Raw genomic sequence first — 144,179 nt, 5'->3', positions numbered from 1 at the left:
AGGTTGATAATGTTGTAATGCATCAAAGGCAAGTAAAGAAACAATGAATCTAAAAGGATGATTGATTGATGTTAGCATGGAATATATCTTGAAATCAATTGTAAATTTGATTTGCTCTTTGTAGCTGGTTTCGTGTTTGGAATGTGGTCAAATGGTGTAGTCTTTACTTTTATTCTGTTACTGACCATCACAATGTATGTTATTGAGGTTGTAGTTTTTGCTATCAGACCTGCATGTAAAGTAAGTTTATTGGCCAAGTATTCACATACAAGGTATTTGCCTTGGTGCTCTGCCCACAAGTAACAACATGACATACAGTGACAGTTACACATGACTCAGAAAACACTAAACATTAATAATAATAAAAGATTAATGATAAAACACCATTGATCAAGCATGTGAAGCAACAAAATACCAGATCAAAGGGAGGCTACAGATTTTGGGCTGTTGAGTAGAGCAACTACTCGTGGGTAAAAACTGTTTTTATGTCTGGCTGTGGCGGCTTTGACAGTCCGGAGTCGCCTTCCAGAGGGAAGTGATTCAAAGAGTTTGTGGCCAGGGTGAGAGGGGTCAGAGATGATCTTGCCCGCTCGCTTCCTGGCCCTTGCAGTATACAGTTCATCAATGGAGGGAAGGTTACAGCCAATAACCTTCTTTGCTGATCGGACGATTCGCTGCAGCCTCCAGGTGTCGTGCTTGGTGGCTGAGCCAAACCAGACGGTGAAAAGGTGAGAACAGACTCTACGATGGCCGTATAGAATTGGACCATCATTGCCTGTGGCAGATTGTGCTTCCTCAGCTGCCGCAGGAAGTACATCCACTGTTGTGCCTTTTTGACTGTGGAGTCGATAGTAGCCCCCCACTTAAGGTCCTTGGAGATGATGGTTCCCAGGAACTTAAAATACGCCACAGATGTGACTGTGGTGTTGTTGATGGTGAGTGGGATGAGGGGAGGGGGAGCTCTCCTGAAGTCTACAATCATTTCCACTGTCTTAAGAGCATTGAGCTCCAGGTTGTTGCGACGGCACCAGGTCGCCAGCTGTGACACATCCTGTCGTGTTGACATGTGTTGACATGGATAAATCACACCAAAATAGGGTGTCTCCTTCCTTACTCAGGGATCAATTTAGTTTATTGCCAAGTGTACCGAGATCCAGTGAAAAGATTTTGTTGCGTGTTATCCAGTCAGCAGAAAGACAATACATGATTACAATTGCCGTCATTGCCTCCTCATACTCTTTGGCTACACAGTTTTTAGTTGGTGACAATGGTTACCCCTCATCAATGCTCTTTTTTGGTGGACAAATACATGCCGGTACACATTTTTATTTAACTTACGTGTCACGTGGCCGAAAAACCAAATAATGATGTTTAACTTTTTCGAGGTGCCAGCATGCCTCTCAGTTTTAGTCACCCTCTGATAGGAAAGATGTTGTCAGGCTGGATAGTGTGCAGAAAAGATTGTCGAGTGCCTGAGCTATCGGAAGAGGTTGAGCAGGCTAGGACTTCATTACTTGGAATGCAGCAGGATGAGGGGGTGATCTTGTAGTGGTGTACATGATCATGAGAGAGGTAGAGAGGGTAAATGCACAGCCTTTTACCCAGCGAAGGGAAATCAAGAACCAGGGGACATAGTTTAAGGGAGGGGGGGAAAGATTTAACAGGAACCTGAGGCGACTTTTTTACACAAAGTGTGATAGATAAATGGAACCAGCTGCCGGAGGAGATAGTTGAGGCAGGTACCATCACAATACAATACAATACAATACAATACTATACAATATTTATTGTCATTTGAACCTCAGTGAGGCTCAAACGGAACTCTGTTTCTATAGCCATACAAACAAAACCGATTCCTACTGGACACACAACCAATTTAATTCACACAAACATCCATCACAGTGAACCTCCTCCTCACTGTGATGGAAGCAAAGTCTTTTCTCTCCCCTGCTCTCCATCTTTCCCCCGATGTTGAAGCCCCAGGCGGGCGATGGTAAGTCCCACGGCCATTTTAGGCCGCGCCGGGCGATGTACGGCCCCGCTCCAGGTCTAAATGTCACGAAGTTGGAGCCCCCAGCGGGCGTTCGAATGTCCCGCGGCCATTAAAGCCGCGCCGGGGCGATGTGCGGCCCCGCTCCAGGCCATTCCAACCCCGCGACACGGGCTGGGGAAATTGCGTTGCGGGAGCTCCGGAAAGCGGTCTCCCACCAGGCACCAGCGAGTTCCCGATATCACAGTCCACCGGACCTGCGGCTGCAGCTGGAGCCTCCACGCTCCGGAGTCGGGCCGCAGCAGCGAGCCACCACCGCTCCCCATGCTCCGAGGCCGGCCAGCCCCACGATGGTAAGTCCGCAGCTCCACAGGCTCCGCGACTGGAGCCCCAGGTCGATCCGGCTGGAGGCCGCTTCACGGTGCTAAGCCCCAACGACAACGGAGACCCGACAGGGAAAAGGTCAGGTCTCCCGTGCATGGAAGAGATTTCCAAAAGTTTCCCCCTCCCCCTCCCCCCCCCACATAAACACAGCCAAAAACAGTACAAACAAACACAACAACCACATTTAACTAGACAAAAAAAATAAAAAAAGACAGACAGGCTATAGGGGCCGCTGCCAACTGGAACACTGTTTAAGAACCATTTAGACAGGTACATGGGTAGAATAGGTTTAGAGAGAGATGGGCCAAATTCAGGCAGGTGGGACTAGTGTAGATGGGTATGTTGGTCGGCGTAGACCACATCTACCGCTGTGTGTTAGCCAGTGTAATCCATGCATTTTGTGACGGTGCATTTGAAGAACCATATATATTGCATTTAAAATTGCTTTCAATCAGCGCTTGAGTACTTAAATGCAACGTCTATTTTTCATTACCTCCAGACAGTTTAAATAATTGTGATCAATAATTAGGAACGAGTAGTATTTTGAAACCAGACTTGGGAACAGGAGGGCTTTTATTTGAACAATGCCAATTTTGTGCCTTTTTCACTAAAATAACTCCATGTGGATGAATATTGTTGTCAATGAACCATGGTTTCGACATAACAATGCTATTCGACTACCACTGATCGTGTGCTGGTTTATTTTTTCTGGACTTCACTGCACTGCTACTCATGAGAATGAAAGTCCATTACTTTTTAATGGTTTAAGAGCACAGCCTAGTGGTGGCTTTAGGGCAATTGCAAGAACACAGAAGGAACTTCCAGCTGGTAAATTTAAGAAATCTTAAACCAAAACTAAAAGTAAATGAAGATATACACAAAAAGCTGGAGTAACTCAGCGGGACAGGCAGCATCTCTGGAGAGAAGGAATGGGTGACGTTTCGGGTCGAGACCCTTCTGAAGAATACTTCCTTCCTACACTAAAAGTAACCACATTTTCAAAGCACTTAAAGCCTGATCCATGATTTTCTATTGACAAATGGCCTTGTAGTTAACTCAGAGTGCCTATCACAGAGTAAAAGAAAAGTAACAAAAAGTAATAAGGATACAGCAGTCAGCAATGTAGCAATGGTGTCTTGGCCCAGACTCTGAAGGAAGCACTCATAAAGATCTAACAATCCTCTCAAACTATGAAAAGTGAATGTTTCAATCCTGGCCAGATTGGACAGGCTAGGACTTTTAAATGGGGTAAAAGCTTCAGGGCTGCTGGGAGATTTGGTCAATTTGGAATTGCTCTGCAGAACTGGTACAAGCTGCAGAGTGGTGCCAGTTTGTCTAGAGCCTAGATACAAGCTGTAGGAAAAGAATAAGAACATCTGAAGACCCTGTCAATTAGGTGCAAAATGCATAGAAGGTATTGGATGACTGCAAACCTTGTAAATAATTGTAAATAATTGTAAATAATGTTGCAGAGTTCTACTTTGCCGAGTGTTGATAGGATGAGGTATTAAGCCTTGTCTGGGTTTCTTGCAGATCAGGGTAAATATTGCTAAGTTGGCTTCCTTGAGAAGCCCTGTTTGAATACAATGTATTAACTGCTGTATTATTGTGTTAGGGAAATGTCTGTCATGTATGGGGTTAATCGATATCTGTAATTGGATTGTAAAGAGAACACCCCCATGTGGTTCAGTCCCTCAAGGTCCTGGGACCTACAAAAGCCCGCTGCCACGAGTTTCCGCGTCTTCTTATTCTTGCGTATGGCATGCACAGCCTAAACTTGTAGGTCAACTTGTTCTATTTGTTCTTGTTTGGGCACATCGGGTTGATTGCATTAGTCAAAACAGGGTGGACCACATGAAGGTTGCAATCTCCCACCCCAAGGTTCCGCATCGATCTTCTGTTAGAGCGCTTAGGACTGCATGATCTTCTGGAGTGTCTCTATTTGAGCGAGGCCTAGAGGGTTGAACAGGCAGACACGAGGATCTAACCCGCGGTGGTTAGGTACAGTAGTGGGAACTGTAATTGTGTTTTGTTAAAATTTGTTGATCAAGTGCTTGATTCAGTGGGTTTTGACTGAAACTAGACTGGGGGGAAGCTTAGAACGAACAATTTACAAATGGACATTTTCTTTAGAGATTGAAAGTCCATTACTTTTTAATGGTTAAAGAGCACAGCCTAGTGGTGGCTTTAGGGCAATTGTAAGAACACAGAAGGAACTTTGTCATGTCAGTTCAAGAGGATCCTTTGTGCTTCAGGGTCTTGATGTCATCAAACAGGCTGAATAAACAAGAATTCTTCAAAAAAGAAAACACAAAACCTTTTGCTAATATTTAAACTTTTTTTTTGAATGCTAAATGAGATTTGGAAAATAAACATAACAATAAGGTGAAACTTGAAATTACAACTGTTTTGTACAAAAATCATAAAATTGGCAATCCTTTTTATTTTGAAATATTTATGTTTAGGGATTGAAATCTGTCTGCACAAAATTTGTGGCTTTAGAGCTGGGTGTTTGCCAGCAATAGATTTGGCTAAATACTCCATTAATCTCTATTTTGGTGTCATGCATCAAAATATAATGGCCTGGATTTTTGGCTGGCTACTTAAACTCACTTGTGGCCTTATCCCAAAATCTACTGCTTCCTGAAACTGGACCCCTGGTGTAATCTATTTAGTATAACCTTCTTGCTAGCTAATTGACAAAGTCTAGATGTACAGCCCTTGTGGCTAAAGGGATCAGGGGGTATGGAGAGAAGGCAGGTACAGGATACTGAGTTGGATGATCAGCCATGATCATATTGAATGGCGGTGCAGGCTCGAAGGGCCGAATGGCCTACTCCTGCACCTATTTTCTATGTTTCTATAAGGTCTTTCTGAGTAAACTGGCAGCCCTTGCCCTGAGATCTGCTTTCACAGCTGTTTTAAGTCCTTACCAGGTATACTGACCATCAAAAGATGTCAAAAAGATTATAAATGTTTCTGATCAAATATATTCAAAAACTATTGAAAATACCAAAATATTTTTGAAAATGAATCTCTTAAAATATAAGGAAGTAAATAAAAACCATTCAATATCTTTAAATAAATTTAGTTAAATAGCAGGAAAGTACCTTGGACATGTTTCCATCCAAAGATGTTTCTTCCCATCGATGTCAGTGAGCCTATTTGACATGCCTGGTTAAGCTGGTGCAGGTAAATTGACATCTTAAACATTGGGAAACTTATGGACGTTTGTAAACACTTCCCATTCTCCATAAGGAGTAAATTGCTAATTGGCCGAAAGCTTTAGGAATTCCATCCTTGTTCAGTATTTCTGAGCTTTTCCAGGTAATATAAGTAAACCTGTCAGTACTAAGTGGAACTGCTACCATTTAAGCAAAAGGCCTGAGCCAAAGTGTTCCGCAGTGACTAACTCATTAATACTTGTAATCTATTATCAATTCAATTGTTTTCACTTGATTATGGCGGGAAAGACTCCAAAATAATACAAGACCCAAAATGTTGGAGTAACTCAGCAGGTTAGGCAGCATCTCTGGAGAACATGGTCTTTTATTTTTAAAGCAGTTTCCATGTTTCTCCAAAATAGTAGTATCAGTAAAGAAATGCTGAACCACTGAGTGTTTGATTAATTGGTTAGGATCCACTTTAAAATCCACATGCAGAAATCATGCAGAACTGCAATCTGTTTCACAGAGTAATAATACCAAACATTAAAAGTTCCAAAATCACTTCAGCTGCAAAATTCAGAGCAATGTTTTCTAATCACTGGCGTTAGTGAGTTGTGGTTGGATGAGATCTACATGTGGTAATTGAGACTATAACTCTTAATTCTAGTCTAGCCTTGAATGGAGTGAATTTCAGTGTTCAAAACACTGATACACCACAGTGCAGTGCATTTTCTGACTGGGCAAATGAAATTTGAGGCAGTCTCTGCCTCACCCTTTCCAGGGATGATACATTCTATGCTCCAAAAACTCAAAGTGAGTAAACATCTTTTCCTATTCTCTCTTCTCATTCAGACCATCGCTTGTCTGTTCATGCAATCAAAACGCTCCATAATTTTTTTTTAAATGATTACATTTATTTCTGGTTCTGCTTGTTTAAGAGGAAATATCCTAAGTATCTCATATTTCTTCTTAAACGTTATTTTTAACCCAAGAATTATCTGGGAGATTCTATAAGCTTTTTTCTTTCAAATTTAATATTCTGTACAGAATATCTTAACTGTGGTTAACCAATGATTTGTAGAACTTCATTACATCTTTACTTTTGTAAGTTTTATCATTATTTATAAAACCTTTCACTGGTTTTACGGAACCACTTACACTATTTAAAGATTTTGCATTCCCAAATGCCTTTGTTTTCAGCATCTTTTATGAGTTTGCTCGCTTTTCCACCCAAATACATGACACTAGGTTTAGTTTTTATATATGCACAATAACAGGCTCTTAAATATTACCCATACCTTTTGAATACAATCTGTGGGGACATTATAAATCAGTAATTGTCAGGGGAGCACATATGAATATAATAAACCATTTTCAAGGTAAATTTTAAGAAACCAATATTTAAAACAAGATAGCTTCAAATCACCACATGATTTTATATGTTGATATATTGATTGGGGTCTGGTTATCCAATCAATTGGGGTCTGGTTATCCAATAAACTGATAATTTATAGTATCACTGTTTATTAGAATCACAGAATCATACAGCATGATTGATCAGAAACCTCAGATATCGGTGAAAATTTGTCTCACTGGATTAAACAGAAAGGGATGTAGGAAAAAAAAGCAATACGGTAAAATAAATGCTATATCACGGAAAATATCGAATGACTAATAATCTAGAGGATTTATTGATACAGTGTGGAATTTGAAGTGATAAACTTATGGAAATAAAACAATACTAAATCAAGAAATCTAACCATAAAACTGTCAGATGGCATTAAAATAAGTTTACACTGATGCGTTAATTTATCCAAGAATCTTGAATACAACTCTTCTGCTGAAGAATGTTCTACTTTTTAATGTGATAATGGCATCAAAAATACTTAAGACAATCGTCAATCTTTGACTTCCTTGGCAGACAACAATCAATACAAATTGGCAACACCACTTTCTCCTTGATTACTGTCATCACAGTAGAAAATGTGATCAGTCACCTGCTCTACTCGCTCTATACCCATGACTGATGACTGTGTTAGATTTGTTGATGATACCACTGGTGTTGGATGAATAATCGGAATAACAGAGTACACCGGGTTTCTATGGTGCCGGAAGGTTCGCTCATTCGCTAGGACCTCGTGCGAAGGCTGGGCGGTTGGCGGGATCTCGCCCAAAGGCTTTGTAGTCAAAGGGATCGTCTGGGCCTGCTCAACGGCTTGTTGGATGGCATAAGCCACCCGAAGGCTCATCAGACGTCAGGACCGTGAACTCGCCCGAGGCTCGTTGGTCGGCAGGACCCACCTGAGGCTCGTTGGACGTCGGGACTCAGAACCCGCCCAAGGGCTTGTCAGATGTCATAACCGGGAGGGTGCTGGGGATGTTGGATGTGAGGAGCAAGGGCCGGTAGGAGGTTGAACCAGGGTAATGCCTCCAGTGCCTTCAAGGTCGGCCGCAGGATGTATTCCTGAGACACAATGATGGCTGGGCGAGGAGAAGAGAGGGACGTCGTTTCAGGTGGACTTTGGACTTTGAATAATGGTACTAAAAATAGTGGAGCCTGCATGTGTAATATATGCAAAAATAATTTTACTATGCAGTTACTTTTGTGACAAGTGAAGCACTATTGAGCTATTCAAAGTGATAACTAAATCAAATTAACCAGAACAACAATATTGCTCTCAGCATTAGCAAGGCCGAGGAGCAAACTGATGACTTTAGGAAGGGAGAGCCAGATATCCATGAACTTGTCTTCATCGATGGGATGGCAGTGGAGATTCAATGAGGACTTTAGAGTCAACTACGTCCAAGTTCCTGGGCATGAATACCTCTGAAGATCTATCCAGGGTTAGCACATGATGCAATCACAAAGAAAGCTCATCAACACCTCTACCTCTTTAGAAGATTCAGGATATAATGAGCAAAGATCCTATAAGATCTTTGATAATGAGTGCTCTATTGAACCTCTGCAGATTCATGGTAGAAAACTCACTGACTGTTTGCATCACCGCCTGGTTTGGTATCCTGAATGTTCAGGAAGGAAGGTCATCCCCACCATTGAATGTTCAGGGATCGGCAGGAGGCTACCTCAAAAAGGAGCCAATATCATACAAAACCCACACCACCCTGAGCATGTTCTCATCTTGTTACTACCATTGGGGGCAAGGTAGCCTGAAAACTGTGAACTCCAGGTTGAATAATAGCTTCTTCCCAGCAATCATCCACCTTTAGAACACTATACACAACTAACCACTACTTCAGCAACTATGATTTACTATGGACTTTGTTTGATTGCACTATTATGGACTGATCACCTATTAGTACTGATTATTAATTTATTGTATTATTGATTATTATATATTTATCTATGTTATTGCATAATGGGCCTATTAAGCTGCAACACGTAAGCATTTCATTTTGCCTTTGCCAATACATATGAGAATTAAACACTCCTGATTCTTGACTTGACACTCGAAGCACAGTGAAATTTCTGTTGTGGAAGTGAAAACCCTATAGCACATTTACAATTAAATAATACGGATAGAAATTAATATTAGTTTCCTTTCACACAGGTTTAAATTTTATTAAATGTAATGAGATGCTGCATGCTTTCGTTGACCGAAAAAACAGTTTAATTTTGGAAACTAATGTATGAATATGTAACTAAATATTAGGAAGCCCCACATCACAAAATATATGGATATTAACAATGAGTCTAAGGCAGAATAGCCATGAAGCAGTTAAGAAATGCTGGGAATCTCGAAGCTGAACATGTAGTGGATCCAACGGGATAATTATACCATGTAATCCCTTTGTCTTTCAGTGCTGTGATGTCTAGACCTGCTTCTAATTTTAGAACATCACGCGTAGCGCTAAAAACAGAAAGCACATAATTTTATGTGCCTTCATTTTAAAAGTCGCAGTCTTCATGATTACCGCATCGAGAACTCTGGTTACATGAAGAGTGGAGCAGGAAGCCAAAGACAAAAGTCATTACATTTTTTTTTGAATATAAATACATGTTATTATCTATTATTTATATATAAGGTAACATTTTGTGTCTAATAATATTTTCCCTATGACTTAAACGGAGATCACTTCAGCCTGTCGACTCTAAGTCGGTTCACGGAGCAGTCCCATTTCTCTGCGCTACCTCCAACAATTCTATCACTTACCCATGCACTGGGAGCTATTTACAGTGGCCAATTAATTTTCCAACCCTTATGTTTTTGTGATGTGAGAGGAAACTGGAGTACCCAGAGGAAACCCACATAGTGACAGGGAGAATGTGTAAACGCAGAAAGCACCAGAGGTCAAGATAGTTGGCGCAGTGAGATAGCAGCTCTACCAGCTGCTAATCCTTATATTTTCCCATATTTTGGTCGCTACTCATGCAGCTAGTCCTTAATTTTCACCATAATTTGATTTTCTGAAGACAGTAAGCATAGAGATTCAGGAATGCATATTTTTTGGCAGTCAGGAGTATAGGATAAACGTACATAAGTGGTGTGACAGTAGCCTTTCTTATATTGGGTCTCATGCCTACATGAAATACAGCCAGACTGCACACAGCAGTAGTAATGTAATAGAGAATATAGTTAGTGCACACATGTGTGTGAGGTATGTAAGGTCTGAGTGAGTACATGGGAGTTGGGGGTGGTGGTTTGGTGGTGGCCACAGAATTGGGATACCAGGAACACTGGGGATAAAGGCCAGCGAGAAAAATAAAACAACCAAGAAGGATTGAAACATGCACTTAATGTATTGCAGGTCAGCAGTCAACACCTAGGGTGACAGGGCTACGGAAGTTTGATGGAAATACAAATAGACAATGCTGGAAAAATCTCTGCCGGTCAGCCGACCTGTGGAAGTTTGTGGGAACACAACCTTAAAAGAAACAGAAATAATACAAATTTCAATGCAATGGGTCAATGTGTATATATTTTAATCAATTATGTAAATCAATCTTCCCCTATAACATGAGTAGTCGAAGACTGCCTGTAAAATGACTCAGAAAAGATCGTTTGCAGATTATAAGGGCTTTCTTTCATATCACAGGGGTGGCAAATCTTTTCCAGAAAGATGTTCCCGACAACAAACATACCATCTCCTATTGAGCTAATTAAAATTATACCGCAGTTAAGGGGAAGCTGTGTCCAATAGCACAGTAGAGATATATGAACAAAGCAAGAGGACATGGGATTATTCAAAATAAATGTAATTAAACAAATAAATATTTACTTAATAGATAGATAGATAGATAGATAGATAGATAGATAGATAGATAGATAGATAGATAGATAGATAGATAGATAGATAGATAGATAGATAGATAGATAGATAGATAGATAGATCCTTTATTGTCATTCAGACCTTTCGGTCTGAACGAAATTATGTTGCCTGCAGTCATAAACAGAATCAATAATAACAAAACATACAATAAACACAAATTAAACATCCACCACAGTGAGTTCACCAAGCACATCCTCACTGTGATGGAGGCAAAGTCTTAGTCTCCGTCTCTTCCCTCCTTGTTCTCCCTCTGCGCTGAGGCGATCGATCCAGGCCGAAGATGCCGCCCTCCAGTCCAGCGGACCTCCGTGGTGATGTCGCCGCCGCCGAAAGCCGCCGGAATGCCGTCTCCGCTCCGAGGCGGCCAGCCACAGCATCAGCTCTGGGCAGCCGCCCCCACTCCAGGCCGCCGCCCCCACTCCAGGCCGCCGCCCCAGCTCCAGGACCAGCAGTCTCCGCTCCAGGCCGCCGCCCCAGCTCCAGGACCAGCAGTCTCCGCTCCAGGCCGCCGCCCCAGCTCCGGGTCCCGCAGTCTCCGTTCCAGGTCCCGCAGTCTCCGCACTGGGCCGCCGCCCCAGCTCCAGGCCACTGCCCCAACTCCGGGTCCCGCAGTCTCAGCTCCGAGCCCCGCTGCATCATCTCCAGGCCGCCGCCGAAAGCCAGAACGCCGCACCAGCAAGTCGGGCCACCGCTGCCTTAGCCCCGAAGACGGCCAGCCTCTCGTTGGTAAGTCCTGGCTGGCTCTGCCTCCGGAGCCTCGGGGTCGGTCGCAGGTTGGAGGCCGCCAGCTCCGCCATTAGGCCTCAGCGCAGACGGAGGCAGAGAAGGGGGATACGACACGAAAAAGTCGCATTCCCCCGAAGGAAGAGACAGAGAACATGTTTCACCCCCTCTAACACAACCCAACAAACTAAAACTTAACCAAAACAAGACAAAAAAAACAACAGAAAAAAGTAAAGACAGACGGACTGCAGGCGAGCCGCAGCTGTTAACAGCGCCGCCACTTCCGGCAACATTGAAGGTGCTCATCGCTGTTTACATTCTCCTCAAAAGACATTACACATTTTCTGCTTTGTGGATTTAAGGCTGTGTTAAAATAGAAAGATTAAACGAGAACTTACAGTTTGAAGTTCAATCTTTATTTTATGAGAAATTGAAGTGAGGGAATACGTGAAGAGCCCGCCAGCCCGCATGCGCATCAATCTTCAGAGCAACTGTATGGAACCACAGACCAGTTGCAGAACATAAAGTATAGAAAGACTAATGAGACTAGAGTTACTGGATGATCTTTTATGAGAATCAGGGTTCGGAGCAGGCACGTGCCATCAGGGTAGGCAAGGTAGGCACTGCCTACCCTGAATAAAATTATAAAATGGTAATAACTAAATATAAATAATAAAGGCATGGGAGAATTATGCCTATTTAAGAGATCGATCTCTTAGGTAGGCATAATTCTCCGTGCCTTTCATCCGCAGCGCTTGTAACCCTTGAAGGTCTGTGCAGCCCACGTGCCGTCAGTGCTGCTGGAAGCCTTCAGTTTCAAGGGAGCTGAAGGCAGCAGAAATTATGCCTTTGCAACATTGCGCAGGCGCAGCAGCCTACTGCGTATGCGCAGCGCTGATTTCTTGGCGGGGTTTTCAAATATGGATTGTCAATATTTTAAGTATCTTAGGAAGCAAAGAGTGAAGAATGGAGTTCATGTACCAATAATGTGGTAAGTACATTTTGTGTTTATGTTTTTAAATACCATATTTCCCGGGGTGTGGGGGTGGAGGTGGGGGGAGAGCTCCTCTCACAGCGTTTGGGGTGTCTGGCCCGGGGTAAAGTTGCGGGGAGGGCACGAATGTTGTGAAGGAGGGATCGGGATTATGCCACTTGCGAGGCTCTGAGGCCGGGGCGAGAAGTAGCTCGGGTGGTTGTGAGCGGCCGCCGGGCCGGACAGCGGAACCAGCCGCCACCTTAGCTCCTTCTGCCGGGCCCCGCTCACCTCTGGCAGCTCTCCGTCTAAAAACCTCTCCCCTGCCGCTCGCTGGCCTCACTCATGTCAGGTTCAGGTTGAGGTTACTCGGCTGTGGGAATTTAAGGATTTGCAGGAAGCCGCTGACATGAGTGAGCGGCAGGTGAGAGGTGTTCAGACGGAGAGCACTGCCAGAAGTGAGCGGGCCGGCAGAAGGCGCTGAAGTGGCGGCCTGTTCTGCTGTCGGCTCCCGGCGGCCGCTCGCAGCTCCCCGAGCCGCATCTATCCCCGGCTACAATGCGGTGGTGCCCGGAGAGCTGCGGCAGCGGTGAGTGAGTTACTGGCATTATCCCTGACCCCCTCCTTCTCAACACTCCTGCCCTCCCTGCAACTTTACCTCTGGCACAGACTCTCCACACGCTGTGAAAGGAACTGTCCCCCAAATTGGTCCCTTGAACAAGTGTTGTTATTCAATAAGATGACAACTGATTCAACCTTTCCCTGTACTCCGTTTTTCCCCACTATCTCTCCACCTGCCATCACCCTTCACCCCCCCCACTCATTCAGTAATTCAGAATAAAGGAGAATTGGAAGCCTTGGGCAAATTGAATTGTTACTATCTTTATTTTTATTTTTTATTTTTACGGAGAGAACAATCTGCGCATGTGCGGTTTAAATTTTTTTTTAAAGCTGTCTGACTGCCTACCCTGAGTAATTACTCACGGCACGTGCCTGGTTGGGAGTGTAGGGCACCTATTCCCTCACTTCAACTTCTCCGCGATGGTAAGTTCACAGGCGACTGTGGTGGAACTCTCAAAATCGGTCTCCAGCAAAGGCCGCCAACTCCTCGATGTTTGGCCGCAGTATGGGCGGAGATACGAAATGGAAAAAAATTGCGTCTCTGTCGAGGTAAGAGATTGGAAAAAGTTTCCCCCACCCCCCACATAAAACGAGCTAAAGAACACTAAAAACATCCATTTAACACATACAATTAAAACACAAAGAAGGAAAGGACAGACAGACCTTCGGTGGTGGACCTGAGCACCAGGGAATAAAGTACTAGCCTGCCCAACCTCACCCTTGAGTCCCAATAACATCCTCATAAATATTCTCTGCTCTCTTTCCAGCCTCATGGCACCTTTCCCTTAGCTGGGTGACCAAACCTGAACACGAGGATGCCTTCTCAGTACCCTATTAGACTCCATTTACACACACTGTACAGCTAAATTCACTTATAAGTCCATCTACAGCTTTACAGATGATACCAACGTGGTGGACTAAATCAGCAACAATGACAAGACAGAGACCAGGAGGTGTTAGGGAATTTAGCACATGGGGTCAGGACAATAATGCAATCAGCACCAATGGTACACATGTGGAAATGGTTGATAGCTTCAAGTTCCTTGGCTTTAATATTACCAATGATCTGTTGTGGACCAACAACATTGATGCGACAGCCAAGAAAGCAGACCAGTGGCTCCACTTCCTGAGGAAACAGAGTAATTGGGCATGTTTCCAGTGACTCCAACAAATGTCTACAGATGTACCATAGAAATATGTATTGGTTGCATCACAGCTTGGTTTGGGAAGAGCTCTGCCCAAAAGCGCAAGAAATTGCAGAGAGTTGTAGATGGAGCCCAGCTCATCACACAGACTAGACTCCCCAACGTTGACTCTGAAATACACTTCACCTCGGAATAATGACCAACATAATCAAACAGGTAGACAAAAATGCTGGAGAAACCCAGCGGGCGAGGCAGCATTTATGGAACGAAGGAAATAGGCAACGTTTTGGGTCGAAACCCTTCTACCAGTCTGAAGAAGGGTTTCGACCCGAAACCTTACCTATTTCCTTCGCTCCATAGATGCTGCCTCACCCGCTGAGTTTCTACAGCATTTTTGTCTACCTTCGATTTTCCAGCATCTGTAGTTCCTTCTTAAACATAATCAAACACTTGTCCCACCTGGTTATTCCTTTTTCCTGCTCCTGTCTGACAGATGGTACAGAAGCTCGAATGCATACACCACCAGACACAGGGACTGCCTCTGCCTTTTGATATCAGGCTTCTGAATGGTCCTTCCATAATATAAGGCACTGTTTGATTCATCTCTACCCCAGCAAGGACATTGGACGCTGTCTAAGGAAGTGATGCATTACAATGCTGAGAACTACACTCTGCATCTTCTCCTTTGCTCTATCTATTGTAAAGTTCGAACTGATGGCATCTATGTATGGTATATCTGATATCTTTGGATAGCATACAAAACAAAGCTTTTCACAGTACCTCGGTAGATGTGATAATAATTTTTTTTAATTTTTTTAAAATATTTTTATTAGAAGTACAATAAAGTACAGTAATACACATCACATATATCTTATTACATTTGTTGTACCACTTCATTTTTTGAGCTTTAAGAAATAAAAGAAGTAAGGAAAGTGAAAAAGAGTCGTGAAGGTGCAGGAAAGTGTTGGGAAAAGAAAGCCCCTTAGAAAAGAAGTTAGAGAAGGAAGTAAAGAAAGGAAATAGACCCTAGAAAAGAAAGAAAAAAAAAGAGAAACAATCGCTCTATTATAACACAAAACTCCGCAAAAAAGGATATACCAACTGTATTTTTTACCCCCGTTACCAGATCCTGGCACCATTTAATTTTTTAATTACTATTGCACCTTATGCTTGTAATAGTTCCATAAATGCAGACCACGTCTTTTGGAAGTTGTCTGCTTTGCCTGCTAGGAGGAGTCTCATCTCTTCCAGGTGTAATGTTTCGAACATGTTTGAAATCCACATTTTTATTGTTGGTATAGGAGCATTTTTCCAGAATCTGAGTATAAGCTTTTTTCCCATTATTAGCCCGTAATTAAGTAGGTTCTTTTGAAACACGTTTAGTTCGGGGCTACCTTCCGTTATTTCAAAAATAATCCATTCTGCTTTTGGTACAAGTTTTATTTTAAATAATTTTGTGAAGATTTCAAATATTTAGTTCCAGAATTTTTGGATTTTTATACAAAAAACAAAAGAGTGCGCTATGGTAGCTTCTTGAGACTGACATTTATCACAAATGGGTGAGACGTTGGGGAAAAGTTTATTTATTTTGGTTTTTGAATAGTATAGTCTATGTAATGTTTTGAATTGAATTAGAGTATGTCGTACGTTGATTGAGCATTTATGCACATATAGTAAGTGTTTATCCCAGCTCTCTTTTGAAATTTTTATAGCTAGTTCTTGTTCCCAATCTCTTCTAATACCATCAGTTGTAGGTAATTCTATATTTAAAATAGTGTTGTTTAAGTATGATATTAGGTTTGCTGATTCAGCCTTTGTCTTCATTGCTTCAATACAATACAATACAATACAATACGGTTTATTTGTCACATTGCACATAAGTGCAAGTGAAATGAATATGTCAGCAGTGGTACAATGATAAAGAACACACACAAAAACATAATAAAAATTTAACATAAACATCCACCACAGCATTCATCACTGTGGTGGAAGGCACACAATTTGGCCAGTCCTCCTCCATTTTCCCCCGTGGTCGGGACCTCAACCCTCCGCAGCCATTGCTGCGGGCGTCCAGATGGTAAAAGGACAAGGTACAAGTCCAGGTAAGGACAGGATCGGCTCTTCCCCACGGGAGACCGCGGCTTTAAGTTGGTGTAGGCCGCAGGCCGGCGGTCGAGATTTAAAGTTTAAAGTTCCCGCCGCGCCGCAGCCAGAAGCACTGCAGACCGCAGGGCCGGCGGTCGAAGCTCCCCTCCAGGTGTGATGGTAAGTCGCCACCGCGCCCGTGGTAGAAGTTGGCCGCAGGCCGGCAGTGATGGCCTCTTCTTCCCCCGGGTCCCCCACGAGGGATCCCGGGCTGTAGACGCCGCGCCAGCTGGAGCTGTGCAGACCACACGCGGCTTCAGGCTGCCGGCTGCCCCGGGCCAGCGAAACGGATCGCTCCCCTCCAGCGAGCCCCAGCGAGGGCTCACACGCTCCACGCCGAGAGTCCATGCTGCGCCCGCCGCTGAAGCCCCGAGCGCGTCTCCGGGAAAGGCCGTGCCGATCCTTGCTGTTAGGCCACGGGGGAGGTGACCTGGAAAAAGTCGCCTCTCCATGGAGGAGGCAGCCAAAACAGTTTCCCCCTCACCCCCCCACACCACCCCCCACACAAAACACACAAAGAAACATTAAAAACATACTTTAAAACATACTAAAAAAAAATTTTAAAGTTGAAAAAACTAACGCGCTGCTGACAGGGCTGCCGCCATTGCAGCGCCACCACCGATTCATCCAGTAAGTCTGGAGGCATGTTATGATAGTCTTTTGTGTATTTTTTCAGATAGTCATGGATTTGAAGATATTTAAAATATTGATTATTTCTCAAATTATATTTCAGTTGTAATTGTTGAAATGATAATAATTTTCCAAATTCATACGAGTCTCCGAGCGTTTTGATTCCCATTCTTTCCCATTGTGTAAATGATTTATCTATAATTGAAGGTTTAAACGACGGATTATTGACTATTGGCATTAAAAGAGATAGATTTCTTAATGTTAGATTCTGTTTTATTTGTTTCCAAGTTCTAATTGTGCTACGTATAATTGGATTTTTATTGTAATTTTTGTTATTCAGATTCATTGGTGAGAGGAGACTCGCTCCTGTATTACACAGAGAGCAGTCCTCTCTCTCCATTACAATCCAGTCCTTACAATCCAGTCCACCTAATATTTACTGCCCAATTATAGTACATAAAGTTAGGGAGCGCTAGACCACCCATCTCTTTTGGTTTACTAAAGTGTGTTCTTTGTATTCTGTGGGGATTTATAATCCCATACAAAATTTGTAATGTCTGAGTCCAATTTTTTGAAAAACTTTTTTGGAAGATATATAGGTATTGATTGAAATAAATATAGGATTTGTGGTAAAAAGATCATTTTTTATAGCATTTATTCGACCTATTAAAGACATCGGGAGCGTTTTCCAGAATTTGATTATATTATTTAGTTTCTTAAGTAAGGGACTATAATTGGCATTAAACATAGCGTAATAGTTTCTAGTCATTTCAATTCCCAAATATTTGAATTTTTCTGTGGCTATTTTAAAGGGGAATTTTAAGAGATGTGTTGAGTCTTTCGGTTTTATCGACATAATTTCACTTTTGTTCCAGTTTATTCTGTATCCTGAGAAAGATCCAAAGTCCTCAATTAGATTTAATATGTTTGGTATACTGATTTGCGGTTTTGTGATGTACAGTAGTACATCGTCTGCATATAAAGATATTATGTTATTTTAATATTTTGTATTATAACCGTAAATATCCGGGTGTGTTCTGATTTTTTCAGCTAAAGGTTCAATTACCAGAGCAAATAACAGCGGTGATAATGAACATCCTTGTCTATTGCCCCTTGATAATTGGAATTTTGTAGATAGTATATTATTAGTTAATATTCTAGCCGTAGGTTTGTTATATAATAATTTTATCCATGCGATGAAGTTCTCTCCCATTTGAAATTTTTGCAATGCTTTAATCATATAATCCCAATCTACTTGATCAAACGCTTTTTCTGCGTCCAATGAAATGATAGATAACTCTTGTTCTTGAGGTTTGTGTGAATGCATTATGTTAAGCAGACGTCTCAGGTTATTAAATGAGTGTCTCTTAGGTATAAATCCCGTTTGATCCTCGTTTATTAATTTACTAACATATTTACTTAGTCTTCTAGCTAGTGTTTTCGCTAATATTTTTTGATCCGTATTTAACAAAGCAATAGCTCTATATGAGCCTGGTTCTTCTATATCTTTATCTTTTTTAAGTATTAATGTAATCGTTGATTCTGCTAGTGTTTCAGGTAAGATTTGTTCTTTAAAAGCTTATGTATACATTTTCTGTAAATGTGGTGTAACTATGTCGTAAAAACATTTATAAAATTCATTACTGAATCCGTCTGGTTCTGGTGTTTTTCCATTCTTTAGTGTGTTTATTGTGTCTTCTATTTCCTTAGATGTAATTTGTGCTCCCAGTTCCTCTTGTTCCTTCAATTCTAGTTTTGGAAGGTTACAATTGTCCAGGAATTCTGAAACTTTATTATTGTCTATTAGCGTTTTGGATGTGTATAAATTCTGGTAAAATTGAGCAAATCTTTTATTGATATCATTAGGTAGTGTTAATAATTCCCCTCTATCTGATTTAATCTTTAGAATTGCATGATCTTTTTCCTGTTTTTTCAGTTGGCGTGCCAAATGTTTATGGGATTTATCCCCAAATTCAAAATGTTCTTGTTTTGTAATTTGGAATAGTCTTATAACTTTCTCTGACAATAATTTATTTAGTTTAAATTTCAGTATTAAAATTTTATTATGTTTATCCATAGTTGGATCTTTAGCATTATCTATCTCTAGTTGTCTGATTTGTTCTTCTAATTGGCTTTGTTCGTTCTTATTCTTTTTGTTTTGAAAAGCTTAATACGAGATAATGACTACTCTAATAAATGCTTTGAAGGATTCCCATAGTAAGGTGGGCGATATATCTGGTGTATCGTTTGTCTCAAAAAATAGGTCCATCTGTTTTTTTAGATATATACTGCCTTGTGGGTCTTTTAGAATTTGCGAGTTAAACCTCCAGAACGATTTGTTCGTAAACATTTCTTCTAATTTTAAAACGAAAGTTAGCGGGGAGTGATCTGAAATTGTATTGGTGTGATATTTAGGGTTCATAGTATAAGGGATTAGTTTTGTATCCACTAGAAAATAATCTATATGTGAATATGTTTTGTGTACCATTGAATAAAACGAGTATTCCCTTCCAGTCGGATTCGCGATCCTCCAAACGTCTGCTATATTTGTATTTTTTATATATGTATTTAAGAGTTTACTAGTTTTAGATTTCATATTACCTCTTTGTTTTTGCATCGATTTATCTAAGTATGGGTCTAAAACACAGTTGAAGTCTCCTCCAATTATAACATTTTGGTAGTTAAATTCTGCGATTGTATTCAGGATTTTATTGAAAAATTGAGGATTATCAAAATTGGGCGCATATATTTACCAACGTGATTGGCATAGCATGGATCTCTCCTGTAACTATAAGATATCTCCCTTCCTTATCTGATATAATGTTCTTTGATTTGAATGGTATTCCTTTGCGAATAATAATTGCGGTGCCTCTGGATTTCGAAGTATATGAGGAATGAAATGTTTGGCCTATCCAATTCGCCCTCAATCTCATCTGATCTTGGTGTTTAAGATGCGTTTCTTGTAGAAAAGTAATGTCCGTGTTGTATGATTTCAACTGAGCTAGTATCTTGCCCCTTTTAATTGGTTCATTAATACCCCTTATATTCCAGCTACAAAGTGTGATTCCTCCCATTTTCTTTTGTTTATCGTCTTGCATTTTCGCCCTTATTTTAATACCCTTATTTATTATGGTGCATCGATACCTCAGGACTCTGGATATTTGGGGGGCGTTTATATTACTGACTTCCTTTGGTAGATCCCTTTTGCGATTGTCCTTGAAAAAAAAACACATAGTTGTGACATATTGTGATAAAAAAAACATTGAACAAGTAAAATTACAGTGTCTGGAGTATTCGACACTGTAGTGAGTGTCCCACAAATACTGTGGGATTCGACATCTATTCGACTTCCGATGTTGATGTTATACAATTAGCTCCGCTCCCTTTATTACTCTTAACCTAGGAGGGCGGTACCATTTCAAAATCAGTTATATTTCACCCAATTACACTATATATATATTTCATTAAGACTTATCAAATCGTATGTTCAGCTACTGTGAAATTTATATATCTAACACTTTTATCTACTAATTATTTATAGTTAGTTATACCTTTGATAATAGTAAGCTGTCGGCTGAAAGGGTTAACCAGAATCAGGCTCCTGGAACTATGCCAGGTGCTTGAGTCTCCTCCATTCCCCACACGAAATACTTAGCACTTAAACTTTCAATATTATCTACGTTAGTTCTAAAATTTGTTATTTATTATTTCTTTATCCCTACTTAACTGTCTCGCTCTATATACGGGATAGTCAGTCTTTTTAACACATTATTACATTTTGCCCATTATATAGTTCAAGTTAGTTTCCATTTCTATTTCTATATTAGTATTGTTAATTATTGTTAATTCTCTATATTTTGTAAAACTATTTTAAGATCTTAAACCGCTATTTGTCCTTGTGATGTGTTCCACATTCGGTTCTCCTGTTCGTCTCTCCGTTGTTTATCAGTCTTTCCTTCATTTTGAACAAAGAATGTCCTTGAGTTAAATTCCAAAGCATCCAAAGGAGATAAGGTGTCTAGACCAGCGCACGTGGAGATGCTCTTCCATTTTAAACTTTTAGAAAATGGTGTTTCTTCCCTTATCTTCGGGTGTTCTCTGTGAACTAATAAAAGGAAAGAATTTGTCCATACCGTCCCGCTGCCTTCATTAATCCTCTATTTCTGCCACAATCTCTTGGGCATATTTATAAGATGCGTCCGGATTAGTGAAAGATTTCTCTTTTCCCTTGAAAGTAATGCGCATCCTGGCCGGATAAAAAACGTCACATCTGACATCTTGAACTGCTTGGAGAATCTGTCTTGTCTTTGAGAACTTTCTTCTCTTTTGCACGATCTCATAGGGATAATCCCAGAGGAGTTTGATAGAGTCGTTTCCAAACGTCATCTTCACTCCGTGTTTGATTTTTTTCATCAGCTCTTCCAGTGCTAAAATGTCCCGAAGTTTGACTATGATCTGTCGTGGGTGGGCTGGATCTGCTTGTGATCTTGGCTTAGATCTGGGTACTCGATGTGCCACTTCAATTTCCGGTTCCACAGGTAAATTGAGTACATGTTTGATTAAGTTAGCAGTAAAACTCACGCGGGTTGTTTCCCTCTGCTCCCTCTGTTACTCCTAGTATTCGTAAATTTTGGCATCTTGAGCGAGCTTCGAGATCAAGACATTTATCCGAGACTTTCACCAGTTGACTCTTGAGGCTGTCTAGTTCTAGCTTCATTCCCTGCATATCTTTAGCCATTTGTTCAACAACTGTTTCCATGTCTTTCATTGCAGTTACATATGAAGAAACAGTTTCATGCACAGCCTCACACTTCTTCGTAGAATCTTCTTCCACTTTATTAATTCTCCCCGTTAGCTCTTCTTGCACATCATCAATTTGTTTTTGTATAATGCCAATGCACTCAATAACTTTTTGATTACCAGCATTGATGTTCGACATATTTTCCATCATTTTTACATTAATATTTTCCATCATTTTTGAATTTCCAGCCTCAATATCATTTCTCAGTTCTCTTACCGAGTTCTTTATCTCCTCCATTTGATTTTTCTCCTTAGTAGCCATCTCAGTCTTGGATCTTGTAGCCATTCCAGAATCCATTTCAGAGGTCAGTTCTTCAGTTTACCGGAGGACTGGGAGAAATTCAGAGACCAGCAGAGGAGGACAAAGGGCTTAATTAGGAAAGGAAAAATAGATCATGAAAGAAAACTGGCAGGGAACATAAAAACTGACTGCAAACGTTTTTATAGATATGTGAAAAGAAAGAGATTAGTTAAAACAAATGTAGGTCCCTTGCAGTCAGAAACAGGTGAGTTGATCATGGGGAACAAGGATATGGTGGACCAATTGAATAACTACTTTGGTTCCGTCTTCACTAAAGAAGACATAAATAATCTGCCGGAAATAGCAGGGGACCGCGGGTCAAAGGAGTTGGAGGAATTGAGTGAAATCCAGGTTAGCCGGGAAGTGGTGTTGGGTAAATTGAATGGATTAAAGGCCGATAAATTCCCAGGGCCAGATAGGCTGCATCCCAGAGTACTTAAGGAAGTAGCTCCAGAAATAGTGGATGCATTAGTAATAATCTTTCAAAACTCTTTAGATTCTGGAGTAGTTCCTGAGGATTGGCGGGTAGCAAACATAACCCCACTTTTTAAGAAGGGAGGGAGAGAGAAAACGGGGAATTACAGACCAGTTAGTCTAACATCGGTAGTGGGGAAACTGCTAGAGTCAGTTATTAAAGATGGGATAGCAGCACATTTGGAAAGTGGTGAAATCATTGGACAAAGTCAGCATGGATTTACAAAAGGTAAATCATATCTGACGAATCTTATAGAATTTTTCGAGGATGTAACTAGTAGCGTGGATAGGGGAGAACCAGTGGATGTGGTGTATCTGGACTTCCAGAAGGCTTTCGACAAGGTCCCACATAAGAGATTAGTATACAAACTTAAAGCACACGGCATTGGGGGTTCAGTATTGATGTGGATAGAGAACTGGCTGGCAAACAGGAAGCAAAGAGTAGGAGTAAACGGGTCCTTTTCACAATGGCGGGCAGTGACTAGTGGGGTGCCGCAAGGCTCAGTGCTGGGACCCCAGCTATTTACAATATATATTAATGATCTGGATGAGGGAATTGAACGCAATATCTCCAAGTTTGCGGATGACACTAAGCTGGGGGGCAGTGTTAGCTGTGAGGAGGATGCTAGGAGACTGCAAGGTGACTTGGATAGGCTGGGTGAGTGGGCAAATGTTTGGCAGATGCAGTATAATGTGGATAAATGTGAGGTTATCCATTTTGGTGGCAAAAACAGGAAAGCAGACTATTATCTAAATGGTGGCCGACTAGGAAAAGGGGAGATGCAGCGAGACCTGGGTGTCATGGTACACCAGTCATTGAAAGTAGGCATGCAGGTGCAGCAGGCAGTGAAGAAAGCGAATGGTATGTTAGCTTTCATAGCAAAAGGATTTGAGTATAGGAGCAGGGAGGTTCTACTGCAGTTGTACAGGGTCTTGGTGAGACCACACCTGGAGTATTGCGTACAGTTTTGGTCTCCAAATCTGAGGAAGGACATTATTGCCATAGAGGGAGCGCAGAGAAGGTTCACCAGACTGATTCCTGGGATGTCAGGACTGTCTTATGAAGAAAGACTGGATAGACTTGGTTTATACTCTCTAGAATTTAGGAGATTGAGAGGGGATCTTATAGAAACTTACAAAATTCTTAAGGGGTTGGACAGGCTAGATGCAGGAAGATTGCTCCCGATGTTGGGGAAGTCCAGGACAAGGGGCCACAGCTTAAGGATAAGGGGGAAATCCTTTAAAACCGAGATGAGAAGAACTTTTTTCACACAGAGAGTGGTGAAACTCTGGAACTCTCTGCCACAGAGGGTAGTCGAGGCCAGTTCATTGGCTATATTTAAGAGGGAGTTAGATGTGGCCCTTGTGGCTAAGGGGATCAGAGGGTATGGAGAGAAGGCAGATACGGGATACTGAGTTGGATGATCAGCCATGATCATATTGAATGGCGGTGCAGGCTCGAAGGGCAGAATGGCCCACTCCTGCACCTAATTTCTATGTTTCTATGTTTTCAGGTTTCTGGCTTTTCAGCAGATGTTTTGAGATTGTTCTCTGAGGGCTCTGAGCTGGAGATGTTTTTTTCATCTAAAAGCCTTTATCCTCCGTTTAAATCACAGCGCTTACTGATGACGTCATCAGCGCGACCTCCCGGGGCTCCGGTAAGTTTTTTGAATCGGTCCCGACCTCCAGACCCAATTTTAACGCGAAAAATCGCAAATTTTCAGCAGCGGAGCTAAATGTTGCGACTGCTAGTCCAGCATGGCGCCACCGGAAGTCAGATGTGATAATAATAAAGTAAACCTAACCCATAGTACTCCAAGTGCAGCCTCATCAACGTCTTACAACCATAACATAATATCACAATTTCATGTATTCAGTATCTCAGGATCTTGATTTACCATCCCGTGTCAAAAAAACTATTTCTACCATTCCTATAAACATTACTGCTTTAAAGTAATCTTGATGATATTTTAATGAACTAATTTCAAATCTGCTGGAATTAAATAAATTCGTAAAACAGACAAACTACAAATTGATAATGTCAACGGTTGGAAAGATTTAAGTAATTTATTGTTTATTCATACTACAACAGAAAAGAAGTAATGGATATTTGTGTCATATACAACATATACAACATCTGACAATAACACAGAGTTGCATAACACAATTATCAAATACCTTTGCCCTCATCGACATTTAACATTTTTTCAAAGAATCCTATGTAATTTCTGTGTCACATTTGAGATTATTAATAAAGTATTATCAGTATAGATTAAGTGGTCTTTCATTATATCTCTCATGTAGATGTAGGTGGAACCATTTATGAAGAAAAAGTTAATTTGCTTCTGTACCAGCCCAAAACTTGCCTTGAAAATAACTTATTTTTTAACTAATACAAAATAAATTGACATTACAAAAGGAAAATGTCCTTCAATTTTCTGGAATTCTTCAGAAAGAATGGACATGAGAAATTGTTGGGTAGTTATTCTAATGTGTTGCTCCTGATCAATATTACTTCCAAGATTTCCTTGCAGATATCACGGCGAGCATTAAATATATTGGCCTGCAGACAGGTGGAGCGTTACACAGTACATTATTGAGGATTGCTTGAGTTTTTTTAAGGTGTGACTCCCTTTGTTATCTAAGACTAGCATGAGACTATTTCCCTGGGACGATTTCAGACCATCGTACTTTAAGATGCTTAGCAGTCAGATGGAAAAGTAACTCAAAAATGTACGCTCATCTTTCCACTCATTTTTCTCAGTCCAGACAGCCAGCTGCCTGGACTGAGAAAATCAGCACACCAATGTGCTGGGACATCGTGACGTGCAGGAAGCTGGAATCCAGTGAAAGACTAGGTGCCGGACTCTGTTGGGAATAAAAAAAATCACAGTCAGGAGCAGTAGTATGGGTGTTGTGGCCTGAAGGGACTGGTTTCCAGAGGGCTAGTATGGACATTGTGGGCCAAATGGAATAATGGGCTGGCGGCTCAGTCTCTCAAGCCTGTTGTGCTGGCAGCTCACTCACTCACTCACGTCTGGTGAGCTGGCAGTTGACTCACGGCTATTCCTTGAAATTCCATTACAAGCAGGGTGCAAGGCCACCAAATTCAAGTGCAGTTTCATACCACTTCAGGCAGGGTGCAAGGCAACCAAATTCAAGTGCAGTTTCATACCATTTTAAGCAGGGTGCATGGCCATTAAAGACAGCGAACCGTGACCTCTCCCTCCTCCATGTCCCCCCCCCTCCACCCCCCACCCCCCCTCTCCTACCCCCCCCCCCCCCTCTCCTACCCCCCCCCCTCTATAATTCTATCATCTGCATACAGCTGTCATCACTTAACGTACACCACATAGTTTTACATCGTTGGCCCAGTAGAATGTTCCCACTGCTTACTGCTAGATTGCAAACACTGCTGGGAAGCCCAAGCAGATTTTTGGTTATACATTACATTAAACGTATACTTAACAAAGTGATTCAACTCAGTCTGGTTAGCTCTTGGCTCTGAGGTAATACAGTCAGTTTTATGTAATTTCAGGTTAGGAAACATGTTTGAACTGTAAAATGTTTGTATCATACAAACTTATGATGCAGTCAGCAAATATATTAAGTGCTTTCTGATTGTGATTACTCTCAGCACTAATGCACAACATGAGATGATGAATGAATGTTTATTGACGATTAAATCGTAAAATCATAAGGCCATAAACATTATTAGCAAATGGAGGTATGCAGAGATTGGATAGTCAATGTAATACTTATCACCTTCTGACCAACTATATGATTGAAAAAATGTTTTAAAATATTTTTTAGAAAAAGAATCAAATGGGCCATGAAAGAGCATTATTATAGAGGTGCAGCTGGCACCGCATCTGCTCCAGTAGAACCTTTCACGGTGGCTGATGTGGTGGTGGTGGTAATGCAAGACTTTTGGCTGAAGCTTCTACCAGCTGTTCCATAATCTAAGCTAGCTGGAGAATTTCCCAAAGGGCAACAATATCACCGTATCATTGAATTGATTATTCAACAAAAAGTAACAGAATGAAGCTTTAAAATATAGTAGCACATTATTTTATGAGTTATTTTGTCTGAACCATTTTGTTTCAGAAAGGTTGGTTCTTTAATAATTGTGACGTCAAATGCTGATTGACACAGCCATTGCTTCAATTGTGAAGGGACCATCCAATATAAGATAATTATGATCTTTATTGTTCGTTTGGTAATGGATGAACTTACATCAGGGAGTTGTTCAATAAAGGAGTGGATATTTGCTGCTTTTGCTGCCTTTTCAATTTCCTCCTGTGACGCAGTCCTGCTGTTGTCACCATAGGCAATATTCTCTGCAATGCTACGACTGAAGAGTACAGGTTCCTGGAATTCCCATCTGGGATCGAAGCCATTGGATGTTAATGCTTCTGATATCAACCATCTAGAAGCTAGAGTTAAAATAAAAATTGTTTGTAATCTTTATTATTTATTTATATTGTAGTGAAATGAATATGTAATGAACTGCCTTTTATCATTGTAAAATTAATATATTTCCTCAATACAACCTTCAATGATAGAGTAAATAATTTGTACATTACCTACGGTACATAATTTATCATAAATGGGAATATGACCATTAAAAGTGAATAATGTTTAAATAGCATGAAATTTGATATTATTTTTATCCATGGGGCATGGTCATTGTGGCCATCCTTAATTGTCCTTTGGAAGCTGTCCTTAGTTTGTGATCTATGCTGTGTAGATACTCCTACACAGTGTTGTTAGTTACAAGTTCCAAAGCCTAGTTAAAATGAAGGAACGGCTAAAAAAGTCCAAGATGGGATATTGGGAGACTTGGTACAGATAGTGCTCTTGTGTGCTTGCTTCCCCGTCCTATAGGGCTGGTGCAGACATTTGGAAGGTGCTGATGAAGCACTTTTCCTGGGTTACAGTGTGTATCTTTATACGTGGTAGTTAAAGCTGAGGCACACCTTTAGTGGGGGGGCATGACTATCAGATGGTACAGTGTCCCCTCATGAACTTCCAGAGTGATGTTCGAGCCTCTCTCCTTCAGGTGGATGTTGAATGTTCTATCACACTCCCGACTTGTGCCTTGTGGATTATGTAGAGAATATGGGGAATTTCTCACCAGAAAAAAACTAGTCTGCTCTCATAGCTGCAGTATTTACATGGAAAATAGCTATATTTCACGTTAATGGTGATTGTTTCAATAAAGCTAATGCTATTGAATATCAAGAGGGGGTTACATAGGACATAGAACATTACAGCACAGGAATGGGCCCATTGGCCAACAATGTTTGTGCTGAACATGATGCCAAGTTAAACTGATCTAATTTGTGTGTACATGATCTAAATTCCTCTATTCCTGTACTTCTATGTGCCTATCTAAAAGCAGCATTTTTATACATTGCAAATAGCATTATCGTATTTGCCTCCACCAACACCCCCTGGCAGTGTGTTCCAGGCTCCCGCAACTCTCGGTGTAAAAACCTTGCACTGCACATCTACATTAAACTTTCCCTGAGGTTAGACCCCTCTTTTTGGGGAGATGATCATTGCTAACATCACCCTCAATGTTACTTCAACCTCAAATTATACTTATTGGCCCAAATCCGAACCTTGATGCAAGTAAGCGCAGACTTCTTTATTACCTGAGAAAATTTGAAAGGAGCAGATTTGGTTAGCAAGTAAGACTTTCATTGCTCCAGTTCATATTTGGAGACGTACAGGTTTGTAGGTTAATTGGCTTGCTATAAATGTAAATTGCCCCTCATGTGTAATGTGTGGGGATTGCTGGTTGGCGTGGACTCGATGGGCCAAACGGCCTGTTTCAACGCTGTATCTCTGAAAAAAAGAAATCTGGTGCAAAATCAATGCTCTTGACCACTTGGGTTGAATGTTCCTGAAGAAACCCATGCTGAGTATTTTTCTTACACAGATTTATGATGAGTAAATATTTCCAGCAGGCTGACAGGATTGCAATTAAGCCAAGTTAGTGCTGTTTTGTTTTTTTAGTGTACAAACTTCACTTGGGTGACCTTTTACTTCATCATGGAGATGCCAATGTTTTATATTTGTGTTGGAACAACTGGAGTGGAGGCCAAGCTGATTCTACATATATACAGTCACAAACATGTGCAGACATATGTGTTAGAAACTTGAGTGGGCTACAAAGCCTCTTGAACCTGCTCCACCACTTAATAGGTCATGGCTACCCAAATGTCCAAAGTGACATTGATCATTAAATGATCTTAACTTGAGCTGCAATTTATTGCAAAATTATATAAATAATTTAATTTTAACATACTTGTAAATGTATTCCTGAAAATTTGGAAAGACTACAAATGTTTATCTGAAACTTCACTCTCAAAATGTTGGCATAAGTTTATTTCGTTACAATCACATTGACACCCATAATAACATTTATGAGGAGAGGAGCTTCAGACAAATGTAATTAATAACCATATGATCTTGCGGCACAAGTTTAATATGTTTGCTTTTATATTACGTTCCACAAGAGGGAGGTGTTGACTGCAAGCTGCCTTGAAACCAATTTAGGTGAAGTTACTTTTGTTTAGTTTAGTTTATTATTGTCAAGTAATCTGTTGATCATGCTACCAACCATTACTTCACAAAAAAAACCCAGAGATCACAATCATTTTATTAGTGGTGCCTATTTCCACACCTAAAAGATTCTGACTATCTTTAGAAGGAGAATGTTCCTTAGACAGATGTTTAAATGGGTAGCATAATATAGGTGTAATGTATTAGCCCTGCATTAAGTGTCAGGAATCAATTACTTTGCCAAAGTGAAGCTGAACCTGTGGCTGGTGAATAGCTCAGTTTGGTATATCTCACACAGGGAACGATCTCAGTTACATCAGGCACTTTGCAGTCAAGAATGTGCGTTTGCCATTTAGCTTAGAGCCAGAGCTTAATGCCATAAAGAAGCATACTGTTGGCTTGCATCAGAGCTTGGTTTGTGTTGTGAGGCAAATGAAACTTTTACACTACTCGTAATTTACTTAACTTTACTTAAGCTTTAAGCAACTAATTTCTGTAATACATAACTTCAGAAACATGTGGCAAACATGGTTGATTCCGCAGGCTTTTCCCGCCCGAAAAACCCCGCACATGCGCACACTCTGGAAAAGCCCCTACTTCATTCTCCCCTCCTATTTATAAATTAAGACAGTCAGGAGGTTTAGTACATCTTGATGACTGTCGCAGCACTGGAGCTTCAGGAGATAATGGTTTCAATTGCTGGTGGTACATACATTGCTTGGTCATCAACTTCACTCATATTGTTATTTAGATTTACAATTTTAGAATTTCTTATAGAAGTTTCCATAGGGGATGATGGGAGTATTGGAGGAAGTTCTCGATTAATGTTATTGTAATTTGTAATTTATTTATTTAGGGGACAGTGCATATTAATAAACATTTACATGTAATACGCAAGATTGTAGCCAGTAGCTAATTTCCATCTTTAGTCCCTCTGGTAAACAAGGTAAACACATCACAACACAATCAATCAATAAGAAAAAAGACAAAACAAAAGACAAAAACAAAACAAAACAAACAATAAAGTAAAAAAGTAGCAATAAAAGAGTACCATAGGATAATTTTAAGGTAGATTATGATTGCAATTTTGATTTTGCAGTAACCATGTTTTTAGATGTTTGCTAAATGAGGTAAGGGTTGGCAGATCCCGTATGACACATGGTATCGCGTTCCAGGTCTGCGACGCTCGATATGAAAATACTGACTGCCCAAAGACACTTTTCCTAAACGGGACTATACAATCACCCCTGGAGGCTGCTCTTGTCGACCTATTTGTGTTTTTCTTTATGAAGTCCTTTAACGGAGGTGGGGCTAGTCCACGGAAGATTTTGTAAACCAAAATCGAGTCCGAATATTTTATTACGTTTTCCCAGCTCAGCAGATCAAATTTCTTCAGGATGCTACAGTGATGGTACATTCTGGGCTTTTTGTCAAGAGTTTTTAGGGCTTGTTTATAAGCAATTTCAACAGGCTTTAGTGTGGACTTATCAAGGAGTGACGGAGCTGATGGAGAAGACGGACATGGTGCAAGGTCACGAAGTGAGACAATTGACTGACGCCCATCCTGATACTTGATAGGTGCATAAGAAGGGTTGACATCAGTCAGTTCAACTTCATCAACAAAGGGCTCATTCTTATTTGATCGGACATACCGACGAAGCAACACAGGCCCAGGGCTAGCCAACCACGACGGCAGAGAAGTACCACTAGAAGAACGCCGTTTGAAGTGAAAGAACCGCTCATGTGGAATAGTATTGGTAGCAGTTGACAGTAGAGATAGGATGGAGTGTAATGCATCTGGTAGAACACATTCCCACTGCTGATCTGGTATATCATTTCACTTTAAAGCCAGCTTCACTGCTTTCCAAATGATTCAGTTATACCTCTCAACCTGACCATTTCCAATATCAGAATGTATGTAACTTGGAAATCCACAGAATGAAAACAGTTGATCTAAACATTTGATAAAAGTTGCAGCTGACATATTCGGACAAGGAAAAGCAAATGGAAACCTCAAATATTCATCAACTATGGTAAGTATACTAGACTAAGTGGGACCCGTTGGGTCCCAGCTTCACACGGGTGGGGGTTCTGGAGCGCTTTGTGGGCCGAAGGGACTGGTTTCCAGAGGGCTAGTATGGAAATTGTGGGCCAAATGGATTCTTGGGCTGGCAGCTCAGTCACTGAGGCATGGCAGCTCAGTCACTCAGGCCTGGCAGGCTGGCAGCTCAGAAACTCAGGCCTGGTAGGCTGGCAGCTCAGAAACTGCCAGAAATTCTGCTGGAAACAGGTGACAGGCTCTGTTAGAGAGAAGGGGGAGAAGGTGGACAATCAAGTTTAGACATTTTCATCTTTATTTACAGATCACAGCAATGAAGGAGGAAGGTCTATCCTTGCGTGGATCTCTGGAGTGTTAGTATGGGTCTTGTGGCTGATGGGACTGGTTTCCAGAGGGCTAGTATGGACATTGTGGACTGAATGGATTCTTGGGCTTGCAGTTCAGTGAGTCATGGCTGGTGGGCTGGCAGTTCACTAAGTCATGGCTGGTGGGCTGGCACTTCAGTCACTTGCAGCTGGTGTGGTGGAAGTTCACTCAGTTATCCCTCCTCCCTTCACCCCCCAACTCTGCTCCTTGCTATTTCCTTCCCCCTCATGAATTCAGTCCATCTCCCCTCAACCTCCCCCCCCATGCACTCTTAGTGGCTCTCCGACAACGCAGCCATTCCTGCCTATTAGGTACCCATTGTGATGAAGAACACGCAGACATGGCAAGTGGAAAACAGATTTATTAAAGTTTAAAATGTGAATGAGTCTTAAAACATTGCAAATCCAACCCCACAGCACTCCAAGCAATGTGCAGGCAGCAATTCCAACCTGACAGCAAGCAGAGTGCAGGCAGCAATTCCAACCTCACATCACTCCAAGCAGGGTGCGGGCAGCTAGTCCAACCCCACAGCACTCCAACAGAGACACACACACAGGGACACAAACACACAAAAAGACACACATGCACAAACACACACACACACAAACACAAAGACACACACAAAGCTCAGCATCGCCAAGGACTGATCTCACCCCAACCATGGACTGTTTACCCTCCTACCACCCGGGAGGCGCTACAGGTCTCTCCGTTGCCGGACCAACAGGTCCAGGAACAGCTTCTTCCCTGCGGCTGTCGCACTACTCAACAATGTACCTCGGTGACTGCCAATCACCCCCTCCCCCCCCGTACACTCCTCCCACAGGAAAAAGAAGTCTATGACTGTATGCATGTAAATAGATTTATTTATTTATTGAAATATATTCTATGTCGCTTTTCCAGCGAGATGCTAACTGAATTTCGTTGTCTCTGTACTGTACGCTGACAATGACAATTAAAGTTGTATCTGAATCTGAATCTGAGACAAAGACACACAAACACAAAGACACACATAAAGACACACACGAACACAAAGACACACACAAACACAAAGCCACACACACACAAAGACACACACACACAAAGACACACACACACACACACACACACACACACACACACACACACACACACACACACACACAAAGACTCACACACACACACACACACACACACACACACACACACACACACACACACACACACACACACACTCACACACAAACACACACAAACACAAAGACACACTCACACACAAACACAAAGACACACTCACACACAAACACAAAGACACACACACAAACACAAACACAAACACAAAGACGCACACACACACACACACACACACACACACACACACACAAACACAAACATAAACATGCACATAGACACACTCACACAAACAAAGACACACAAAACACAGACACACAAACACAGACACACACTCACACACAGCACCAATACTAAAATGTCAAGTAACTTCAGAACATGGTAAGCATACTGAATCCTGTTACTAACCATATATTCTATGTAAGTAGTTTGAAAATAAGAACACAGGTGTGTCTAAACCAAATGATTCAAATGTTTAAAGCCATTTTTATTCTGAAACACTCCTCTAGAGCTGCTGCTACTGCAAAAATGTGCTTTAAGTAACTTTCAACAAACCCATACACACTCACCATCTAGGAATCTCAACATTTTTTAAACATTAATAAGTCTTTTATTTTTCATCGATGGGAAAAATCCTCTTGTCCTGCGCAGCGGAGGGGGACTCTGAGTAAGATGGCCAAAAATCACAGCCGTACGTGGTAGCGTTTCTTCTAAAATCAATATGCAGTACAACAGGAAGTGGTCAAGATCAGAGTTTTAATTATTTAGATAAACATTTAGAGAGGAGGATGGTAAAGGCCCTTTGAAGTCAATATTCAAACGTTCCATAGGTTCTTCTTCTTCATGCGTATGGCGTGCACAGCCTAAAGTTATAGGACAACTTGTTCTAATTGATCTTATTCGATTGTACACGCCAGGTTGATTGCATTGTTTGAAACAGGGCAGACCACGTGAAGGCTGCAATCTCCCACCCCGTTCCATAGGTTGAGGAGCTTTGATCAATCTTCCTTCTTCAGGACGGAAGAACCTTGGTTTTAATTCAGCACAGATTCTACATGAAGCACACGTCATCTTCACATCTTCTGTAGAGAAAGGTACATTTTTGGAACGAACATAGTGTAACAAATGAGTGTCTCCAGGATGACACAGCCCATTGTGAAGATCAGTGAGAGCAGAAGAATGACCAGAGGCACAAAATGCTCGAGTTAATGCATCTGGAGCAACATTATCCTTACCAGGGCAGTACTCAATTGAATAACTATATGCAGATGATTCAATCCTCCATTGATGAATTTTACTGTTTTTAATCTTCGTTCGTTTCCGATTAGCCAGCATCAAAGCTACTAAACCCTGATCTGTTATCAAAGTGAAGTGCTGGCGAGCAAGGAAATTACAATTTTCTCACCTGGGAGATTGTTTGTGTCTTCTTTAGTGAAGTACCTGTTCAACTCTTCTGCCATTTCCTTGTTCCCCATAATAATTTCACCCGTGTCTGCCTACAAGGGACCCACATTTGACTTTGCTACTCTTTTTCCCTTAACATATCGAAAGAAGCTTTTACTTCTTTATATTCCTGGCCAGCTTACCTTCGTACTTCATTTTTTCAGCCTGTATTGTCTGTTTTGTTTACTTCTGTTGTCCTATGAAAGTTTCCCAATCCTCTGGCTTCCGACCACTCTTTGCTGTGTTATACATCTTTTCTTTTAGTTTTATTCTATCCCCTAACTTCTCTTGTCAGCCACGGTTGCCTCCTACTCCCCTTAGAATCTTTCTTCCTTTTTGGAATGAAATGATCCTGTGTCTTCCGGATTATGCCCAGAAATTCCTGCCATTGCTGTTCCACCGTCATTCCTGCTAGTATCTCTTTCCAGTCTACCTTGGCCAGCTCCTCTCTCATGCCTTCATAATCCCCTTTGTTCAGCTGCATCTCTGCCACTTCCGATTTAACCTCTCCTTCGCAAATTGCAGGTTAAAACCGGGTGACTCCCTCTTCTCCCCTATCCCATTGGGCAGCAGGTACAGAAGTTTGAAAACGTATACCTCCAGATTCAGGGATAGTTCCTTCCCAGGTGTTATCAGGCAACTCAACTTTCACTAGAATTTAGAAGATTGAGAGGGGATCTTATAGAAACTTACAAAATTCTTAAGGGGTTGGACAGGCTAGATGCAGGAAGATTGTTCCTGATGTTGGGGAAGTCCAGAACAAGGGGTCACAGTTTAAGGTTAAGGGGGAAACCTTTTAGGACCGAGATGAGGAAAACATTTTTCACACAGAGAGTGGTGAATCTCTGGAATTCTTGCCACAGAAGGTAGTTGAGGCCAGTTCATTGGCTATATTTAAGAGGGAGTTAGATGTGGCCCTTGTGGCTAAAGGGATCAGGGGGTATGGGGAGAAGGCAGGTGCAGGATAGTGAGTTGGATGATCAGCCATGATCATATTGATCCAGGTTCGATCCTTACTATGAGTGCTGTTTGGATGGAGTTTTACGTTCTCCCCGTGACCATGTGGGTTTTCTCCGAGATCTTCGGTTTCCTCCCACACTCCAAAGATGTAACAGGTTTTTAGGTTAATTGGCTTGGTAGAGGTGAAATATGTCCCTAGTGTGTGTTGTATGGACTTAATGTGCGGGGATTGCTTGTCAGTGTGGGCACAATGGGCCGAAGTGCCTGTTTCTCTATATCTCTAAACAAAACTAAGCTAAACAAAACCTTTGATAGAATGGATAGATGACATTGCCTAATGTCTGAACAAAGGTCCCGATTCAAAACGTTGTCTGTCCATTTCCTCTAAAGATGCTGGCCAAGTCTTTCTAGCAGTTTGTTATTTAGCTAAAAACCCAACCATATGCAATTTATTTAGTCTCCAAAATGTAAGATTTTGTCCTTCCAATTTGTGTTTGGCCTCTCCATTGTGGTGCACCAGTGGAAAGCAGAGTTTGAATAATAAGCAATCTGTAGCGAGCGGTAGATTTTGGAATAGCTTGTCAGAAGTAGATGAATGATCACTGGAGCACTGACACCCTGCAATTCCTCATGTTCAAAGCCATGATGCCAACTGCCCGCATGAAACCCAATTCATATAAGGCACCATGAAGTTTCGTGTCACGCCTGAGATGCTACTGGAACAACCTGTCATTCCAGTTATTCCACAATGCATTCACTCAACAAGCATATGTCATAAGATGCAAGATATGATTCCATGACTCTATATGGGGAGTGCAGCACTGCTGGGATCTTGAAAAAAACTCTTGAATGCAAGATATGAAGCCCGATTGATAGATATTATCACCTGGTGAGTGACAAAGGTGTGGTGCAATAAACATTCCCTGTGGGTGTGCAGGAATTAGAAACAGTAACGTGAAGATACATTCATTGATTTTGATTGTTAGTGCGAAGTCATTTTTTTTCTGGTACTTCATGCAGATCCACTTTTCATGCAGAAAAGTGACTGATGATGATATTTGGGCTGAAGATAGTTCTTCAGGAACTTAGGGTGAACTATCAAAGAAATTCCTACCACTCATAGCCACAATGGTCCTTCTCTTTCAGAAATGTGGGGATGCTTTTAGGAATTCAGGCTAGTTTTAAGATGGATTCATGCTGAGGAGAGCAGTTTAACTATGTTGATCCCTTTGAACATTTTGGGGGGCAATTGATGGCAACTCTTTTAGCTCAGTAAGTCAGTGTAGGTGATGTCAGATTTATTTTTGTGAGTGCTTTCAATGCAAAATTAATATTCATACAAAAGTGAAAATCACCTGCATCCATCCCACCTGCTTGCCCATGCTACCCCTCACACTACCTCATACACTACCTGCAGAGGCAAAAGGAAGAGCAAATTTATCTTCGGCTTTTCCGACTTTTCTGCTGTCACATTGCTGAATGTTCGGCTGCCAAATAGGAAAGTTCACTCCACAATAGTCATAACTCCCACAGGCGAATAGTTTGACAACTCTCAGATTTCAATTGAGTGGCACTGGTAAAACAGCGACAGTCCGTAATGGGGCATGATCTCAAGAAGTAAACAAGCTATTATCAGCACAAGAGGAACAATCTATTACACATGACACAGGAGAGAGGATGCATGGCTGAATACATGGAAGTGTCAAAGTGTGAGAAACAGTACTTTACAATAATCATAAACTCAATTCAGGTCTGAATTCACAAGTTCCTAATTTTATGCCGTCATTGTTGGAAAGGGAGGTCACCTCCCTGCCCCAAAGATAAGGGCCGCGACCTTGAGTTCATGTTAGCAGAGGAGGGGAATTTAATAAAGGATAGTAAGAAGGGGGTTGAAAAATTAATGGTTTTCATTTCAAACTGAGACAGAGGCAAGAGTTTGCATGTATGTTCTCTGAACTAATTGCAGAGAGTTGTGGACATAGCCCAGTCCATCACACAGACCAGACTCCCCACCATTGACTCCATCTACACTTCACATTGCCTTAGAAAAGCAGCAACCATAATTAAAGACATGTCTTATCCAGCTCCTTCCTTCTTCTCCCCACTCCCATCAGGCAGAAGATACAGGAGATTGAAAGAACACACCACCAGACTCGGGATCAGCTTCTTCCCCTTTCTTAACAGAGCTTCTGAATAATCCTGCCATGAACTAGAGTACGATCCAACTCTACCCTGGTGGGGTAGATGTGGATATTGGAACTTGTCTCTGGAACTGATGCGTTGCAATGCTGAGAACTATATTCTGCACTCTGCATCTTCCCCTTTGCTCTACCTATTGTACTTGAGTTTGACAAGTATATTTAAGTATAGTATTATCTGATCTAATTGGATACTATGCAAAACAAAATGTTTCACTGTACCTCAGTATATGTGACACTAAAAAACCTAAACCAAGGCCTAATTTCTGTTACATTCTGTTTGTAGTTTGTTTGGTTGTTTGTTTGTTTGTTTGTTTATCTTTTTGCACAAAGTCCGTGAGCATTGCCACTTTTCATTTCACTGCACATCTCGTATGGGTATGTGACGAATAAACTTGACTTGACTGAAACTTTCATTCACTGATGCCATGGGTGAAATTTAAGTCGTCTTTTGGTGGCATTTTCACTGACTGCAGCCTACCCACAAAACTCGGGTTTCTATCAAATTTTATGGCAACAGAACTGTAAAAGCAGCACAGGGTGCATATTCTGGGCAGTGATGCTGAGGTCCTGATGAATGTTTCCATTTCCTACCTGTCAGTAGACTGTTTGCTTCCTGGAAAGGACAACACCAGGAAATCACAGGAAAAGACCTTCGATGTTGTGAGATGGAGTTTGTAGAGTTGAGGACAGAAACAGGGAAGGGGAAAAGGACAAGACATCACAAATGGGGAAGGTTTCATCTTGACCCACCAAGGTGCAAAGAGAGAGGCTAAATTGGATGGAAACAGTTGGTGATTGGGGCTTGTGAGAAAAAGGTAGCATTCTTATAATTGAGAAGGATCATGGTGATGGGGTAGAGTCTTGCAAGAAAGGTTTAACCAGTGCTTTAAGATTGTTAAGGGCTTGGACACGCTAGAGGCAGGAAACATGTTCCCGGTGTTGGGGGAGTCCAGAACCAGGGGCCACGGTTTAAGAATAAGGAGTAAGTCATTTAGAACGGAGATGAGGAAACACATTTTCTCACAGAGAGTGGTGAGTCTGTGGGGGGAGAATAAATAAGTCGGAATTAAGTGCTGAAGAATGAAATGCTCACGGAACAATTGGTGTTGTGAGATTGCCTTTAGACCAATAAACATCCTATGAAAATATGTAAAATGGTCAATTTAAAATAAAGTATGGCCTTTCCAGTTGATTCTCTACTTCTGTTAATGATGCAGTAGAATATGAAATAGTAGAGCACAGCAACAGGCTCTTCAGCCCACTGTGTTTGTGCAGCATATGATGGAAAATTAAACTAATTTCCTTTACCTGCATGTGGGACAGTACAGCACAGCAATAGATGATCTTGCTGTGAGTATGGAGTTTGTACGTTCTCCCTGTGACCGCGTGGATTTTCTCTGAGATGTTTGGTTTTCTCCCACACTCCAAAGACATATAGATTTGGTTAATTGGCTTGGTGTATCTATAAATTGTCCCTAGTGTGTGTAGGATAGTGTTAATGTACAGGGATCGCTGGTCGGTGCAGACCCAGTGGGCTGAATGGCCTGTTTCCACACTGTATCTCCAAACTAAACTAAAAAAGCCACAATTAAACATGCTAAATAATAGTGGCTGCTTGTTGAAGGCAGATTACAAAGCAATACCACCAATGTGCAGCACATTTAGCACTGTTGACAGGGAATATAAGGAAGCCCTAAGGAGTATTAAAAATGTAGGGGGTAATTCTTTAGTAGGGAAAACGGAAAGAGGGGACAGGAAAAAGCACTAGCAGCCATGATTAAGGAAAACCCAAAACCTTTCATATCAAAGATGAGAAGGTAACCAGGTAAAGATTAGGGCCCATTAGGAACCAAAATGACAATCTGTTCATGTACGACAAGGTCTTATGTAAATATTTCTCACATATTCTCTTTGAAGTGTAGTTCAACAAGTCAGGAAAGGGGATGGTGAAATTCTAGAACAAATTATTATTTAAAATGGTGAAGAATTCTAATGTCAGCAGAAACAGATGGTTACATTTTTTTGTAGGGCAAAAAGGATGGAATGTGAGAATGAATGTGAGAATCCTTGAAGTATTGTGGAAGAGATAGTCAGAAGAGATTGCAGATGTTGGAATCCGGAGCAACAAACAAATAAAACTGCTGGAGGAAGTCAACAGGATCTGTGGAGGGAATTGGACAGGTAACATTTTGGGTCAGGACCATTCATCAGACTGATGGAGTAGAAGATAGAAAGGATGAAAAGATAGGTATGGGTGTTTGAAATGCTGGCAAGTGTATGTGGATATAGGTGAACGTGCAGGGTAATTGGCAGATGGGTGTAAATACTAACAAAGGCAATAGGTAAAATGAGTCAAAAGAGTGTTAGGTAAGGAAAGAAGTGAAATATAAAGTCGGAGGGAGGGATATGAGCAGAAGACGACGGGGGAGATTAAAGCGGGAGAATAAAAGGGAAATAGGGGATTAGGAGTAAGGAAGGGTAGAAAATGTGCAGAAGGAGGAAGGGAAAGAAACAGGGCAACAGGGGTTGTGGGAGAAAAGTGTGCAAACTGAGGGGGGATGGGAAGATGGATCGGGGGTTTACTTGGTTGGAAAATGCAATTTTCATGGTGTTGGGTTGTAAGCTACCCAAGGGGAATATGAGATGCTGTTCTTCCAGTTTGCATGTGCTTCGCTCTTTTAGTGGAGGAGGCCAAAGGGTGAATGGGTAGAAGCAAGTATCTAGCTGAACACCTGAAACATCATGGCATGGTTACTGAACAAGTGTAAGGACATGGATTTAGTGTTAGTAGACAGACACTGTTAACTGAAGAGCCAGTTACCATGCTACATAGCACTAAAACTGAATAATTTAAGGAGATTTAATAGGAGTGATCAAAAGACTTGTTTGTGGTAAGTTTAACCAGCTGCTAAAATGGCTAGCATTTTGCCAAGTGGTAGTTACCTAACGTCAGTTAATAAGTGGCACTGCTTGTGAAATTAAACCCAGATACGTTCTTCCATAGCCCTGTCCAATACCGCCAGATATTCTTATAATGTATAATGAATACTTAGAAAAGTAACCGTGGGACCCCCTCCCCAATCAATACAACCAGACCCCAGTCTGCAAAGACTGGACCCTTCTCCACCCACTCCACCCCAATCACCACTTCACACCTACTTAAAGCAAGACTCCAGTCTGAAAAGACTCCAGACTCCAGTCCCACCCCAACCAACACTTCACACCCACTCACAATCTGACCAGTCTGCAAAGGCTGCACCCTTCTCCACCCACTCCTCCCCAATCGCCACTTCACACCTACTTAACTCAAATTTGCTTGTACCTTATCTAAAGCAGCTTGAACCACTGCTTCACTCTCAGTACCCAGGGCTGAGGTGGCTTCATCTAACAAGAGGAATTTAGGGTTGCGCACCAAAGACCGAGCAATTGCAATTTATTTGCTTTTGTTCTCCACTTAGATGTGAACATCTTGACCCAACAAGCGTATGACATTTTTGGAATAAAGCACAGAATGTAAACTCGCCTATTTCCTTCGCTCCATAGATGCTGCTGCACCCGCTGAGTTTCTCCAGCATTTTTGTGTACCCAGTATGTAAACTATGTTGTTTCTTCACTGTGGTAAAAATCTATGTAAAAATCTGTGCGTCATTCAATTAACCACAGGGACAGAAATATCTTCTAGTCACCATTCATGATTCAAGATTCAAGACAAGATGGGTTTATTGTCACATGTACCATAAGGTACAGTGAAATTTGAATTACCATACGGCCATACCAAGTGAAAAGCAATTAGACACACAAGCACATAAAATAAAATTTAACATAAACATCCGCCATAGCGGCTCCCCCCATTCCTCACTGTGATGGACGGTAATAAAGTCCAATCTCTCCATATTTCTTCTCCGCGGTCAGGGCTGTCGAACCATCCATGGTCTGGGCCATCAAAGTTACCGCCGACGGCGATAGAGGCCCTTGCGTCGGGATGATGGACCTCCCTCATTGGGACGGTTGAAACTCACCACGGCTTGAAGCCCCGACTCAGTATCTAACCGCAATGGACCACAATATATAATCCGGGCTCCAAGATGTTAAAGTCCACAGGACCGCGGTTGGAGCCCTCCACAGTCAATCCCTGGCAAGGGGATTGCAGCTCCACAATGGTTAGTCTGCACCGCGCCTGCGTTGCAGTTCCAGGAAAGGTTTCACCGTTCCACGATGTTAGGCTGCAATGGGGGACGGAGATACGACACGGAAAAAAATTGCATCACCGTTGATGTAAGAGATTGAAAAAAGTTTCCCCCAAACAACTCACCCCCCCCCCCCCCAACACAAAACCAACCAGAAAACACTGAAACATACTTTTAACACATATTTAAAATAACGAAACAGAAAGAAAGGACAGACAGACAGTTGGCTCGGCAGCCATCATCGGCGCCCCCTGATGTTTCACCATGGCAAGAAGACAGCAAGAAGACAGCGGGAATGCCAGCAGCATAATCAAGGACGAGTCAATCCCTTGCGATTCCCTCTTCTCCCCTATCCCATCAGGCAAAAGATACAGAAGTGTGAAAACACACACCTCTAGATTCAGGGACGGTTTCTTCCCAGCTGTTATTAGGCAACTGAATTATCCTGCCACAACCAGAGAGCAGTGCTAAACTACTGTCTACCTCTTTGGTGATCCTCGACTATCCTGAATTGAACTTTGCCGGCTTTACCTTGCACTAAACATTATTCCCTTATCATGTATCTATACACTATAAATGGCTCGATTGTAATCATGGATTGTCTTTCTGCAGACTGGATAGCATGCAACAAAAGCTTTTCACTATACCTCGGTATACGTGACAATAAACTAAACTGAACTGAGTGCAAACTGCAACACAGCTTGTATTTGGGTGCAATCTACAAACAGTGGCACAGCTGGTAGAGCTGCTGCTCAAACACCAGAGTGTCGGGTCCATCGGTGGGGGCGCTGCATTGGCGGCAACCCTGTCAGCAGCGTGTTAGTTTTTTCAACCTTTTAAAAAAAAATTTAGTATGTCTTAAAGTACGTTTTTAGTGTTTCTTTGTGTGTTTTGTGTGGGGGGGTGAGGGGGAAACCGTTTCGGCCGCCTCCTCCATGGAGAGGCGACTTTTTTCCAGGTCGCCTCCCCCGTGGCCTAACAATCAGGATCGGCGCGGCCTTTCCCGGAGACGCGCCCGGGGCTTCAGCGGCGGGCGCAGCATGGACTCTCGGCGTGGAGCGGGTGAGCCCTCGCTGGGGCTCGCCAGAGGGGAGCGTTCCACTTTGCTGGCCCGCGGCAGCCGGCAGCCTGAAGTCGCGGTCTGCAGAGCTCCAGCTGGCGCGGCGTCTACAGCCCGGGATCCCTCGTGGGGGACCCGGGGGGAAGAAGAAGCCCCATCGGCCGGCCCGCGGACAACTTCTACCGTGGTTCCGGCATGGACTTACCATCACACCTGGAGGGGAGCTTCGACCACCGGCCCTGCGGTCTGCGGTGTTTCTGGCTGCGGCGCGGCGGGAACTTTAAATCTTTGACCGCCGGCCTGCGGCCTACACCATCCTGAAGCGGTCTCCGGTGGGGAAGAGCCGATCCTGGACTTACCTTGACTTTACTTTGTTCTTTACCATCTGGACGCCCGCAGCAACGGCTGCGGAGGTGGAGGTCCCAACCATGGGGGGAAATGGAGGACTGGCCAATTTCTGTGCCTTCCACCACAGTGATGAATGCTGTGGTGGATGTTTGTGTAAAATTTTTATTGTGGTTGTGTGTTCTTTATTATTGTACCGCTGTTGACAAAAAAATCTGAATTTCCCTGAGGGGATCAATAAAGTATTTATTATTATTATTATCCTGACATCAAATGCTGTCGGTGTGGAGTTTGCACGTTCTCCCCATGACTTTGCATTGGCTTCATCCGGGTGCTCCGGTTCAATTCTACATCCCAAAATTTGTGGGTTTATAGGTTAGTTGGCCTCTGTAAATTTGCCCTTTGTGTGTAGGGATTGGATGAGAAAATGGTATAACATAGAACTAGTGGGGAGTGATCGATGGTCGGCATGGACTTGGTGGGCTGCAGTGCGTGCTTCTTTGCTGCATCACTAAACTACATTAAACTAAAGTAAACCGCGTCTGCTAGAAAGCATTTTTTTGGGATGCATCACAGCATGCTTTGGGAACAGCTCCATTCAAGACTGCAAGAAATTGCAGAGTTGTGGAAGCAGCCCAGACCATCTCACAAATGTATCCCCCTTCCATTGATCATTTGCACCTGACACTGCCTTGGCAAGACCACCAACATCATAAAGGATGATTCTCACCGCGGTCACTCCCTCTTCTCCCCTCTACAATCAGGCTAGAGGTATAGAACTGTGAAAACGCATACTTCCAAATGCAAGGACCGTTTCTTAATCATAGTGTCATGGAGTGAAACAGGCCCTTCGGCCCAACTCACCCACATTGGCCATGAGACAATCAGATCTTAGTCAAGTCAAGTCACTTTTATTTATATAGCACATTTACAAAGCAACTCTCGTTGGCCAATTGGGATAAGAATAGTATACCAAACAACAGTGGTTCATAGATTAAATACAAACATCACTACATACATATTGCCCTCGCTCAGAGGACGTCAAGAAAGGCTTGGGAGTAGAGATGAGTTTTAAGTGTCGACTTAAAGGAGTCGATGGAGGGGGCAGTTCTGATGGGAAGAGGGATGCTGTTCCACAGTATAGGAGCTGCAACCGCAAAGGTGCGGTCACCCCTGAGTTTATGCCTAGACCGCGGGGATGTTCAGTAACCCCAAGTCGGCCGATCTGAGGGACCTGGAGGTGCTGTGGAGGGTAAGCAGGCTTTTGATGTAGGTTGGGGCAAGCCCATTGAGGGCTTTGTAGACATAAAGGAGGATCTTGAAATTTATTCGGAACCGCACAGGGAGCCAGTGGAGAGAGGCCAGGATCAGGGTGATGTGGTCCCTTTTTCTCGTGCCCGTCAGGAGTCTCGCTGCGGCGTTTTGGACCAGTTGCAGACGGGACAGGGAAGATCGGCTGATGCCAGTGTAGTTGCAGTAATCTAGGCGGGAGGAGATAAATGTGTGGACTCATCACAGCGCAAGGCATACGAGTTCACGACAGTGGAGGCATAGATTCATGCAGCACAGAAACAGGCTGTTTAGCCCAATGATTGCGTGCCAACCACTGAAGCCTACACTTACAGTACTTTACGTGGGAAGAGGTTCATTAAGGTCTCAGTTGCAGATGGAACAAAAAGAGTGCATAAGTTTCAGTTGCAGATGGATAATTGAGTAGTGAATCGAGGACCAGAGGACATACTGTAGGTTTAAGGTGAAGGGGGAAAGATTTAATAGGTATCTGATGGGTAACTTTTTCACACAGTGGTGGTGTGTGGAACAAGCTGCCACAGGAAGTAATTGAGGCTGGGACTATCCCAGCGTTTAAGAAGTAGTTAGACACGTACATGGATAGGACAAGTTTGGAGGGATATGGACAAACGCAGGCAAGTGGGACTTCCAGCTGTCAATTCAGCCTTAATTGCACCACACATCCCTCTCATGTAAATGGTGAATCAAAATTATAAAACAATTTAAAAAACCCAGCTTTTTGATTTATATTTCACTGCATGCAATCAAATATTCCAGATGGTCTTAACAGGCTACCTACAGTTAGTACTATTCAAAATGACGATCAGTTTTTTTAAAGGAAAATTACAGAAAACATTTATTGGAAATATTCAAAATGTTACTTGTTTGGAGATAAACAAATGATACTGTTGCAATTAGGTTGTAATTTTTCAATATTTGTGAGTTTGCGAACAAATTCTTAATTGATAACCCAGCTTCAAGTTTTACCATAGACAAAGGACATAATGTGGGTTATTTTTCACAGGAGTTTCATCTCAATTCCAATAATGTAACGGGCGAAACACTGCGGAATTACATTACAAAGTCATTAAAATATATATCTATTCAAGCTTCATGTTAATTTTGAACCTGTGCATGGATAAGTGCATAGTAAGCTCCTTCTTTTGCCAGGAGCTGGTTGTGAGTTCCTATTTCCACCACTCTTCCTTTCTGTATAACAACTATAATGTCAGCATTTTGGATTGTCGACAATCGGTGGGCAATAATTAAACAAGTTCGGCCCTGCCTAGCTTCATCCAAGGCTTTCTGGACAATCTGAAAAAAGGCAAAATAAAACAAATGCAAAATTTGAGCAGGAATAGCAAGGGTGCTGTACATAGAAACATAGAAAATAGGTGCAGGGGCAGGCCATTTGGCCCTTCGAGCCTGCACCGCCATTCAATATGATCATGGCTGATCATCCAACTCAGTATCCAGTGGAAGAGTGGGGAGGGTCAGAGGGGTAGGGGAAGGGGTGGGGAGGAGAGAGGGGAGGAAGGGGGAAGGGAGGGGGAGGGAGAGCAGTGGGGTGAGGGAGAGAAGTGGAAGAGTGGGGAGGGAGGGGTAGGGGGAGTGGTGGAAGAGGGACAGAGGGGTAGGGGGAAGGGGGCGGGGGGAGAGAGGGAAGGGGGTGGGGTAAAGAGTGAATGGGGGTGGGGGAGAGAGGGATGGGTGGGACAGGGAGAGGGGTGAGGAGAGGGAAACATAGAAACATAGAAATTAGGTGCAGGAGTGGGCCATTTGGCCCTTCGAGCCTGCACCGCCATTCAATATGATCCTGGCAGATCATCCAACTCAGTATCCTGTACCTACCTTCTCTCCATACCTCCTGATCCCTTTATCCACAAGGGCCACATCTAACTCCCTCTTAAATATAGCCAATGAACTGGCCTCAACTACCTTCTGTGGCAGAGAATTCCAAAGATTCACCACTCTCTGGGTGAAAAATGTTTTTCTCATCTCGGTCCTAAAAGATTTCCCCCTTATCCTTAATGCAAATTAAGTACAACATGCAAGGTGCAAAAAGATCAGCTCCAACCTACAAATCTTTAAATATAGTAATGCTATAGTTCAGAATAAATAATACCTATAATAGTGAGAAACTATAATAAAATAGTAAGAATAAAAATGATAAACTGGGGTTCACTATTCAGAATCAGTACAGCACTAAATATATTACAAATGAGGGGTTTTCTAATATTTACTACAATGTAACCTCTTTTTATTCTCCCAAACATTTAATTTATATAATTTATACAATTAAATACACGCAACATAAACATAAAATTGTTTACTTAATATGGTTGAAAATTCAAGATTTGTAACCTTTTCACTTTCATTGTCCAGGGCAGATGTAGCTTCATCAAGGATTAGAACCGTTGGTTCCCGTATAAGAGCTCGGGCAATAGCTATTCTCTGTTTCTGACCACCAGAGAGCTGTGTTCCTTTATCTCCTACTTTTGTGTTGTATCCCTATTTAAATACAACTTGTTTGTTTAAATCCACCAAACACAGTATCATTCTAGTAATTATTACTTTAAAAAAACTTCAATGACCAATACAAGATGTTAACAGATGAAGAAATACAAGATGTCAAAATTATTTATTCATGTTGTGTATTTTCGCTCGTTGATGTACTGAATTATTGCTTTTTAAATGATTGCAAACATTTTCTGTCAACGACCACCATGCAAATTTTGGTCACTCTTTGTGTATAGCTTTCATAACATCAGCGCTAATGTTGCTTTTCGGTATGTCAAGGAGGACTCTCTCTAACCTCTACAGGTGCACAGTAGAGAGCATGCTGATTGGTTGCATCGTGGCTTGGTTCAGAAACTTGAGCGCTCTGGAGCAGAAAAGACTACAAAAAGTAGTAAACACTGCCCAGTCTATTATCGGCTCTGACCTCCCGTCCATCGAGGGGATCTATCACAGTCGCTGCCTCAAAAGACTGGCAGCATCATCAAGGACCCACACCATCCGGGCCATACACTCATCTCTCCACTACCTTCAGGTAGAAGGTACAGGAGCCTGAAGACTGCAACGACCAGGTTCAGGAATAGCTATTTCCCCACAGCCATCAGGGTATTAAACTCGGCTCGGACAAACTCTGAACATTAATAGCCCATAATCTGTTTATTTGCACTTTATCAGTTTATTTATTCATGTGTGTATATATTTATACAATGGTATATGGACACACTGATCTGTTCTGTATCCGTGCCTACTATGTGCTAAAGCAAAGCAAGAATTCCATTGTCCTATCAGGGACACATGGCAATAAACTCTCATGAACTCTTTTCACTGTTTGAAGCTGTGTTCCTTAGTTTGTTAGAGATAAATTTAAGATAGGACTCCATATTTATTGTTTCCATTACATTAATTATTTTAATTAACAAGTGGTTCATTATCCACTTCAGAGATCAGAGATCAACCGTATCAGTTTTCGAAACCTGCTCAAAGATGTCCAGGCAGCTCACTAAGAACAGATACAGCTTATAACAATTTCTATCCACATGTCAGTTTTCAAACAATGCTTATTGCAACATATTTTAGATAATACAACAAAGGAGATTGAGTGAAAACATCACATAGTATTACCCTAAGCTATCTTAAATATGTTCATATGTTTTTCATTTATATCTAACCATATAATTATCATAAAATAAGCATATTAAATGCGAGTGTATTAGAAAGCACACAGAATGACAGACTTACTTCAGGTAGACTTTCTATGAAACTGTGAATATTGGCTGCTTTTGCAGCTTTTTCAATTTCTTCTTGAGATACAGCTCTGCTGTTGTCACCATATTCAATATTTTCAGCAATACTGCAATCAAAGAGCAAGGGCTCCTGGGAAACAATTCCCAACTGTTGTCTCAACCATGGCAAATTGACACTTCTTGTATCTTTCCCATCCACCAACTGGAAAAGATAACAAATGATTAGTGCTGATAATAATGATGCACATCTAAGAAATGTTTAAAATGCTTGCCTACACACTATATATCGTATTAAGTATGTTTTCATATTAGGCAATATAGTCAAAAAAGAACATCTATCAAATATTAATTGATAGTCATGATGAATTGCAATGTACTGAAAATTAGTTAAAGTAATGGGCGGCCAGGTGGCACAGAGGCAGAGTTGCTACCTAATGGCGCTTGGAGCACCAGAGACCCAGGTTCGACCCAGATTATGAGAGCGGTCTGTATGGAGTTTGTACGTTCTCCGCGTGACCGCGTGGGTTTTCGCAGAAATCTTCAGTTTCCTCCCAACTCCAAAGACGTACAGGTATGTAGGTTAATTGGCTTGGTAAGTAAGTAAGTAAGTTTTATTTATATAGCACGTTTTAAGTCAACTCGCATTGACACCAAAGTGCTTTACATAAAATAGATAATAAGTTTCCATACAAACCATAGAAAAAGGTTAAAAAATAAAGAAAATGGACACAACACATTATAGAGTTCAACACAAACGTCCCCCCACAGCAGAATCAAAAAATTCCACTGTGGGGAAAGGCACCAGAAAGTTAAGTCCTCTTCCTCTGTGAAACACCCGAGGTCGGGGGCCCATTTGTGGCCTTGCAGCCAGCCCGATAATTTTCAGGGCCCTCTTGCCGTGAAGATGGAACTCCAGCGTCGGGTGAAACATTCCTCAGCGGCTTGGAAAGCCTGGAGAGGCTGCCTCCTCCCTGGAGACCGGGGCACTCGTAGTCCTCAGGTCGTGCCGGTTGGAGCTCCGACCCCGGCGAACTCGATCCCAGGCTCCGTGGCGCTCCAAATCCAGCGCCGCCCGCAGCCTGACGCCCGCAGCCACAGCTCCGCGATGTTGGGAGTCGGCGGCCACAGCGCTCCGGAGCTTACCGCACGGCGACCCGGTAAGGCATCGCCCGCTCCGTGTTGGTATCCCAGCGCTGCACCACCGCCGCCGAAGCTGTAGTCCCGGCCGGTCCCGACAGGAAACGCCGCTCCATTCTCGATGGTACGCTGCAAGGACGGGGCGAAGAAGCAGCTCGGAGGGATGCTGCCTCTCCGACCAGGTAGGGGACTAAGAAATAAAGTTTCCCCCTTCCCCACCACATAAAAGACCTCCAACTATCATTTTTTTGACAGGACTTAAAATAAAAAAAAGGTGGAGAGACGGACTGCGGGCAGGCTGGCATACACAGACGGCGCCCACTCCTGCACATCCGCCATCTTGTATGTTGGTGCATGTGTAAATCGTCCCTCGTGTGTGTAGGGTGGTGTTGATGTGTGGGGATTGCTGGTCGGTGCGGACTCGGTGTGCCGAAGGATCTGTTTCCTCGCTGTATCTTTAAACTAAACAAAACAAAAACTTTGAATATCCCATTATCACCCTATCCTGTCACGGCTCACATAAACTGTTGAATTAAGGTTTGCAAGATTTCATCATCAGTGAATTAAAGTAACCGTTCTTTATCTGCAAGTACCAACAGGTGAGGATATTTGATTACAAGGTTAAATTATACCTTAGCCTGAACCCATGCTCACCCAAATTACAAATCTGGACACTTTCCAACAGGAGTTGCTACAGCAGGATTAGACTAAGGTTGCAGTCTGAATTTAAATTACTTAAGAAAAACATACTGATACCAGCATGGATAGACATGAAATGAAGTTGGGGGACCATTCACCATTGAAAGCTCACTTCAATAATTAATAACTAAACAATGGTTTAAAGGGGAGTGTTTTCTGTTTTTTTTTTAAAAGACAAGGTGTACTCGATTAATAAATTACTGGTTGTCTTTTCACAGTACACATTTTTCTTACATTTACGGTTTGTCTTTATATTTTACTTACATTGTTGATCAATTTAAAGTTTGTTTTATTTTTTATTAATGTGATGCACGTAAATGGAAATTTGGGTTAAAATCAGAGACAGGGAGTTGGAAAGCTATCAGAAAAAAGATTGGAATTGCTTCCCTGCTGGAGGATTAGTCCCACGTGTAGAATCAATATTTCAGTAAGAACAAATGGTTTATGAACTGGTTATCAGTACATATGGAACGACTTACTGGAACATGTGATTGAGGAAGATCAAGGAAGCATAGAGAATAGTGAAAGGTTTAGATATGTGGAGAGGTTGTTTCCATTCGTGGGATAGTCTAGGACTAGAGGTCATAGCTTCAGAATTAAAGGACATTCCTTTAAGGAAATGAGGAGGAGTTTCTTGATTCAGAGGGTGATGAATCTGTGGAATTATTTGCCACAGAAGGCTGTGGAGGCCAAGTCAATGGATATTTTTAAGGCAGAGATAGATTGATTCTTGATTAGTATGGGTGTCATGGATTATCGGGAGAAGGCAGGAGAATGGGGTTAGGAGGGAGAGTGATCAGCCATGATTGAATGGCGGAGTATACTTGATGGGCTGATTGGCCTAATTCTGCTCCTATCACTTGACCTTATGATCTTATAAGATCTTATATGAACAAATATATTGTTACAAAAAAGAATGCTGGAGATTGAAGAAGGCAGGAAAGTTGAGAACCCAACAACAGAAAATTTAATTCACTCAGCCTCCACATCTCAGCTGAACTCTTGGATAGGAATTCCCGATAAAATGTTTTCTTTTATGAAGCGATACTTACCACTTGTCCACCCATCACATCATAAAATCGTTCAAGTAACTGAACCAAAGTGCTCTTTCCACATCCACTGTTTCCAACCAGTGCCAGGGTCTGTCCTTTGTTAACTTTTATGTTTAGACCTTGGAGAACCTCTGCATCTGGTCGCGCTGGATAAGCAAATTTGACATTTTGAAACTCAATATTGCCTTCAAAGTTGCTCTGAAAATAAATAATTTGAAATGATTGTGAGAATTCAGATATAAAAGATGTACTAAAAGAGTGTAGGAAGGAACTGCAGATGCTGGTTTAAACTGAAAATAGACACAAACTGTTGGAGTAACTCAGGGGACAGGCAGTTTTTCTGGAGAGACGAAATGGGTGACATTTCAGGTTAAGATGTCTGAAGAAGGGTCTCGACTGGAAACATCATCCATTCCTTGTCTCCAGAGATGCTGCCTGTCCCGCTGAGTTACTCCAGCATTTTGTGTTTATGTACTAAAAGAGACTACTCATGGCAGAAAGTCATTTAATCATTTGTGAGCATTGAAATTTTGGATACTTTGATAGCTGACTGTTAAGAATGTTACTTTCTACATGCAATGTTGAATTAATGAGAGGTGGTCTTTGAGGGGAGGATGCTCTTCAAACTGCGGAGCATCCTGGACAATACAGCTCACCCCCTGCATGACACACTGGTCAACCTGAGGAGTACCTTCAGCAACAGACTGGTTCCACCAAAAAAGGGACAGAACACCCCAGGTGATCCTATTTCCCTGTGGCTATCAAACTTTACAACTCATATCCCTTCTGTCATGCGGTAGACTGAGACTGACTCCCATGCCCCCATATGTATTATGTATTTTGTGTTTTTATGACTGTTGGCGAATCAATTTCCCTCCTGGGATAAATATAATTCTATTGTATCGTATCATAATGATGGTGCAAATTGACTGAATAGACACTAGTAATAATACCACTCGTACAGCAATATAATACAATAATAATAGAGATTAAGTGAAATTGATATCTGTGTTTAAGAAAGAACTGCAAATGCAGGAAAGATCGAAGTTAGACAAAAATGCTGGAGAAACTCAGCAGGTGAGGCAGCCTCTATGGAGCGAAGGTATAGGTGACGTTTCGGGTCGAGACCCATCTGTGTTTGAAGATCCAATCCGATTTTTCTTTGATCCAATTTTGAGCTCAATTTGGGTGAAGTTTAAAATAATTTACAATACAATGTACACTCGTTGCCCCATCATATTTTTCTGTTGGTTATTTCTATACTTTCTTGTGATATTGTTAAATTAGTTTTGTTCACAGACTTTTTATTCATCCAGGCAGCACCTGGAGAAGGGAGCCAAGATATTTTGGATGGGATGGGGGGGGGTGGTGGGAGGGGGGAGATTATTCACATGATAGAAATGTTGGGTTCAGCAAGTTCTGTCTTTTCATCTCTGGCCTTGTCCAACCATCTGCATATTAAAAAACATTCCTCACCAGTATCAACCTATTTGCCAGGCTTTGGCCTGGCCCTCCTCTCTTCCAGCGTTCTTCTGCCCATACAATCAGTCCGAAAAGGGGTTCCAACCTGAAACATCACCTACTCATGTTCTCCAGAGATGCTGCCTGACCCATTGAATTACTGCAGCACTTTGCATGTTTATTTTTTATCAACCAGAATCTGCAATTCCTTGTTTCTACTTGTCTTTATCTGTGGACTGGAAGAGTCCAATGTCCAAATAGTTTGTGTGGTCTAACCAAGTCCCTGGTGGCATAATTCAGAAAATAAACCATGATGTGGATCATTTTAATGAATATGTGAGGCAGATAATTCAATACATTGGAGACACAAGGAACTGCAGATGCTAAAATCTTGAATGGAACACAAAGTGCTGGAGTAACTCCAGGTCAGGCAGCATTTCTGGAGGAAATGGTTGATTTGCGTGTCACATTGGGACCCTTCTTCAGACTAATTGAATATGTTACTGGTGGAGATGGCATACTCTAATAGGTGAAGCATGCTGAGTTGTGGGAATAGTGTTTTACTAAGCATACCAATGATCTAAAAACCTCACTGGAGTCATAATTTCCTCTTTTATTTGGTTATTATGACCTTACTTGTAGTAGGCATTTCTCCACTCCAATGTAGTATTTTATATAATTAAATTAATGAATATTAATAAGGTAGATTTTTGAGACAAACATGATAGGGTTAGTGTGTTCTGCCCACAGATGATCATGATGCTACTCGAGCATTTCATACAATAAGTTTAGAGGGAAATGGATTGACATAGATAGACATCTTGGTCAGCATGGACGAGTTGGACTAAATGATTTGTTGCCATGTAGTATAACACAATCTCAATGGGATCTATAAGACATTTGATTTCGAGGCATGCAAGGAAATATAAGGCAGATCAAAAGCTTGGACAAAGGGAGATATGTTAACATGTTGTAGAGGCACCAAACGTGGTGAACAAATGGGTTACTTTATTCAAGCATAATAGGTTTGTTGTACATGTACGTTGGTCCGCTAACACAAAGTTGTTGTTACTGCTGCGAGGCTGTTGCCACGTGGGCTCGAGCTGAGCCCCTACTGAGGCGGAAGGACACTCACCCCTAGAGAAGAAAGCTGGTCAGCTCGAAGTAAGAGAGAGAGAGAAAGAGAGGGTTGTCCCTGGGTTCGTTATATATCCCAGGACACACCCCTGTACCCCGTGACAACTCCTCCCTGCCATTGCCCAGTCACGTGACTGGCTGCTGAGGGTTCATATAGCTAGTGGCCCAGCCACCGGGTGCAACCACAATGTAACATAAATGAGCAAAGATGATGATTTAAGGGAAGGAATGACAGAATCTGAGGTTTGCTAACTGCCAATGGTCTTATGATTCGATTCAAGAATACTCAGAGTACGTAATTGGTGGAGGGATAGATATTGTTGCAGGCTATAGAGTTCATAGCAGGCTATAGTAGATTACAAGGAAAGCCAGGGACAACGGTGAAGATAATTTTGAAAACAAGGATAAGAATGATAAAATTAACATATTGCTTAATGGTGAACAATATGGCTAGAAGTGATAGCAAAAATGCAATGGACAAGTTGGGAAGAAGGCCAGACAGGATTGTGTTGGTATGGTCATGTGTGGAGATAAAGAAGGCATAGATGTGGATTTCAGCTGAAACTAGCAATGTTACAAAATTTTGAGATTTTAAAAATCAAGTCTGCAATTTATCCCATCAGATAAAGCATAAAAAGAAGTTTAATTTGACACCTAATTCACTTTCATATCTCATGTATTTAAAAAGTTATGGCCATTTTCCTACTCGGAAATTAGCATCTTGTTCCCTATTGATTTTCTATACACATAACAAAAAAGCTGTGATCGTGGACAGTCAAAAGCCCATAACTTTCTTAAAAATTAAGAGAACTGAATGAAATTTTCAGTTATCATAGATTGAAGCATTCTGAAACAAATATAAAATAATCTTACTTGGATGACCTGAAATTAAAGCATATAATTAGTTAGTTACCCAATTGTAGCTAATTTCAAACTTCAATTACTAGATCTAAACATCTATCCATTTCTTAATAAATGATTAACATTTTTAAATAGCCTAAGTGTCCAAATAATATTCACAAATAATTCACAATAAAACATGATTTTAAAATCTCATTTACATTAATTTATAGGCCAAATGGAAGGAATTTAGTGTTCAATTGCTGTAAATTAAAGTCCATTTAAATCAGCTTTCTAGTGGGATCCTGTGAACGCGCTGGTTTAGAACGTTCACATTGCGGTAGATTTGTGCCCTCAAATGCCCAGAAAAATACTGCGGGATATAATGGGGCCCAAATTAGCTACTCGCAACATTAAACTTTGTATAAAGGGATCTTAAGAAGCCCTTTTTAACATAAAAATAAACAGCCCACCTTCCGTTTTCCCCTGTATGAGATCTGGCCCGTTGTCGGCGGTCGTGGGTTTAGAGGTTAATTTTTAACCTACTATAACAAGTAAAGAAAGCCCTTAACACTAAAAATAGCTCCAGCTACGGAATCTTCCAGCGATTTTAAGTTAATAATTAACTAGGCTGAAAAACCTCGATTTGAACAGCCTAGGGAAAATCGCGTTTTAAACCCGCCCCCCTCTAAACGGCGCCAAAATCGCGCACACGGGCTGGGACAGATTTTCAGCGATCTTCAGGTAGGCTTTGCAACATACCTACTGAAACCAAATCAGATTCATGTGATTCTTCAAAAATGGTAAGATACACCAACATGAGATTGGTAACTCAACACAGGGTTAAATATGAATCAAGTTCTTAATACTTTGGTTCAATTTCAAATAGGTGTAAGCAGGGATTTTACCAGGAATACCTTGTGGTGATTCAATTACCAAATGATGTGAGAGAAGCGCCACCCATGATTTTTGATTTGTTTCTGAATTATGTTCCTCTTGAGGAACTATCCCTTAAAGAATCCCAGGAACTTTCCATTAAAACCAGAATAGTTAATTACCATTTATTTAATAAGAATGAAAGCAACAATATGTAGACAAGTAATCTTAGTTAGGTAAAAATATTTGGCATTTACCAGCTTTTCTCCCTCTTCACTGTAGCTATCAATTAATGGCTTCCTTTCAAGAAGTTTAATTATTCTTTGTGTAGAATCTTTAGCTTTGGCATAGTTTGGAGCAAATGTTGCTGTTTGTCCAAGATACATAGCACTCAGTACAATGACAGCAAATACCCTGAAATTATCAAAAAAAAAACAATGAAAAATCACATTGTATGTCTTTAGTTTCTTGGGATGGCAACCCAATTATTAATCAAATGTTTTGCCGGAGCTGGGCAAATTATTCAAACGATGCAGTCAATATTTTCCATATTTCCTCTTGGCTTGTCCTTGCTGCCCTTCTTAAACAATGGTACAACATTTGCATGCATCCAGTTATCTGAAACTTCACATGTGGCTCGTAAAATATTTATTACTTTTTGGGGGAAAATATAACAAATATGATCTTGAGAAGCTTGCGTAACTTATGCGATGGACAGAGATTTAAGATGACCAAAACAAAGTTGTTAAAAGTAGAAATGTTTTATCAATCCTATTCATACACAATGCAGTATAGATTTAACCATTTAAATAGCAACTATACTGAAGTATTAGATCAATGGCATATTTTAGAAAGTAACTTACAAGAACACATCTTCAAAAACCATGAAGCAATTCACAACGAGCCATGCTCCAAATCGGAAGATTGCAGCATTAACGAGGTAAGGAATGGATTGTGCTATACCATAGCCTAAGCCAAAGAGAGGAGCTTTCCTATATGTGGTTCTAGAAGAAAAATCACACCAAAATATTAATTAAAATTTGATACATTAAATGTTGAATTAAAAAATGGCAACAATATATTTTAGTCAATTTATTTGCTGTGTTGTTTTGAACAATTACAGGTTTGAAATTGGGTACAACAATTTATTTAAAATATTGGGGAGAAACATTTTCATTGAGACCAATTTTTTTTGCCAAAGAAGCAGCAGCAAACTATTGGTGGAAAATTAATGAGCCTGTTTCCTCTGGGGTAACAAATGGCAATTGGGGAGGTTAGTGTGACTGGTGATCACTCTCTCTGAAGTTCAGAAATAACAAAATACTTGTTTTTCTTATTTTGTCATCCTTTTGCATCTTTGATATTGTTAACAATCAAAGCCATACAAAACATTGATATGAAAGTCAGTGTCAGGTCCCAGAGGAGATGACAGTGGCAGTGATGATGCCATCAAAGGACTCCTTTTGCTGTGCTTCATCCAGCTTCAGTTATATATTCCTACGATAAGGATTGATCCAAAATAAGACAATTTCTTTATCCTTTTGTCACTATCTCCTTCATTCGCAAAATATATCTGTCATTGAGCAAAAAATAGTTAACAGTTATGCTTCAATTCCTAGATTTGAGAGATCGATTTTGAGTTATATTTGGCTATAGTTTGATAACATGGATAATTAGGATCTGCATATATTGCATTTTTTATTGAATAACAAGACTGTGGGACACGTTGGGTCCCAGTCACATGAGAGGCCTGGTGTGGGGGAGGGGGTGTGTGGGTGAGGAGGTGTGTGGGGAGTGCGGGGAGGAGGGGTGGGGAAGGGGGGATGTGGGGAGGAGGTGTGTGGGGAAGGGGGGATGTGGGAGGGGGGTGTGTGGGAGGGAGGTGTGGGGGAGTGTGTGTGTAGGGTAGGGTGGGTATAGGGGAGGGGGGGGGTTGGTGGAGGGTGTGTGTGGGGGAGAGGGGCTATGGGGGAGAGGGGGCCTTCAAAACCTTCATAACTTTTGTATTATTTCATCGGACAGAACCAAACTTATTTGACTTGCAGCAGAGGAGAATGGTGAGTAAGGTGGCGAAAAATTGTAGCTCTATGGGGGATTTTTTTGCGCAATACAGACAGGAAGTGGTCAAGATAAGAGTTTTAGTAATATACTAGACCAAGTGCAGACCCGTTGGGTCTGTTTCCCCAATGGCGTTTGCGGGGGGGGGGGGGAGGAGAGTGAGAGCAGAGAGGGGTGAGGAGAGGGAGAGCAGAGAGGGGTGGGGGAGGGGGAGGAGAGAGGGATGGGGGAGGGGGAGGGTGTGGGGGAGGGGAGGAGGGAAATGGGGTAGAGGGGTGGGGGAGAGGGAAGGTGAGTGGGAGAGAGAGGGATGGGAGGGGGAGGAGAGGGAGAGGGGTGAAGAGAGGGGGAGGAGAGAGAGATGGGGAGGGGAGAGAGATATGGGGGGAAGGGGAGGGAGAGGAGGAGGGAGGGGGTAGGGGAGGGAGGGGGAAGAATGTGGAGGGGGAGAGGGGTGGGGGGGGGAGGGGGAAGAGTGGGGAGGGATAGTGGGAGAGGGGAGAGGTGGAAGAGTGGGAAGGGTCAGAGGGGTAGGGGAAGGGGTGGGTGGAGAGAGGGGAGGGAGGGGGAAGGGAGGGGGAGGGAGAGGGGTGGGGTGAGGGAGAGAAGTGGAAGAGTGGGGAGGGAGGGGTAGGGGGAGTGGTGGAAGAGGGACAGAGGGGCAGGGGAAGGGGGCAGGGGGAGCGAGGGAAGGGGGTGGGGTAGAGAGGGAAGGGGGGTGGGGGAGAGAGGGATGGGTAGGAGAGGGAGAGGGGTGAGGAGAGGGAAACAGAAACATAGAAATTAGGTGCAGGAGTGGGCCATTTGGCCCTTCGAGCCTGCACCGCCATTCAATATGATCATGGCTGATCATCCAACTCAGTATCCTGTACCTACCTTCTCTCCATACCCCCTGATCCCTTTAGCCACAAGGGCCACATCTAACTCCCTCTTAAATATAGCCAATGAACTGGCCTCAACTACTTTCTGTGGCAGAGAATTCCAGACATTCACCACTATCTGTGTGAAAAATGTTTTTCTCATCTCAGTCCTAAAAGATTTCATCCTTAAACTGTGACCCCTTGTTCTGGACTTCTCCAACATCGGGAACAATCTTCCTGCATCTAGCCTGTCCAACCCCTTAAAAATGTTGTAAGTTTCTACCAGATCCCACCTTAAACTTCTAAATTTTAGCGAGTACAAGCCAAGTCTATCCAGTCTTTCTTCATATGAAAGTCCTGACATTCCAGGAATCAGTCTGGTTAACCTTCTCTGTACTCCCTCTATGGCAAGAATGTATTTGGCAAGGCATATGGAGAGGGGGGAGGAGAGAGGGGTGGGGGAGGGGAAGAGAGAGGGGAGGAGGGAGAGAGGTGTGGGGGAGGGGGGAGGGAGGGGAGGAGGGAGATGGGGTCGGGGAGATAGTGGGAAGAGTGTGGAGGGAGGGGGAAGAGTGGGGAGGGAGAAATGGGGTGGGAGAGAGAGGGATGGGGTTAGGAGGAGGAGGGGAGGAGAGGGAGAGGGAGGAGAGTGCGATGGGGGAGGGGGAGAGAGGTGTGGGGGATGGGGGGAGGGATGGGGGAGGAAGGAGGTGGGGTAGGGGAGGGAGGGGGAAGATTGTGGAGGGAGGAGGGTGGGGGGAGAGAGGGGGAAGAGTGGGGGGGAAGAGTGGGGGAGGAGAGAAGTGGAAGAGTGGGGAGGGAGGGGGAGAGGTGTAGGAGGGGTAGGGGAAGGGGTAGGGGGAGGGGGAGAGAGAGGGGTGAGGGACGGAGAGGGAGAGGGGTGGGGTAAGGGGGAGAGAAGTGGAGGTGGGGAGGGAGGAGTAGGGGGAGTGGTGGAAGTAGGACTGAGGGGTAGGGGGAAGGGGGCGGGGGAGAGAGGGAAGGGGGCGCGTTAGAGAGGCTAGGGGTGGGGGAGGGATGGGGGTGGGGGGAGGAGAGGGAGAGGGGTGAGGAGAGGGAGATGGAGAGGGGGAGGAAAGAGAGGAGGGGGAGGGGAGAGAGGTGTGGGGGAGAGGGGAGGGAGGCGAGGAGGGAGAGGAGGAAGAGTGTGGATGGAGGGGGAGGAGTGGGGAGGGGGGAGGGGGGGGGGGACGGAAGGGGGTGTGGGGAGGGGGGGGGGGGGAGGGAGGGAAGGTGGTGGGGGAGGGTAGGGGGAGAGGGAAGGGGGTGGGGGAGAGAGGGATGGGGTGGGAGGAGGAGGGGGAGGAGAGGTAGAGGGGTGAGGAGAGGGAGATTGAGAAGGGGAGGAGAGGGGGATGGGGGAGGGGGAGAGAGGGATGGGGGAGGGGGAGGGGGAGAGAGGTGTGGGGAGGGGGGCGGAGGGAGATGGGGCAGGGGAGGGAGGGGGAAGAGTGTGGAGGGAGGGGGAGAGGAGTGGGGGGGAGAGAGAGTAAATAGTGGGGAGGGATAGTGGAAGGGGGGGGGGGGGAGGGACAGTCCATCTGTTCCCCATTCCCTTTCACCCCCAATCCTCTTTCTCTATTCCCACACACGTGATGACACAGGCTGCGGGGGTTGGGGGGAGGTGCTGGGGCTGGTGCAAAGGCATATGTAAATGGATCCATTCCGATTGGACATATGTGAACATTGGGCATTGTGACATCACACAATGGAACGTTCACCAGGGGCTGGGGCTGGGGCTGCTTCTATGGGTGAGAAGCCAGTTTTTTTTTAAATATTGTGGGGGGGGGGGGGGGGGGGGGGGGGGGGGGGGGAGAAGGATTTGATTGGAAATGTGTACATAAACACGACGAAATGTAATCAGGAGTGGATACTTAGAAAGAAAAGTGAAATCTCTACCAAAATGGAAAAAAACTCGGCGATTCTGCGTCTGGTTTCGGCGTAGCAACGAATCAAAGGCTGGCAACCACGTCAGGCAGGCAGCCGGATGGACGCCGGACGGCGGACGGACGGACGGCAGCCAGAGAGTTTTATATAATAACTAGACCAAGTGCAGACCCGTTGGGTCTGTTTCCCCAACGCCGTTTGCGGGGGGGGCTGCAGCATCACACTCACATTAACCACCCCCCAAACACACAGGTGGGGGGAGGGGGGGGGAGAAGAGGGGAGGGAGGGGAGAGGAGGAGGAAGAAACGGGACAGATTTGGGAGGGAAATGAGAGCGGGGTAGGGGGTGAGGGAGGGGGATGGGGAGAGAGATGTGGGGGAGGGGGGGGGATGTGGAGGGAGGGGAGGAGGGAGGGAGGGGAGAGGGGTGGGGGGAGAGAGGGGAAAGAGTGGGGAGGGAGAGTGGAGGGGAAGGGGGGAGAGGTCGAAGATTGGGGAGGGAAGGGTAGGGGGAGTGGTGGAAGAGGGACATAGAGGTAGGCGGAAGGGGGTGGGGGGAGAGAGGGATGGGTGGGAGAGGGAGAGGGGTGAGGAGAGGGAAACATAGAAACATAAGATTCTATAAGATCCCTCCTCAATCTTCTAAATTCTAGCGAGTACAAACCGAGTCTATCCAGTCTTTCTTCATATGAAAGTCCTGACATCCCAGGAATCAGTCTGGTTAACCTTCTCTGTACTCCCTCTATGGCAAGAATGTCTTTGAGCATTGGGCATTGTGACATCACACGATTGAACTTTCACCTGGGGCTGGGGCTGGTGCAAAGGCATATGTAAATGGGTACATTCCGATTGGACATCTGTGAGCATCGGGCATTGTGACATCACACGATGGAACGTTCACCAGGGGTTGGGGCTGCTTCTATGGGTGAGAAGCAGTTTTCTTTTGAAATTTGGGGGGGGGGGGGGGGGGGGAGAAGGATTTGATTAAAAATGTGTACATAAACACGACAAAATGTAATCAGGAGTGGATACTTAGAAAGAAAAGTTAAATCTCTACCGAAATTGAAATAATCTCGGCGATTCTGCGTCTGGTGTCGGCGTAGCAACGAATCAAAGGCAGAAAGGCGGTCGGCAGGCGGACGGACGGACGGCGGACGGACGGCGGCAGCCACAGAGTTTTAAAGATAGATAGATAGATAGATAGATAGATAGATAGATAGATAGATAGATAGATAGATAGATAGATAATGGAATGTTATATTTGTCTCCAAATGCATGTAGGCACACATCTTTAACATGCTGACATGATTATCTTTCGACCTTGTCCCTTTCCTTTGCCCTGCTTGTCACCTCCCTTTGCTTCTGACATCATCTGACAGCATCTAAAGTACTTCTGATGTCAATGTCCTTTTCAATGCTGGTATTTAAAGACAGAGACCATATAAAGAGAATGTTTTCCAATGCAGGATTTTACTGTCAAAGTGGAAAGGTGGTAACGCTCCTGTTGTAACTGCCCTAATCCTACTGCAAACTACAACAGGAAAACAGGAAAAAAAAGGTTTCTTAATAATCCAGGCAAATATTCTAAATCAAAGTCAGTCTGGGCTATTAAATCATTTTTAGCAAAATCTAGTGAAATGTGTATATCATCAACAAAAATGATTTCAAAGTTGACACTGTACTTTAATAAAGTAAATTAAAAGTTGATAATTTAGAAACACTCTGTACCTGCTGGGTTCATCTATGCAGTCCATGTATCTTTTGAAAAAAGCATCTTCTCTTGTTAATGATACAATTGTTCTTATGTTTTCCACGGCTTCTGTTGAGATCTGCATTAATGTGGGTGGAGCATTATAATTACTATTTCACATAATTATTTTTCTATGTATATACACAACAGCAGGCACGTTAACAAAATGCAATGTATTAACTTAAATAATTAAAACAATGTTTCAGAAAATTTAATTTCTAAAATGAAGGGGCACAATTACAATTACAATTACAATTATTCTTCTCCCCTCTCCCATCAGGCAAGAGGTACAGCAGCGTGAAAATGCATAACTCCAGATTGAGGGACAGTTTCATCCAGCATTATCAGGCAACTGAACCATCCTAACACCAACCAGAGAGCATTCCTGACCTATCATCTACCTCAATGGACTCTCCGACTACCTTTAATCGGACTTTAAGTCAGGTCAAGTCAAGTTTATTCGTCGCAAACACATACGAGATGTGCAGTGAAATGAAAAGTGGCAATGTTTGCGGATTGTGCAAAAAAAAACAAAACAGAATGGAACAGAATCACATATTCACATATTACATATTTGTGGGAGGGAAAAAAAGAAAAGAGACACCACACAACAGCAAATCGGTACAGTAAAGTTAGTCCCTGGTGAGATAGGATTTACAGTCCTAATGGCCTCTGGGAAGAAACTCCTTCTCATCCTCTCCGTTTTTACAGCATGGCAACGGAGGCGTTTGCCTGACCGTAGCAGCTAGAACAGTTCGTTGCTGGGGTGGAAGGGGTCTCCCATGATCTTGTTGGCTCTGGAGTTGCACCTTCTGATGTATAGTTCCTGCAGGGGGGCGAGTGTAGTTCTCATAGTGCGTTCGGCCAAACGCACTACTCTCTGCAGAGCCTTCTTGACCTGGGCAGAGCAGTTCCCAAACCAAATCGTGATGTTTCCGGACAAGATGCTTTCCACAGCCGCTGAGTAGAAGCACTGGAGGATCCTCAGAGACACTCTGAATTTCTTCAATTGCCTGAGGTGGTAAAGGCGCTGCCCTGCCTTACTCACCAGAGGTGCAGCGTGTGATGTCCATGTCAGATCCTCTGAGATGTGGACTCCCAGGTATTTAAAGCAGCTCACCCAATCCACAGTATCCCCATTTATCCTCAATGGTGTGTACGTCCTCGGATGATGTGCCCTCCTAAAGTCCAAGATCAGCTCCTTAGTTTTTTTGATATTCAAGAGGAGGCTGTTGTCCTGACCCCAGAGTGCCAGATCAGCCACCTCCTTCCGGTAGGACTTCTCATCGTTATCGGAGATCAGGCCCACCACCACAGTGTCATCAGCAAACTTGATTATAGAGTTGGAGCTGAACCTAGCCACACAGTCGTGTGTGCACAGGGAGTACAGTATGGGGCTGAGGACACAACCTGATTATATCTTGCACTAAACATTATTCCCTTTATCCTGTACATTGTGGATGTCTTGATTGTAATCACGTGTAGTATTTCCGCTGACTGGATAGCACACAACAAAATAAAGCTTTTCGTTATACCTCGGTATATGTAACAATAATATTTGGAAAATCACCTCTTAAGTATCTTAAGTCTAATGTATAACTATATTGATTAAAAGAAGGTAGATTTTCTTCATGCTACATGTGGATAAAATATTCATAATGGAATAATTTTCCAAATATACATGGAAGATGAGAAATATTAGAGCTGATTTTAACTTTAGATAAAATAGGCAATTCTGGGTTGACAATGCACAAAATATTCTCTAAATTTTATTTTCAAGGGGCAAGATAATATTATACAGGTGCACAACCTTTTATCCGAAAACCTTGGGACCAGACACTTTTCGTAATTTGGAATTTTTCGGCTTTCAGAATAGAAGATTTTTAGCGTAGATTTTAACGGCTGGCTCAGTGGTAGAGTGCTCGGCTCATATCCGCAAGGTCGCGAGTTTGCGCCTCGATCCCGGCAGTTACTCGATCGCGAGTTTGAGTCTTCAATGTAGTTTTTTATTGCAGAATAGGAGAGAATAGGGAGGGTTAGGCTGGGATCATTTTCTGCGAGATGATCTGAGACTGGGAATTTACTAGAATGTTGCCTGGGTTTCAGCAACTAAGTTAAAGAGAAAGGTTGAACAAGTTAGGGCTTTATTCTTTGGAGCGCAGAAGGTTAAGGGGGGACTTGATAGAGGTTTTTAAAATGATGAGAGGGATAGACAGAGTTGACGTGGAAAAGCTTTTCCCACTGAGAGTAGGGAAGATTCAAACAAGGGGACATGACTTGCGAATTAAGGGACTGAAGTTTAGGGGTAACATGAGGGGGAACTTCTTTACTCAGAGAGTGGTAGCTGTGTGGAATGAGCTTCCAGTGAAGGTGGTGGAGGCAGGTTCGTTTTTATCATTTAAAAATAAATTGGATAGTTATATGGATGGGAAAGGAATGGAGGGTTATGGTCTGAGCGCAGGTATATGGGACTAGGGGAGATTATGTGTTCGGCACGGACTAGAGGGGTCGAGATGGCCTGTTTCCGTGCTGTAATTGTTATATGGTGTTATATGGTTAGTGCGGGAGACAAGTGTAGGAGAGGTGTACTGACTGTGTGGCAGAACTTTGGAAGTGATTGCCCACCATTCTCAAAAGCCACTGTGTCTCCCTGTCCCTCCAACTCCAGAGGAATCCGCTCCCCGATGGGCCGCTAGGGCGACAAGTGGCAGTTCGCCCACAGCCCGAGCTGCGCCACCCCAAGAACAAGACGTACCTTGCACACCATCAGCTTCTGCCCCTACGGGGAGCATGTTCCTCTGGAGTTGGAGCGGGGCTGGGCTGGAGTTGCTGATCTGGGATCTCCGTGCTTGCAGTGGGCCTGGGGGTCGGTGTCTCGATGAGGGGGCGCAGCTCGGGCTGTGGGCGAACTGCCACTTGTCGCCGTAGCGGCCCATCGGGGAGCGGCTTCTGGTGGTCCTGATGTCTCTCAGCTCCTGTCCAATGGGGTGGCCGGAGACGTCAGGACCAACAGGAACCCGCTCCCCGATGGGCCGCTACAGCGACAAGTGGCAGTTCGCCCACAGCCCGAGCTGCGCCCCCTCATCCACAACCCGGGTTCCTCTGGAGTTGGAGCGGGGCTGGGCTAGAATTGCTGCTGGCTGTGAGTCTTTGGGATCTCCGTGCTTGCAGTCGGTGTCCCGTTGGTCCTGACGTCTCCGGCACCCCCCTGGACAGGAGCTGAGACTGGCAATTGTACCGCCCTTGCCCCCTCCCTCTGCAACTGCAAAGAACCCCACTCTCCTGCAAGGGCGGTACGGAACGGTACGTCACAGCCCGAGCTGCTCCCCCTCATCCGCAACCCCAAGAACAAGACGTACCTTGCACACCATCAGCTTCTGTCCCTACGGGGAGCGTGGTCCTCTGGAGTTGGAACGGGGCTGGGCTGCTGCTGGCTGTGGGTCTCTGGGATCTCCGTGCTTGCAGTGGGCCTGAGGGTCGGTGTCCCGTTGGTCCTGACGTCTCCGGTGACTGGCACTGACCTGCTGGCATCGCCGACGTGAAGACAGTGCAAAGCCCCCACGCCAGTGCAATGGGCGGGGAGCTGGAGAGAGGAGGGAAGGGGTCACACACATGGCCGGGAAGCAGAGGGGTGTAGGTGGGGTGAAACTGAAGGGAGCAACAATCTGCTGCTGCCTGCCCGCTGAATTAAAAAGTTCCCACGCAAGACTCACGATACACTGTGTATCGTGAGTCTACCGTGGGAACTTTTTAACTCAGCGGGCAGGCAGCAGCAGATTGTCAATTATTAACCCTCCCGCACAATATACCCTCACCTTCTCTTTTATGAATGGGGATTTAGTTCCCCTTTCTTCGAGGACCGACCGGAGGTTCCGCTGTCACCTCTGCGGGCCGCCCTCGGTGAACGTCTTCAAGGACCTTTCTTCAAGGACCGAAAAAATGTCCGCTATTCGGAGCTTTTTGTTATTTGGAATTTCGGATAAAAGGTTGTGCACCTGTACCTACTATTGGAAATTATAATGAATTCCCATATTACTTGGAAAAGTTGCCTTTTGCATAGAAAATACACTTTTCCTGATGAATGAACTTTAAATAGACTATGGTAAATTCTCACCTGTCCAGATTTTACAAGATATTTATCATCCTTTAATGATTGCCCTGAAAATGTTCGCATTGCAATAAAATTTGCAGCAATAAGAAATGGGATACAACACAGAATAACTAAAGTCAGCTGCCATCCAAACACGAATGCGACGATTACAGCAGTTCCTAAGGTGCAGATATTCATTGCAATGCTACCGATTTGTAATCCCGTGGCCTGAAAGAAAAAGAAACATGATTTGATTCCAATGCAACATACCTGTATGTAGTACAATGTGTTTTAAAGTGGGCAGCAGACAAAAAGTTGAACTCGTGTATACAATATTAATTATATGGAATGTAAAGCAGTAGAGTGCAGAAATCGGCCCTTGGGCCCACCACATCTGCACAAACATGATGTCACTTACCCCTTTAACCTGTGAAGCATCTGTAGCCAAACGAGTTAGTAGCACACCAACATTATTCTTTTGATCATCAAACCAACCAATCTCCTAGTGTTAAGATAAATTGAGTGTTAATTAAATTCAAACTATTAAACAATAAGGTTTAATAAAAAGCTACAGCATCTCAGACTGGAATCATTGCATATTCCATGTGAATCATCTCCCTTTAACTGATATCTAAGATTTTACCAGCATGTGGGTCATTCAGACGTGCATCTATTCCCACACAAAAGATCTCAGTGGAAATGTCCCCCACCGAAGAATTATTAAACATTTGCAGGTTTTCCCAGTTTACGACAAGCTTTCTTCCTGCAAACTGTTCATAGGCTGAACTGTTCACGTCGGAAGTGCAGCCGCAAACCAAGTTCTCAGCTGGCAAAGGATGGCCACAGAGGACATTTACTTATAAAAGGTAGTTCATGGCAAAGGGTATAAATCACGGTTCACAAAAGGTCTACTTACTCCACATTTGTTGGGCCCCTCAATGGATTTTGCTTTGCCAGTAGAGAGGCGTGGCCCAAGTTTGACATTTTGACATTGTGTTTTGCAGGTCACAGCAAATGGTATTGTGGTGTTTTTAATGGCTAATGCATGTTTGTGTCTGCCTTATGTAGTTCAGCATTGTCAGTTATTTCAGTTGGTCCTGTGTCCCACAGATGCCAGTGGTCAAAGTCGACAAATCGATCAGGTTATCCAATGGAGTTTAGTTTAGTTCAGTTTAGATAGAAGAAGATAGAATGCCTTTTGTTGTCATTCAAACAGACAAGGTTTGAACAACATTTCATTTCTGCAATCATGACATTACAAACACACACTTACACAATTTACACAAACATCCAACAAAGTGAATCTCCAACACCTCCTCACTGTGATGGAAGGCAAAAGTCTTATCTCTTCCCTTTGTTCTTCTCCCGCGGTCCAGCAATCCAACTGCAGCGTCGGGGCGACTGGGGCTCACAATGTTAAAGCCCCCGGCGGGCGATGGTAAGTCCCGCAGCCGTTAAGCCACGCCGGGTGATGTTAGGCCTCGCTCAGAGTAATTTAAACCGTGCGATTCCGGCGGGAGAAGTTGCCATTGCGGGAGCTCCGAAAAGCGGTCTCCCACCAGGGACCTGCGAGCTCCCGATGTTCCAGTCCAGCGGGCCTGCGGCCGGAGCCTCTGAAGCTCCAAAGACGAGTTGCAGCAGTGCAGCGCCACCACAGCTCTCCCCACTCCGAAGTCGGCCAGCTCCACGATGGCGAGTCCGCAGGCTCCACGACTGGAGCCCTCAGGTTGGTTCCGGTTGGAGGCCGCCACCGCCGAATTCTGAATAAGTCTCTAAAAAGACACATCTACTTCCCATAGGAAAATTATCTAGAGTTTATTCTCATCCATATGCCCCATATTGATGCGACCTGTGCCTATAGATTCTCATTAAAATTGAACATCCCTGTGACCAAATTATTCAATAATAGTCTAAAATGTCCATTTGAAATAGTGTTCCAGAAAGCAAAGCGACTTCAAAAAAACTGTGTATGTTATTTTTCCAATGATTGTTAATAGTTTGCATTAAAATATATATTAATTGCTACATTTCTCCATGTTAACATTAGGGGCGGTACAGTTGCTGCCTTACAGCGACACAGTCCCAGGTTCGATTCTGACTATGGGTGCTGTGTACAGAGTTTGTAAGTTCTCTCTGTGACTACGTGGGATGCTTCAGTTTCATCACATATTCCCAAGATGTGCAGGTTTGGAGGTTAATTGCCTCTGTAAATTACCTCTAAAGTGCAGGATGTTAGTGGGATAACATAGAATTACTGTACAGGTGATGGATGGTTGGCAGAGTGTGCTGAAGGATCTGTTTTTACGCTGTATCTCTAAACTAAACTAAGTTTAAAACTCGATTTTATCTACTCACTTCCAGGTAGGCACAAATACCATTTGATAGAGTGAACAGATTCTACAAGACCAAGTTGTACACCAGCAAAACTCAATTTTCCAGACATTTGATCATTCACTTATCCCATCTATATCACATTGTAACTTTCTTTTAGTCACATCACAATTTACTTCTTTGCTCCAAGTCAACTATTAGAGTCTGAAAAAGGCTCTCGACCTAAAACGTCACCTGTCCATGTTCTCCAGAGATGCTGCCTAACCGGCTGAGTTACTCCAGCATTTGTGTCCAATTGTAAAAAGTTAATTCCCCAAATTTCAGGAATCTGAAAGTTTAGGGAATCTCCAACAACTTGCACAAATTCCAATGTTTACAGATACTTGATGTGTGTCTGAGATATTTATAGATGAATAATTCACAGTTATACTTTGCACTTCTGTCCTATCAGGAATTAGAAGAGCTACCCACCTGTTGTAACATTGCTTTAAATGATAATGCACGCAGCCTCATTGTAAGGATTTCCCCAGATTTTCCAAACGTGTAACCCTTGAAGATTTCAAAAGAAAAACTATAATTAGAATATTAGATGAGCATGTAGCTTTTGTGTTCTCATGACTTCCGAAAGCAACATTCATACTAGCAAGTGGAATGGTTATAATTTTGCAATTTGATATTATGTGTGAACACAGGAAGCCAAGGGGCTTCTATTCTTTTTGGTCACTCACCTGTATACAGTGACACAACAATAAGAGAGCTCCCAGACCTAGGAAAATCAAGGAAAATATAGAAGCCCTCTGCTGTTTTTGTTCAGGGTCAGTGATTGCAAATACCTAGATGAAGGAATAAAACAAAGATGTTATTAAGGCAGTGTTTTTTACAACTTTTCAGTATTAATCAGCCAATTGTAAGGGAAACAGTTAAAACGGCAGGTTGATGATATTTACCTCTAGGACCAGCAGTACTGCAAATATTAGTGAATATCAATGATTAAGGCATCAGGCATTATGAACATTGTTAGACCTAAAGAGATTAAATCCAGGAACTTGGATAAAGAGGAAGAGATAAGGGTAATGTTTGGTGTAGGAAGGAATTGTAGATGCTGGTTTACACCGAAGATAGACACAAAAAGGTGGACTAACAGAGCAGTTCGGGCAGCATCTCTGGAGAAAAGGAATATGTGACATTTTGGGTTGGGACACTTCCTCAGACATTGTCATTGGTTAGTATTTGGTGGCATCAGTTGGAGCCAACAAGATAAGATTAACAGCCATGGACAGAACAGTTTCACCTCTTTTAAGATGTATATTAAAAAAAAATATCTGTCAAATTGAGAGAGCTTACCCTGGCATTTTCTCACATAGGCCTTTGTATTTCATGGATTAGTTCATAGGTCTGGACTCCAAATAAAGTATAAAATACTGTTGTGTATAATTAAAAGTGGCAACTTGTTGGCATGCACCATGTCTTCGAAACTAACTATGTAATGAGCAAACAAGGTCTAATCATTTAAAAGTTTGGTCAAAGGGTAGTATTGGGCAGTAAAATTGAGAGAGTACTCCAGTTTTCCATTAAAACATTGTAATTAATTTTCTACCTTCATCTGAGAAGATAGGTCCAATATTTTGCATCTAATCTGAAGATAGCACCATTGACTATATAGCATTGTTGTGTGGCCCACAATCATATGGGTCTTAAACATTTGGCTCATACGATGAGTTTTCACCTTAATGTTAAAATTATTGTTATTATAATTTTCCTAGGTAAATGTTGACTATATATAGTCCATTTAATTAGGTTTATAACTTCAAATCTTTGACTTTATTGAGTGCATAAAAACAAATCTCACCCCAATAATCCGTGAAAACACCGCACCAAATGCTACTGGTACACCACCACCTACAATGGCTGAGAGGATTCCAATGACAACATATGGCCACTCGGTTTTGTTCAGAGCAAGGATTTGTAGAAATGAAACTTCTGCTAAATCTTTTTCCTATAAAAATTCCAGAAATAAAACAATATAATTAAATCATTCCAGGATAGATGTGAGAATAAGGGCATATAGTTTAAAAGCCGTTCCTCTATTATCTCAGGAGGAAAGAACTATGTCAGATTTGACATCGTTAATATACATTAGGAAATGCAGCAGTCGTAATACTGATCGTGGTTAATATCCCAATTTATTTACCTCCAGTCCAATAAAACAACCTTTCATTTCTGCATTCTGTTCCTGGAAAAAAGTTACTATAAGCCCTTTTAATTATGTGGCCAATCTTGATGACAAGACAAAATATGCAGTATAATATTAAATGCATTTTGTACAGTATGTCCATTATACCAAAGCAACCAAACTTGACTCATCAACTCTCTGATACCTCACCAAAAAACTCTAACATGATTTACCATGTTGAATTTACATAAGACCATGTTGAATTTCTCTATGCAATCCATACTTGTTCAAGTGACTTTTAATTCCATCCCTGACTATTCTTTTAGAACTGTCCGCACTACCATCAATAAACGGACTGGTCTGTAGTTACTCAGTTTATCAAGTACCTTTCCTTGAACAAGAATGCAACAGTTGGGGTTAACGGTCCTCAGTGACCACTCCTGTATCTATGGATATTTGGAAGATTATAGACACAGCCCTTCCAATTTCTTTCATAACTTCCCTCCATACCCAAGGACATACAGTACCTTGTTGGACCAGGTTATTTATCTATTTTAGCTGTAACTTGCACCTCATTTTTATTGTTAGTTTTATGTGTACACAGCCAATATATAAACATTTATATAAAATGTTTGCCATATTGAAATTCACATATATAAATTCAGTTCTAACCGAATTGTTTGCTTCGTCATTGTTCTCTGTTGTTTCTTTTGATTCAGAGGAAGCAATTTTTTGAAGTTTCTTGCTTGATGTTCTTCTGAAACTGCTCCTGCTCATTATCTGCATGCTTTTGACTTCATCGTTCTCCAGTTCATTCACATTCTCCAAAGCATCGCCTCTTTCTTCAGCACAATCACCCATCTTATTTGAACTCTGAAAGATGAGGAAAAAGAAAATATTTCTTAAGATTTCTGATTAACTTAAATGCTGTCACTTAAGTGCTAAAAAATGGACACCTTTGTCATGTAGCGAAGTTGGGCAAGATGAATTTCAAAGGCCCTGCATTATCAGCAAGTTAAAATCACTCAAGATAGTCACCTGCCCTCAAGAAGTGTTGATTCCAGATTGTAATCTACTTGGTAGAGAAGGCAGCAACAAAACCTTTCCAAAGCTAGTGGGAGGTCATATTTTACAAGTCAGGCTATATTTGTAATCTGTCCACTCTTTCTTAACATGCCATCCTATTGAGAAACTGCAGTGAATGTCCCAGAAAGTATAAACAATGGAGGATTGAATCATGGCCAGACAAGATCTATTATGTCTTCACAAAAGTATTGGCATTCAGCATATTCGAAGAGGTAGTTATTCATTTTGCAAGACACCACACTTAAACTATTGATACATTTAAAATTTTAAATGGTGTGTCTGTGATGTTGCTGAGAAGCAGCCACACCACATAATAATTCTGTCTAATAAAGATCACTTATTTTTACAATGAGCAAAATACTTTAAATTGTCACTCATAACGTGGTTTCAATACTTTAACAAACAATAAACATTCAGTGTTGAATCTCCACTGCAGCTTAAAGCAACAACTTCTATTAATACAGAAAAGAAAATGTGCAAAAGAAATAGCCGGAGGATCTTGGCAGAAGTGTACTGGCACAGAAATAGCTCCACAAAATAAAGAGGTGACAGGCAAGGCAGAAAAACTCTGGTCAGAAGTGAGTTTTAAAGTCCCTCCAAAGGGAGAAGATAGAATGGAAGGTATACCAGTGGATAAGGCCAAGCCATATGCTGGGGTAAAAAGGAAAGGGGAGAGTAGAAAGAATGCAAGGTTCTTGTAGGATTTTGGGTTTAAATAAATTCAAGATGCAAGGAGAGCCAAGGACATAAAATATTTAAAATTTAAGATGATCATTTTTAATTTGAGGCTTTGTTAGGCTGTTCATGCTGCTGCTATAAACACTTAAGAATGTTGCCATATGCATGTAATCCTTAATCTATTCATAATTTATGAACAGACAAAGAACGGCATTGCTTAGTAAATCAAACAGCATTTTGCTCATTAATTTTGCGTAGTTTGAATTAAGGGTTACAGTTACAGCAGAGATTTTACACATACAGATATGAGATTTTGAAAAGGTTAATAGTGCGCAGTGATGGAAATAGGGGAGCACGTAGGGGGACGGCGTTCCCCTAGTTTTCAATTTCCAGCTTGGGTTTCATGAGTTCTGCAGAAAAATTCGAGTCGTTTATCACTTTGTTCAACTCAGACGAAAACGATTTGTTAACTGCCACTGTTAGCACTTGTTAACAGCCAGTATTTAACAGTAGTTATACAACGTGTCGTCAATACAATGATCCACATTCCTCAGTAAATGTAATTGTGTTTTGACCATGTATTAATGACACCGCGTTCCTTTGAATAAAATTCAAGGGAGAATTTCTTAAGTTCACTCTCAGGGCTACCGGACCACGAGCACAGGCTCAGGTAAAGTCATGTTATTTTATTATTCCACATTATTTTATTTGCCTCCCTGCCACCATGCCTCCATGCCTGCCTGCCTCTCTGCTTCCGTGCCTCCCTGCCTCCGTGCCTCTCTGCCTCCGTGCCTCTCTCCCCGCTCTCGAAAACTCGCTGAGGTATTTTGGAAGGTATTTTGGAGAAATGAGATGCATAAAATGTGCACATTTAAAAAATCAGGGTTCAGATATACAAACCTTCAAAAGCAAATGATATGCTACATTTTCAAATGGGAAATAATGCTTAAGAAGCTAATAGAAAACATATAAATCATTGGTTGTGCCATAGTTAGAATATTGTGTTCAATTTTTGTGGAACAATATTTCCTTCAGCTAACAAAAATAATGAATAATTAGTCTGAGTTAGTCAATTAGTTAATGGTGCAGAAACGCTTGGCTAGCAGTCACCGTTGAATGGTATTCGATATACCAGTTAAGAGGGAGAAGGACAAGTCACAAACAAGGCTCTAGATTTAAGTAAACTTTGGGAAAGTGAGGCAGAAGACTAGACTATGCAGAGCATTGACAAACAATGTGAAATGTTCCAAGATGTTCTTGGTAATACATTTCTTGGCCTATACATTTTGAATTGAATTGAAATTACTTGTCATTCAAAAATGAATGAAAATAAATGAATGTTATCCCTAACAACTAAGTTCAGGTAGACAGTAACATGGATAAGGGAGAGCCAGTGGATGTAGGGTGCCTGGACTTTCAGAAAACCTTTGATAGGGTCCCACACAGGAGATTCGTGGGCAAAATGGTATTGGTGGTAGGGTATTAACATGGTAGAAAATTGGTTGGCAGACAGGAAACAAAGAGTAGGAATTAATGGTTCCCTTTCAGAATGGCAGGTAGTGACTAGTGGGGTGCCTCAAGGCTTGGTGCTGGGACCGCAGCTATTCACAATATATATTAATGATTTAGATGAATGAATTAAAAGTAATGTTAGCAAATTTGCAGATGACACAAAGCTGGATGGCAGTGTGAACTATGAAGAGGATGCTATGAGGATGCAGGGTGATTAGGATAGGTTGGATGAGTGGGTAGATCCATTGCAGATGCAGTATAATGTGGATAAATGTGAGGTTATCCACTTTAGTGGCAAGAACAAGAGGCAGATTATCATCTGAATGGCAGGTAGACACCAAATGCTGGAGTAACTCAGCGGGTCAGGCAGCATCTCTGGAGCAAAGGAATGGGTGACGTTTTGGGTCGAGACCCTTCTTCTGTATGGTGTTAGATTAGGAAAAGGGGAAGTGCAACGAGACCTGGATGTACTTGTACATCAGTCACTGAAAGTAAGCATGCAAGAAACAGCAGGCAGTGAAGAAAGCTAATGACACGTTGGCCTTCATAATGATAGGATTTGAGTATAGGAGCAAAGAGGTCCTTCTGCAGTTGTACAGGGTCCTGGTGAGACCACACCTGGAGTAATGTGTGCAGTTTTGGTCTCCTAATTTGAGGAAGGACATTCTTGCTATTGAGGGAGTGCAACGTAGGTTAACGAGGTTAATTCCCGGGATGGCAGAAATGTCATATGATGAAAGAATGGAACAACTGGGCTTGTATAGGACGAGAGGGTATCTTATAGAAACATAGAATTATTAAGGGATTGGACACGGTAGATGCAGGAAACATGTTCCCGATGTTGGAGGAGTCCAGAACCAAGGGCCACAGCTTAAGAATACGGGGTAGGCCATTTAGAACTGAGATGAGGAAAAACCTTTTCACCCATAGTGTTGTGAATTTGTGGAATTCTCTGCCTCAGATGGCAGTGGAGGCCGACTCACTGGATGCATTTAAAAGAGACTTAGAGCTCTTAGGGCTAGTGGAATCAAGGGATATGGGGAGAAGGCAGGAATGGGGTACTGATTGTGGATGATCAGCCATGATCACATTAAATGGCTCGAAGGGCAAAATGGCCTACTCCTGCACCTATTTTCTATGTATCTATGTAAAATGCTGGAATAACACAACGGAACAGGCAACATCTCTGGAGAGAAGCAATGGGTGACGTTTCGGGTTGAGAACCTTTTTCATACTGATGTCAGGGGTGAGTGGGACAGAGATAGAATGCAGTTGGAGACAGTAAGACTGGTGGGAGAACTGGGAAGGGGGAGAGGATGGAGAGAGAGGGAAAGCCAAGGCTATTTGAAGTTAGAGAAATCAATGTTCATACCGCTGGGGTGTAAGCTACCCAAGCAAAATATGAGGTGCTGTTCCTCCAATTTGCGCTGGGCCTCACTCTGACAATGGAGGAGGCTCAGGACAGAAAGGTCAGATTGGGAATGGGAGAGGAATGGCGTGAATTTGCAGCTTTATCCTGCACTACTTAAACCAAGGGCGAGCGAACGAGCGGATAGATGGACGAAAGCAATGATCATAGAGCGGAATAGATGACATTTCGGGCCACACACACATACACACACATGTTCAAAGTTAATAAGGAGGACTAGGCACCTGCACATCGAGCCTGCACCGCCATTCAATATGATCATGGCTGATCATCCAACTCAGTATCCTGTACCTGCTTACTCTCCATACCCCCTGATCCCTTTAGCCACAAGGGCCACATCTAACTCCCTCTTAAATATAGCCAATGAACTGGCCTCAACTACATTCTATGGCAGAGAATTCCAGTGATTCACCACTCTCTGTGTAAAAAATGTTTTTCTCATCTCAGTCCTAAAAGATTTCCCATTTATCCTTAAACTGTGACCCCTTGTTCCGGACTTCCCCAACATCGGGAACAATCTTCCTGCATCTAGCCTGTCCAACCCCGTAAGAATTTTCTACGTTTCTATAAGATCCCCCCTCAATCTTCTAAATTCTAGCGTGCATGAAGAAGCCATGACCAAAGCAAAGATACTCGAGCGGAGACAGAAGCCGGTTATGGAAATGGTGCTGAAGTTTACCCATGACCCTACTACGTCTTTGTCGTCGAGTGGACTATCTTGCTCCGCTATAGGATCTTTGGTTTCCAGTCTCCATGAGGAAAGTGGCGCTGTAAGGGCATTCCACTTCTTTCACCAGCTAATTGGAACATTTCCCAATTCCATAACGACTGTCCAAGAACTTGGCCCTCATCAGACCTGGCGACTCTCCACCGTATACGGAGTTCACCTCCTGGACGCTCAACTCATGGACCACTCGCTCCATCCTGAAGTGGATATCAAACAGCTGTAAACCGCTGGCGGGACTGTGGTGGAACGCAAACTCCCAGTCAAAGTAGCGAACGCGGTTGTTTACAACGTGGTATCTTGGTCCACGTGGCTCGAACTGGAGGGGGTCGTAGGTTTGAAACTTCTGTCGAGGTCTCAACGAGGAGTAGTTGGGATCCGAATCCGTCCTTTGGATCTCTCTCGCTCTCTTACTCCCTCTCTCTCACCCTCTCACCTCGGCATTCCCGGAATCTTTTGCCGTTTTGCGGGGACGGCTGCATCTGCGGTTCCTTCTTGTTGGGGGGGGGGGGGGGAGCCCTGGCCCGTGGCGGCTCCTGGTCCATTCCCACCACGGGTGCCGCCTGGCTCGCTGAGTTCCTCCAGCACTCTGTGTTTTTTCTTTGGCTCTGGAGTTGAAGGTGCACACGGGGGAGCTGGGGTGGCTCAGCGGGACAGGCGGCGGCTCTGGGGAGTGGGTGGCATTTCGGGTCGAGACCCTTCTGCAGACAATCACAAGTACTCTCACCAACGAGAGTTTAGTTCAGTCTGAAGAAGGGTCTTCTCTCCAGAGTCGCTGCCTGTCCCACTGTGTTACTCCAGCTTTATGTCTAACTTCAATTTGAAGTCTTAATAAAAAACACAGAGTGCTGGAGGAACTCAGTGGGCTATGTGGCATTTGAGGAAGGGGAGAGGGGGGTAGAGGGGGGGAGAGATGCAAGAAAGCAGCTATGACATATAATGCACAATAAACTATATTATAAATACACAATAAACTATATTATAAATACACAATAAACCAGTTATGCATTCTTGTACTCTTACATGGATATGACTTGACCCAAGACTGGCATTTCAGCCATTAAGAGAAAGTCATGAAAGTCTCCTCGGATTTCCCATTTCCTTCACATATTAATAGTTTATAAGCCGATTATACAGCTGTATCAGTCATAGAAGAACAAATAAACAAAGATGGTTTGGTTGCAGTTTACTGCTTACCTGCTGCATTACAAGGGAATAATAAATGCCCTTCTTGTCCATGAGTTCACTGTGAATACCTTGTTCAGTAACTACTCCATTGGAAAAGACAGCAATGGTATCAGCAGTACTGATTGTTGAGAGGCGATGGGCAATCACAATGGTTGTACGACCTGCACTGGCCTGTAATGAAAAGGTGATCAGAAAGGATGATCTAAATCTTGTTCACAATGGTTGGAAACATTGAAATATTACATTTGGGGAATCACATTGCTTGTTAATGAAAGTCTTTGGTTTACATGCTTTGAAATTTGACTATTAACATAAGAAATCCCATTGTTTGCAATTTCACTACTTATCTTAAAGTGGAGTCAAAGGATGTTAGAGATGTATGTTAAGTTGTTATACATTAATAATCATGTAGCATAATCTTGAACTAATTGTATTAAGACAAATTACTAGAATCATCTATAGCCTTTCTAAAGCATTGTTAAAGCATTGTGAAAGCATAAAACATAACATGAAACTGATGGACCAGATACAAGAAAGCTTCCAAACTGGAGTGGTCCAGACATAACCTTGGAAAGCAGTCTTGTTCTTTATATTTCAGGCATAATCATTCTTTAGAATTGATTGAACACTTGGACTAGATTCTCTATTCTGCTGAAAGCTGCATGTGTGCCACCACTGGACATGACAGCAAAGAAGGAGACCATTTGGCTGGCATTTCTGCTATTAAAAGGTTCTATTGCGAATAGAAAATAACCTCTTAGGTTTCCCATTTCCTTAACATAGTAATTTGCAAACAACTTATACAAACATATCAGTCGCAGAACAAAATAAACAAAGCTGATTTGCTAACAGTTTACAGCTACATGCTGCATTACAAGGGAATAGTAGATGCTCTTCTTGTCCATGAACTCACTGTGAATTCCAGTTCTAGTTCTATACACCACCCCTTTTTCTGCAGCTTTGCAATTTTTAATCTGCCATTTATAGATATTCAATTCTATAAATCACACATGAATCACACATTAGAAGCTGCCTCTACCACATAACAGGCAGTGCATCCTGATTCCTCCACAACTTTCACCAAAATGTATTTCTGCATGTCACTCTCAATTCCCTTCTGCTTTATATCGGTGACCTCTATCCTTGACTCCATTGCCAAAGAGAACAGACTCCCACTATCCACTCTGCTCAGACTCCTTATTATTTTATGTTCTACACTCAAATCCCCTCAGCCTCTCATTCTCCTCCATTAGAGAAAACGCTCCCAGTCACTCCAATCGATTTTTGTAACCGTAGCACTCATTCCAGGAACTATTCTCATAGATGTTTTAGATCTTCTCCATCCCTTCACTTTCTTTCAATAATGTGGTGATAAGAATGGAACATTATGCAACAGATGAGGCTGGAGCATTATTTTATAAAGTTCACACTATGTCTCTATTGATAAAGCCTGGAAATCCTTCTCAACTCCAAATATTTCCCTTCAGAATTGTAACCGAAACATTTAGATATCTCGGAGTTTACGTGACTAGAAAATACACCTCTCTATTTAAAACAAATTTCCCACCACTAATCACTAAACTATATGCCTACATTCAATTCTGGAAAACACTAATTATTTCCCTTATAGATCGAGTAAATGCCATAAAGATGATCTTCCTTCCACAACCTATATTTATTTCAATCAATATCTCTAAAAGTTAAAAAAATAAAAATTGATTCCACTATTACTAACTTCATTTGGAACTACAAAACCCACAGAATACATAAAAGACATTTGTGCAAATCCAAAGAAAATTCCCCCTTGTCTAACACCATTGTTAACCCCAAATGGGGCTGAGACCCTATTGCCCCATTTTATTTGCATAGTCTGGTGGGCATACCAGTAGACCAGAATTCTAACAATGTATTTAGGCACCCCTCTTTGACTCATTTTACCAAACAACTTTCTGTGATTAACACGGTCAAAGGCTTTGGAAGCATCAATAAAGCACATAAGGATTGAAGAGTTTTTGCCTCTATATTTGTTTACAATCTCCTTTAGGGCATATATGCATAAGTCAGTGCCATGTTTAGCTTTGAAGCTTTAGCTTTAGCTCTTCCTAAATTTATTTTCTACTACTGGGCGACTAACATTAAAAATATAATTTTCTGGTTGGACGATACATCTCAACAGGTAAATTGGTTAAAAATGGAGAGGGAAGATTGTTTGCCTTTGTGATGAATGTGATGAAATAATTATAATTCTATTAGTAAAAGGGATGATGCACCTCAAACAGATTATTTGATCTTTATCATGTGGAAGTTGCTTCACACTAACAGGCTGCAACATTTTCTAAATAAAGCGACAATAGTATGGGACATTATTTAAGGTGCTCTTGGAAGATATAATAACATTTCTTACCTTTGAAACTATTAACAGCCTTACTTCCTGAGGAATATAACTGATTACCAAAAGGAGAATGAGTAATTGAGGGACCTTTCATATATTCCTGTTCCTTTGCTAGAATTCTCAATTGGTTAAATCAGCTTGGGTTTCTTTTACATTATATTGTTCAGATATCATTAAAATAATTGTTTGTCTCCACCTTCAACAGATTCCTATTAAATTAATTGTACTTTTTATATGATAGTCAAGGCATTAAAACAGCTACAATTGAACACAACAGAATAAAAGTAATTAAAATTCTTAAATGGAGCATTGTATAGTACTGTATATGGAGACACAGGAGATACTGGAATCTGGAGCTAAAAATGAGCTGGTGGAGGAACTCGGTGCATCAAGCAGCATCTGTGGAGCCAAAATGATTTTTGATGCTTCAGGTCGACCCTACATTGGGGCTAAGAATATAAAGGAGAGATAGACAGCATGAACAGGTGAAGGGGAAGGGAGTAGCTAGGTGGATTCAGGTGAAGAGAGTTTGAAGGGTAGATGGAGACAGGTGAAGAAGGGTACAGTAATGATCGCAACACAGGTTGGGAGGTGAAAACTGGAGACAAAAAAGGACTTAGACCTGTGGGTTCTCTGTTTCTCCCCTACTCTTTCCATTCATCCACCTTACCCAATTCCACTCATCACTTTCTTTTCTTATCAGATTCCATAGTCAGCAGCCTTGAATGTCTCACCCTTTCACTTCCCATCTGCCACTAAATCCATTCTTTCTTTCCCCACCATAGACATATCATAAATAGGTTCAATAGCATTTCATCCAGTGGGTAGAACTCCTATTACAAGCCTCATTCCAGTGAAACAATATATTGTGCCTGTGCTTTTGACAATCACATGAATCCAGAAGCTATTTATAAATGATTTCAATCAAATTTCCTATCATAAATATACTGGGTGTCTGCAATTCTACATCCTAAAACATCATGTACATAGTCTGTTAGAGTTCCATGTCCATAATTATTTGAGTTGAGATAACTAGGTGTAGCAAAATATTGAAAGTAAAAGACACTGAGGTTGAATGACATAGCAGAGAGGACAAAGTGAGTCATTCTTATAATTCTAATGCCTTTGTAGTAGCCTGGAATATTGAGAAAGGACAGGAGAATCTGGGCAAATTCATTTCATTTGCACTTTATGTGCAATGTGACGAATAAAACGTCACGAATAATAGTAAGGAATTCACGAATAATAGTAAGGAATTCTGGTATCCCTTAATTCACTCCCACTTACCTTATCCAGAGCTGCCTGCACTATTGATTCACTCTGAGTATCGAGAGCAGATGTCGCTTCATCCAGCAGAAGAATTTTTGGGTTGCTGATTATTGCACGTGCAATAGCAATTCTCTGCTTCTGTCCACCACTCATCTGGGTACCTCTTTCACCAACAATTGTGTTAAATTTCTGTAAGATTTAAAAGCACAAACCTTATGCTATTTCCTACAATCTTTAAAAAATATAGCAAATTAATCTTGAAATGGGCTCATGAAAAAGTGGGGTTCAAAGACAGAATTCCTGAGCTTAAGATCAAAATAACTGAAGATGTAACCATCACTGGAGATGAAATAAAACGGATTTATTAAATATATCTAATAATATAAATTAATATATTAATAAAATTGATATCTCACCGATATATGTTTAGTGAGATAAATTTGTCTACTTTGACCAAATGAATGGCTGTATGAACACTAGAACTAAAATAAATATAAACAAGAATAGGCCACGTGACCTTTATGCCAACTCCAGCTATCATTTTTCCAACGTCTCCAGAGATAGCTTCCATCTTCTTGCCTGGTCATTAAGCTGGTACCATAGATTGCATGACCATCACAATACCCATTCAAATCTCATTTCTGTTGAAGGTGAATGTGAAAATTGCCCTTTTGAAAATAGCAGGTTCATTATCCATCCATTACAGAATTAGTGATGCACCAAGGATATTACATTTTTTCAACAGAGAAGGAGGCTATATCTCACAAACACATTTAGTGAGTGCTGCATACTTGTCTATGTCGCCATTGGTCATGGGATCAGATCAAATTTAAATCATGAGTATCAATGTAGCATGGCTCAGCAAATTGACCAAGGAAGGAAAGGATACAAGACAATTTCTAAAGAGACTTTCTAATTTTAAAAAACGGTATCATCTGGGCTTATGCATTTAGAATCATAATGTTATGAAGCTGTAAAGCATAGAAACTGGCTCCTTGGCCCACTAAATCATTGCCGACCCCATGCCTGTCTATTGCTTATACAGCCAGTCTGAAGAAGGGTCCCGACCCAAAACATCACCCATCCTTTTTCTCCAGAGATACTGCCTGACCCGCTGAAATATTCCAGAACTATATATTTACCATCTATACTAATCCTGCTTTCCTGCATTAGTTCTCTGTGTGCCCTGCTCATTCAAGTACCCGCCCAGATGAGCCTTAAATGTTATTACTGTTCCTTCCTCTCCCACCTCTTCTGGCAGCTCCTTCCAGTTACCTATTATTCTTTGTGTAAAGAAAATATCCTTAAGAACCCTTTAAATCTTCTCTCCCTCACCTTAAACCTGTCCTCTAGTTTTAGACACCCCAACCATAAGAATCAGTCTCTGCCTAGCTATTAATATATGGCTCTCATTATTTTATCATGTCACATCTCGACCTTTTTTGGAAATATCCTGTTACTGCTATTACATCTTTGATAATCAACTCCAGCATCTTCCCCACCACCGATGTAAGGCTAACTGGTCTATAATTCCCTGCTTTCTCTCTTCCTCCTTTCTTGAAAAGTGGGATAACATTAGCTACCCTCCAATCCACATTGGAAAATGATCACCAATGCGTCCACAATTTCGAGAGCCACCTCCTTGAGTACCCTGGGATGCAGACCATCAGGCACTGGAGATTTATCAGCCTACAGTCCCATCAGTCTACCCAACACCATTTCCTGACTAATGTGAATTTCCTTCAGTTCCTCTGTCACCCTAGGTCCTCTGTCCCCTCGTACATCTGGGAGATTGTTTGTGTCTTCCTTAGTGAAGACAGAACCAAAGTACCTGTTCAACTCGTCTGTCATTTCCTTGTTCCCCATAATAAATTCACCTGTTTCTGTCTTCAAGGGACCCACATTTGTCTTAACTATTTTTTTCCTCTTCACATACATAAAGAAGATTTTACTATCCTCCTTTATATTCTTGGCTAGCTTACCTTCATAGTTCATCTTTTCTCCCCGTATTGCCTTTTTAGTTACCTTCTGTTGATCTTTAATAGTTGCCCATTCTTCTGGCTTACCGCTAATCTATGCTATGTTATAGGTAGACAAAAAAGCTGGAGAAACTCAGTGGGTGAGGCAGCATCATTAGAGTGAAGGAAATGAGCAACATTTCGGGTCGAGACCCTTCTTCAGCCTGAAACATTGCCTATTTCCTTTGCTCCATAGATGCTGCCTCACCCGCTGAGTTTCTCCAGCATTTTTGTCTACCTTTGATTTTCCAGCATCTGCAGTTCCATCTTAAACATATGCTATGTTATACATCTTCTCTTTTATTTTTATACTATCCTTGACTTTCCTTGTCAGCCATGGTCACCTCTTGCTCCCCTTAGAATCTTTCTTCCTCTTTGGAATGAAATATTCCTGCATCTTCTAGATTATTCCTAAAAACACCTGCCATTGCTGTTCGACGGTCATCCTGGCTCGGGTCCCTTTCCAGTCAACTTTGGCCAACTCTTCCCTCATGCCAACATAGTCCCCTTTGTTCAACTGCAATACTGACACTTCCGATTTTACCTTCTCCCTCTCAAATTGCAGATTAAAACTGCAAAAGTACAAGCTGCTCTAAGAATCCATCTCGGAGGCACTCTACAAACTCCCTTTCTTTGGGTCCAGTACCAACCTGATTCTCCCAGTCTACCTGCATGTTGAAATCTCCCATAACCACCATAGCAGTACCTTTGTTACATGCTAATTTTAACTTCTGATGCAACTTGCACTCTATCTCCAGGCTACTGTTTGGGGGCCATTGGGGTCTTTTGGCCCTTACAATTTCTCAGTTCTATCCACAATTATTCTACATCTTCTGATTCTATGTCACCCCTCGCAAGGGACTGAATTTAATTCCTTACCAACAAGGCCACCCCACCCTCTCTGCCCACCTGTCTGTCTTTTCGATAGGAAGTATACCCCTGAATATTCAGTTCCCAGCTCTGATTCTCTTGCAGCCATGTTTCTGTAATTCCCATAACATGATACCTACCAATTTCTAACTGAGCCTCAAGATCATCCACTTTATTTCTTATACTTCGAGCATTCATATATAACACTTTTAATTCGGTATTCACCTCCCCTCTCACACCGGTTCCTATTTCACCTGACCTTACTCTCTTATCCCTTCTTGAACTTTCCGTCCCATTAATTTGGGTGCCTTTCGTAACTTTTCCTGTACTCTCTTCCTCTTTAACTCCATCCTTATACTCCCAATTTATTAACACCCCCCCCCCCCCGCGCTATTTAGTTTAAACCCACCCATAATGACTTACATCAGGTAGCATTGATATAAAATCATAAGCATTTGCTTCCTTTGCCGCTTGCTCAATATCTTCATCAGTTGCGTCCTCTCGGCCATGCCGTATGTTTTCAGCAATAGTTGTAGCAAACAGAATTGGTTCCTGGCTCACAATGCCAATGTGTTCTCTCAACCACTTCACATTCAATGTACGGATGTCATGCCCATCGAGAGTTATCTAAATGATCAGAAGCAATAGCTTTAATCTCTTTCCAGTAAAATAATTGTTTTGTTTGAGGCGGGACTCGCAGATGTCCAGCCAGGAATGAAATGGGGCTCAAGGTTTGTGTAAGCAATCAGTCTTTAATCGTTCTTCAGTACAGCTCCCTACTCCTTCTCCAGGGGACGGGCGATGCCCGGCCTTATATACACCCCGGGGAGCCCCATGACCTGCACCTCCCGTCACTGTGACACTTGACTCCTCCCTCCAGAGCCGAGGGTTCGCACTGCGCATGGCTCACCACTAGGTGCTGCCAGATGTTAAATAATATCAACATATTTTGATGTATTTCAGATTTCCACTATATTTTGTTTTTCTTTTGATGTTGGGGTCTGGCCAAGCATCCTTGGACATTCCAGGAAGCAAGAGAAGAAATTGTTGGAACTCTGGGGTGGGAGATTGCAACGTTCACATGGTCCATCCTGTTTCGACTAATGCAATCAACTCGACGTGCACAAACAAATAGATCAAATAGACCAAGTTGACCTACAACTTTAGGCTGTGCACGCCATACGCAAGAAGAAGAATTTGGAACTCTTGCAGAGATTTTTGTTCCATTATTGAAGAAGACTACATGGACAACCCAAGAAACTACAGGCTGGTGATATTTCCCATCAGTGGTGGGAAACTTATTCAAGGGAATTCAGCAAGGCAGGATCTATCTGCATTTAGAAAGCAAGGTTGATTTGAAAAAGTCAGCTTTGCTTTGTAAGTGAGAAATCATATCACACAAGTTTGATTCTTTTTTTTAAACAGGTGAGCAAGAGAATTGACAAGGGTAATATGGTAAATATTGTTGACGTGAATTTTAGCAAGGTCTTTGACAAAGTCCCGTAGGGTAGGCTGGTCTAGAAGGTTAAATCTAGTCCCATTTGCCTACATTTGGCCCATATCCTTCTTAAACTTTCCAACCCATGTACCTGTCCAAATTTATTTTCTGCACCTTCTTCACCTCGAGCTGTCTAGAATTTTGTATGTACCTATGTGGAACGAGCTGCCAGAGGAGGTAGTTGAGACAGGTACTATAATTGTATTTAAAATACACTTGAACAGGAACAGTACATGTATAGGATAGGTTTGAAGGGTTACAGGCCAAATGCAGGCAAATGGGATTAACCTAGGTCATCTTGGTTGGCATGGATCGATTGGACCGAAAGGCCTGATTCTATGACTCTATGACTGTATTATTCTAAATGGTCAGTAACTAAATGGCCTGGGTGAGAGTTAGCTGGTAGAAGGATTAGAGGGAAATTAAGAAAACATTTTCACTCATTGACCGGTTGAAACTCACTATCTGAAAAGGGTGGTAGAGCCAAACCTCCCTAATTGTACTATTGCTTTGTTATGGTAATAACGATACTTCAATGCTCGCATGTGACATTGTTTGCAGTTATTCGGTAAAGTTTTAATGCAAAGTTGCCAGCCAATGATTAGGCACCTGGCTTCAAGCCAAGCCCCTTCTTTCCATTTGACTTGCGTGAAGTTATGGAAGCCATTGTACTTTCTGTATCTCTGAATGCAGAAGGTCTTTTACCCAGGGCGTGAAAAACAAGAATGTGAGGACATAGGGTTAAGGTGAGAGGGGCAAGATTTAAGTGGAATTCCCAGGTTTTGTAGAACACAGAGACCTGGGAATAGAAGTAGATAGTTCCCTGAAAATTGAGACACATTTAGGGTGGTGAACAAGGTGCATGGCATGCTTACCTTTATAGTTTAGGGCACAGAGTACCCGAGTCATGTTATTGCTGTACAAGGGCCAGTACTGTGCTATATAACTGCTTGACTCTTTAATTCTATTGTTGATATATTTATTTTATCTTCTGAAGATATGATAGCAATATAGTAGTAACATTTCAGAGCACAGATTCATATCAGGGCATATAAATAACTACTCATGTATGTAAAGGTTAGTCGATCAATTAAAAAGATAATTGGTAAACTAAGGCTAAGGTACTGACCATCTGTCCCTGTAGACAATGAAAGCCGAGTCAAAAATTGTTTACTTTTTGCATCAATTCAAATAAACGATGAATATGTGCTTGTTTTCAGCTGTATTTCTCAGTGTATGCTTATAACCTGTAATAAGTCAATTAGGAAATGTTCTTCAAATACCAGTGAATTAAGTGCCACTGTAAGTATTTACTTTTCAGTGGAAAGTGATTTTGCAATAGTTCAACTCTCACTGAATGCTATTTATGAAGCTGTTTCAAAACAAACCTTCCTCTTATTAATTTGCTAGGCACCAACATATAATTAACGATAGAGTAATGGGGAAAAAGTGATTGTTTTCTTTGGAACATTGGTGACTGCAGAGAGACTTAGATGAGGTGCATTGATCATGAAAGTCTTTGGATAGACACAAAATGATGGAGTAACTCAGAGGGTCAGGCAGCATCTCTGGAGAAAATGGATTGGTAATGGAATGTCACCTCTCCATGTTCTTCAGAGATGCTGCCTGCCCCTCTGTGTCTATCTTTGGCATAAACCAGCATCTGCAGTTCCTTGTTATTACATGATAATCTTAGAAAGGGCTAATGTAGTCTAATGCAGATAACTGCAAGGTTTATTTTGGGAAGTTTAACCAGGGCAGGACCTTCACAGTTAGTGGTAGATCCCTGGGAAGTGTTGTAAAGCAGATAGATCTGGAAATACAAGTACATAGTTCGATGAGGGTGGTATCACAGGTAGCTAGGGTGGTGACAAAGGCTTTGGGTACTCTGGCCTTCATCAATTGGGGTATTGAATATAGAAGTTGCGACGTTATGTCACAGATGTAGAATACTTTGAAGCTACATTTGAAGTACTATGTTCAGTTTTGGTCACCCTACTATATGAAGATGTCATTTTGCTGGAAGAGTGCAGAGAAGAGTTGAGGATGTTGCCAGATGTTGAGGGCATGAACTACATACAGGGAGCACAGGATGCTGAGGGGTGATCTTATAGAGGTCTATAAAATCCATGAGTAGAAAGAATGAATGCAGAGAGTCTTTTGCCCAGGGCGGGGAAATCAAGAATGAGAGGACATAGGTTTAAGGTGAGAGGGGCAAGATTTAAGAGGAACCTTAGGTGCAACTTGTGCACTCCGAGCATGGTGGATATGTAGAATGAGCTACCAGATGAGGTAGTATATAATTGTATTTAAAAGAAACTTGAACAGGTACATGTATAGGATAGGTTTAAAGGGATACAGGCCAAATGCAGGCAAATGGGATTAACCTAGGACATCTTGGTTGGCATGGATCGGTTAGACCGGTGGTTCTTAACCTTTTTGGCAGCAGTAAGCGCATACGCGAACAAAATACTGTATGTAGTATGTACCTTTGTTAGGTTCCTAAACACGGGCTCAACAAATTGATATGTTATTTGTGTCCCCTTCATGACCCCTGGCAAAGCCCCAAATGCCCCCCATAGAGGGTCACGACCCCCAGGTTAAGAACCACTGGGTTAGACCAAAGGGCCTGTTTCTGGGCTGTATGACTATGACTGTATTACTCTAAATGGTCAGTAACTAAATGGCGTGGGTGATGGTTAACTGGTAGAAGGATTAGAAACATAGAAACATAGAAAATATGTGCAGGAGTAGGCCATTCGGCCCTTCGAACCTGCACCGCCATTCAATATGATCATGGCTGATCATCCAACTCAGTATCCTGTACCTGCCTTCTCTCCATACCCCCTGATCCCTTTAGCCACAAGGGCCACATCTAACTCCCTCTTAAATATAGCCAATGAACTGGCCTCAACTACCTTCTGCGGGAGAGAATTCCAGAGATTCACCACTCTCTGTGTGAAAAAAGTCTTCCTCATCTCGGTCCTAAAAGATTTCCCCCTTATCCTTAAACTGTGACCCCTTGTTCTGGATTTCCCCAACATCGGGAACAATGTTCCTGCATCTAGCCTGTCCAACCCCTTAAGAATTTTGTAAGTTTCTATAAGATCCCCCCTCAATCTTCTAAATTCTAGCGAGTACAAACCGAGTCTATCCAGTCTTTCTTCATATGAAAGTCCTGACATCCCAGGAATCAGTCTGGTGAACCTTCTCCGTACTCCCTCTATGGCAAGAATGTATTTCCTCAGATTAGGAGACCAAAACTGTACGCAATACTCCAGGTGTGGTCTCACCAAGACCCTGTACAACTGCAGTAGAACCTCCCTGCTCCTATACTCAAATCCTTTTGCTATGAATGCTAACATACCATTCGCCTTCTTCACTGCCTGCTGCACCTGCATGCCTACTTTTAATGACTGGTGTACCATGACACCCAGGTCTCGTTGCATCTCCCCCTTTCCTAATCGGCCACCATTCAGATAATAATCTACTTTCTTCTTACGGCAGTAGAAGAAAAAGAACTGTTGGATATTGTCAAAACATGTAAAAATAAAAAGTCTACCGATTTCAACGACATTGACATGTCGCTAGTTAAGATGGTCATTGAGGGGATCTCCAAACCTTTAACATTCATCTGTAATTTATCCTTCCAAACCGGTACTTTTCCAATTCAAATGAAAATAGCAAAAATAATACCAATATACAAAACTGGGAACAAGCATCATTTTACAAACTATAGACCTGTTTCCTTACTCCCACAATTTTCCAAAATATTAGAAAAAATGTTTAATAATAGATTAGACAAATTTGTAGAAAAGAATAAATTAATCACAGAAAGTCAATATGGATTCAGAACAAATAGATCAACATCACTTGCAATACTAGAATTAATTGAAGACATCACAAACGCCATTGATAAGAAATTATATGCAGCTGGGATATTCATTGACATAAAAAAAGCATTTGATACAATTAATCATGATATTTTATTAAAAAAATTGGAGAGGTATGGAATTAGAGGAATAGTACTGGACTGGATTAAAAGCTACTTAAGTAACAGGCAACAGTTTGTAAATCTGGGTAGTCATAATTCTACATGCTTGGACATTGTGTGTGGTGTACCACAGGGGTCAGTGCTGGGCCCAAAATTATTTATCATGTACATAAATGATATTTGTAATGTGTCCAATGTCTTGAGGCTGGTTTTGTTTGCAGATGATACAAATATTTTTTGTTCTGGGGAAAATTTAAAACAGCTATTGGATAAAATAATAAAAGAAATGGGTAAATTGAAAATATGGTTTGATAGGAATAAAATTTCATTAAATCTGAGTAAAACTAAAATAATGTTATTTGGTAATTGTAGAATAAATACACTAGTAAGTATAAAGATAAATGGGGTGGAAGTTGAAAGAGTGCATGAAAATAAATTTCTTGGGGTTATAATTGACGATAAAATAAGCTGGAAATCACATATTAAACATGTAAAATTAAAATTGTCAAAAAGTGTCTCTGTATTATACAAAGCCAAGCAAGCTCTGGATTACAAATCACTCCGTATTCTTTATTGTTCATTAATTTTACCCTACTTAAATTATTGTGCAGAAGTCTGGGGTAATAACTATAAAAATTCGATACACTCATTAACCATGATGCAAAAAAGAGCAATTCGTATTATCCATAATGCTAAGTATCTGGGTCATACAAATCCATTATTTTTAGAGTCAAAATTATTAAAATTAGAAGATTTGGTTACATTCAAAACAGCTCAGATAATGTTTAGGGCCAAAAATAAAGATTTACCTGGAAACATTCAAAAATTATTTAACGAGCGTGTGGGGGGTTACAATTTAAGAGGAATATTTAACTTTAAGAAACAAAAAGTCCGTACGACTAGAAAAACCTTTTGTATTTCGGTTTGTGGAGTAGGAGTGTGGAATAAATTGAACGGGGAATTGAAGCAATGCACAAACATGAATCATTTTAAAATGATATATAAAAAAATAATTCTCAAGGGGTACAGGGATGGAGGGGATGGTTGACAAGTGGGGGTTAATGTTTATCTATTGCTTTACTATTGTTTACTTATGTTTGGGTACTTCAGATATGAAGTTTGTATGTACATAATAGTTGTATGTATATATATGTCTGTAGGTATTATGGGAAATTGCCTAGGGTAGTATTATTATTAGTAATTAATTGATTTTTAAATATGGTAGAAGTGTTGGGGAAAAGGGGTGAGATTTAATAAGTTATTCTTCTTCTCACTCCTTTTCGAGCTTGTACAGACACAGAGTTGGACATTGGAACTTTGATTTTGTTCTTCTCATTGCTTTGTAAATATTGATTGTAATGTCCAATTGTTTGATAATTTCGATTTTGTTAATATTAATGTCGTTAATGTCTTTACTTGTTCGGAATAAATAAATAAATAAATACTTTTCTGTTTTTGCCACCAAAATGGATAACCTCACATTTATCCACATTATACTGCATCTGCCAAACATTTGCCCACTCACCCAGCCTATCCAAGTCACCTTGCAGTCTCCTAGCATCCTCCTCACAGCTAACACTGCCCCCCAGCTTCGTGTCATCCGCAAACTTGGAGATGTTGCATTCAATTCCCTCGTCCAAATCATTAATATATATCGTAAATAGCTGGGGTCCCAGAACTGAGCCTTGCGGTACCCCACTAGTCACTGCCTGCCATTGTGAAAAGGACCCGTTTACTCCTACTCTTTGCTTCCTGTCTGCCAGCCAGTTCTCTATCCACATCAATACTGAACCCCCAATACCGTGTGCTTTAAGTTTGTAAACTAATCTCTTATGTGGGACCTTGTCGAAAGCCTTCTGGAAGTCCAGATACACCACATCCACTGGTTCTCCCTTATCCACTCTACTAGTTACATCCTCGAAAAATTAGAGGGATTAGAGGGAAGTGAAGGAAACTTTTTCCACTCTGACCGGTTGGGTCTGAAACTCACTACCTGCCAAACCTCCCTATTTGTACGGAGCGAAGGAGATAGGTAACGTTTCGGGCCGAAACCCTTCTTCAGACTGATAGGGGGTGGCGGGGAGAAGGAAGGAAAAAGGGAGGAGGAGGAGCCCGAGGGCTGGGGGATGGGAGGAGACAGCTCAAGGCTATTTTGTTAGCCCTTGCTGTCTCCTCCCCTTCCTTAGCCCTCGAGCTGTCTCCTCCTATCCCCCAGCCCTCGGGCTCCTCCTCCTCCCTTTTTCCTTCCTTCTCCCCGCCACCCCCTATCAGTCTGAAGGAGGGTTTCGGCCCAAAACGTTACCTATCTCCTTCGCTCCATAGATGCTGCTGCATCCGCTGAGTTTCTCTGGCATTTTTGTGTACTTTCGATTTTCCAGCATCTGCAGTTCCTTCTTGAACTCCCTATTTGTACTATTGCTTTGGTATTGTAATACAATCCTTCAATGTTAAAATGTGACATTCTTTGCTGTTAATAGGTAAAGTTTTAATGCCAAGTTGCCAGCCAATGATTTGGCACTTGTCTTCAAGCCAAGCCTCTTCTTTTAATTTGACCTAGGTTGCACCACTGTGTGAAGTTATGTAAGCCATTGTACTTTCTATCCCTCCAAACACACATACCTCTGTACTTTCTGTACCTCTTACCTCTCCTGCTGCTGGGTCATAGAAACGCTGGAGCAGCTGAACTGTTGTGCTTTTACCACAGCCACTCACCCCAACTAGTGCCATGGTCTGACCACTTGTAATCTTCACATTCAAACCATTAAGAATCTACAGTTTAAGGGAAAACTACAGTGTTATAATCTTTTAACAAAATTATATAAAGTGACATATTTTAAAAATAAAGAACTTAGAAGCACATTGCTATATTAAAATAACTTTTCATCCCTTGCTTTCTTTTTTTTTTAGGGTCCATATATTTTAATCCTGCTTTTTGATGGAAGATGGAAAGACAATAGCAAAATGTAAAATGTTTGCATGTTTATATTTAAAAATTGCAATGACATTTTTGAACTGTGTATTATTGATTCACTCTGATATACCGAGGAGAGGGTAAGCTAGTTTGGGTAGTTCAGCATTGCTGAAAAATATCCGAACAAATGAGTTGAATTGGCAATGTTATGACACAATTGTACTGATAGGACCCTGAAGTTGATATCACCCTTGCTGCTGTTACAACTGACACACTGTTTTCTCCCTTAAACAACAGTTTGTTAATCACAAGACCTATCCACATATACTACGGCTTCAGTTAATGACTTAAAGATAATGTATACATAAATCATCATCATCATCATTGAAAAAATCAACGGGCACGGTGCCTTACAATGTTATGTACGACAGTGATCACAACTAGTGAAGTGTGCATGGCCGTTAGGAGCTTATCTGCCCTTTGACAGGTCTTGTTTTTGGTCCTGCTGTGGGTCCACAGCCCCCTCCTCACCTGGCAAATCAGGTGGGGGAGACAGTTTAGTCGATGACTATCCAACCATGGAGCAGGTAGCACGGGATTACATGGTACCCGTGGTGGAGGGAACTCCCCCGAACTGATTTAACATTAAGGAAAAGATAAAGGAAATACATTCATTGGCATACTTAGTGTGTTTTTCCCATCTTTCCTTAAAAGATGCTTTGTTATAAATGCTACATCTACAAAATGCAATTGCTGCCCTCTTGAGTTGCATTAAATGTATACCTCAGACAAGTTGGAGACACAAGAGACTGCAGATGAAAGACAATCTGTCTGAGTAGTATACTGTCCAATGGCATGAACACTGAATTTTCAAATTTTCAGATATCTCGCATACCCTCTCCTCCCGATCCATCTAGGTCTTATCACAAACCCCCTTATTTTCAAATCCCATCGCATCCACCTCCATCCCCCCGTTACCTAGTTTATTTCCCCTCCCTCACCTGGTTCCATCTGCTTACTGTCCACACACTCAACCCATTATGACCCATCTACCCTTCTCCTACAGTTCCCAAATACCCACCATGGTTCATTCATCACTTTCTTTTATCAGTTTGCATTTTGTTGCCTTCACTTATCACCTTCTTCACAATGTTTATCTTCCCTTTACACTCTCAGACCTGATGCAGGGTCTTGACTTGAAACATCAACCATCCTTAGCTTCTGTAGATGCTGCCTGACCTGCCGAGTTCCTCCAGCAGTTCAATTTTTGCCTCAAATAGGTTGATGTATTGAACTTTAGGTCATTCAAAGATGACAGATTTTTGCTTGTGTAACAGCATCCACCAGATTCCCTTCACCAAAAGACTTCAGAAAATGAAATACTAGTCATATTCCTTCTTTGTGTTGGAGTTTCACATCACATTCTGAAACCAGAATTAAATGTTCCTGCAAATCTCCCTCTTCTCCCTATCATCCAAATTAGACTCTCTGATCTTGACAAATCTGCATCTTGATGAATTCATTCAATTTACTGTAATCAACCGATGCCCAAGAAGAACAAGGTGACATGCCTCAATGACTATCGACCAGTGGCACGAACGTCGGTGGTGATGAAGTGCTTTGAGAGGTTGATTACGGCGCATATCAACTCCTACCTCGACAAGAACCTTGACTCACTGCAGTTCGCTTACCGCCACAACAGGTCAATGGTGGATGCCATCTCACTGGCTCTCCACTCCGCTCTGGACCACTTGGACAAGAAAAACTCGTACGTCAGGCTGTTGTTCATAGACTACAGCTGGGCGTTTAATACCATCATCCTCTCCAAGCTGGTTACCAAGTTCACAGATATGGGTCTCTGCACATCCCTCTGCAATTGGATCCTCGACTTCCTCATCCACAGATCACAGTCTGTCCGTACTGGGGTCACCCTTGATAGCAATCAGCACGGGAGCACCTCAAGGCTGCGTGCTCAACCTCCTGCTGTACTCACTCTATACTCATGACCGTGTAGCTGGACATAGTGCGAACTCCATCATCAAGTTCGCCGATGACACCACTGTTGTGGGACGAATCACAGATGGTGACGAGTCAGAGTATAGAAGTGAGATCGACCGATTGACCAAATGGTGCCAGCACAACAACCTGGCTCTCAACACCAGTAAAACCAAGGAACTGATTGTGGACTTTGGAAGGGGAAGGATAGGGACCCACAATCCCATTTATATCAATGAGACAATGGTGGAAAAGGTAAAAACTTCAAATTCCTGGGCAAGCGTATTTCTGAAGATCTTTCCTGGTCCCAGCACACTGATGCAATTATAAAGAAGGCACATCAGCACCTCTACTTCCTGAGAAGATTACGGAGAATCGGTATGTCAAGAAGGATTCTCTCGAACCTCTACAGGTGCACGGTAGAGAGCATGCTGATTGGCTGCATCATGGCCTGGTTCGGCAACTTGAACGTCCAGGAGTGGAAAAGACTGCAGACAGTTGTGACCACTGCCCAGTCCATCACCGGCTCTGACCTCCCCACCATCGAAGGGATCTATTGCAGTCACTGCCTCAAAAAGGCTGCCAACATCATCAACGACCCACACCATCCTGGTCACACACTCATTTCAGCGTTGCCATCAGGAAGAAAGTACAGGAGCCTGAAATCTGCAACATCCAGGTTCAGAAACAGCAGCGTCCACACTGCCATCATGCTATTAAACATGACATTAAATAAGCTCTGAACAATAACAGTCTATTATTATTATTGCACTATATCTGTTTATTTATTGTGTATATATGGTCTATGGTCCATAGACACACTGAACTTTTATCTTCCGTTTTGTATTATGTTTACATATTCTGTTGTGCTGCAGCAAGAAAGAATGTCATTGTCCTATCTGGGACACATGACAATAAAACTCTCTTGACTCTTGGGATTCAAGATTTGTCCTAATCCTACCTTGACAAGGAAAATGTACAGACCCCCCTCTAGCAGTTCCATGGACTTGTTTTCTAATTGTGTTTTACACAAATATCTTCTTTATTGCAGCTTTTTTTCATTTCGCTGTATTTCAGAATTTATGTATAACTGTTTTTGTGTATTGTCTATGTACCTGTGATGCTGCTGCATGCAAAACATGTTGCTGTACCTGTACCTCGCCATGCTTGTGCATATGACAATACAACAACTTAACTTACCCTTGCAACCACAGGCAATATGTCTTTTCACTTGTTCCCTTCCTACCATCAGGGGAATCAAACATACTTGGTCAAGGCTTTTTGATTTATTGATAAACTAACATAAATTAGTACCCTTGTCTTCTTTTTTTGTAAAGTATATTGACGTAAGCAAATGAAATAAGCAATAGTGAAGCATACTTTTCTGTCTGGTCTGGTTGGATAGCTGAAATGAATATCCTTGAATTCAATGTCTCCTCTGATACTATCAGGTTTATGACCATCATTGGAGCTGCTATCTATAGAACGATGCTGAAAACAAAGACATACAAAGACAAAGATTTACAATGTAATAATTTAGGTAGGTAATTAAATCACTCCATGGCAGCCAAGCATGTAATACATATTGCAGTGCAATATAAACTATTTTTATGTTCCCTCCAGTGATTTTTTTTTTCCACATTTCTGCTATTATTATTGTCTACAGTTTTACTAGGGTGACTGACTCCCTTGTATCCCATCTGTTTGGTTATATTTTTTGTGCATAATGGGCATATTGGGACTAGTGTAAATGGGACATGTTGGCCGTTGTGGGCAATGTTTCCACATTATAGAGTCATGGAGTCATACAACGAGGGCCTGTGAGAAATTCCATCAATGGGCCACCACCAACACATTTTCTTTCAGCCAAAAGCTGGTTCAGATATCAAAATAAAGAAACTTAGTTTGTTTTTGGAATCCCTAGCCTGAGATACCTCCTGGCTAAATGGCCAAAACTGCTAAAACTGGAATAAACCACTGATCTCTGTTTATCCATAGCACCATCAGATGACTCTACGTGAAACAAGTACCGGAAATATTAAAGACTAGAAGACATGGTGAAGGGGCGAAGTTCAAAGGAGATGAGGGAAAAGTTAATTTACACAAGGGTGGTGGGTCCCCAGAATGCACTGCCTGGTGGAGGCAGATACAATATTGATGTTTAAGAAGCTTTTAGATAGAAACATGAATATGCAGGGAATGGAGGGATCACGTGCAGACAGAGGAGATTAGTTATCTTGGCACCATGTTCGGCATAGACATTGTGGGCCAAAGGGCCTGTGCTGTACTTTTCTTTTTTCTACGTTCTATGAAAGCTAAACATGAGGAAGATACAAAATATGGTATTTACCTTTGCAATGAGACCATATACTTCATAGGCAGCACTTCGAGCATTTGAAACACCCTCTAGGTTTACTAGTCCCTGACCAATTGAGAAAGATCCTATCATCACTGAGAAAAGTATCTGTATAAATGAAAGAAGGTTAGTCACTCAGTCGAACTTATTTTACCTGACCATTGAAAGGCCTTTCCAAAGCTGTACAAGGGAGATGATTTATATTATTTGACAGATTAACTTTTATCAACATATATCACTGAAAACTGGATCAGGTGGGTTAAGGAATACCGGTGAAAATGAAAGGAGCTTATTTATCTTAACAATTGAACTGGGTCTCAAATGCAAACAGACGTACTGAAACAATGACAAAATTAGGGATGTGTGCTTGCTCTAATTCCCACAAAAGAATGAGACTGAATGTTTGATCCTTGGGGAAAAAAAGATCTTACCGAAGCTTAATGACACAGTCCCATTAATTCTAAGTGAATAATATGTTCTTCTCATTTTGTCAGTGAGCCAGACATGACTTGGAACACATTTAGATCAATAGTGAAAAGGGGCACCAAGTAGATGGGTGGAAAATGAAAGGGACATTAGAAATAACTAATTTGCTTACAAGAGTATATCTCTCTTTTCTGTAAATTATTGATGTTTAAAAATATAGTTTCAGTTATTGAGGTATCAACCGCAGGGGTAGAGTTTCTGCCTTACTTCACTACAGACCCAGGTTTGTACCTGACTACATGTGCAGTCTGCACAGAGTTTATACGTTCTCCCAGCGATCATGTTGGTTATCTCTGGGTGTTCCACTTACCTCCCACACTCCAAACACAGACAAATTTGTAGGTTAATTGCCTTCGGTAAAAATTGTAAATTGTCCCTAAAGTGTAGGATAGTGCTAGTGTACGGGGCGATTGCTGGCCATCGTGGACTCGGTGGGCTGAAGGGCCTGTTTCTGCACTGTACCTCTAAAATCTAAACACTGTCTCTTTTAGTGTTTAACAGACTTCAATTCTATAGCCTGTTCAGAAAACAAATATAAAAATGGTTGGTATTTGATAAAGCATTGTACAAAATTCTAGCAACCATTTAGCAATGAAAATACATACTCACTATCAAAACTCGTCCAACTGAATAATTTTCTGGCTCGTCAACAACCAACTTTGAGCCATACCAAAATGCAAGAGCATAGGAGCTGAAAACGAGAAACTGTGATAAACCAATTGAAATATTTGTGGTGATAGATTTCTTTACTCCAAGCTCCTTGGCTTGCTTTAGGTTGACTTTATATCTGGAATAAAGAAAAACAAAGGTGATTTTTAGTGCACAATATCTCTATCGCTGTCTATTGAAACTACATCCATAATGCTATGGTTCCACTTCCAACGGTTATTAAATTTACCTGCTTTAAAGTGATAGGTTTAAATAGAGTGACAGAGGCATACAGCATGGAAACAGGCCCATCAGCCACACTTGCACACACGGACTAAAGGTCCTGTCCCACTTGGACAACCTAATCCATGAGTTTAGAAGACCCTAGACGAGTTGAAAAAAATGTCAAGGTCGTGTTGACTCGCCAAAGTAAAAGACCTCCTATGGCCTCCTACGACTATGTCTACGACCTCCTACAACCTCAATCTTCCACACCTAAGACCAACTACAACTAGCTACGAGTGGAAAATGATCACATGATAAAATGATGTCATGTTTGTATTTTATTTCTTGGGCCAGTTACCGACCTACGATTATCTATGACTATCTACAACTACCATCACAAACTATTACGACCTACCTACGAGTAAAAAGTATCAATTTTTTCCATGCCATCCTTTTTTTTACTTGTGGACATATTTTATCAGGCTGGAAAAAACGTCGCAACCTACTTGAGGCCACGAGTGCGCGGAGACCACTCACGAGCATGAGGAAGAGTTACGATGACCTCCTACGACCTTGTGTCGACGATGCTGCAAGTATGAGTCAAGGGCAAACTCGGCAGAGGTCGCCAATTAGGTCATGAAAGTGGGACAGGGGCTTAAAATGTCCCAGCTACACTATTCCCACCTGCCTGCATTTGGCCCATATCCCTCTAAACCTATTCTGAATGAAAATGATATCACAATCACATTGAAATATGCATTGACACACAGTATGGTTTCTAAAAGTTGGCCTGTTGGAGTTTTCATGGATCATGTCCTGTACTGAATTCATGGGTTGATAGACACCAATTTTGACAAGAATATCGGTGAGACTGAGGAACATATTGCGATGTTGGCAATAGGGAGTCAGATGTAATAGGTGGTATGTGGGAAAACAGCTTATTTCCGGATCCTGATGAATTTAATGACAGAATATGATTACATATTTTGCCATCTGGCTGCAGTCATTCGAATTGAAAAACTGACTGTGCAATGGGTCAGTCAACTTTACAGCGGGTGAGTCAAATGAGGGAGATAAGGTGTAGGAAAGGCTGAGGAAAAGGTTGTTTAGATTCCAGTATCCACAAAGGACGATTAAAGACCAGCTTCAATGATGGGGCTTGATGGATTATGGGAGAGGAGAAAGGTTAAAAGATGGGAAGGTGAAAAAGATCAGGAGAAGAACAGTTGATGGATTGGAAGAGTTGGTGATAAATTGTTAGGATTGTGAGGAGGTGGGAGAGATGAGTGGATTGGAAGAGTTGCGGGGCATTCCAGAAGTATTAAGAGAGATTAGGAATAGCGAAAACTGATTGCAAGGGTTAGAGGATATGGAATTGGAAATGCTTGGATAATGAATGGATTTTGTTATCAGGAGTGGGAGTGAAATTAATTGGAAAGAGATTATATTGGAGGGGAGATAAGAGCTGGGATTTATTGATTGGGATGAGCAGAAAAAAACTAGGTGGTTAAAATTTGAGAAATCAACAGTGCAAGGAGATTAGAACAATTCAACTGAAGAGTTGAGGGAGATCAGAATGGCTGAAAACCTCAAAGGGGTAAGGAGGATTAGAGAAGTAACACCAAGTTACAGAGGAGGATCAGTGAAAATAAAATTGATGCTTGAAAGCGGTAGAAGGGATCAGAAAAACTGATGCGAAGAGTGCTTATGGCTTGGATATACAAGATTCTAGACGGATTCAATAAAATTGAGATACAAGCGACTGACTGCAGCTGGTGAGATCTGAAACAATAAACAACCTGCTGGAGGAAATCAGTGGGTCTGAACTGTTCAATTGTTTGGAATGTTAATTGTGGGATTCAGCCAAAGTAGAGGTGTGGCACATAGTTCTAATTAGAGCTAATAGATCCCTTGACCTAACCTATTCCCATCCCACCACTTAAAATTGATAGTCAATAGACTTTGGTGATGTTAGTTTGGGATTTCTAACATTTTTTCAGCTCACAACATATGATGCATCTAATTTATTATGCAAACAATTCATACTCATGTTCCATGTTTCATCTCCCAGAGAATATTCTATTTGCATTCTCTGAGATCATTGCCTCTTTAATCATATCTCATCCATTCCAATTCGGAAGTATATTTGACCCCAACTTTATCAATCCAGTACCCCAAGGACACCTGGCTTTTAAGTGAGAAAATAAGAAATTGAAGCAAGATTGGACTTTTCAGAGACTTGGAAGTTGCAAGATCGTGTGGGAATGTGGTTACTCTATGCGTGTTGTTCCCGGAGTAGGATCTATTGTACTCATGTATAATATGATTTGACTGGATTGCATGCAGACCTAGCTTTCATCTACATTATAAACTAAACTAAAACTAACTATTATTGCACTGACTTTTTTCAAATCACTTCCTTTTGCTCATTCATTACTTCCTGCCAAGAGCAGGGACTATAGATTGATTGATTGAAGACAGCTGTGGTGACCAATAATCAAGCAGCAACTGATTGGCACTGAGTATTTTGACTATTAAACTTTATGGTGTGTAACCTTCAGCAAAGTTGTGGAATGAAACTTACTTTGCTAAAGCTTTCTGTTGTCCATTGAATGCAAAGACAGTCCTGATTGCCATGAGAACTTCTTCACTCACAGCACCTGCCTTGGCATAGGCTTTCAATTCTGCTTTGGTCAGTGATGTTAAAATCTATTTAAAATGAGATTAAATGGTGAAAATAAACAGCATCAATTTAATCACAGATTGAACTGGGTAAACCAAATTACATAAACAAACAAATTATTCATAAAGAAGGATTTAGCTCACTTGTATTAATTATGTGATGAGAGAGCCTATAGTCTCTGCATTCAATCAGATTATTGCTTCATATGATTTGGCTGGGGCAAAGAAATGGACAGCTGCTTTTATTTTATTGTCCATTCTGCACATCTCAGGCTTTTTCGTGATAAAACATTTCCTTTTATCAATCCTCAAGTTTCATTTTGCCATTTGAAATTTTGCCCTGATTATCGCTCCAGTTTAATAATTTTAAATTATGTTTTCTTTTTGTTTTATAATGTTTTAAGAAGTTTATGTGCCTTCCAGAAAGTTACCTATCAGATCTCTCCTTTGAGGGAAGGGAACCCAGAATTTCTCAGTCTTGCTCATGACTCAGACTAAAGATGTTGGGAAAGATCTTCAAGCACAATTTTCCCATTGACATTTGAATCCCTTGTGCCTTGGCAACAAGACTGAACAGAAGGGTGCTGAACCTGTGGAATTCATTGCCACAGACAGCTGTGAAGACCAAAACATTGGGTATTTATAAAGCAAAGTTTGATAGGTTCTTGATTAGTAAGGGAATCAAAGGTTATGAGGAGAAGGTCGGAAAATGGTGTTGAGAGGGAAAAATAGACCAGCCATGGTCGAATTGAGTAGACTCGATGGGCCAAATGGCCTAATTCAGTTTTTATGCGTTATGGTCATAAGGAGATAATCTTAAACCGCAATCTGCTGGGTGTTATGGAGATAATATGGATGGGGAGGAAATGGTGGAGACTGTTTGGCCTACCTCTTCTTCTAGGTTTAGACCTCATATTTACGACAGTTCCAGCAAACAGCCTCACCAACCTTCATGATGTACCTTGCTGGCCTGCATCCAAATGGACCAACTTCAACAAACCCCTCCACCACCTGCGATTCTCCCTCATCACCACCTGTGATTCTCCCTCATCACCACCTGCCTCCCCTCCTCCCTGTGTTAAAATCATATATTTTTAATTTAATAGTCTTCAAAGTAATAAACAAAGTAATTGTCAATATATTTGTTCTTACCCTCCCTAACTTCTGTATTTGCAAAGTTGTTTAATTATCTTCTTATATCTCAGTTTCTGACCTGATAATAATATTTTTGCTGCACAGATGCACTTTTGATCAGCAGGATTGGTACAACAATACCTGATCAGCAGAATTAGTATAGCGATATCAATAATAAAATCACTTTATGGAGTATTTTGTTTGATTTGATTTAAATGAACTCATTTAACCTTATTACAGTTATCAAAGATAATGCATTTTTCATTACTTTACCTATGAGAATACACACTACAATTGCCTCCTTATCTATTCCAACAATATCATATCGTTATGATACTCAATGCATATTGAATCCTACTTCCTCATGTGTAGGAAAGAATCTTGATGCTGGTTTAAATCAAAGGTAAACACAAAATGTTGGAGTAACTCAGCGGGACAAGCAGCATCTCTGGAGAGAAGGAATGGGTGACATCTGAAGAAGGGTCTCGACCCGAAATGTCACACATTCCTTCTCTCCAGAGATGCTGCCTGTCACGCTGAGTTACTCCAGCATTTTGTGTCTACCCACTTCCTCATGTATGGGCATTCTTTAAAAGATGTGTTGTGCTGATACCTTTGTCCATGCAGCTACTGAGATGACAAGGAAAGGAGAAATTGCCAATATGACCAAAGTAAGTTTCCATCCATGGATAAATCCAATTATAATTCCTGTTAAAAAAGTGGTGGTGAGTTGGATGAATATGCTGAGTTTGTCCGAAAGTCCTTCTTTGACGATTTTAATATCACTGTAAATATAAAAATAATAGTATTATGCTCTCTCATCAATGATTATTTTATGGTGAACAGTGTCACTTTACTTATATGAATAGGGAATTTAAATTCATTTTCATCAATGGTTGTATTCCAACAAGTATTTGTCTCCTACAATAACTAATTATGTAACTGATTAAATCTTTATTGTATTCTTTTATAAACTATTAAGATATTTGGAGACTGCATGCAAAAGTTGTCACACCTTTCATATGGTTTCAACAAACTCCAATAAATGGATTTACAACTTACATTCTGACATTGAAAAGCTCGCCCACCTTATATCTGTACATGAAAGTGGGTTTAGAGAAAACCTTGAAACACATACAAGTTATTGTGCATGTCTCTGTTAGGAAACAGAGGAATTAATAGGAGTACCTAAGAAACAATCATGAATGATGTAGACATAGATAATGGTAAAGCAGAAAAGGATCTGGACATCAAATTAATCTTGGGCAGCGACAATTAAAGCTTTGATAAATAAGCAGATGAGTGATTAAATATCTTAGGCAGATTCAAAGCAGTTCTAACCCATATATATATTTATTGCAATTTAATATTATATTAAAGCATTTAAAACATATTTAAATAATTTAAAGATTTTAAAGCTTTACTTACTTTGTCAACCTTGTATTTAGTTCACCTATTTGGTGTGCATCAAACCATGCCATCTCTTGATGAAGAATTGCATGGAAGTACTTTTGTTGTATTCGTGCAGTTTGTCTTTGGCCAGAAAGTGAAAACATTGTGATATGTGTTGATCCTAAAACTAAGACTGCAAATCCAATTGCCACGAAATAGTATGCATTTCTGTGATAATAGAAGTTTGCATTAATAATGTGGAAACTGGCTGATCTGCAAATACAATCAATTACATGGTTTAATTTTAAAGTTCAATAAAACTTTTACCGTGTCATTTCAGCCTCTAAATCCAATCCAGGTACTTGAAAGCATGTTTCTGTTGAACTGTTGATGAATGTCGTTAAGGCTAATGGAATATTTAAATTAATATTTGATTAACACAAATGCATCCATTTGAATGGCAATATACCATACAGATCAGAAAACATCTATATCAATATTACTAAATCTCTGTTCTTGAGCGCTTTTGGCCGTCTGTGCTGCGATTTCCGAGAGAACGCCACCACCTATGGCCGTCATGTTTGGCCACCTCGCTCAGAGCTCCCCTCCGCCGCATGTGTGCCAAGGAATTTTCCCGCCGATGAAAAATGACAGATATATTAATGTTCTTACAAAATTCACCATTCTCTCTGCTGCCCCTGCTGGAGGGAGGGGGAGGGACTATAAAACCAGGAAGTTGTGTGCCTCAATTAGTCTCTTTCAATTACTCTCTGCAAGATGGAGCTCTGTCAATTAGCCTCTGTCACTCTGAGCTCTGAATGACACTGAACAAATGTCTACATCACTGTGAGTACCCTTAATGTGGTTTGAAAATGAATATATGGTTAGTTTGAAGTAAAAAAGCACTGCCTGCAAATGGTTGTTTGGGTTTGGGTTGAAGTAAAAAGGCACTCTCTCTCTCTCTCTCTCTCTCCCCATCCCCTCCCCTCTCTCTCCCACCTCTCTCTCTCCCTATCCCTCTCCTTTTCTCTCTCACTCTCCCCTCCTCTCTCCCCCCCTCTCCTCTCTCCCCCTCCTCTCCTCTCTCCTCCCCTCTCCTCTCTCCCCCCCTCTCCTCTCGCCCCCCCCCTCTCTTCTCTCCCCCTATCCTCTCTCCCCCCCTCTCCTCTCTCCCCCCTCCTCTCTCCCCCCTCCTCTCTCCCCCCTCCTCTCTCTCACTCCTTCTCCCGCCCTTCTCTCCGCCCTCCTCTCTCTCTCCCCTCTCTCTCTCCCCTCTCTCTATCCCCTCTCTCTCTATCCCCTCTCTCTCTCCCTCTCTCTCTAACGCCGCCGCACTCTCTCCTCTCTCTCCTTTCCACTCCCTCTCCTCACCCCTCTCCGCTCTCCTCCCTCCTCTCCTCTCTCCCCTCTCCTCTCTCCCCCGCTCTCCTCTCTCCCGCTCATCCTCTCTCCCTCCATCTCCTCTCCCCCCCCTCTCACTCCTCTCCCCTCCTCTAACTCTCGTCACCCCCTCTCCTCTCTTCTCCCCCCTCTTCTCTCTCCCCCTCTACGTCATACTTGCCCCCCATCATCCTCTCCCTCTCCCCGTCCTCCCTCTCCCCCCTCTCCTTCCCCCCCGGGGCTCGTCCCACTCCTCCCTCCCCCACTCTCCCTTCCCCCCTCTCCTCTTCTCCCCCTCTCCTCTTCTCCCCCTCTCCTCTTCTCCCCCTCTCCTCTTCTCCCCCTCTCTCCTCCCCCCTCCTCTCTTCTCCCCTCCTCTCCCCCCTCTCCTCTCCCCCCTCTCTCCTCTCCCCCCCTCTCTCCTCTCCCGCCCTCTCTCCTCTCCCCCCCCCCTCTCCTCTCTCTCCCTCCCTCCTCTCTCTCCTCTCCCCCTCCCCTCTCTCCTCTCCCCTCCCCTCCTCTCTCCCCCCCTCTCCTCTCCCCCCCTCTCTCTCTCCCCCCTCTCTCTCTCCCCCCCCTCTCTCCTCTCCCCCCCTCTCTCCTCTCCTCCCCCCTCTCTCCTCTCCCCCCCTCTCCTCTCCCCCCCTCTCTCCTCTCCCCCTCTCCTCTCCCCTCTCCCCCCTCTCCTCTCTCCCCCCTCTCCTCTCTCGCCCCCTCTCCTCTCTCCCCCTCTACCTCTCTCACCCTCATCCTCTCTCCCCTCTCAGCTCTCTCCCCCCCTCGTCCTCTCTCCCCTCCCCCACTCTCCTCCTCTCCCCCCCTCTCCTGCTCCCCCTCCTCCTCTCGTCTCCCCGCCCCCCGTGCTCCCACCTCTCCCCCCTCTCCTCTCTCCCCCTCTCCCCCCTCTCCTCTCCCCCCCTCTCCTCTCCCCCTCCCCCCCTCTCTCTCTCTCTACCCTCTTTTTCTCCCCTCCTCCCCTCCATCCTCTCCCCCACGATCCCTCCCCTAAACTCCCCTCCCCTCCACACACCCCTAACCCCTTCCCTCCACCCTCCCTCCCCCTCCCTGCTCCCCACCTCTCCCCCTCCCCTCACCTCACCCCCTCTCAGCACACCCTCTCACCCCCCTCTCACCCCCCTCTCACCCCTCTCTCCCCCCCTCTCTCTCCCCTCCTCCCCTCCCCCACCATCCCCCCCTCCCCTCCACACCCCCTATCCTCTTCCCTCCACCCTCCCTCCTCCCTCCCTCTCCCTGCTCCCCACCTCTCCCCCTCACCCCCCTCTCAGCACCCCCTCTCTCTTCCCCTCACTCTCACCCTCTCTCTCTCCTCCCCTCCTCCCCCACCTTTCCCCCCTCACCTACCCTCCCTCTTCTCCTCCTCTCCACCCCCCTATCCCTCTTGCCCCTCTCTCTGTGTCTCTCTCTCTCTCTGTCTCTGCCCCTTCTCTCTCTGCCCTCACTCTCTACCCCCCCCCCCCCACTCTCTCTCTAGATGTGACTGCAAGTTGGGGGCTATGCGTCAGTAGATAGGGTGGTTATGGGGTAAAAGGAGCAAATTAATAATATTAATATAATATCAAGGGGGGTAATTAGCGTGAGTGCGGGGGGGCAGTTAGTGTGTGTGACGCTGCATGCCGCCTCCCTCCCCACAACCGCACGTTGGGGGAACAGGTCTAGTATATAACTAAAACTCTGATCTTGTGCTCTTCTGGTTTGCGTTTTTTTTCTATTTGCGCAAAAACGGTGCGCAATAGCGCTATGATTTTTTTGCCAGGTTACTCACCGTTCTTCTGTGCTGCGAGTGCAACAAGTTTCATTCTGATCGATGGTATGTTGTAAAAGTTATCGAGGATTAAAAGTCTTAAAAACCTCGCGTGCGCAGATTCCTTCAGCCAGCACTACGTAGATTGGTCTATGCTCCTCTCAGTCAAGCCATGCCTGGGATGGCGATGCCACTTCCTGCCCCACCAGTGGCGGCCTGTCCCTCCTCACTCACAAATCCTCTCTCCCCTCCTCACAGTAACTTGTCTATCGTCTCCCCCACCACTGTTGGCAGCCGCGGGGGGGAGGGAGGTTCAGTGGAGACCCTGGTCACTCTCCCTCTCCCTCATCACTCACCCCTCTCCCCTGCCCGCCCTCTGCGGCAATGGTGGTCCCATCGACCCTTCCCGCCGGGTCCATCTCCTCCGCCACCGTCATTGCAGTAACTCACCCTCAGAGATCTTTTCCACCAGCTCATCGAAACTTGTGGTGCAGGCAGGGTGGGGACGGGCCGAGCGGCAGCAACGTGCGGGTGGGCAGGGACGGGCTGAGCGACAGATGAGCTGGAGAGGGAGGGAGAGTCGGGACACACACACACACACACACACACACACACACACACACACACACACACACACACACACACACACACACACACACACACACACACACACACACACACACACACACACACACACACACACACACACACACACACACACACACACACACACACACACACACACACACACACACACAGAGAGAGAGGGAGCGACTGAGGGTAGGGGAAAGTAGAGGGAGGGAGGGATTGTGGGAGGGATTGCGGGAGGGGAGGAGGAGAGGGGAAGAAGAGAAAGAGCGAAGAGGAGGGGGAGGGAGTGCTGAGGGTTAAGGGGAAATGTGCCGTGCCTGCGCAGTTGGGGACTATGTGTGAGTGGTGCAATATTGCGTTGGGGGATGTGTTGCATTGGGGGAACAGGTGAGTGGTGGAATATTGCATTGGGGAATGGGTTGTGCTGGGGTATCAGGCCTCCCGTGTGACAGAGACCCAAAGGGTCCCACAGTCTAGTTCAGAAATAAAAACATAAAATGCTGGAAACACTCAGCAGATCGGGTAGTTTCTGTGAAAAGGAATGCTTGTTCTGCCTCTCCACCCTTCCAGCGTTCTTTAATTCTCCCTTACAATCAGTTTGAAGAAGGATCCTGACCCAAAACGTCACCTATCCATGTTCTCCAGCACTTTGTGTCCTTTTGTGTAAACCAGAGTCTGCAGATCCATGTTTCTACTCCCAACAGTTTGATTATCTTCAGGTCATAAATTGTCAACTGAATTTATACTTTAATTTAAATTATATCACAATACAGTTCAGTACCTTCACTAGAGATATTCGGGGGTGTTCCACTCAGGACAAAATCGTCAGTCAGCTGTCCGAAGACAATGATCATGAGCTCCAGAGAGATCCCATGCGCTATTGCACAAAGGATTCCAATTATTATCATTAGGATGTCGAATCTATCAGCAAAACGAAACTATAAATGAAAATATCTTTTGTCAGTTGATGTAACTAAATTTTTTTGAAAAATTCATTGCACCTGCATGTTAATCATAAAATTAACTCTCTTACTCATTAAAATATTTTCTATCCAAATGGTTGAAAAATTGCAACACCAAATTTAGATGATATAGATGACAACCAACAATGGGCCCTGCCTTAATCCCTGAGGCACACCATTAGTCATGGTCCTGCAGTCCACCATCACCAACTGCTTCCTACCATGAAGTCAGTTGTATATCTAGTTAGCTAGTTCTCCCGGGACACCATATGATCTCATCTCCCTGAACAGCTTACCATGCAGAACCTTATCAAAGGTCTTGCAGAAGTCCATATAGACCATGTCTACAGTCCTGCCCTCATCAACCTTCTTAGTTCACAAATCTAAATCAAAATTGTAGCTAAATTCTGTTGCTGAAGTCTCCGTCCATGTTATTATCACTTTCGCTTGATTATTCCAACATTTTCCTGACCAATGTCAAAGACTTAAACCTCCAATAACTTTAATTTATTCAAAATTTCAATGGCACAATTCTAATTCACGCAAGTTTCATTTGTCTTCCATTTCTGCAGTCAATTAACTAGATTTTCTCTGGGCCTCAAATTTAATCATCTCATTCTGAGTGTAAACGTTTTGGAGCCTTTCCCTTTCCTGTCACTAAATTTCTCTCATATTACATATCTGTACCCCTGCCCTCCCTCCAGTTTTCACTGACCAACAACTGTTTCATATATAACTTTCATGTTGCAGTTGTATAGGACATTGGTGAGACCGCATTTAGAGTATTGTGTTCAGTTTGGGGCACCATGTAATGGGAAAGATGTTGTCAAGCTGGAAAAGCTATAGAAAAGATTTACGAGGATGTTGCCATGACTAGAATGTCTGAGCTTTAAGGAGAGGTTGAGTAGGCTGGGGCTCTATCACCCAGAGTGCAGGAGGATAGAAACATAGAAACATAGAAAATAGGTGCAGGAGTAGGTCATTCGGCCCTTCGAGCCTGCACCGCCATTCAATATGATCTTGGCTGATCATCCAACTCAGTATCCTGTACCTGCCTTCTCTCTATACCCCCGATCGCTTTAGCTACAAGGGCCACATCTAACTCCCTCTTAAATATAGCCAATGAACTGGCCTCAATTACATAGAAACATAGAAAATAGGTGCAGGAGTAGGCTATTCGGCCCTTCGAGCCTGCACCGCGATTCAATATGATCATGGCTGATCATCCAACTCAGTATCCTGTACCTGCCTTCTCTCCATACCCACTGATCCCTTTAGCCACAAGGGCCACATCTAACTCCCTCTTAAATATAGCCAATGAACTGGCCTCAACTACCTTCTGCGGGAGAGAATTCCAGAGATTCACCACTCTCTGTGTGAAAAAAGTTTTCCTCATCTCGGTCCTAAAAGATTTCCCCCTTATCCTTAAACTGTGACCCCTTGTTCTGGATTTCCCCAACATCGGGAACAATGTTCCTGCATCTAGCCTGTCCAACCCCTTAAGAATTTTGTAAGTTTCTATAAGATCCCCCCTCAATCTTCTAAATTCTAGCGAGTACAAACCGAGTCTATCCAGTCTTTCTTCATATGAAAGTCCTGACATCCCAGGAATCATTCTGGTGAACCTTCTCTGTACTCCCTCCAGAATGGCCAGAATGTCTTTCCTCAGATTAGGAGACCAAAACTGTACGCAATACTCCAGTTGTGGTCTCATTAAGACCCTGTACAACTGCAATAGAACCTCCCTGCTCTTATACTCAAATCCTTTTGCTATGAATGCTAACATACCATTCACTTTCTTCACTGCCTGCTGCACCTGCATGCCTACTTTCAATGACTGGTGTACCATGACACCCAGGTCTCGTTGAATCTCCCCTTTTCCTAATCGGCCACCATTTAGATAATAGTCTACTTTCCTGTTTTTGACACCAAAGTGGATAACCTCACATTTATCCACATTATACTGCATCTGCCATGCATTTGCCCACTCACCCATCCTATCCAAGTCACCTTGCAGCCTCCTAGCATCCTCCTCACAGCTAACACTGCCCCCCAGCTTCGTGTCATCCGCAAACTTGGAGATGTTGCATTCAATTTCCTCGTCCAAATCATTAATATATATTGTAAATAGCTGGGGTCCCAGCACTGAGCCTTGCGGTACCCCACTAGTCACTCCCTGCCATTCTGAAAAGGACCCGTTTACTCCTACTCTTTGCTTCCTGTTTGCGAGCCAGTTCTTTATTCACATCAATACTGAACCCCAATACCGTGTGTTTTAAGTTTGCATACTAATCTCTTATGTGGGATCCTGTCGAAAGCCTTCTAAAAGTCCAGATATAACACATCCACTGGTTCTCCCTTATCCACTCAACTAGTAACATCCTCGATAAATTCTATAAGATTTGTCAGACATGATTTACCTTTCATAAATCCATGCTGACTTTGTCCAATGATTTCACCACTTTCCAAATGTGCTGCTATCACATCTTTAATAACTGACTAGCAGTTTCCCCACTACCGATGTTAGACTAACTGGTCTGTAATTCCCTGTTTTCTCTTCCCTCCATTTTTAAAAAGTGGGGTTACATTAGCTACCCTCCAATCCTCAGGAACTACTCCAGAATCTAAAGATTATGTGGCAGAGAATTCCACAGATTCACCACTCTGTGAATTTTTTTTCTTCTCATCTCAGTCCCAAAAGACTTCCCCCTTATCCTTAAACTGTGACCCCTTGTTCTGGACTTCCCCAACATCGGGAACAATCTTCTTGCATCTAGCCTGTCCAACCCCTTAAGAATTTTGTAAGTTTCTATAAGATCCCCCCTTAATCTTCTAAATTCCAGCGAGTACAAGCTGAGTCTATCCAGTCTTTCTTCATATGAAAATCCTGCCATCCCAGGAATTAGTCTGGTGAACCTTCTCTGTACTCCCTCTATGGCAAGAATGTCTTTCCTCAGATTAGGAGACCAAAACTGTACGCAATACTCCAGGTGTGGTCTCACCAATGCCCTGTACAACTGCAGTAGAACCTCCCTGCTCCTATACTCAAATCCTTTTGCTATGAATGCTAACATACCATTTGCTTTCTTCACTGCCTGCTGCACCTGCATGCCTACTTTCAATGACTGGTGTACCATGATACCCAGGTCTCGTTGCATCTCCCCATTTCCTAATCGGCCGCCATTCAGATAAAAGTCTACTTTCCTGTTCTTGCCACCAAAGTGGATAACCTCACATTTATCCACATTATACTGCATCTGCCATGCATTTGCCCACTCACCCAACCTATCCAAGTAACCCTGCAGCCTCCTAGCATCCTCCTCAAAGCTAACACTGCCCCCCAGCTTTGTGTCATCCGCAAACTTGGAGATGTTACATTCAATTCCCTCGTCCAAATCATTAATATATATTGTAAATAGCTGGGGTCCCAGCACTGAGCCTTGCGGTACCCCATTAGTCACTGCCTGCCGTTCTGAAAAGGACCCGTTTACTTCTACTCTTTGCTTCCTGTCTGCCAGCCAGCCAGTTCTCTATCCATATCAATACTGAACCCCCAATACCGTGTGCTTTAAGTTTGCATACTAATCTCTTATTTGGGACGAGGGGTGAGGGGTGATCTTATAGAGGTGTATAAAATCAGGAGAGGAATAGATCGGCTCGATGCACAGAGTCTCTTGCCCAGAGTAGGTGAATCAAGGACCAGTGGACATACAATAGGTTTAAAGTGAATGGGAAATATTTAATAGGAATCTGAGACGTAACTTTTTCATATAAAGGGTGGTGGGTGTATGGAACAAGCTGCCAGAGGAGGTAGCTGAGGCTGGGACTATCTCAACTTTTAAGAAGCAGACAGATACATGGACAGGTCAGGTTTGGAGGGATATGGCCCAAATGCAGGCAGGTGGGACTAGTGCAGCTGGGACATGTTGGCTGGTGTGGGCAAATTGGGTCAAAGGGCCTGTTTCCACACTGTATCACTCTGTGACTCAAAAACACAGGACATTTCTCAATTATTTAAATGTGGCCTGGTATAATTCACAGTGTAGTGTATATGCATGTATGGCAAGCCATGTAGTCCCATCCACTGTTCACGGTGGGCATTAGATTTAATCTCTCAACTCTTTTAAACCAACCACCTGTCAGTGTAGAATAATATACCATTCTCTTTTCAAAATACTTTGTGCAACTGCATATTGACTTTTGTAATAAGTACAAGGATATTCAAATTGCTTGTTGTCTACGACATTTTATAAAATTAGTTTTTCTCTGTTCTTCCAATCAGTGATAATTTCATATTCCTTCCATTCCTTCTGCTGCCAGTTTTTTTGTACCATTTACTTGAAAATTGCAGCACCTTTGCATTTTCCTCACAGTTAACTCCCCTTGCAACTTTATATTAACAGCAAACATTGATTCATTACTTTTTATTTCCACTTTCAACCTATTTAACCATGTAAGCTAGTAGATTTAATTCAATTCTCTGAAGCCTAATAAGCACAATGTTTAACCCTGCAAAATGTATAGCCCAACCGAAACAGTTCCGCACTGAACAGCTGCCTATATTGAAGCAATAGAGGCAGTCTGTCCACAATATTAAAATGCAACTCATAAAATAATTGCTATAGTGCTCTGGCCTATCTCAGAGTATGGCAAGCAGAATTTACTTTTCATTCCATATTGTAAAGGAAAGGTAGAATAAAAGAAACAAACCAGTTCAAAATAGCCAATTGCCTTGTTTTCCTTTCCTCTGTAGAAAAACACAAATTAAAACATATATATATTAATTTTACAGGGGCTATTAATAAAAGTCCTTAATTACTTAATTGTAAGACAATTTCTTACTTTCTTTTTTTGTGGTGAATCTTTTCTGTTTTCTCATCTTTTTGGTATCCAGGATTGTCATAGCCAACTTTGGAGAAACCTGTGGGAAAGTTAATTTCTTAAAATATCTGGTGTTAATTTTATTTTCTGTATAAGAAACCAACAATGAGAAACGTCATCAAATATGTTCAGAATTCTAATTTGATGATTAGCAGGCATTTAACTTTGATGGGCTTCCCAGTGCAAACTTCTCCAAGCAAGTAAGTGTCCAGAGATGGATCAGAAGGCAGAGGGGGAACACCTTGGCAGGGAGAGTTACAGGTAGCTAAATGATTTAAATTCAAAGTTCATACCATTCGATTGTAGACTACCCAGGTGGAATAGGAGGTGTTGTTTCTTTAGTTTGCATTTGGTATCACCCTGGCAGTGGTGAAGGCTGAGGATGGACAGGATAGTGTCGGAAAACTTCCTGCCTTTAGTTACTAAATTAAACGCTCTGACTCAATTCTGGAAAACACTTCCGATGTCCCTAATAGGCAGAATAAATGCCATAAAAATGATTTTTCGCCCACAAATTCTCTACTTATTTCAATCAATACCGATATATCTACCTTAAATTTTTTTTTTAAACTTGATTCCCACATTACAAATTTTATTTGGGATTATAAATCACACAGAATTCATAGACGACATTTATGTAAACCCAATGAAATCGGTGGACTGGCGCTCCCCAACTTCTTGTACTATTACTGGGCGGTAAATATTAAAAATGTAATTCACTGGCTGGACAATTCATGTCAACAGGTAGATTGGTTAGTAATGGAGAGAGAGGATTGTTCACCTTTTAACATAGGCGCGATCCTTCTCTCCCCAATAAAGTTGTAGAATACAATATACAAGAAAAACCCAATTATTCATAGCACTTTACGAATTTGGAGCAAGTAAAATTTACTCTTAAACTAAGAAATCTATCTCTTCTTTCTCCAATAGCTAATAATCCGTCTTTCAAACTATCTATTATAGATAAAACGTTTATTCATTGGGAAAGGCTAGGAATTAAAAAGGTTGGTTATTTGTACGAAATGGGAAACCTTTTATCATTTCAGAAATTACAATCAAAATACAGTCTGAGGTAATCAATATTTTAGATATCTTCAAATTCGAGATTATTTGAAAACATATATCCACGAATATCAAACTCTGTTGCCAGATATATTAGATGAAGGTATGAATAGAAATGAAGTCAAATAATTTAATATCATACTTGTACAATATCATTCTAAATATAGAAATTCCATCATCAGTTGTAATTAGAAGAGAGTGGGAACAGGAATTAAGCTTAAAAATTCCCAAAGACAGATGGGAAAAATATCTTCTATATGTACATAATTGTTCGATTAATGTAAGACATATTCTAATCTAATTTCAAATACTACACAGACTATATTACTCAAAATTTTTCCCAAATGTATCTCCCATCTGCGACAAATGTTTATCTCAAGAAGCAACTATAACACACTCCTTCGCCTCTTGCATAAAACTCCATAAATTTGGGAAAGAAATCTTTGAAATCTTCTCAAAATTATTAAAAACAAAACTGGACCCCCATACAGAATTGATTATTTTTGGAACAACAGGTGCCTGCTCTGAGCTTTCAATATTTTTAAGACATTTCCTCAATTACGGCCTGATAATGGCAAAAAAACGTATACTTAAATTTTGGAAAAATGCATCCACCCCGAGGCTTAAAATGTGGATCACAAGCATGTCTGAGACGCTACATCTTGAAGATATGAGACTCGTCTTAGCAGGAAAATCAGAGCAATTTTTAAAGATGTGGTCTCCTTTCATTGATTCATTACAAGTATAGTATGGTGCAACACAACTCTGGAAGTAAACCGATTCACGGACAGGGTGATGGGTGTGGTGAGAAATGAAGCAGGTATATCAACACGTAAAGGTCCCTTTTTTCTTTTTCTTTATTATTTTTGGTTTTTGTCTTCTTATTCTTCTATAGGCTTTTACTCATTCACTCCTGGACGGCACTATCTGGTAGTCTAGGGGTTTACACATTCACTATTTCTTTCACTCTCTCTCTTTCTCTCTTGTTCTATTTCTTCCTTGTTAAATTTAAAATGGAAGATGTACATTAAATGTATTTTGTCATATGCCGCGGTTTATACTACTGTACATTGCTTCTGATAAAAATATTTTAAAAAAAAGGATAGTATGGGAATGGCAAAGAGTATTGTAATGTCAAGCGCAGGGAGCTCGGGGGGGGGGGGGGCAGTGTAAACAGAGAGCAGGTGCTCTGCAGGATGATCGCCCCGTCTGCCCGTGGTCTCGCATTATGCTTACAGCAGGCCACTTTAGGGGCACCTAAAGCAGAGGATGAGGTTTGGAGAAGGTGCACATTGAACCTTTGTAACTTTGCATTTGCCGTGCTTGGGAAGAATATTTAGCTCCCTGGATGCTGGTGAGAGAGGAGGAGATGCTGCACTTGCAGAGGGAAGTGTCAGGGGTTGGGGAAGACTGGATGCGGATGGATGAATGGACCAGAGAGTTGCAGAGGGAGTGATCCCTGCAAATGGTGGAGAAGGATGGGGAGGGAAAGATGCGGCTGGATCTTGTTGCACCTGTTCGAAATGACAACAGATGAACTGCTGGCTGTGGAGGCAAGTAGGGTTAAAGGTGAGGATGAGAGAGACTGTCTCTATTCTATCTGGAGGGAATTGAGATGAGAGCAGATGTAGTCCATCAACGACAGTAAAAGTGAAGCCATATTTCCTAAAAAAGGAACACATTTCAGATGTCATAGAAAATAGAAAATAGGAGGAGGCCATTCGGCCCTCCGAGCCAGCACCACCATTCATTGTGATCATGGCTGATCGTCCCCAATCAATATCCCGTGTCTGCCTTCTCCCCATATCCCTTGACTCCACTAGCCCCTAGAGCTCTATCTAACTCTCTCTTAAATCCATCCAGTGATTTGGCCTCCACTGCCCTCTGTGGCAGCGAATTCCATAAATTCACAACTCTTTGGGTGAAAACGTTTTTTTCTCACTTCAGTCTTAAATGACCTCCTCTTTATTCTAAGACTGTGGCCCCTGGTTCTGGACTCGCCCAACATTGGGAACATTTTTCCTGCATCTAGCTTGTCCAGTCATTTTATAATTTTATATGTGTCTATAAGAACCCCCTCATCCTAAACTCCATTGAATACAAGCCTAGCCTTTTCAATCTTTCCTCATATGACAGTCCCGCCATCCCAGGGATCAATCTCGTGAACCTACGCTGCACTGCCTCAATCACAAGGATGTCCTTCCTCAAATTAGGAGACCAAAACGGTACACAATACTCCAGATGTGGTCTCACCAGAGCCCTATACAACTGCAGAAGAACCTCTTTACTCCTATACTGAAATCCTCTTGTTATGAAGGCCAACATTCCATTAGCTTTCTTCACTGCCTGCTGTACCTGCACACCAACTTTCAGTGACCGGTGTACAAGGACACCCAGATCTCGCTGTACCTCGCCCTTACCTAACCCAAACCCATTGAGATAATAATCTGCCCCCTTGTTTTTGCCGCCAAAGTGGATAACCTCACATTTATCTTTATTATACTGCATCTGCCACGCATCTGCCCACTCACTCAACTTGTCCAGGTCACCCTGCAACCTCCCAACATCACAGTTCACACTGCCACCCAGCTTTGTGTCATCCGCAAAATTGCTTCTGTTGCTCCTAATTCCCTCTTCCAAATCATTAATATATATGGTTAACAGTTGCGGCCCCAACACCGAGCCTTGCGGCACCCCACTCGTCACTGCCCGCCATTCTGAAAAGGACCCATTCACTCCTACTCTTTGCTTCCGGTCTGCCAACCAATTTTCTATCCATATCAACACCCTACCCCCAATACTATGTGCTCTGATTTTAGTGCGGGACCTTATCAAAGGCTTTCTGAAAGTCTAGATACACTACATCCACTGGCACCTCTTCATCCATTTTACTTGTCACATCCTCAAAAAATTCCAGAAGATTAGTCAAGCATGATTTCCCTTTCATAAATCCACGTTGACTTGGACTAATCCTTTTACTGCTATCCAAATGCCCCATTATTACCTCTTTAATAATTGACTCCAGCATCTTTCCCACCACCGGTCAGGCTAACTGGTCTGTAATTTCCCGTTTTCTCTCTCACTCCTTTCTTGAAAAGTGGGATAACATTAGCTATCCTCCAATCCGCAGGAACTGATCCTGAATCTATTGAACATTGGAAAATTATCACCAATGCGTCCATTATTTCTCGAGCCACCTCCCCGAGGACCCTGGGATGCAGACCATCAGGCCCAGGGGATTTATCAACCTTCAGTCCCATTAGCCTACCCAATACTATTTCTTGCCTAATGAACATTTCTTTCAGTTCCTCTACCCCCTTAGATCCTCTGTCCTCCAGTACATCTGGGAGATTGTTTGTGTCTTACTTAGTGAAGACAGATCCAAAGTTCTCTTGAGAGAAGATGGGGCAGAGACAGAGAAATTAGGGGAAAGTGTTGTCAACCTTACAAGAAACTGGGAGGGGGAGGGGGGAGAGAGTTATAATCTATGTAGCTGTGGGAGTCATAAGGAACTGCAGATGCTGGAATCTTAAGCTAAACACCAAGTGCTGGAGGAACTCAGTGGGTCAGGCAGCATCGGTGGAGGGAATGGACATGTGATGTTTCAGGTTAGGACCCTTCTTCCAATCCAAAACATTGTCCGCCTGTTCCTTCCACAGGCATTGCCTGACCTGTTGAGTACCTCCTGCATATTGTGTTTAGCTGAGGGAGTCAGTGGGTTGATAGTAAGTGTAAAACATGGTCCTGTTAAGCCAATTAATTTTGCTTTGGTTGATGCTCTTTTTAAGTTTCCCACCTCAGTGGTTAAATGCAAAGTCCTTTATTGATATTAGTAATTTAGTTTAAAGACAGGAGACATGGGTTTAATGTGGCAGTAATAGATGGAGAGGATTTATGGGGAAATATTTAATTAGGCAGAGATCTGCAGCATACTATCTGTAAGGCTAATGGATACAGAATCTTTCCAGGCTTTCAAAAAGAAATTGAATGGTATTTCAGCAAAAATACCTTTAAGTGCTATGTGAGAAAGACAGGGGAAAGCGATTGAATTGATAGCTCTACAAAGAGCTGGCATGGAATTTGTATCTACTATAGTGATTATGTTTGTAAAGTATATTGGCTGCACATTTTTGAATGAGGGTATAGAAACATAGAAACATAGAAATTAGGTGCAGGAGTAGGCCATTCGGCCCTTCGAGCCTGCACCGCCATTCAATATGATCATGGCTGATCATCCAACTCAGTATCCCGTACCTGCCTTCTCTCCATACCCTCTGATCCCCTTAGCCACAAGGGCCACATCTAACTCCCTCTTAAATATAGCCAATTAACTGGCCTCAACTACCCTCTGTGGCAGAGAGTTCCAGAGATTCACCACTCTCTGTGTGAAAAAAGTTTTTCTCATCTCGGTTTTAAAGGATTTCCCCCTTATCCTTAAGCTGTGACCCCTTGTCCTGGACTTCCCCAACATCGGGAACAATCTTCCTGCATCTAGCCTGTCCAACCCCTTAAGAATTTTGTAAGTTTCTATAAGATCCCCTCTCAATCTCCTAAATTCTAGAGAGTATAAACCAAGTCTATCCAGTCTTTCTTCATAAGACAGTCCTGACATCCCAGGATCAGTCTGGTGAACCTTCTCTGCACTCCCTCTATGGCAATAATGTCCTTCCTCAGATTTGGAGACCAAAACTGTACGCAATACTCCAGGTGTGGTCTCACCAAGACCCTGTACAACTGCAGTAGAACCTCCCTGCTCCTATACTCAAATCCTTTTGCTATGAAAGCTAACATACCATTCGCTTTCTTCACAGCCTGCTGCACCTGCATGCCTACTTTCAATGACTGATGTACCATGGCACCCAGGTCTCGCTGCATCTCCCCTTTTCCTAATCGGCCACCATTTAGATAATAGTCTGCTTTCCTGTTTTTGCCACCAAAATGGATAACCTCACATTTATCCACATTATACTGCATCTGCCAAACATTTGCCCACTCACCCAGCCTATCCAAGTCACCTTGCAGTCTCCTAGCATCCTCCTCACAGCTAACACTGCCCCCCAGCTTAGTGTCATCCGCAAACTTGGAGATATTGCCTTCAATTCCCTCATCCAGATCATTAATATATAGTGGACAGCACTAGCAAACACTCCCCCAAGGACATTGGTTCCCTTCCAGCCCAGGTGCAGACCATCCTGTTTGTACTGGTCCCACCTCCCCCAGAACTGGTTCCAATGCCCTAAAAATTTGAATCCCTCCCCCTTACACCATTTTTCAAGCCACGTATTCATCTGCAATATCCTCCTATTTCTACTCTGACTGGCCCGTGGTACTGGTAGTAATCCAGAGATTATTACCTTTGAGGTCCTACTTTTAAGTTTATCTCCTAGCTCCCTAAATTCATCTTGTAGGACCTCATCCCTTTTTTTACCTATATCGTTGGTGCCAATGTGTACCACGACAACTGGCTGTTCACCCTCCCCCTCCAGAATGTTCTGCAGCCGTTCAGTGACATCCCTGACCCTTGCACCAGGGAGGCAACATACCATCCTGGAGTCTCGTTTGCGGCCGCAGAAACGCCTATCTATTCCCCTGACAATTGAATCCCTATTACTATTGCCCTTGCACTCTTTTTCCCCCCCTCATGTGCCGCAGAGCCACCCATGGTGCCATGAACTTGGCTGCTGCTGCATTCCCCTGATGAGCCATCTCCCTCAACAGTATCCAAAATGGTATACCTGTTTAGGAGGGAGATGACCGCAGGGGACTCCTGCACTACCTGCCTACTGCTTTGCTGGCTATTGGCCACCCGTTCCCTTTCTGTCCTCTTACCTTTTACCTGCGGTATGACCAACTCACTGTACGTGCTATTCACGACATTCTCAGCATCGTGGATGCTCCAGTATGAATCCAGCCGCAGTTCCAATCGTTCAATGCGGTCTGCCAGGAGCTGCAGCTGTACACACTTCCTGCAAACGTAGTCACCAGGGACACCGACCATATCCCTGATCTCCCACATGTTGCAGGCTGAGCTAACCACGGGGCCAATCTCCACTGACATATCTTAATCCCAAATTAACTATATTAAATATTAAAAAACACAAAACTTTATCCTTTAAACTTTACTAATAAATTCAGTACACTTAGCTCCCAGAATCCTTAACCTGAAGGCAGACTCCTTCTCTGGAACGTTGCGATTTTGGTGTACTTACAGCGCAGGTACTCCTCCCCTCGCACCAATGGCTCCCTGGGCCTCTGTGAAAGCAAGCCCCGCGATGTATTTTATACTTACAGCGCACAACGTATAACTTCTGGATGTTTGCAAGATGCCAGTGTTGTAACTAACAAGCTGCTTGTCCATTTAAATGGGGTAGCACTGTTGAGATATACCAAGGGCAACAGAACTGCCAACTGCAGGGGAATTCCCAATCTCACGGTGAATCACAGGTACATTGAGTACAGTGCCAGGAAAGACCATGGAGGCCTCCATTATGTCTGGAACGGGCAGGATGGCAAATCGGCCAGAAGTACAGGGGACTGTGATTTTCCCCCCCTCCCCCCCTACCATTCTATTGGCTAATGCATAGTCAATGGAAAATAAGGTGGAGCATTTAAGAACAAGGCTGTTTAATCAGAGGGAGATGCTCTGTTTCAGACATGGCTCACACCCAGCACACCAGACTCAGCTATCCAGCCTGAAGATTTATCCATCCATCGCAGGGACAGAATTGAGGCATCAGGAAAAAGGAGAGGTGGTGGTTTCGGCCTCATAGTAAACTCCTTGTGGTGCTCAGATGTAGCAGTGGTCTTGTCCAACTCTTGCTCCCCACACCTGGAGGTGAAGTGTCATCTCTTCTACCTCCTGAGGGAATTCACCTCCATCATCATGACTGTGGTCTGCATCCCACCCCAAACAGATGTCCATCTTGCACTGGAGGAGCTGCACACCATGGTCAACAAACACCAGTCAGCGTTCCCCGAAGCCTTTACCATCATAGCCAGGGATTTCAACAAAGCCAACCTGAAGAAAACACTCCCTAACTACCACCAGCATTTGTCCTGCAGCACCAGAGGAGCAAATACCCTTGATCACTATTATACTATCATCAAGGATGCCTATCCCTCAATCCCTCACCCTCACTTTACGAAATCCAACCACTTGGCTGAACATCTGCTTCCTGCATATAGGCAGCGACTGAAGTGCACGCCCTCAGTGGTGAGAACTGCACTGAGCTGTTCAGGGGAGGCAGAGGAGTGACTACGGGACAGCTTGGAGTTGGTAGACTAGGCAATGTTCAAGGACTCAGCAATGGACATGTATGAATATGCCACAGTTGTTACTGATTTAATAAGAAAATGTGTGGAGGAGTGTGTTCCCCTGAAAACCATGGAGTGTTACCCAACCAATAGCCTTGGATGAACCAGGAGATCTGCATTCTTCTAAGGACCAGTTCTCGGACATTCAAGATTGGCGGCTATGCAAGAAGTCCAGATATGACCTTGATAAGGCCATCTAAAAGGCTAAAAGGACTATCGCTCTCAGCGAGGCAGGTGTTAGGCAGCTATGGCAGGGCTAGTATGCCATCACTTCCTAGAAGGTGAAAGCAGAAAGCAGCTCAAGCGATAGCGAAGCATCACTCCCTGATGATCTCAATGCATTCTATGCATGCTTTGATAGGGGGAGCACTGATGTGCCTTCCTGGGCCCCCATAGCCCTCGATGGTATTACAATCTCAGTCACAGCGGTCGACATCGGAGATCTTTCAGGAGGGGAACCCTGAAAAAAGCATCTAGACCTGATGATATACCTGGTCGTATTTTTTTTTTTTAATCTGTGCATACCAACTGGCTTGAGTTTTTGTGGACATCCTCAACCTCGCATTACTGAGGTCTGAGGTCTGAGGTTCCCACCTGCTTTACTAGGGCATCAATAATACAGGTGCCCAAGAAGAGTAAGGTGATGTGCCTCACTGACTACCAACCGGTGACATTAAAGTCCGTGGTGATGAAGTACTTTGAGAGGTTGGTTATGGTGCACATCAACTCCTTCCTCAACAAGAACCTGGGCCCATTACAATTTGCCTTCTGCCAAAAAAGATCAACAGAGGATGCGATCTCATTGGGTTTCCAATCTGCACTGGAACACTAGGACAATAAAAACATAATACATCAGGCTGTTGTTCATAGACTACAGCTTGGCGTTCAATAATATCATCCCCTCCAAGGTGATTACCCATTGGGGACCTGGGGTGGAGGGTACTGCATCGAGGTGTTCCCTGCAACCTGTTTCTCTCGCGGTTCACAGACTCGCCAGCCGCCTGCCAATGTTGCGGGCTGGAAGAGTCTGTGTACCACGTGTACATGGAGTGCGTGAGGCTGCAGCCACTGTTTCAATACCTAAAGGGGCTGCTCCTTGCCTTCTGGCTGCATTTTTCACCCAACATCCTCATCTTTGGACACCCTGTGCGTAGGGTAGAGGGCAGGGCTGAAGATGTCCTGGTTGGGTTGCTCCTGGGCCTGGCCAAGCTGGCCATCCGTGAGTCAAGGCACCAGACGTTGGAGGGCTCTACCCGAGCCGGCTGCCTGCCCCTTTTCCGGGGATACGTCCGTGCCCGGGTGCGGATGGAAAGGGAATACGCCCTGTCTACGGGCACCCTGAGGGAGTTCCGGGACCGCTGGGCACCGAGGGGGGTTGAATGTATCCTTGACAAGGATTGCAATATAATTGTTTAGCAGTTGCTTAGCATATTTGTTCGTCTTGTATTATGGTGGTGTTTTGTTTTATTGAATTGTCAATACTATTTTAAGATTTGAATAAATATTTTTGATTAAAAATTATTTTTTTTAAAAAAAAAGGTGATTACCCAGCTCATGGAACTGGGTCCCTGCACGTCCCTCTGTAACTGGATGCTTCACTTCCTCATCAATAGACCACAACCTGCTCAGCCCCCTGCTCTATTCAATCTATAGTCACGACTGTGTAGTCGGACACAGTTCAAACTCCATCTTCAAGTTTACATAACACCACCATTGTTGGACGAATTATGGATGGCAATGAGTCGGATTATAGGAGGGAGATCGATTGACTGATCAAATGGTGCCAGAACAACAACCTGACTCTCAAGTCAGTGAGACCAGGGAATTAATTGTGGACTTAGGAAGAGGAAGAACGAGACATTATTTTTGCTCTATTATTGTCTATTTATTTGCCTGTTGAATTTTTAATATATACTAGACCAAGTGGGTCCCATTGGGTCCCTGTCACACAGGAGGCCTGGTACCCAACGCAATATTCCACCACTGACCCACGGCGCTGACGTGGCAATAACTTGTAAAATATAAGATGAATGTGAACGCATCTCACTCTCCCTCTCCATTCCCCTATTTCCCTCCATCTCCCCACTCCCACCCACCCTCCTCTGCTTCTTCCACTCAGCCCCTCTGTCCCCTCCTCTCGCTTCCCCCCCCTCTCCATTACCTCGCCATCTCCCTTCCTACCCCTATCCTCCTCCATTGCCCATTCTCCAGCACTCCCTTCCCTACTCTTCACCCTCCCTCTTCTTTCCCCTCTCCACCTCCCCTCCATCACCTCTCCCTCCCTCTCTTTTCCCCTACCGTCAGTGACGTCCTCCCTCCTTGCTCCCCCACTCGTCACCTGTTTTGTAAAATTGAGTTTTTGTAAATGAGGTCCCATTGTGATGTCATTGTGGGGTGGAACACTGCTGAGGGGCAGACAATATGTAATGAGGTCCCATTGTACAAACAAACAACAAGTATACAAAGGACATTTATTATCACATATACCAATTGGTGTAGTGAAATTTGACTTGTGATGTCATTGTGGAGTGGAAAACTGGTGACGGGCAGGGCAAGTGATTTTTTAAAGTTTTAAATGTCAATAACTTGTAAAATATACCATAAATCTGAACAAAACTTATTTAATTGAGATCACAGGACAATGGTGAGTAAGGTGGTGCAAAAATTGCAGCACTATTGTGTACCGTTTTTGCGCAAATATAGGTACACACAAATATAGAAACAAGATGAGAGTTTTAGTAATATACAAGACCAACAGGGACCCGTTGGGCCCTGTTCCCCCAATGCAATATTCCACCACTCACCCGTTCCCGAAACGTAACCCATTTCCACCACTCACCCATTCCAACGCAACCCATTCCCCAACACAATATTCCACCACTCACCCATAGCCCCCAACTGCGCAGGTGCAGCTCATTTCACCTCATCCCTCAACACTCCCTCCCCTCTTCTTCACTCTCCCTCTTCTCTCCCCTCTCCTCCTCCCTCCCTTCCTCCACTCCATCCCTCACCTCTCCCTCACTCTACTTTCCCCTACCCTCAGGCACTCCCTACCCTCAGTCCCTCCCTTCCTCCATAACCCCTCTCTCCCTCCCTGACCCATTGAGCCCCGTTACGCCAACGTAATATTCCATCACTCACCCGTTCCCCCAACGCAACTAGTTTCCACCAATAACCCATTCTCCCAATGCAACTAGTTCCCCCAACGCAAAATTCCACCACTCACCCATAGCCCCCAACTGCGCTGGTGTGGCTGACGTGTTCCCGTTGTGATGCCAGAGATCCCTGTTGTGACGCGAGTCATGGCAACCCTCCCCAAGAGCGCCTTGCCACCCCACTTCCTACCCCCATCCTCCTCCATTCCCCCTCATCCCCAGCACTGTCTCCGCTTTCTCTTGACCCTCACTCTTCTTTCCCCTCTCCTCCTCCCCTCCACCACTACCTCCCACACCTCTCTCTCCATCTCCTTTCCCCCAACCTCAGTCATTCCCTCCCTCCATAACCCCTCTCCCCTCCCTACCCCCCTTGACATCATTGTGAGGTGGAAGCTGCTGTGTTTTTGAAAACATTTTTTAAAATGTAAATGAGATCCCATTGCGATGTTATTGTGGGCTAGAACGCTGCAGATCGGACGTTTTAAAAAAAAAAAGGATTTAAAAAAAATGTAAATGAGATCCCGTAAATGATATCCCATTGTGATGTTATAGCTGCTAACTGCCAGTGCAGATGGAAGAGGGAAGAAAAATTTTGTTTTTGTAAAGTTAAAAATGTGAATAACTTGTAAAATATACCATCAATGTGAACAAAACATGTTTAAGTGACATCACAGGACAATGGTGAGTAAGTTGGAGCAAAAATTGTAGTGCTATTGTGTACCGTTTTTACGTAAATATAGGTACGTACAAATATAGAAAATTAGAAACAAGATGAGAGTTTTAGTAATATATAGATAGTACAGAACATATTTGGTTATTTATTATGGGTTTTAAAGAGTAGTATGTTTACATATCTGTTGTGCTGCTGCAAGCAAGAATTTCATTGGTCCGTTTCAGGATACATGCCAGTAAAACATTCTTGACTTGAAATTAAGTGACATTGAACAAATCATTCAAATAGGTTTTTGAACAATACATGCATTGCATTGTAATTTACATAGTTAAGTAATTACTGAGATCTATTCTTGATTTTTCCATAAAAAACAAACCTAATTGTTACTGAAAGTCACATTTTGTCAATTCAATAAATTAGATGGATCATAATCTGAATGGTTTACACGTGGACTCATTAATAACTAAGTACATTGAAATTGGAAATAAAAGGCAATGTGCTCCCATATCTCAATCCCTTGTCAGTTTAAGAACATTTAATCTTTAAGAATGCTTTGCATGCAAGACAAGTATGTTGGATCTACTGAATCTCACGACAGAAAGCAAACAAACAGCACCTCGTGTCTCACTTATTCCAGAAGCCCCTTTTACCTACATTTTCACTAATCATAACCCGTGTGCAGATAAGGCCAATTTGTGCGTCTGACTTTGGAGTTGTTATTGAGCTCTTGACCTTCTCGTGAGGCTGCTGGCGAGTGACAGGCTATATGCAAAACCAACATGGGCGTGAAGGCGCCACAACTACACAAAAAATTGCCAATTTGGTTCCAGCTGTCTAGTTGCAAAGCATATATTTTTTTTTAGAATGCATGATTTTAAATGATAAAATATAGAATTAAGACTTACCATTATTGGTGATATCCTGGGTCTGGTTTGGCTTGAATTCTTCTTTCATCTTGCCCTGTAATTTACTATTTTCAGCTTTTTCCTTTCAAAGGAAACCCACCTAGCAGGGTGCAATATATATTCGAAAGTAAACCTGTATCCAGATCTTGGGTAAATAATGAGGCAAATCAGTACCTACAATAAAATTCTATTTCGACAAGGGGAATGTGGTATCTGTGGTCGAGATTGTCCAGCAGTAAGTTAACATAGCTCTTGCAAAGTAGTTTTAGAGAGATAACATTTGATGAGCCAGATTTTGAGTTCAGTTGAGAAGGAACAATATCTTTTCATTACACTCTACAGTGGCTCGCAGACTTTTCCACTGCAAGAAATACAAAGCAGCAGTCTTTACAGCCTTGGGTGATCAATGCAGTCTTTACAGTCTTGGGTGATCAATCTATCTACCTTTCCCTGACCTCCAAGATTGCACCCCAACAAACAGGCTTCTGTTGTGACCACATCAGTCAAATAACCCTTAGCAAAATTAGAATTGTATCTTGTTTGACTGTGAGATTTTCATTCCCCTCCTTCTTCTGGATTACATTTATAGAGATAAAAAATACAGCAACTCACAAAAAATTGATTATAATAATTGAAACTAATTGAAATACAAATAACATCTGCTTACTTTAAAAAAAACGTATATAGAGATAGTTTGGACAGTTTAACACGTACCACTCCACCTTGATCCACACAATCTGAAGATCACATTATAAACTGAACCATCTGGATACTCACAGCCAAAGGCATTTGTTACGTTTAAATAAGAATCTGGTACATTAAGGCACCACCCAGATTCTGAAGGAACAGGAATCAAATTTCAGATAGTGTGTGATGTAATTCACAATGAGCAAAATGCAAAGTGCTGGAGGAACTCAGTGAGTCAGGCAGCATCTGTGTGGAAGGAGTGGCCAAATGATGTACTGGGTTGGGAGCGTTCTTCAGACTGATTGGAGTGGGGAGGAGAAAGCTGGAAAAGAGAGGTGACCTAGGACTAAAACTGGCAAGTGAAAGGTGGATACAGGTGAGGGGGGCTGATTGCCAGAGGTGCAATTCACACTGTTGCCTTTTAAACCTATAACCAAAGTTGGTGCAAGTTCTTCCAATTTGACTTGATTAACATCTTATATAATGCCATAGAATGACTGGAGGTAAATATTCAAAACTGCAATGCAGAGGTCAACAAAGTTGTAGGTGGATTCCACATCAAACCTTTTTTCCGTACTTTATTTAAATCTAGTGGAGGTAGAATGGAAGTACGTCCCAATAAAGATACTATGAAGGATTGAATAAAAGCTAGCGGATCAAATTCAAATCCCTAAAATGAATAGTCCCATGTAGTTAAATAACCTGCTCTCCAAAAATGATATATTGATTGTTAATACATAATATCCTGTAACCATGAGATGCCATGAGTTTGACTGATTGAAGTAAAAAAGCCATTAATAAAAATAAAAACATGTCAATTTCTGTTAAAAACTAGGACACTAAAATAGGTGGGACTGTAGATAGTGAAGATGGTTATCAAGAATTACACCAGGATCCTGATCAACTGGGCAAGTAGGCCAAAGAATGGCCAATAGAATTTAATTCAGATAAGTGTTAAGTGTTGCATTTTGGCAAGTCAAACTACAACAGGACCTTTATATCAAATTACAAGTACATGCAGTATCTTTAGACTATTATAATCGTCACAACCCACGTGTGTTATTTAAAACCATTGACTCTGTTCTTAATGCCCCACAGCCTGTCTGTTTGGAAGCATCCTCTGAAATGTGCAATGACTTCCTGCACTTTTTCATTGATAAGGTTGTTACCATAAGGGCTCTCATTTCAGCTCCTGCCTCTGACCCCTCTGATTCTGTCCCATGCTTGGTGGTATTTGATAAGTTTGTGCCTGTGACATTGTCGCTTTTAGAGGATGTGGTTAGCCATATTAAGCCATCAGGTTCCCCTTGTGATGCTGTCCCTCCTCATCTTTTTAAAGAGGTTTTCCCCAGTATAGGGCAGTCGGTTCTTGCCATTATTAACAGCAGTCTGTGTTCTGGAGTTGTCCCCGTAAGTTTTAAACATGCAGTAGTGCAACCCCTGCTTAAGAAACCTGTCCTGGATCAAACTGTATTGGCCAATTTTAGGCCCATCTCCAAGTCGCCTTTTATCTCTAAAATTTTGGAGAAAGTTGTTTATGCTCAGTTAAAACTTTTCCTGGATGAGCATAATATTCGGGAGGTTTTCCAGTCTGGGTTTAAAACTATGCATAGCACAGAGTCAGCATTGCTAAGGGTCTTTAATGACATCCTCCTAGCTAATGATTCTGGTGATTATGTGATTCTTGTCCTGCTGGACCTATCTGCTGCCTTTGATACAGTGGATCATGATATTTTAGTATCTCGGTTACAGCACCTAGTGGGCATTTGTGGCAGTGCCCTGGAATGGTTCAGGTCTTATCTGGCAGACAGAACTATGTGTGTAAGCCTTGCTGGTTTTGAATCCTCCTCCGCTCCTCTGTCATATGGGGTTCCACAGGGCTCAATTTTAGGGCCCCTGCTTTTCTCACTGTACTTACTTCCTCTGGGTTCCATTCTTAGAAAGCATGGCATCTCTTTTCATTGTTATGCTGATGATAGTCAGATATATGTGCCGCTGAAGAAGAAAGATGCTTTCTCAGTCAAACCACTTCTGTTATGTCTTGATGACATTAAATCCTGGATGGCCCTAAACTTTTTTAATTTAATGAAAAGAAAACAGAAGTGATAGTGTTTGGTCCCAATGGCTCCCGTGAACCTCCCCCTGTTGACTTGACTTGGGTCCCCTGGCACTGTATGTGAAGTCAATAGTTTTAAACTTGAGTTTTAAGATGGACAGTGATTTTAAATTAGATCGTCAAGTAGGCGCGGTAGTTAAGTCCAGCTTCTTTCATTTAAGGCAGCTGGCAAAGGTGAGGCCCATTCTTGAGCGGCAGCATTTTGACTATCGACTTCTCCCGCCCGAGTTGCGGGGTTGAAGAGCACCTGAGCGGGGCCTTACACCATCGCCCCGCGCGGCTTGGAATGGCCGCGGGACTTTGCGAGCGCACGCCGGGGGTTCTAACAACTAGACCCGGTGTGCGACCTTGCATCACCCGGCGTGGCTTTAATGGCCGCGGGACAATCGCCATCGCCAGCCGGGGGCTTTGACTTTGACTCTGACTCTGACATCGGGGGGGAGAGTGCAGTGGAGAGAAGTTTTTTTGCCTTCCATCACAGCGATGTGATGGATGTTTGTGTAAACTGTGTTGTGTCTCGGGTCTTTTTGTTTTGTAATGTATGGCTGCAGAAACGACATTTCGTTTGGACCTCAAGGGGTCCAAATGACAAATAAATTGAATTGTATTGTAATTGTATTGTATTGAAACAGTAATCCATGCCTTCATCACGTCTCGGCTGGATTACTGTAACGCACTTTATTTTGGAGTCAGCCAATCTTCCCTTGCACTTCTCCAGTTGGTTCAGAATGCTGCTGCTCGCCTTTTAACTGGAACACGTAAGAGGGAGCACATAACGCCTATTCTGGCCTCCCTTCACTGGCTGCCGGTGTACTTTAGAGTTCATTTTAAGATGTTTTTATTTGTTTGTAAATCTTTAAATGGTCTCGCCCCGCCTTACCTCTCTGAGCTGCTTCATCCCTACGCTCCTGCTCGGTGCCTCAGGTCAGCTGATCAGCTGCTCCTGGAGGTACCGAGGTCTAACCATATAACCATATAACAATTACAGCACGGAAACAGGCCATCTCGGCCCTACAAGTCCGTGCCGAACAACTTTTTACCCTTAGTCCCACCTGCCTACACTCATACCATAACCCTCCATTCCCTTCTCATCCATATGCCTATCCAATTTATTTTTAAATGATACCAACGAACCTGCCTCCACCACTTCCACTGGAAGCTCATTCCACACCGCTACCACTCTCTGAGTAAAGAAGTTCCCCCTCATGTTACCCCTAAACTTCTGTCCCTTAATTCTGAAGTCATGTCCTCTTGTTTGAATCTTCCCTATTCTCAAAGGGAAAAGCTGGGGAAGCGGGACTCGGAGCTGTTGTAGCGGGACTCGGAGCTGAGGCTGCAACAGATGAATTGATGTCCAAGGCCAAAGCATCAAGTCTCAACATTTTCATGCAGACACCTTGATCTGCATTCATAGACCATGACATTGCAAATTGTAGATTGTTGTGGTGAAACGGATAAATAAAATTAATGGAAAACAAAGTTCATCAGGTTATAACCAACCAAACAGGTTCTCCCAGTGCAACATTCCAAAGAACTGCTGGTAATATTAGTAAAATTATGCAAATGGAAGGGTACATCATGTGAGGTACTCAGAATGATATCATAATCATAATAATCCCAATCATACTTTATTAGCCAAGTATGTTTTGCAACATACGATGAATTTCATTTGCCATAGTCATACCAATAAAAAGCAACAGAATACACAAAATACATTTTAACATAAACATCCACCACAGCAACACCTCCACATTCCTCACTGTGATGGAAGACGAAAAAATTTCAATCTCTTCCCCTCTTGAGTCGGGCAGCGGCCCGACCCGCTGATGCGGCATTCCAGCTTTCGGCAGCGGCCCGGAGCTGGGATTGCGGGACTCGGAGCTGTTGCAGCGGGACTCGGAGCTGTTGCAGCGGGACTCGGAGCTGATGCAGCGGGACTCGGAGCTGGGGAAGCGGGACTCGGAGCTGTTGCAGCGGGACTCGGTGCTGTGGCTGCGGGACTCGGAGCTGATGCAGCGGGACTCGGAGCTGTTGCAGCGGGACTCGGAGCTGGGGAAGCGGGACTTGGAGCTGTTGCAGCGGGACTCGGTGCTGTGGCTGCGGGACTCGGAGCTGTTGCAGCGGGACTCGGAGCTGAGGCTGTGGCGGGCCGACTCGGAGCGGAGACGGCGTTCCGGCTTTCGGCAGCGGCGACATCACCACGGAGGTCCGCTGGACTGGAGAGCGGCATCTTCGGCCTGGATGGAATAGGTGAAGTTTTAGGTCTCGAAAAGAAGAGTCTCAATCCGAAATGTCACCTAATCCTTTTCTCCAGAGATGCTATCTGACCCGCTGAGTTATTCCAGCTTTTTGTGTCTCTCATGTTGATCTATATGTTTGATTTAACCAGGTCAGTTTAAATATGCTTAATAAAAGTCTCGACGTCTGTCTGTCTGTCATATCAGGAGCTATGCTAAAACGGTACACAATAGAGTGAACATTTTTTGCAGAATCTTTCTCAGCTTTTTCCCGTGGTTGTTCGTATAGTTTCTTCACATTTGATGTTATATTTCACACAATGTTGATATTTAAAGTATTTAAAAAGCCAACTTTGAGAATAATAACTGACTGTGAGAGTGAGACTTTTCTAGCAGCTTCCCGTAAAGATGTCACAATGGCATCTCACATTCCTCCAATCTCAATGGGATCTCATTTACACAAGCTGCCATGAACATTCCGACAACCGCCCCCTCCCCCCCCCCCCCCCCCCACCCTGTGGGAAGGATTCATTGCTGTCTCCTCCCCTTACTCAGCCCTCGGGCTGTCTCCTCCTATTCCTCAGCCCACGGGCTCCTCCTCCTCCTTTTTCCTTCCTTCTCCCCGCCACCTCCTATCAGTCTGAAGAAGGGTTTCAGCCCGAAACGTTGCCTATTTCCTTCGCTCCATAGATGCTGCTGCACCCGCTGAGTTTCTCCAGCATTTTTATGTACCCACTCTGACAAATCTGTATGTAACCTCCCTCATTGTTATACTAAAGGCCATAGTTTGCTTGAGGAACAGCACTTCACCTTTCATCAAGGTACTTTGCAGCTTTCTGGATTGAATATTGAATTCAACATCTTCCAGCTGACTTGTTTTTTCGGTTTGTATCAGAACTGGCCAGTCTGCCGTAGGTCATCTATCTGTAATATTGGGTCCTTTTTTTCTTTCTCACTATCATGGGCAGACAAGTTGAGCAATTCCTAACCCCTGGATTTCGCAGCTTTCATATTCCGCTGTATGTGTTCTCTCTAATATCCCCCATTAATCTATCGACCAGATAACTCATTCACACTTAATCCGATGGCAAGCCTGGCCTGACCAATTAGAGATAATCCTTTTGTTCCATACAACCATTTTCCATAAATTCTTCAATTTAAAATGAAGTTGCCTCCAACCTAATGGCATTGGCAATTCTACATTTTCATGTAACCCCCTTCCATCCACCCTGTTTTATCTTCCCCTCCCCTGCTCTCCCACCCCCCAAGTGCACACCTTTCTCCCACTAGGCTGTTAATCTGTTGCTTCTAATCTCCTTTTGCTATCATCCACGCCACTCTTCTCTGAGTCACCCATTTTCCATCTATCCCCTTTGACCATTAGAGATGTTATAGCAGCGCATTTGGAAAGCAGTGACATGATCGGTGAAAGTCAGCATGGACTTCTGAATGGGAAATCATGTTTGACTAATCATCTGGAATTTTTTGAGGGTGTGACAAGTAGAATAGATAAGGAATGTGGTGTATCTGGACTTTCAAAATACCTTTGACAAGGACACACACAAGAGATTAATGTGCAAAATTAGAGCACATGGTATTGGGGGTAGGGTATTGTCATCGATAGAGAACTGGTAGGCAGATGGGAAGCAAAGAGTAGGAATTAACGGGTCCTTTTCGGAATGACAGGCAGTGACTAGTGGGGTGCCGCAAGGCTCAGCGCTGGAACCCCAATTATTTACAATATATATTAACGATTTGGACAAGGGATTTAAAAGTGACATCACCAAATTTGCGGATGACACAAAGCTGGGTGGCAGTGTGAGCTGCGAGGAGGATGTTACAAGGCTGCAGGGCCACTTGGATAGGTTGGGTGAGTGGGCAGATGTATTGCAGATGCAGTATAATGTGGATAATTGTTATTCACTTTGGTGGCAAGAACAGGAAGGCTGATTACTTTAAGAATGGTGTCAGATTAGGAAAAGGGGAGGTGCACATCAAAGGGAAAAGCTGGTCCACATCAACTCTGTCTATCCCTCTCATCATTTTAACGACCTCTATCAAGTCCCCCCTTAACCTTCTGCGCTCCAGAGAATAAAGACCTAACTTATTCAACCTTTCTCTGTAACTTAGTTGTTGAAACCCAGGCAACATTCTAGTAAATCTCCTCTGTACTCTCTCTATTTTGTTGACATCGTTCCTATAATTGGGCGACCAAAATTGTACACCATACTCCAGATTTGGTCTCACCAATGCCTTGTACAATTTTAACATTACATCCCAGCTTCTATACTCAATGCTCTGATTTATAAAGGCTAGCATACCAAAAGCTTTCTTTACCACCCTATCTATATGAGATTCCACCTTCAAGGAACTATGCAAGGTTATTCCCAGATCCCTCTGTTCAACTGTATTCTTCAATTCCCTACCATTTACCATGTACGTCCTATTTTGATTTGTCCTGCCAAGGTGTAGCACCTCACATTTATCAGCATTAAACTCCATCTGCCATCTTTCAGCCCATTCTTCCAAATGGCCTAAATCACTCTGTAGACTTTGGAAATCCTCTTCATTATCCACAACACCCCCTATCTTGGTATCATCTGCATACTTACTAATCCAATTTACCACACCTTCATCCAGATCATTGATATACATGACAAACAACAAAGGACCCAACACCGATCCCTGAGGCACCCCACTAGTCACCTGCCTCCAACCCGACAAACAACCATCCACCATTACCCTCTGGCTTCTCCCATTCAGCCACTGTTGAATCCATCTTGCTACTCCTGCATTTATACGCAACAGTTGAACCTTCTTAACCAACCTTCCATGAGGAACCTTGTCAAAGGCCTTACTAAAGTCCATATAGACAACATCCACTGCTTTACCCTTGTCAATTTCCCTAGTAACCTCTTCAAAAAATTCAAGAAGATTAGTCAAACATGACCTTCCAGGCACAAATCCATGCTGACTGTTCCTAATCAGACCCTGTTTATCCAGATGCTTATATATATTATCTCTAAGTATCTTTTCCATTAATTTGCCCACCACTGAAGTCAAAATAACAGGCCTATAATTGCTAGGTTTACTCTTAGAACTCTTTTTAAACAATGGAACAACATGTGCAGTACGCCAATCCTCGGGGACTATTCCCGTTTCTAATGACATTTGAAATATTTCTGTCATAGCCCCGGCTATTTCTACACTAACTTCCCTCAATGTCCTACTGTCTAAGCGGAGGCTCAGAGGGGATAGAGCCTTCTCTGTTGCTGCTCCGACATTATGGAACACTCTACCTTTGCACATTAGACAGGCCCCTTCACTGTCCATTTTCAAAACTAGTCTTAAAACCCTTTTCTATTCCTTGGCTTTCGCCCCTGCATGAGACATTGCTCTTGTTTTAGTGTTTCTATTATTGTTTTTTATTGTTTTTACTGTCTTTTAATGTTTTTATTGTTTTGTTTTATGTTTATGATTAGTCATGTACGGCACTTTGTTGCAACAGTGGTTGTTTTTAAAGTGCTCTATAAAGTTCAGTTCAGTTCAGTTCAGTTCAGTATTGTGCTCCAAACTGGAGGATGAGACAGATGTTCGGCATCTGTGGCGGGGCCTGAATGCAATCACCTCCTACAAGGCGAAACCAGGAGGCAGCTCGAATGTCGGTGAAACATCACTCCCTGACGAGCTCAATGCGTTTTACGCACGCTTTGACAGGGAGAATACTGATGTGCCTTCCCGATCCCCCATTCGCTGTGATGGCATTTCAGTCTCAGTCACAGAGGCTGACTTCAGGAAATCCTTCAGAGGGGTGAACCCCCGAAAAGCACCTGGTCCTGATGGTATACCCGGTCGTGTTCTAAAAACCTGTGCGGACCAACTGGCGGGAGTTTTTACGGACATTTTCAACCTCTCACTTCTGAGGTCTGAGGTCCCCACCTGCTTTAAAAGAGCATCAATTATACCGGTGCCCAAGAAGGGTAAGGTGACCTGCCTCAATGACTATCGACCAGTGGCACTAACGCCGGTGGTGATGAAGTGCTTTGAGAGGCTGATCATGGAGCAAATCAACTCCAACCTCGACAAAAACCTGGACCCGCTGCAGTTCGCTTACCGCCACAACAGATCAACGGTGGATGCGATCTCGCTGGCCCTCCACTCCGCACTGGACCACTTGGACAACAAAAACTCATATGTCAGGCTGTTATTCATCGATTAGAGCTCGGCATTCAACACAATCATCCCCTCCAAACTGGTTACAAAACTCGCAGAACTGGGTCTCTGCGCATCCCTCTGCAACTGGATCCTCGACTTCCTCATTCACAGACCACAGTCTGTTCGTATTGGTGGAAATGTGTCAGCCTCGATAACAATCAGCACGGGAGCACCTCAAGGCTGCGTGCTCAGCCCCCTGCTGTACTCACTCTATACCCATGACTGCGTAGCCAACCACAGTGCGAACTCCATCATCAAGTTCGCTGACGACACTACTGTTGTGGGACGTATCACTGATGGGGATGAGTCAGAGTACAGAAGAGAGATCGAGCAACTGTCCATATGGTGCCAGCGCAATAACCTGGCCCTCAACACCAGCAAAACCAAGGAACTGATTGTGGACTTTGGAAGGAATAGGAGGGGGACTCACAGCCCCATTTATATCAACGGGTCGATGGTTGAAAGGGTCAAGAACTTCAAATTCCTGGGCGTGCACATCTCTGAAGATCTTTCCTGGTCCGAGAACACTAATGCAATTATCAAAAAAGCTCATCAGCGCCTCTACTTCCTGAGAAGATTACGGAGAGTCGGTTTGTCAAGGAAGACTCTCTCTAACTTCTACAGGTGCACAGTAGAGAGCATGCTGACCGGTTGCATCTTGGCTTGGTTCGGCAATTTGAGCACCCTGGAGAGGAAAAGACTACAAAAAGTAGTAAACACTGCCCAGTCCATCATCGGCTCTGACCTTCCTTCCATCGAGGGGATTTATCGCAGTCGCTGCCTCAAAAAGGCTGGCAGTATCATCAAAGACCCACACCATCCTGGCCACACACTCATCTCCCTGCTACCTTCAGGTAGAAGTTACAGGAGCCTGAAGACTGCAACAACCAGGTTCAGGAATAGCTACTTCCCCACAGCCATCAGGCTATTAAACCTGGCTCGGACAAAACTCTGATTATTAATAACCACTTTCTGCTATTTGCACTTTATCAGTTTGTTTATTCATGTGTGTATATATTTATATCATGGTATATGGACACATTTATCTGTTTTGAGGTAAATGCCTACTATTTTCTGTGTGCTTACGCAAAGCAAGAATTTCATTGTCCTATACAGGGACACATGACAATAAACTCACTTGAACTTGAACTTGAGTTCTGGTCGTCTCATTACAGGAAATATGTAGAGGCATTGGAAAGTGTACAGAGGAAGTTTACCAGAACACCGTCTGGATTCAGATTCAGAGTCAGATACAGAAAACTTTATTGTCTGTCGTAACAGAAAATCTTCTTTGACGTGGCTCAACATACAGACAGGACAATGTACTGATAAGCAGTCATACAACACAGATTTCTGCGAGCACACACAGTGTGTATAGATCTTAAAAGCAAGTATAAAGATTAAAAACTGTAAAAATAGACAAGATAAAAGTTGTGGATACGTGTAAAGTGACAGTGCGTCAGGGTTAATTTGTCCATTGTTCGTTTTTTATTTAAGCTGTTTATGGCAATGTGTATGAATGAGTTTTTGTGGATGTTTTTCTTGGATAGGGGGACTTTATATCGGCGGCCTGATGGCAGAAGTTGGAAGGACTTGTGCAGGGGGTGGGTGGGATCCTGTGTAATGAGGTTGGCTTTCCTTTTAACTGCCTGGGTGTGGAGTACTGATAATTGATTTTGAGTTTTACCAGTTATTTTGCTTGCTTGATTGATGACCCAGAAAAGCTTTGATTTGTCTTTGACAGAGGTGAGGGTGAACCAGGATGTGATGTTAAAGGTGAGTACAGATTCTATAAGTGATTTATAGACAGCTGTTAAAATGTCCTGTCTGACATCAAAGCTCCTGAGTTTCCTCAGCAGGAACAGGCGTTGCTGTGCCTTCTTGTACACAGAGTCTGTGTGCTGGGAGAAGGACAGGCGGGTGTCAATCTCCGTGCCCAGGTATTGGAGGGGTTCAGCTACAGAGAGAGGTTGGGTAGAGGTTGGATAGGTGGATTATTTTATCTGGAGCACTGGAGGTTCAGGGAAGACCATAAAAGTATATACAATTATGAGAGTCATGTATACGGTAGACAGTCATAACCTTATTCTCAGGATGGAAATGTCCACCCTAGAGGACATAGCTATACGATTTTACACAGAGAATAGCGGTTTGCATTGCCAGGTGGTGGAGACCAATACTATAATGGTGTTTAAGAGGCTTTTAGATAAATACATGCAGGGAATAGAGGGATGTGGATCATGTACAGGCAGATGCGATAACTTGGCATCATGCTCGGCATAGATAGTGTGGGCCAAAAGGTCTGTTCCTATGCTCTACTATTCTTGAGCTGTACTGAGTTGGATCGAAAGGCTTGGCTCTAAACTGAATGATTCTATAACACAATGTATTTTATCAAAGTAGCATTCATTGAATGCCCCATAAAATTTAGCTAGATAAAAGACTATTATGTGCAGTTTTCTTCATCTGTTGCATAATGCATATTATATTAATAAAATAGATGGGGTAGGCTTACTTAAATGAAATGTCACGTCCAGTAACTATCGCCTATCCATGTTCTCCGGAGATGCTTCCTGACCCACTGAGTTAATCCAGCAATTTGTGTCTTTTTTTGCAAACCAGTTTGTGTCTAGTTTACTTAGGCGATACTGGCAACAAGAAATTATAGTAAATACAAAGTCTTGGATACTGTAAACCTGTCCACTGCTGGAACTATTGCCAAAATGATACTTTTATCATTTTAAGTGGAGTTGATCAGGTGGACAAAAAGCATGGTTTGACAAGAAATAATCTGCTTAAAAGTTTTTACAACAAATCTTGCTGGAAAATGAACAGTTCATTAAATATGTATAAAACATTTAGTATATTTTTGTTCATCAAGTCTTTCTAGATGTTCCAAATTTTAAACTGTGTTAAAGCAAACTTTCAAACACACTACAAAGATCAGGAGGCAATTGAGACTTTATTTAAGAGCGTCAAATATCACGATCACTGGGAACAATCTAGCAGATTGTTCGACGAACAATGATTCACATGATATTTAGTGTCACCCTTTGATGTGTTGTTTACCATTGTTGGTACATAAACATGTTTCCTTCTTCAGAATGGTTTTACAATAATTTTAAATCATGCACCTTCGACACAGAGCTACAAACACAGCTCAATCCAACCCTCATTGCTGATAACAGATGTCCTTTTACCCTTTCGACTTCATTTTATTTCTACTATTGGCATCTGTATCACTACAACTGCCACTAACTGAAAAAATAGTTTGTGTATGTAACTCCAATACACCATAGATTGATAACTCTCAAAAAATAGTTTACATAACTAGCGCAGTGGTACAGCAGTAGAGTTGCTGCCTTACAACGCTAGAGTCCTCAGTTCGATCCTGACCATAGGTGCTGTCCATATGGAGTTTGTACATTCTCCCTGTGACCACGTGGGTTTTCTCAGGTTGGTGGATTAATTGGCTTCTGTGAATTATCCCTTATGTGTAGGATAGAACTAGTGTCAGGGTGATCGGTGTTGGCGTGGACTCGGTGGGCCGAAAGGGTTTGTTTCCATGCTGTATCTCTAAACTAAGACAAATTAATTTAAAAAAGAAATCCTAAAAGATGAATTGATGTCCAAGGCCAAAGCATCAAGTCTCAACATTTTCATGCAGACACCTTGATCTGCATTCATACACCATGACATTGCAAATTGCAGATTGTTGTGGTGAAACGGATAAATAAAATTTATGGAAAACAAAGTTCATCAGGTTATAACCAACCAAACAGGTTCTCCCAGTGCAACATTCCAAAGAACTGCTGGTAATATTAGTAAAATTATGCAAATGGAAGGGTACATCATGTGAGGTACTCAGAATGATATCATAATCATAATAATCCCAACCATACTTTATTAGCCAAGTATGTTTTGCAACATACGATGAATTTCATTTGCCATACAGTCATACCAATAAAAAGCAACAGAATACACAAAATACATTTTAACATAAACATCCACCACAGCAACACCTCCACATTCCTCACTGTGATGGAAGACGAAAAAATTTCAATCTCTTCCCCTCTTGAGTCGGGCAGCGGCCCGACCCGCTGATGCGGCATTCCAGCTTTCGGCAGCGGCCCGGAGCTGGGATTGCGGGACTCGGAGCTGTTGCAGCGGGACTCGGAGCTGTTGCAGCGGGACTCGGAGCTGATGCAGCGGGACTCGGAGCTGGGGAAGCGGGACTCGGAGCTGTTGCAGCGGGACTCGGTGCTGTGGCTGCGGGACTCGGAGCTGATGCAGCGGGACTCGGAGCTGTTGCAGCGGGACTCGGAGCTGGGGAAGCGGGACTCGGAGCTGTTGCAGCGGGACTCGGTACTGTGGCTGCGGGACTCGGAGCTGTTGCAGCGGGACTCGGAGCTGTGGCTGCGGGACTCGGAGCTGATGCAGCGGGACTCGGAGCTGATGCAGCGGGACTCGGAGCTGAGGCTGTGGCGGGCCGACTCGGAGCGGAGACGGCGTTCCGGCTTTCGGCAGCGGCGACATCACCACGGAGGTCCGCTGGACTGGAGAGCGGCATCTTCGGCCTGGATCGATCGCCTCAGCGCAGAGGGAGAACAAGGAGGGAAGAGACAGAGACTAAGACTTTTCCCTCCATCACAGTGATGAGGTCCTTAGTGAACTCACTGTGGTGGATGTTAATTTGTGTTTATTGTATGTTTTGTTATTAATTGTTACTGTGTATGACTGCAGGCAAGGTAATTTCGTTCAGACCGAAAGGTCTGAATGACAATAAAGGAATCAAATTCAAATTCAAATCAAATTCTTTGTTCTCCTGCGATCAGGGGCCTCAAGACTTCCATTGACAGGGCGATCTTGTCTCCTGTAACTGGCGGCGTTTGGGCCCTCACATCGGGGTGATCAAGCTCTTGCATGGAGGGGGGGGGGGTAAGATAGACACAAAAAACTGGAGTAACTCAGCGAGTCAGACAGCATCTCTGGAGAAATGGAATAGGTGAAGTTTTAGGTCTCGAAAAGAAGGGTCTCAATCCGAAATGTCACCTAATCCTTTTCTCCAGAGATGCTATCTGACCCGCTGAGTTATTCCAGCTTTTTGTGTCTCTCATGTTGATCTATATGTTTGATTTAACCAGGTCAGTTTAAATATGCTTCATAAAAGTCTCGACGTCTGTCTGTCTGTCATATCAGGAGCTACGCTAAAACGGTACACAATAGAGTGAACATTTTTTGCAGAATCTTTCTCAGCTTTTTCCCGTGGTTGTTCGTATAGTTTCTTCACATTTGATGTTATATTTCACACAATGTTGATATTTAAAGTATTTAAAAAGCCAACTTTGAGAATAATAACTGACTGTGAGAGTGAGACTTTTCTAGCAGCTTCCCGTAAAGATGTCACAATGGCATCTCACATTCCTCCAATCTCAATGGGATCTCATTTACACAAGCTGCCATGAACATTCCGACAACCGCCCCCCCCCCCCCCCCCCCCACCCTGTGGGAAGGATTCATTGCTGTCTCCTCCCCTTACTCAGCCCTCGGGCTGTCTCCTCCTATTCCTCAGCCCACGGGCTCCTCCTCCTCCTTTTTCCTTCCTTCTCCCCGCCACCTCCTATCAGTCTGAAGAAGGGTTTCAGCCCGAAACGTTGCCTATTTCCTTCGCTCCATAGATGCTGCTGCACCCGCTGAGTTTCTCCAGCATTTTTATGTACCCACTCTGACAAATCTGTATGTAACCTCCCTCATTGTTATACTAAAGGCCATAGTTTGCTTGAGGAACAGCACTTCACCTTTCATCAAGGTACTTTGCAGCTTTCTGGATTGAATATTGAATTCAACATCTTCCAGCTGACTTGTTTTTTCGGTTTGTATCAGAACTGGCCAGTCTGCCGTAGGTCATCTATCTGTAATATTGGGTCCTTTTTTTCTTTCTCACTATCATGGGCAGACAAGTTGAGCAATTCCTAACCCCTGGATTTCGCAGCTTTCATATTCCGCTGTATGTGTTCTCTCTAATATCCCCCATTAATCTATCGACCAGATAACTCATTCACACTTAATCCCATGGCAAGCCTGGCCTGACCAATTAGAGATAATCCTTTTGTTCCATACAACCATTATCCATGAATTCTTCAATTTAAAATGAAGTTGCCTCCAACCTAATGGCATTGGCAATTCTACATTTTCATGTAACCCCCTTCCATCCACCCTGTTTTATCTTCCCCTCCCCTGCTCTCCCACCCCCCAAGTGCACACCTTTCTCCCACTAGGCTGTTAATCTGTTGCTTCCAATCTCCTTTTGCTATCATCCACGCCACCCTTCTCTGAGTCACCCATTTTCCATCTATCCCCTTTGACCATTAGAGATGTTATAGCAGCGCATTTGGAAAGCAGTGACATGATCGGTGAAAGTCAGCATGGACTTCTGAATGGGAAATCATGTTTGACTAATCATCTGGAATTTTTTGAGGGTGTGACAAGTAGAATAGATAAGGAATGTGGTGTATCTGGACTTTCAAAATACCTTTGACAAGGACACACACAAGAGATTAATGTGCAAAATTAGAGCACATGGTATTGGGGGTAGGGTATTGTCATCGATAGAGAACTGGTAGGCAGATGGGAAGCAAAGAGTAGGAATTAACGGGTCCTTTTCGGAATGACAGGCAGTGACTAGTGGGGTGCCGCAAGGCTCAGCGCTGGAACCCCAATTATTTACAATATATATTAACGATTTGGACAAGGGAATTAAAAGTGACATCACCAAATTTGCGGATGACACAAAGCTGGGTGGCAGTGTGAGCTGCGAGGAGGATGTTACAAGGCTGCAGGGCCACTTGGATAGGTTGGGTGAGTGGGCAGATGTATTGCAGATGCAGTATAATGTGGATAATTGTGAGGTTATTCACTTTGGTGGCAAGAACAGGAAGGCTGATTACTTTAAGAATGGTGTCAGATTAGGAAAAGGGGAGGTGCAACGAGACCTGGGTGTGCTTGTACATCAGTCATTGAAAGTAAGCATGCAGGTACAGCAGACAGTAAAGAAAGCTCGAGGCATGTTGGCCTTCATTGCGAGAGGATTTGATTTTAGGAGCAAGGAGGACCTACTGCAGTTGTAAAGGGCCCTGGTGAGACCGCACCAGGAGTATTGTGTGCAATTTTGGTCTCCTAATTTGATGAAGGACATTATTGCTATTGAGGGAGTGCAGCGTAGGTTCATCAGGTTAATTCCTGGGATGGCGGGACTGACATATGATGAAAGAATGGGTCAACTAGGCTTGCATTCACTGGAATTTAGGATGAGAGATTTTATAGAAATATATAAAATTCTTAAAGGATTGGACAGACAAGATGCAGGAAAAATGTTCCCGATGTTGGGGGAGTCCAGAACCAGCAGACATAGTTGAAGAATCAGGGGTAGGCCATTTAGGACTGAGATGAGGAAAAGCTTTTTCACCCAGAGGGTTGTGAATCTGTGGAATTCTCTGATACAGAGGGCAGTGGAGACTAATTCACTGGATGTTTTCAAGAGTTAGTTAGATTTAGCTCTTAGGGCTAAAGGAATCAAGGGATATGGGCAAAACACAGTTACGAGGTACTGATTTTATATGATCAGCTTCGATTATATTGAATGGTGGTGCTGGCTCGAAGGGCCTATTTTTCTATGTTTCTAAAACCTTTATCTCTTCCACCCACTAGACCCCTCAACTGTAAGTTTACATTTCACTCCTTCCCTTCTCACCCTGATAACTTTTTATCTCCTTTTCACCTTGTTATTGTTAGTCCTCAACCTTTCCTCACCTGTATCTACCTATCACCTGGCAGTTTTTTTGCCACATTTCTTACCCTCTACTATATTAGTCTGATGAAAAATCCCAACCTGAAACACAGTCCATTATCTTCCACAGATGCTGCTTGACCCATTGGGTTCCTTAAGCGCTTTGTTTTATGCTCTAGATTCCAGCAGTGACAGTCTCTAGTGTCTCCTGCTTTGTTTCTTTCATCATTCTGACCATGGTTTTTCAACCTGAAGTGCATCCACCATTTTCTGCCTTTGTTCCAGATTACCGCAGCTACAGCATAGGTTTGAACAAAGGTTTGAGTGGAAGCTCAGACCACTGCCATGCAAATCCTAAAGCGCTGCAATCATGGGATTCTAGTGTTCAGGATTTGTTAATGTTGGGTCAGTAAGATTGTTGAGACATTGCTCTGGGAGATTACCATTTGCTCCATGGACTACATATCGAGTACACTCTTCCACACCTCCCGTACCCTAACTATGCCTTTGCTACTGTCTATCATCTTGTCATATCACGAAGGATGAGGTTCACAGCCAGAACTACTTTTGGATCTGCTGGAGGTTGTCCACTAAGGTAATTTGTATTCACCCTTCCCCCCCCCCCCCCCAACCCCACCCAACTAATGCCAGTAAACTACCGCCAGGCATGCCACAACCTCTGCGATGTAATCACATGGCATCACTAGTGTTGGCAACAATACATGGATGACATGCACTTTGGCAAGTTTAGTTTAGTTTAGATATACAGCATGAAAACAGGCCCCTCAGCCCACCAAGTTTGCGTCGACCATCGATCATCCATAAACTAGTTTTATGTTATCCCAGTTTCACATCCTGCACACTAGGGACAATTTGCAGATGCCAATTAACATACAAATCTGTGGGAGGAAACCGGGGCACTCAGCGAAAGCCCCCACACGCTCACAGGGAGAACATACAAACTCCAGACAGCACTCGTAGTCAGGATCGAACTCGGGTCTCTGGCGCTGTAAAACAGAAATTCTTCTGCTGCGCCACTGTGTCACCCTAGACATCACAAAGGATATTTAATTTACCTCCTGATAAAATATGAATGATTTCACTTTGCTTTAGAATGTTTATTTTGTGGTTGGTTTTATTTTCACAACATGACACAAGACTCCATAGAAGCCCAAGGCTAATGCCAAATTCTTCCACGGCCACTTCCTTGTGGCTTTATGCCACCAATTTGTCAGTTCTAATGGTCCTGGATTGATAACAGGGTGGAACATAAACAGAAGCAATAATACAAGACGTGTAAATGTTGGCTGTGATTCTGTGAATATGGTATGAATTAGGAAATGGAGGAGACGTGCGACAGGAAGCAGAAGCGCGGCACTCGGGGTGGGGCTAACAGCAAAACTAAAGGCCAACCCCTGCAGAAAACTGCTTCCATCTATTCTGCTTGCAAACGTCCGCACCTTGGAGAGTAAGTTGGACTACCTGACGCTGGATTTGGTAACCAAACGGGAGGTGAGAGATTGCTGCTCCCTGATCTTAACAGAGACATGGTTAAACTCCTCTGTTGCCGACGGCACTATTAGCGTGGAGGGGCTAACAAC

At 42.7% G+C, this 144,179-nt stretch overlaps 1 protein-coding gene and 1 long non-coding RNA gene across 2 annotated transcripts; both read right to left on the bottom strand.

Annotated features, from left to right (window-relative positions):
* Positions 1-44,892: 44,892 nt before the first annotated feature.
* On the bottom strand, positions 44,893-100,326 carry abcb5 (ATP binding cassette subfamily B member 5). Its single transcript, XM_033039367.1, has 21 exons — positions 100,229-100,326; positions 97,381-97,558; positions 96,280-96,393; positions 95,310-95,420; positions 91,667-91,792; positions 83,955-84,158; positions 80,662-80,832; positions 76,992-77,153; positions 71,038-71,238; positions 70,042-70,188; positions 68,921-69,025; positions 68,664-68,741; positions 66,280-66,363; positions 65,886-66,089; positions 61,750-61,850; positions 56,060-56,218; positions 55,454-55,610; positions 50,883-51,080; positions 47,990-48,196; positions 46,598-46,744; positions 44,893-45,547 (listed from the first exon to the last, which is right to left on the bottom strand). The coding sequence occupies exons 1-21, from the start codon at positions 100,279-100,281 to the stop codon at positions 45,350-45,352; spliced, it is 3,105 nt and encodes a 1,034-aa protein (XP_032895258.1). The 5' UTR covers positions 100,282-100,326; the 3' UTR covers positions 44,893-45,349.
* Positions 100,327-112,433: 12,107 nt separating this feature from the next.
* LOC116984247 lies at positions 112,434-125,717 on the bottom strand. Its single transcript, XR_004414945.1, has 2 exons — positions 125,538-125,717; positions 112,434-112,468 (listed from the first exon to the last, which is right to left on the bottom strand). It is a non-coding gene; the product is annotated as an uncharacterized LOC116984247 (long non-coding RNA).
* Between the last annotated feature and the right edge of the window lie 18,462 nt (positions 125,718-144,179).

The sequence above is a fragment of the Amblyraja radiata genome, chromosome 2 (genome assembly GCF_010909765.2).
Source record: "Amblyraja radiata isolate CabotCenter1 chromosome 2, sAmbRad1.1.pri, whole genome shotgun sequence".
Taxonomy (NCBI): domain Eukaryota; kingdom Metazoa; phylum Chordata; class Chondrichthyes; order Rajiformes; family Rajidae; genus Amblyraja; species Amblyraja radiata.
This window is presented reverse-complemented; position numbering and strand designations above follow the sequence as displayed.

Excerpts from the sequence above, each read along its gene's own strand:
- abcb5 (XM_033039367.1), bottom strand. The coding sequence starts at position 100,281 with ATGGCAATCAGGACTGTCTTTGCATTCAATGGACAACAGAAAGCTTTA. Across the intron at positions 80,833-83,954 it reads TTATATCAATGCTACCTGAT|AAATTTAACACAATTGTTGG; the intron begins GTAAGTCATTAT and ends TAAATCTTACAG. Across the intron at positions 66,364-68,663 it reads TTAAAGCAATGTTACAACAG|GAGATTGGTTGGTTTGATGA; the intron begins GTGGGTAGCTCT and ends TCTTAACACTAG.